Raw genomic sequence first — 121896 nt, forward strand, 5'->3', positions numbered from 1 at the left:
TGGATAGATCGCATCCGTCAGGATCTGTCAGATTCCCAGGAGGATGATTAATTAGTATAATCCTATTTAAACTCAGAATGTCAATTTCAATCTTTTCTGCATCCAACACGAGCTTTCCTCCCCTATTCTAGCAAGCCCTTCAATAAACACCAGGAATGTGGGGCCATGAATACACAAATGGAGCTGTTATCAGCAGAGCTGGCACTGGGATTTCCTAGCCACCTAGGAAAGAGCTGCACAGTTGGCCAGCTCAGCCTGTCACTGCCTTCCAAAAAACTGGTTAGGCTCCATATCCATGGCAGCTATGTCCTCTTCTTCAAAACTCATGTTTGTGACTGTACTTCTTCCTTGTCTCCTGACCACTCCTCAATACGATCTCTGCTTCTCCTTCTCCAGCTCTCCCCATGGTTCTCTCTCTTAATCCCTTTCTCTGGTTTCTCTCCTGGGATAATCTTGCCCACACGTAACATCTCAGCCATGATCCCAGCTCTTTTGCCATTCCCAACTAAGATGTGTGATGAAGGCAACCGCCTGGAGGTGCCTTCTTGCAGGTGTCCACGTGTGAGCTGGTTACTCAGGCCACACTGTGTGGAGGTGTAATTGATACCAGCAGCCAGGTCAGGAAACAGGCATCTAAAGTGAGTCTCAGCATACGCAAGACACACTTTACCCCTCTGCTTCAGTCAGTCTTTCAGCTTCTCTGTAAGCATCTCCCATCTCCAGCAGATCAGGTCAAACCTGGTTAAGACACCTGTGTCCTTTTGCAAGCCCGAGGCATGCCACCACCTCAGACCTACCTCCAGACGCTCACACCTAGCCTGTCTCTAAAGTACAGGTTCTGAGCCTTTGCAGCCTTTCAAACCCACCTGTAGCTGTTCAGAGCAGTGGCACCAAGCTCTAAGACTGGGCAGGGGGATCAGGCAGAACCCATTCTGATCCCCTCCAAAAGGCACAGAGGTGGCTTCCCACCCAGGACAGAGGCATCTGTGTTTTACACTCAGTCTAGTAAAAACATATCAAGGTTTGACTAGGAAATCCCTTATTGGAAACTTTCAAATTTAAAAATAGCAACCTGTTCCACATAAAGCAAAGGTTGATCAGACTAATGGCACTGCCAGCATATGAACAGCAGAAGAGAAACAAGGTGCTCAATGAGCCAAAACGTCTGCAATCTCTTGGTGTCCATTTAAGAACTATCTTCAAAACTACTGTGGCAGAAGTAGATCAGGAGTCCAAGGGTACCTCATTAGCCATACATTTAATGAAACAGTAAATTATCACAACAGTGAAATTATCCCTGTACATTTTGCTGCATCTTTAATCTTAACAAAAAGACAGAACTCGACAGTGGGGTCTAATGTTACCTTTCATAATGAGGAAAAAAAACCCAAAGAACCAGAAACCTTGAATCAAGAAATTTAGGAGCTGGGTAAGTGTTGGGGTTTTATTTTTCTATTTGTGGATTTTATCTGCTTTCTTCCTTGAAAGCAAAATGACCTGCTTCAAAATCTCTTGCACAACACTGGAGATAACTTAGCAGGAATATTTCCATTGGGACTTGATCTAAATTAATTGGTTTTGAAAATTCCATCTTTTGCATTTGCCTGGGTGCTTCCCTCATAGCACTCCAGGCAAAAAAAAGCTGGGCTCTTCTTATCTGACTACCTGTCTATAACTGAGACCCAGATAGGAAGCATTAGATGTCCTGCATCTTGAATGTAGCATATGCAGAAAAATAAAGTGACTGATATTTTAGACGCATTGATGTAAATTCTCAGAGCTTTTTCTCTGTGCTGCTGTTTACTATAAAAGGAGACCAGACTGAAAAGATCCCTACCTTGGGCATCTCACAAGGCACATGAAGAGAGCTGGGTCTTGCCTGGGTGAGAGGAATGGCTGAGAGAAGAGGTAAACCTACCTCTGACACAGAGGCCACCCCACAGAGGGGTGATGGGGCTGGAGATCTTCCTTTGCTTCCTAGAAAGCAGCAGCCTTTCCTTTTTTATCTCCAGTCACACCTCCACCCCAGCCACTCCCTTGACATGTTTGGACTGAGATTAGGCTTGCCCCCTGATTAATGCCAATAGGATGTGTGCAATGAGACACATCACAGCCTTCTAAGATAATGTTAACAGTTATTACATCATTATTGTCATTAAAGAGCACTCACACATACCAGCAAAATGTTTGCACTATATTTTAGCTCTCAGAAAAGCATTAGAAGCTACTTTAAGATGTAAAAGATCTGTCTAGTTCGCACATTTGGAGGAAATTGAAAGCCCCCAACAAATGACCATTCCATCACCGCCCTCAGTGTAGCTTCTGAGAGTTTTGCAGCACTGTTCCTCTATTTCTCAGGGCACTGAGAAGACGGGTTGAAGTGACCTGGATGCTTCCAAGCAGCCAGGTGACTGCACAAGCTGGCTTGACCAAGATGACCTCCTTCATCTGGGGACCAGAATGCTCAAGGCAAATGATCCAAAAAACTCTGATTTCTTCCCTGTTTCTTAAGAAATGGTCGCAGACAAAAATCGCTGGATTTCACAAACAAGCAGTTATGTGAGCAGCCATAAAAGCATGTAAATTACTAGATTAACAACACAGTATCGGCTAAAGGAATATTTTCAGAATTAGTGCCATAGCTCAGGGTCCCAATTTCAAAGTTGTTATTTTAATTTTGTTTTCACATGAGGCTTACCCCCCTGACCTATTTAGGCATTAAAAATATACCTGTTTCCTTTAGGATTTTTGGACCATCAAAAAGATAATTCTCCATTGGACTTACTTTCCTCCCTCAGCTTCTCTAGAGGTTTTCTTCCTATCTTACCTTAGACAAGACAGTGTTTTTCTCTGTTCCTCAGTCCCCCATCAATAAAATGAAGCTAATAGTACTCCTCAACAGTGATTTTTGGGAAGATTAAGACAGCAGCAGTTTGAGATGTTCTTCAGTACGATGGCATGGGAGACAGCGATAAGAGGGAAGAGCATATGTAAAAAGAATAAAAACAGGTAAAATCTTTCTTAACTCTTAGTTCGGAGTCAAACTTTGGGAGCAAACGTGGGAGTCAATCAGAGCTGGATTTGTCCTGATGGTAATTGCAGCTTTTATAGGATCATTTAAATCGTCTGTCAAATGAAAATATTTCTGTATAATGAGCATGCTATTAAAAACACCCCTGCCAAATGGAGGGCAGACACAGTCACCATATCTATGAGGGACTGGCAGAGATTCACAGCTACCACTGAGCCCAGTGAACACCAGTGCACAATGCCTGAGCCTTCCCCAGCTCTCCACAGCAGGTTGGGCAGGTAGGCAGAGTGAGTACCACAACTTAATTTGAAAAAAAGCACCAACTTCAAGTCTCTGACTTCTGATGTACTCATTATATGGCTAAATCTCCTGAGCCAGATGGGTTTTCTCCTACTGGTGCCCTCTTTCCTGCTGCCCAGTTCTCAAAGCACCCCAGTGGGGTGCTTTTGATCCTCCTTAGAGATAAAATGAAATCTATGAAAGTGACCAAAATCATGAAGGTGTTCTTACAAAACCCACATTTTAACTTTGAATTTTGCCTTTGTTAAAAAACTCTCAGCAGACAGAGGAAAGAGGAACATAAAATTACAATGATGAAGTAATCCCTTTTGGTTTGGCTCAGTATTTCCTAGAAATTCCTTGTTTCGTTTGATTTGAAAATGTTCCCAAACTCAAAGTTAAACTTTAAACTCACCTGAGTACTTGCTGGTATGTTTAAATATGCCTTCTCCCTGGATGTTACACAGGATTGTTATTAGCTACCAAAGGAGTACAAATGACAAAATTTTAATAGTAGAACAAGGACGGTCTGATATTTTCCTTTTTTCTTGTGAAGAAACATACTGCTATCAGTATAGATGTTAAGGGCACAAATATTTCCTGGCAATACATTATGGGTGTGCTCCTGCCTAATTTAAAATAATGGAATTTTAACGTTGACTTCATTCTCCACAGTATTAGATTCATAATCAGCACATGTGTCTAATTATATAGTGAAAGTTATTGAAAGGAATAATCTCCTATCAAGATTCTTATGAGTTGGGCTGTATCCTAAGCCAGCCTTATGAAACACAGCTTTTGGCAAATACCGTATACTTACATCATTTACAGAATCAAATATGTTATTCTAAAGCTAACTTAAAAATGCAGATTCTTTAATGATAATGAACTAAATCCAAGCCTGACCTACAATAAGTTGGCTTGGTCACAGAATACCTTTCTTTGTCTTTAAAAATGTATCAGAATAGGTACTGTACATAAAATGTAACACAATCTAAACTACGTCTGAGAAACGTCTCATATTTATTGACATTAAGTAAAAAAACCTACTATGAGTTTTTAGAACTATGGTTTTCTTCCTCAAGGACACATAGAAGACAAAGTTTACACACTCATATGTGCATAAAGGACCAGGTTTTCCAAATCAACAAATAATTAATTCTGTGTATAAGACCCTAGAGGTGGTGAAAAAATGACGAAACCTAGACACAGTTCTCCAAAACTAAGCATGTCAAACAAAGTCCCACTATAAACTATAGCAGTCTGAGGTTTTGCCAAAGACCTCCACTTTGGTAGTTACAGAGAGCTAAGACACAAGCTCCCAAGTCTGCAAACACTTCTGTATGCAATTGATTTCATTACCAAACACATTCCACAATACCTTTCCTTTCTTTCCACTTGATGCCTGGTCAACATTGTGCCAAAAAAATATAGATTGATACAGAATCTAATATTTTCTATATTCTCTGGCATTTTATGGAAGTTTTACACAGATAATTTCTGTCTTTAAAGGGCTTTCCTCTCTCAAACGTTGAAAAAATTATTGAGGAAAAAAATCTTTGAGTTAACCTGAAAACAGGCAAAATGCTAAAAATGCATGTAAGCAGAAAACAAAGGAGCTTTTTTCCTCAAAGCTATTTCACTCCTTGGAGATACTGCTTATAGCAGCATTACCTTAAGCAGTAGCATCCTGAGATGCTTTCAGGCTAAGGAGAAATCTGAAAGTGATGGTTCTCTTTCAACGCACAGGAGCTCACCAACAGTAATACTTGTGCAAATGGCAACTGTGGAGCTGTGTCATGACCTGCAGTGATAAACACAACTGCAGAAATCAAGTTGCAAATGCCTGTGTCACTCAGCATCATCTAACTTAGGTATGTGCTTAACTTCAGGCATCTGATTATCTCTAGCGAAGCTTATGTCCTCCAAAAGTAGGCTGAATCAGGACTGCGTTTGTTCACGCATGCTCACATGTGTTAGCACAGTCACACCCTTCCCCTACTCACCAGGTGAACACATAGCTGGAGGCAGGATTGTCCCTGTGCTTTTAAGTAGGCAGATTTTCTATTTTCAAAGATCTGGATGCTATGCCTTTTGTAAATACAAACAGCAAACTGAAGGGGGAAAAAGAAGGTTGCATCTGAATCACAGGAATAGGACTGAAAAGAGTCTTCTGGAAACTTCTAGCCCTTGGTCAAAAAATGATCCTAGAAATACCAAAATCTGAGCGATTTTACTACAAAAAATGCAGCATGTTGGCAGTCAAAGTAAGGGGGCTGGGTGGTGGAATTAATTTAAAATTTACTGGAAAAAAAAGTCAAGAAAGAGTTAACATATTTTAACTGAATGTGCAATACCAGTGAACATATGAATATAATATACAGCAATTTCCTTACTTTGTAAATATTTGATTTTTTAATATCAGCAGGTTCATTTGCAGTTATGCAAACAAACTTACTGTGCCAAAGTGGCATGTATATGATACTGGGTTTGGGTTTTGTCACTGTGCTTAGTTCATGATGAGTTGTGCTAGATAAGTTCTCTACAGTGTGTGCTGAAAGCCTTTGCTGCTGCTGTGTGAGCTCAGTGAATGCACCAAGGGCTACTGTATTTCTATCAGTTTTGGGGACATGAACATAAAATCATAAAGACTGTTGAGCTTTCCACTCCTGAAATGATTTCTGGGTTTTGTATGTTCAGAGGGATTTGGATATTTAACATATTTCAACAGCATTAGGAAAGAAGGCGAGGCTAAGATGGGAAGCAGTGCTGCAATCCACACCATCTCATCCCAGTTCCCCCATGGCGCTCCAGAGGCTGAGGTGCCCCCCTCTTTAAGCCAACATAAATCTTGGCTGCTACAAGCCCACCCTCCTCCTTGGTTTCTGACCTCCTCCTTTTGCAGCATGAGCACTCACGTTACTGCATGGCAGATGGATTTGAAGAACTAATCTGTCTGTAAGCTAATCTTTGTTCTTTTGAGAGATAATTTTTGCTGGATTCCTGAACTTCATGTACCAGCTTCCCATGTGATCACCAGGGTTCTGGGGCTGACACAACAGGGACACAGACCCATGGCAATCCAGACTTCAGATGCACTAACCCCATACATATTTTCCTCCATTTTCAAGTACTACATTTAGTTGATGCCTGTACTATTTGCATTTTGGAATCGCTCAATTGTGGTGTTCATTTACAAGCAAAAAGACAAAAAGGATAAAACCCCCATGAAGTTAAACAAAGGCCTTCCCTTTGCTCAGAAATAACCTATCATCCACAGTTAGTGGCTAGAAACACCTTTGGTTACAATGTGGTTTTCCATACAAACAGAGAACAGCCTAGGGTAGCCTAGTGGTTAGAGATTAGGACTTCTAACTCTGGACTTCTATTTCTGGCTTTGCAAGGGACTTTTGCAACCTCCAGTCATAGGCTAAAATTTCTTCTGGTGACATTGCTGACCCTCTTGCAAACAAACAGAAAGTGCTTATTTAGTTTGCAGAATCTACGGGAGTAGTTAATAAATGCCTAGATAATGCCATAAAACACAGTGATGATCAAATCTCTGGAATCTACAGATCTAAGTTTCAATTGTGATATTTAGCCTGGTTTCCTGAGAGGCAGACAACCACCATGGGCATGCTTTCTCCAGACCCCAATCACCCAGTCAACACAGTCTCTTTGTCCACCACATGCTTTTTGAGCCCATGAAAGACACTGAAAGGCAGATCATGTCAGAGTGACTTGAAGGACAAAGTAGTCACAGGGAAATGTGCCTCAGGTACATCCTCTTCCCTGAACTGCCCCTGGCATTTGCAGCCACACTGCCTTCCAGTAAACAAGGGTCTACAGGAAATACAGCTACACATTACCCCAGCAGGCTGTTGCACTGTAATTTTCCCTTTGGATCACTGGTCTGTGAGGCAGTTGGGTCGGGTGGGTTCATCTAAGGCTCTTTTTTTGTCTACCAACCTCCAGGGAGACTCAGACTGAGCTACTGTCAGTCTACTGTGGCAGAAGGGTACCTGATACCCACCACTGCTAAGCTCAGGTCTGGAGATCTTTGTCTTGTGTGTTCTTAAGCATTAAATTAATTCCTTTCTGCTGTCTTGCTCCTTCTGAAATCATTTACTCATGAGTAAGCCCTGCTAAGCCTGAAGTCTCTGGAGTCTCACAATGACATTTGCATTTTATATCTGCTCCCAAAGGTGTGAATGACTGCAGCAGAAGATAAAGCATAAATCCCTGATGGTACCATATAGCTGTGGTGCCATACAGTAGAGTGTAGTTCTGCAGGAATGCACAGTAGATTCATGTTTGATTCTGAATGTTTAAAAAAGGTGGTTAGATCCAGATCTACAGATATATTGAAATATATTCTCCTTACTGAAATTAAGTATAAACTGCGTACCTAGGTGTATGGACTTCATTTTGCTATGTGTAGTTATGATAAATAATTTCCAAGTTTCTGAATACAAGTCACAATGAAACCTATAAGACTGAACTGGGAGCCTTAGTGTGTTGGGGATGCCAATGCACAGAAATAAAAATTGTCCTGTGTTTTCCTTCCTCATGTTTACATTTGAAAGTTTAACTTCAATACAGCCTTGCAATTCATTTTTCTAACTGTATGTTTGTATTCTTGGAAATGTGATAGTGTTTGCTCATCAGCTTCCTATCTCGAAACACGTTAGGGCTGGAAAACATGTGCCAATACACTCCCTGGTGCGTTCCAGTTCTCTTACTGAATAGATCACTCTGACAGACTCTCCTTCACACTTTTGAATTGTTTTTTCCAGTGCCGTCAGCTTTCTAAAATGTGCCACACCATCATACTTATGCCAGAGTGCAGAGAACCAGCTTTTTTTTGGACAGGAGAGAGAAGTGAGGAAAACTTATGAAAAATCCAGGATGATAAATAAGTAGGTCATAGTTTCTTTTTCACTCACACCTGCACCTTAGAGGAGTTTCAAACCTCTGAGAAGTTGTTCGTGATGCACACATTTCACTACAAGAATGGTGAAAGGAGTATCTGAGGATTATCAAAGCCCCACTGCAGTGTCACTGTCTCATACAGCTAACCTAAAATAACATGGCATCGGCATGGTCAAAATGGAAAGGAAACATCTGTTTCTCCTTTTTATGTTAGTGACAATCTGTTTGTTAGCTTTAGAATAGCACAGGCTGTCCCACTGATAACAGCCGGGGCTCTAACTGTTCTGCCCAGGCAGGTGCATGGGGAACCCAGGAGCAGACTAAGAACAGCTAACATGAGGGGCTGTCCTTAGGATGAATTCCAGATTGAAGTCTTTTCCTTTATCACTTTTTTTCAAAATTAATAAGGCAGATTCTTCTAAATCTGGTGTGACTGTATGGATGCACACTGATTGACTGATCACTAAGCCCAGTGAGCAGTACAATCTAACTGCAACCACACTTTTCCCTGGCACTGTGTGTGCTGCTTCCCAGTCTTCCTTTTCTAACTATCGCTGAGTATTAATTGAAGTAAAGGTCACTGAAGTAAATGGACAGATTTCCAGGGACTTTAAAGAAATGAGATCAGATCAGTCATGACGTTTAACAAAGAGAAGTGCTGGATTCTGCACCTGGGACGGGGCAACCCTGGATGCATGTACAGACTAGGGAACAAAAGGTTGGAGAACAGCACTGCAGAAAAGGACTTGGGGGTCTGGTCAATGGCAAATTGAATATTCAGCCTTACCTCGAGTACTGTGTGCAGTTTTGGGCACCACAATATAAGGAAGATATAAAGCTATTAGGGAGTGTCCAAAGGATGGCTATGAAGGTGGTGGAGGGCCTAGAAGCGAAGCCATATGAGGAGCATCTGAGGTCACTTGGCCTTTCAGCCTGGAGGAGACTGAGGGGACACCTCATTGCAGTCTACAACTTCCTTGTGAGGGAAAGTGGAGGGGCAGGCTGCCCTCAATCACACAGTTGTTTTTGCAAAGAATCAGCTTGTAGCTAGATTAGATGTCTTCATCACTAGTTCCAAAAAGCCCATAGGAAAGAGGAGACTGTGAAAGTGATGCTGCTGAAGATTAGCAGAAGGCTGGCTAATTGCTTTTTAAAAACATTTTTTTCCGATGTACAGCTTTGTCTATATACACATCATGGTGACATCCAAGGCCTAAAGCAAATACAATACTCTATTTAATGTTCCTTTTAAAATGTTTTGTGTAAGGTCTGACATTTTTCCCATGGTTAATCATGAAACTGGGCAGTGTTTCTTACAGTTCCTTGTACTTTACTCATGAAAAACATTCATCCGTTTAAATGGTATGATTAAGGGGAGCAGAGTTGGGGCCAAAAAAGGAAGCAAGCAAAGGAAAAAGGGATGTCTCCAATAACTTCTATTGGAATATGGAGCCTTTCACTTAAAATCTGGTTTAAATCAGTAGCTGCTGAAACTTGTTACCAGAAAAAGGATGGATCCTTTTGTGCAGGCCCCAGTGTTGAGACTTGCAGTCCCTCAGTAGCTCCACAAGTGAACATTGCATGGGTTGCATTGCTCATGACTCAGTTTCTCAGCACCTCCGAAAGATGAAGTCACCATCTGTTTTGCAAACCTTGAGAAGGAGAAACACCAACCTCTGCAGTTTAGTACCCTGTAGGAAGCATATATGGGGAGAGAGAGCTATTTGACAGCCTTGTGAACTGAGGTCATTTACTTCAATGTCTGTGGACAGACATTCAGAGCACAGTCATCACTGACATGATGGAGCAGTATGGGCTAAATTTGTTCACTGCTACACAACTTGGGGGGTCCAGAGACAAGTCTGCAGGTACCTATATCTTGACCTCTCAGGGTAAGGCTTTAGCATCAGTCAAGCGCTGACACCTGACGGCGGGTGCCCAGCGGCCAGGAGCACAGCAGGAAGCTGTGCCTGCACACTACCGGTACCCACTTGGCCCCGGTGCACGATAAGGTTTAGCAAGTGTCCCCTAGCGGTTTTCCCCGTCTGGGGAGCGGCAACCATCCCTCCTGCCCGCGGGCTAGGGGCGCCTGATCGAGAGGGATGGGGGAAAGGAAGAAGGGGAGACGGAGGGAGGGAAGAAGGCGCCCCCTTCCTCCTTTTCCCCGCCGCGCACCCGGGCTCCTGGGATGTGGTGAGTCACAAGCAGGTCAGGACCGCGCCGGAGGGGCGGAGGGAGCGCGGGGACCGGCTGATTTACCGCTGGGAGCCGCCACGAGCGCGGCGGAGGCACCGGAGGGAAAGGCGCGCAGAGCCGCCCCGCAGCCCAGGTGCCGTGCGGGACAGAAGGACGCCCCTGCCCGCCGGGGCGCGCCCCCAGGTAGCGCGGGGCCGGGGGGAGGGTGAGTCTGCGAGGCGGAGGGGAGCGGCAGAGCAGCGCGGGGCTGCGGAGGTGCGCCGGGCTGCGCCCCGCTCTGCCCCGCCCGCCCGGGCTGGGCCGGCTGCCGGTCGAGGACTGCGGAGCCAGCCCAGCCCAGCCCAGCCCAGCCCGCCGGGGAGCAGCGCTCGCCCCTCCGGCGGCGGTGCCGGCGCGCAGCCCGCTCCGCTCTGCTCCGGTAAGGACCGGCAGCCGCGGGGAGGACGGGGCGAGCAGGGCGACGCGGGGAGCGAGATGAGCCGGGAGCGGGGGAAGGACGGGCACGGTGCTATGTTGTGCCCCGCCCGGGAACTTCGCGGGAGCGCGGCGGCGCCCGCGGCCGCCCGTGCTGCCCTGCCCGGGGCAGGCGGGCTCCGCGCCGGGCCGGGCTCCGCGGGGCAGGTAAGCGCCGTGCGGGGCTGCGGCGCCGGCTCGCCCCTGCCCGGCCGCGCTCCGCGGGGCGCTCGCACCCGGGGACGCCCGCGACGTCGCTGCCGCGGGCAGGGCAGGGCAGGGCGGGCAGCGCTTCCCGGGCTGCGCTCCGCGGGTAGAGCGGGCAGCGGTTCCCGGGATGCCGTCCGCAGCGGCCCCTTGGCCGCGGGCTGAGCCGCTGCCCTCCTCGCCCCTCCCCGCTTCGCGGGCCGGGGCTTGCGGCGGAGCAGCGTCCGGCAGCGCAGCCTGGAAGTTCCAGCTCGGTGGCCCTAAGGTGTGGGTTTGTGGTGGCCGGTCCGGCCGTCTTCCGTGAGGCGCAGGTCTCGGGGTGAGCCTGCAGGATTCCCCAAGCTAGGCATGTGTACTTTATGGTTGTGTGGCGTTCACAGTCTTCCACGCGATTGGGCTGGTTTTTTTCCTTTTTCTTTTTTTTTTTTTCATTTTTTAAAGCAGAATTTGCTGCAAATGATAAACAATTTGCTCCATACAATGGCATTCCACCACGGTTTCCATGTAAGCATTAAATTAGATGGTCTTTGTTTTTATAAATACTGAATGCACTCCTTAGAAATTAAGTTTTGCACATACATCTTAAAATAGGGATTAATAATCAAGTAGCAGTGTTGTTTAGCAAACTGTGCATGTGTAATCCGCAGGGGGTTATTCAAGCTGCAGTGCATGCTTTTCCCTAAGAACCTGTGCCTTGTGTGGTAGTTCATTTGCTTTCATCCTACAGGTGCTTTTTACATTATCCGACATCAAAAAAGAGGACAGTGTCTCTTTTTTATTGTGTCTTTTTCTTTTTTTTTTCTTTTTTTTTTTTTTTGAGATCTGAGAGGTTCGGATTCATAATCATGCAAGATAAAGTGTCTCACATGTTTCTCAGAGAGCTGGTTAAATGTTTATAGATCATACACTGTGAGAGCAAAAACCTAGCCTTTGGCAGGAGCTGCATGTTGAAAACAAAGTAACTTAGAGAATGACTGTATTGCTTGTTCTTTGTGCCCTTATCCTTCTTCAGCACTGTATGATTCTTCTTCTAACTGTCTTCTAATACAAACTGAATCATTTGGAAAATGGAATATTTTGTAAAAGATTCATTTCTTTATTTGTAGAAAAGAGACTCAACTTCTGTGCCTTTTTGGTGGAGAGGGAATGAATTGGCTTTATTATCATGTAAGGCTTTTCTTTTCTTTTTTTTTTTTTCTCTTCAAAGGGTAACCACTGCATAGGGGTTCTTTATTGGTAAACTAAATTGCACATGTTGTGGCTGGAGAGTGGTTTGTAGAGGTCGTTTGCTCTGGTGGAAATGGATGGGAGCTCACTGAGTCAGAGCAAGGCAGCCAGAAAGCCAAAATTCAGCAGAGGCTCAATGAAAGGCTTATGAATGCAAAACTGAGTGGCAAATGTTGTCCTCCCAGGACTGCCTTTCTCAAGCTGATTTTCCTGTATTTATGGTTTTCTGGTACCTCAGCTGATGATCTTTAGCCTCTTCCAGCTGGTCCAATGCAATTGAGGGGGTCAACCCACCTACTTTTATTCTTACATGATCTGCAAGTGCCTGCTCTGTATTTTTCATCTCAGATGAGAAATCCAAAGCCTGCTGCCTCCCAAATCTGGCTTCCAGAACTCCAGAGACTAACTGGCACAGCTGGCTGTAGAACAAGAGCAGCAAGCAGCCTTGCCTTCACCGCTGCAAAGGGAACCTGATGCCGGCAGCATGCCGTGCTGGGATAGCCAGAGAGCCAGAGCTGCAGCAGTGGAGTCCCAGAGCACTGGGTGATCTGCTTTGTACCGCGATTGCTTTGTGGTGGGGATGTGTCTAGACTTTCTTTGCTTTAGGCAGAAAGCAAGGAGAGGTTCTGCGTCTCCATCTGTGTTTGTGGAATATCTAGCATAAGGGAAATCCTGCTTGGGCTCTCTCAGTGCTACATACCGTTTCTTGAACAAGGAAGTGATAGGGTAGCTGAATAGTTTTCTCTGAAACTACAGAAACACAAAACTCAGTAGGAAGTTACAAGGATCGGTTTGGTGCAAAGGAGAAGGAATGGGTTGCAGTGTGTGAAAGGAAACTTCAAACACACCTTCCTAAGATTTTGGGTGGCAATGACACCTTCGTGGTGGGTGTCTGTGAAACCCTTGTGTCCAGGGTTTCCACCTCCCTATTGCTACCTCGTCTGGCCTTTGAGTTAGTGGCACAATTTCATATTTCATTAGGCTGTTACCCTTAGCAGAGCTATCAACCTGTGCATCTTGTCTGCTGTGGCCAGCAGATTTTTGCCTGTGATTTTTGCCTCCTATGCAAAGGTTGTATCTGGAAATTAAGCCCACGCAACATGCCACTGATGGTCATGCCATGTGGCCCTGAGCAGCATGCCATCGCCAAGGAGGCAGGGCCACAGCTCTGTGCAGGACTCTGTGGAGGGCACCTCTTTGCTACAGCCGAGTCAGGAAGGTTTCTGTTTTTCTCTTGAAAAATGTTGTGGGTTTTTTAGCAATGGTTTTAAAAATCTATATCTCATACATAGCAACTGATGCAAGCATGTTACCAGAAGCCATTTTTAAATCAGTTTTCTTACCCAGGGGAAATGTAGTATAGACAGGGCCTTCAGGAAACGAATAATTAGGTGACCTTTTTCCCCCCAGAATATCAGGTCTGTTTTATGTAGAGCTGTTTGAAGTCACACAAATTCTCATTACTCTCCAAATCTCTAACCTTGCCTTGTTGAAGATACCTTTTAGGAAATCAAATCAGTGTTTCAATCTAATTTCCAAAGGCATTCAAACACATGGTATGTGTGCTAACTTGTTTCCTCTAGCATTAACAAATCTAGCAAATTGCCAAGCTATTTGCCTTGAGGAAAACTATGATGTTGTACAAGAAGATAAAGTATTTTTTTCCTCCAATTTTAAACATTAGAAAAAGAAAGGAGAGGTAAAGTTAACAGACCAAATTAGTGTAGGATATAACTCCTTTGAAGGAAACAGTGTTCATGAGTAGATTGCATTGTTTTTTGATCTGTTCTGAGACTTTTCCATCACGCTGTGATCTTTTTCAGTCACTTGATGTGGCTGGATAGTGACTGAGTCCCCTTGGCTCAGATGGACTTTCCTTGAATAAGTTGCAACAGAGTATATGAAATATGAGAGTAGAAAATGGAAGTGGAGATAAAGAATTTGAGGAGTATATAACCCTCAAATTTTAAGGATTTGATAGTGCTTATATTTTAAGGAGAGGCTTTGTGCACGTAAACCAGGCACAGGGTGCATGCAGTGCAAACAGGGAAGCACTGGATGGCCTGAAACTCCTCTCCTCTGCCTTTCCCACCAGCGCACCAGTCTCCAGGGAGGCCAGTGCCACAGAACATTTAATTTTTCAAGTAGGTGTCAATAATAGAAGAGTTTTGTTTAATAAGCCAAAAGTACTTACACAACCTACTTTTTTTGTGCATCCTACAGCTCCATGATAGTCTCTTCTGCTTGTCCCAAGAAAATGAACATGCAATTGTCCTTTTGTTTGGAAGGCACCAGAAGGTTCTTGTATGAATTCATGATAAATTTGGTTGCAAATGCATGTGAAAGGAAAATTGCCAAATGCTTTCAGAAGATTTTCATTTTGCTCAAGTGTTCACACTGTGGCCATCACTATGGTATTTGATAGCAATCCATTTTGTTGTGTGCATTGCAGCTTTAACCTTTCTTTGAAGGGTCACACTGGCATATCTTTTTTTACTGTAGTCATGGAGAAACAACAATTTTTTATGTAAGTTGCTTTCCTCTACTGTATTTTCTTCATTTTGATGTTTATCCAACTAAACAATATCAGAATCTTTTTGACATGTATGGGTATCATTTTTGCGAAGGATCAGTGACCTAGCTTGATAAATTTAAAAATTCAGCAATAAACCTAAGTGTGTGACATTTATTGAAATTCATTCTTTGCCATGGAGCTACTTTCTTTCAAAAATATTGAGAATAGTAAGGGATTGCAGCTGCAATTTGATTAAATCTACAGTTGTTACCATTTGCCTTCTGAAAATTGATTCCCTCCCCTCCCTGTCCCCCAGCTTGACATGATTATTGATTAAAAACTCTGCATTGGCCTAAGCCAGCATATATTTGTTAGTGTTTGTGTGCTTCCCATGCAAGTTCGGACAGGCTTTCAACTGTGGAAGCCAACTCTATTCCTAAGCTATTGGAAATGGTAAGGTTCCTTAGCAATTGTTTTAAACTATATGATGACACATCTTTGAACCCCATTGTACGAAGGAAAAATACCTTCTGACTGGAGAGAGATTTCCTGTTTATGTGTGTGTTTGCTGGAATTAAGCCTTCCCCTGTGTGTTGGCCGAGTATTTTTTTGTAATCCAAAATGGCAACATGGCAAGTCACCTCCAGAGTTTATTTCTTGGACAGGATACAGGTCTTTTATTTTCAAAATAGCATGATTCTGGAGTTGATGATGAAACACAGGGGCCTCTCAGTTACACTTCTACAGGCAGACTCAGTTAATTGAGGTGGCACAGTTATAAAGACAGCTAGATTTAGGCAATAAGTAATTAATTTTTATTGACAATTTTATACAATGTAAGTTGTTCACTTCCTACACAGGAGAATTTTGGCTTCAGGCAGATTTTCTTTCAGCATAAGGATATGAAATTTGCCAAATGTATAATTTATTTTGTATAATGGCTAGATTCGTAGCTTTGATTGTGACTGAAGAGAGTCCCATAAAATTTTCTGCTTCTCTTCATAGAGCAAAGAGTGGCCAAACAGGTGGCCTCCAGGCAAGGGCCCAACTGCAGGAGGATGGCATGCAATACCTGAAGGGCTTTCAGCTGTGTAGGTATGGGCAGATGACCAAAAAATAAAGCATATATATTACTCCTACCTCTTGGTATCTGAGGTGTGTAGATTTGTGACCTTGCAGCTTGCCTCTGCACCCTACATGCCATAGCTGAACCCCCTTCAGAGGGGAGAGTTGATGTTATGAGACTTAGAAAGGCATTTTGCCTGTAAGCATTAACAGGGGTGGACCACCATGAATTTAGGCAGTAAAGTTACAGTTATTTATGAAATACAGTGTAATGGTTTCTGGCTTGCTTCAAATGATGCTCATTTTAAACAACTGTCTGGGACTGGGAGAAACCTGGACTAATGGACTGATTACACTGAGCATTTCTTAGGGCTGAGAGCCACATGGCCCCAGTGTGGGATCTCTACACCCAGGCCCAGCTTTGCCAGCTGTTGCCCCTGCCCACATCTGGCAGAACATGCCCTCAGCTGAATTCCAGTCCTTCTGTCGCCCACTGCAAAGGCTCAGACCTACAACACATGTGGGTCTTAGGCAACTGGTTTTTTTACCTCCTTTTGTGGTTGTGCTGCTTGTCTGGTAGGAACCCTGAGCAAGACTGTGGCCTCATGGTTACCTCTGGGAGTTTTTGCCACTGACTCTTCATGGACACTGCATTTAGCTCTGCCTTGGTGTGTGTTTGCAGAGTATTTGTTTAATGGATTTACTCTTCTTCAACTTCAATAAAAGGTTGATGTATCTTTTTACACCTAAAATTTAAGTCTTGCAGGAACTACTTATTTTGGTCTAAATTTTGTGGAAACAAATCCTTTCTGAGCATGTTTAATGAGGAGATGAAAACAGTTGCCACCTACAGTTAGAATTCCAAACTTACTTATTTTAGGACATAATATTTCTTTAGTTTCTTTGTTTATTTTTTAGTTTGTTTGCACTGGATGCTGAACCTCATGTTTCTTTTACTTTGTTTTGAAACTGTTCCAGCTAGTGTGGTTTTAAGCTTGATAGAGGTCTATTGTGCCATATGAATGCCTAGAGATATACATGACTTTTTATTGTTTTATCTTTAGCTTTATCGTGAATGAGTGCTTTTTGGATTGGTTGACCCAGACTAAATTAACAGAATTTCAGGACCATCAGAGGTATTTTTATTAAGGCATTGGGGTTTGCTTCTTTCCCACTACACACCAACATCATGGATGATCCCGTGAGGATAAAAGTAGCAAGTTTCCAAGTAAACCCAGTTTTTGAGAAAAGTCCCAAATCTGTGAGTTGTCCCAAAGCATGACTAGAAAAGAACAAACTGAAATAACTTCACAAGCTTCGTCTGTCTTAGGCATATGCTGGGGTAACTCAGGCTCGAATTTCACTCTATCTTTGAGACTGTTGCAGAGTCAAAATTGTGTTAGGATTTCTGTTATGGAAATTACAGATCCTTTTATTTGTTGTTATTATATATCCCTGTATCTGTTATAGCTATTATTATATCATTTTCATGTGTCTTCATGGCACGTGTCTTCTTATCCAAATATACCAGATTCTGTTAGTTAGGTCTGAGAAAGCAGGATAAAAGCAGAGAGAGGCAGCTTTGCTGAAGACAATGGAAGGTGTTGGTAGTTGAATTCATGTCAAAAGTTGATTAATTGTCCTTTCCGAATGTCATTGAAAATGTTAAATGAATTACTGGACTTACATTCAGTTTTCCTGTCTACTTCTAGAAAGTGGGTACTAATTTTAAATGTTATATATTACTGTCCTGTAAAACCTTTGCTTAAACTCTTTAGGTTTATTGCTTTTGCTCTTTGGATTAGAGGCCAATATATTTCCTGGGGGAAAATGTTTCTTGTTAATGCTCAGTATTTGATATCATTCTTACAAATACCCAAAACTGCAATAAAAAAAAATACAATTGCAATATTAATAATATTTTAAAGAGCAGGTAGAATGCAAACAGTATTGGGCTCCAGTGAAGCAGTGAGCCAATGTGGAGCTCCCTGGGTGATAAAGCATTTCTGCATCAGAGAAAATAATCCAAATTTCACCCTGAAAAGTCTATTTACCATCCATTCAAATGAGTGGAAAATACTGTTCATGTTTGAAGATGCAATTTAGCTTGCAGCATATGACTGAAAACTCTTTTAACTGTTGTTTAACTCTTCTGATGAAGGAAAACTTTAGCATCCACTTTACTGTTGCCTTCTCATAAGTGTTAAAGGGCAGAGTGCTGCATGAAAATGAGTTTTATCGTTCTTTGTATTTGCAGCACCTCCAAATAGTGAATGGAAGTGTTCCCTCAACCAAGATGTGGGTGCCTTTAGTTAAACTCAGGGTGTCCACATACAAGTAAATTCTCTCACCTTCACTGGAAACTATGCAAGTGTTGAGAACATGTAGGGGACTCAGATGTATACTGTCTTTATTTCTATGCTTTGCTTTGTTTTCTTCATTTCCTAGTATTTAGTGTTTATTAAGTATAATCTGAAATTCCCAAATGCTTATTTCTCCTGGTATTGCAAACACTGGCCTTACAAACGAATCAGCAGAGAACATGGCACGGTGGCAGCATTTTGCTGTGTCCTTTTGCCTTCTCAGAGGATTAAATAGCTCCTTGTCTGGGGATGTCCTCTCCTGTGATGTTTTCAAGATCTTGTCAGGTCTCCACCACGACTCATCAGTCAAATTTCCACAATGGGAAAATCCTATGGAATCTACCCATCATGGAAACCTTACTATGAGGTTTTGAATTATCCTATGAAATTTAATATTCATTCTGTTTGTGCTTCAGAACTGCAACATGTTAAAATGCCATTACATTTTATCTTCTATTAAATCTCATAGAATTCAGTTATTCTTTCTATCAGATTCTATTCGGTTTTTGTCCTTATTTTCCCAACCTTATGTATACAAAAGAGGTGGATTGCAAGGCATGTCCATTTGTGAGAAAAGGATGATTCTTTCTCCTGGTTATATTCAGAAAGACCTGACCAACAACAGGTATCTTTTTTTTCCCTGGATAACTATGGGAGGCTACATGAGAGGAGAAGCTCTGAATGCAGAATGTGCTAATAGAAGTTGAGAGAAATGGGAGCCAGACAGGAGGTGAAGGTAGAGTCAGCACAAGAGTGCATGAAATCACAGAAGTCATTAATGACCTTCTAATTGCAGAACTGAATCCTGTGTTTTTCCTGCAGGGCTTAAAAAGAGAAAATTCCCTACATGGTCATTACAAGGACTGTTTGCCAATTCTGTGGAGTTTTCTTTCCTTCTGAAAACATGTTTATGAAAATAAGTATGTGTTTGTTCTTCTTCAGATGTGAGCTGCCATGATAAAATCAGCTGAGGTAGAGCTCAGAGACAACTTTGCTGCTTCCTGAAAATTGCTGTGTGTTGTTTTTTGTTTGTTTGTTTTCAAATTGAGAAGTTTTCATATAACATGGCTTTGAAAGAACTCCTTTTATGCAAATGATACCACACTTCTTTTGTAAATGAAACACAAGCTGGGCCAACCTCTGCCTGCAGATAAGCAGGAATGGCTTTCAAAGTTCCCTTGACTGCAGTGGGAGAGCTCCCTGCTTATCTGAGGAGAGTAGCGCCCAAAATCCCTGCAGGGCACAAAAATAAGGTAACAACCAGTGAATTGTTTTCACAACACAAAAAGCCTTTCAGGAAGCAGCAAGGAGCAATAAGAGGTGGACAAAGAATCAGAAAATACCTCTTTCTGCTCTGGAAAAGAGAAATCTGAAGGTAGGTTATTTACCGAGACCTCCATCACATGCTATTAATAGGGGTAAAAGCCCATCAGTCAAATATTTGACTAGTCATGGTTTATAGGGATTTCAAAGATATGAAAAGATAATGCCTGCATCCATTAGCTAGTTACTTGGAAATGCAACGTGGGTTAATTTAGTCTTTTAAAGAGTAATGATTATCTTCATTAACAATATATAAGATTTTTAAAGATTTACTCTTCTGCACCTATCATCCCTGTTATGTCTTTTATATTTCAGTATTTACCCTGTATCATCTATTGCTCATTTTAAATGAGGTAATATTGAGATTCTGTCATTGCAACAGATCTTCTGCCTTTCAGGCTGTTTTAAGCACCCCCTTTTCTAGTCCTTAATCAGCTCAACTATCACAGGAATCGATGAGAATATTGTTTGCATAAAGACTGTGGAGTCAAGTCTTGAAAAAGGTGATGGCTTCATATAAGCTAAGATAGCTTATCCTGACAAAGCTTAAGTCTGAAACCAGGCTTTCCAGGGAAAGCTTAGATGTGTAAGAGTTCAAGTCTGTCCCATCATCACTCCAAACATCTGTATCTTGTTCAAATTTAAAATGCTCAAGTGAGTAATTATTAATCACAAGTAGTCCATTTTTTTGGCTGTACACAACATACATGGTGCTAATAAGCAATACAATATAACTTCAATAATTTTAGTAGGAGCAGGGATGTAAAAGAAAATGTTCTTGCAAAATGACAGTGATCTTACTCAGTGCCCAAAGTATTGAATTAAATCTCAACTACTTAGTAAAACCTCATGCTTGGGAGCATGAGGTACTTTGTTGTACTATAGTACATTGTTGTACTATAAAGTCCTAAATTAAAAACATACATTAACTGACATTTCCAATTTTACTGCTGCCATTTTATTTTCGTTTTGGATAAACAGACCAAGCTTAAAGTTATGGGTAAGATCCAGAGATGCTCCTTTGGCATCTAAAATGGGGTTTAGAGTGAGTTTAGGGCACAAGTCCAACAAAGGGATCCAGAAAGCTAACACTCACTGGCCGCAAAGCTCTCAGGTGCTTAGATTAACCAGTGTCTGTAGTTTGTGCTGAACATTCCCCAGATCACACTTGAGCTGGAGCTCCGAAGGAGAAGACATCACGTGGAGCAGTAAGAGGCTCTCAGTCCTAGCTGGATTACAGCTCCAGCTAAAGCTCCTTTGCAGTCCCCAGACAGGATGGAGCCAGGCACAAGTCCTGCTGCTCACAGGCAGCCTCCAGCACCATGCTTCATCCCCTCTCTTCCTCCCAGATTGCTTGGCTCCAAAGCATCAGGACAGCTTTGCCTAGGAGGACTCATGTCCACTGTCTGCATCTTTCCACAGGGACAGGAGGAGGAGGAAAGCAAGGAATGGCCATGGGGTGGGATGCTGGATCTCATGGCAAAAGGAAAGGAGAGTGCAGACAGGGACTGCAGGTACCTGGGAGTGAGCACAGGACAGAGAGCAGCACAGCCAAGCCCTCGTCCCAGATTTAGACCTGTGGCCAACCTGTTCATTCGGGGATGAAGACCACAGTTTTGAATCAACCCCTTTATGGCAGGCTCAGCCTTGGTGTACTATGCCTGTTAAACAACAGTGCTAAGCCTTTTGTGTTTTGAAGGTGTTTTGTAAGAATGAATTCATTTATCCTCATTTCACCCCTATGAGAAAGGTAAATACCCTCTGAAGTTTGGAAACAGCCTTTTGCTTATCTCACAGACTCCTTGAATCCAGCTCCAGATTCCCAAAGGAGGCATTCCAGGGTCTGAACAAGTCCAAAACCTGGTTCTGGGCTCAGTATAAATGAGAGCCCCTGAAGAGCAATAGTTGCACATTTAAGCTCCCCAGGTATCCCCAAAATGAGGGGAGAGGACAGGCTGAAAGAAAGTAATAAAGCAGCTGAAAAATCTTTTCAGAATCAAACAAAAAAATCCCATTAGCATGAAGAAACTCAGACTAATCAGCCATCCCTGAACTCCTTCTTCAAACTGTTGAGCTTTTCAGCATCTTCTGAAGGTCAGCACAATATTTCAAAATAAAAGCTATGGCTGACAGACCCTTGCTGAGGGACATCTGCCAAAAAAAAGTGAGCTGAAGCTGCTGCAGATCAGCCACTCTCCTGATTGCAGCTGTGACACTGTTGCCTCTGGTGAGAGCCAGGATGTCAGATAGGCTGGTCCCAGGCCATTTGGGGATTTATGAACACCAATACCGTAAAGTCCTTGGAAGGAGACCATGAATCACAGGTTTGCAGCAAGGCAGCAGTCATGCCAATGAGTCGTCATTAACTCAGTTTCTAAACTGAGTGAAAGTAGGGCATCAGTTAAAGTGCATTGCAGTAACATAAACTTGCGGTGACAAAAGCGAGGTCAGCATTAAAAAGAAAAGGTCATAACCTCCTAACCAAACACAGATGGGAAATGAACACTACCCTTGCCATTGTTCCTGTTTGATTATCAAAAAGCTGCTATGAAGCTAAGTAGACCATCAGGTTATTAGCTCTTGTATCAGATAAAGGATGTGTTCTGTTAAGCTAAGGCATAAATATAGACTTCATTGCTTTCACTAGCCCATTTACAAACCTAGCCAGTTCAGTTTTGTTTGTAGCTATTCTGAGTGCACCACATGTTTCACCTGGGGCAAAGACCACCAAGTTAGCTTTGCATAGAGGTGGTTTCTGTTTGGCAGGGCTGGTTTTCTCAAACACAGCATTACACAATCGTGGTTATATCTTGTGGAGCCAGCTTGGGCACAGAAGGATTGTGGTCTGCTTTCCAGCACTAAATATAATACATGTGGACAAATCACAGAATCAACCGAATGGACTGTGCCAGGCCAGAGCAGTTCAGCAGCCTCGCAAAAGCTCCTAGATACAAGGAGAGGCCTTGGAAGCAGCCGGAAGTCCTTTCTACAGTGCTGACAGAGGTCCACAAACAGAGATTTTTCCTAGTTTTTCCTTTTCCTGGATAAGCCACCCCCAGCAGACTGAAGTCTCATTCCAGCCCTTGGACCAACTCTCCAAATCTGGGGGCCTTAGCTCACTCATACAGATGTGCTGATCTCACTGGGACCCTGCATGGTTTGACCGTGACACCTCAGCTTGATGAGCTGTGTATCATGCACGGCTCAGCAACCTATTGGAAATCCTTGACCCCAGGTTTTGTCACTAATTTGCCTTGTGGCTCTTGGAGACGCATTGACTGAGAAGGGGCACACAGTGGCATGCTTTATGTTCACCCACCAAGCAGAAAGCCACTGCCTGACACCGTCCTGCCACCTCTTTCAGAGGAAAGAACAGAGCCAGCACGATTTATTTTGCTTGGTATCTAGGTATTCGTACCACACCTTGGAGGAATTCAGAGACTTGTTAGGTTTTAGTTACTGATGTTATGCTTATTAATTTTATATTTACTATGACATCAAAAGGAAACTTGATAGTTTGTGCTTGTAGATCCATTGGTATCGTTCTAATATAATATACCTTATCATCTATTTTGGTACAGTTGTCATATAATATACTTTATCATCCGTGTCTACTGACACATAGAACTTTTTTTTTTTTAAAAAGAGATTAATATTTGGCCATGAAGAGTTATTGTCTCAGGGACTCCTAAGAACCATTAGCACCAAATGACAATTAAACTGCAGAAAATGTCCTGCATCAAGATCATGCATAATTGCTGTTGGAACATTTAGAGCAAATCTGTATGCTGTCTTGGTTACTCATGAATATCTGCCTTTTAATCTTTTTCATTTTATGACCCATGCCATTCCTTTAATTATCACATATGGAAGACTGTTAGCTTTACAAGACCTGCTCCGCATTTCAATACAAGAATTCAGGTAGATACGTAACCATAAAACATAAAGTAGAAAATTGAAGTGCTGAGAATAGTTAAGGGAATTAAACTAAAACTGTACTTGCAGCCAGGTTTGCCAGCTTGGCTCGTTACGAAAGGAGGAACTACATTCCAAGGAAATTACACTGTCCCTCTTCTGTACAGACAACCACAAAATACTCAGACTCATGCAAAAAGTTGATCAACAGGATCGACTCAGAAATACAAGAAAGTTGCTTTCTCCTACTCTAAGGTTTTTTATCACATACACAAAAAAAAAGACTTACATCTTTACCTGAGGTTGTGTGACTTCCTCAGTCTACTTGAGCAATGTCTGCATTTATCTCAACTGACTAGAGTTGATAAAGGCCTTTACTTTGAATATGCAGTGAAAATACATGAGATGAATTAGTCTGTTCAAATATGTGAAAAATTGGGAGTAAAACCCAAGTATCTTCATATTCACTAACTTGAAACAGAAGACCAACATTGTGCTGTGTTATTAGTCCTGACATGTACAGTAACAAGCATAGCCTGTTGTTCTCCACACACAGAGCTTTTTTCTACTTGTACTGAACACTTGGACTGGATAAGATGTTTGTATGTCAGTTGTCAGGCTGAATTATTTGCTGCAGATACCAAGCAGAAGTCTGTGCTAGAACAGGGTTTATTTAGTGGTAAAGAGCCACAATAGCATCACAGATATTTTCTTACTGAAGTCGCACAATTGCTAATTTGCATTTCAGACGAACAGAATGGAACAATAGCATTGTATTGTTCAAAGTTTGCTTTCTATTTTTCTGTTATCACTAAACAATACAATAGTTTTTAAAAAAATCTTTCCATCTTATTGTCCAGGTGTGGAAAGCTGTCCTCTTGTATTCAAAGATCCAAATCCATCTGAATATAAGCATGAAGAAACAGTGAAAGACCTACTTTATCGCAGGTGGTTCCTCTGTTTTTCAGTTATTCTTTGTATATTTTGAACTTCTAGTCTGTGTTCCTTGTGGAATTGATTCCTTAGCCCTTAGAATGAGTACCACTTCCTCACATGAGATGTTTCCCTGAATTGCAAGAAATGCTGTATACCACCTTTTAATGTAAATCTTTTTGAGCAATATATATCTTGATCTGTTCCACTCATTTGTAATATATCAGTGAGTGTTTGCTGAGGGCCATTACAAAAGAACCAGTAGTGCCACTGGAGCCCATCACAACAAAAAATACTTAAATAAATTCAGTTGTGGTAGAGACCCATGACATGAGTTGACTTTAGGATATAAAGTTCTGAGGCACATTTCAGTTAAAACACTCTACACTTTATTGCACTGCAGGACACCTCCAAAAATAGTGACAAATGAGTACAAGAATAGCATTTTCTTCACTGCAAAGGCTAGATTAGTGATCTTGGGGTTTAATGCCTGTTAAAAATAAATATGATAGACAACAAAAATGCTTCTATTGATAGCCACTGTGACTTACAATGGTATATCGGACCCAGTAATGAACCATGTATATTAAAAAGTGTATTTTATGCAGGGATAATTTAGATTCTTTTTTACTGTGTTTGAATATTGTAAGAAAAGGCTTACGTATCAGTTGAACTTGCTAATTAAAGCGATTTCTTCTGACGCATGACTGCGCTGGATATGTAGAGGATTTAGTTAATGGTAGATCTTTCAGCAATTGCCTAAGCTGTGCCCTGCCCACCAGTTCTTCCCCATCAGCTGTCTGCATGCACACACACCTCTTGGAATACCATAGAAACCTCCCAGCTCTGCTATCAATGAATTTATGATGTAAATCACTGTGACTCCATGCGCTGGAAAATTGCATAGTGTTAGTGTACATACACAGCAATGTACACTGCAGGAAAATTATGTCGCCACCCTAGTCAGGATGAGTAACCTCAACAAGAGCTGAAATAGTGCTGAACATGGATTTTAACTCAGATTAGCCATTTGAATTCAACTCGGGGATCATTTGTATATTTGCAACTGACTTACTGAATTTCCTTGTCCTCTCTGTTATCTGAACTTAAGGTAACTAATTCCATTCAGACTTAAGAACATTTTTTACCTGTCAGCATAGAATATAGGTTAAACTCCCTAAGATGCAGTTAGTTAATTGAAAAGTATGATGAAGACACATCTACTGTGGGCTTACTCTGTTGAAGCTGATGCCAGTGCTGTGACCGATTTGCAACAATAGATTAAAGCTGAATGGATGGAGCTGTTATCATCACCCTCTCTCATTTGCTCTGTCCTCTTAAATGATGATGCTATCTCCATAGCAGGACCTCTGATCCACAGGGAATCAGGTCCTGAACTGGCACGGATTTTGGTCCAGAATAGCAAAGCAAACTGAACTCTCAGGAGGAGTCATCACTAGGGTTATCTCCTATAAATTTGCCACCATAACTCTGTCAGAGACCAAAGTAACAAGGTGTACTATCCCCCTGGAAAAAGTATAAAATCATACTATAAAACTTTTCCTTTAAGAGGAGAAAAGGCTACCATTTGCTGACAGTAGAGTTTTTGAAACATAAATTGACATGGCTCTGCTGTTACCTAACCTGAAATGACCTATCTGAGAACTAAATGTGTTCTTGTACAAACACAATCTCTGTGTGACATGGAGGACCCTGTAATTTCCTTTTCTGTAATAAAGCAAGGAAAAATGAGATGCATCAAACATCCTACAAAACGCTTTCAGGTCAGCGTGTTGTCTGAGCTTGTGCAGACCTATGGAGTGCTTGTGATCAGAGCTAAATGGGACCCAAATTTCTGAAATGAGGGCAAGTAAAACAAGCATGACTGTGTTTTCTGGCTTTCTTTAGTATGTCAGCTTGAACATTATTCCACAGTAAGGCCAGGCCTGACTTGTCAATACAGTGGCAAACAGTGTGAAGGAGAGCCATGATGTTCAATATTTAGAGATTATAACCCAGGACACAGTTAGGGGGAATGAAACTTGTAGGAAGAAAATTGCTATTGGGAAACTGTTAGTGGTACACAAACACTGAAGACAAAGCCTGAGGGGAAACACCAACCATAGCACTTGAGGTTGCCAGTCACACTAACATGACACATCGTTACCAGCCACTTGCAATGGTTAACCAAAATCCATTTTCTCATCCCAAAATCCATTTTCTCATCAGTTATACTGGCTACTGTCTGCTGAGGGATGGAAAAATGAGCACATCATGACACTGGCTTTGAAAATATCTCTTACAAAAGGATATAATCCATCCTTCTTACAAAGGAATAATCCATCCACAGCTATTGCTCGCTGATAGTTATCGCAGGCTAAAGCTTACAAGTCTTCTGTAGACACATGAAAGACACACTGACACACAAGTCATGGGAAGGTCACAAAAGATTGAACAGCATCCATCATTCAAACCAAGTAGAGAAACAAAGGGATTACTTGTTTTCCTTCTGTAAATGATAGACAGCAGCTATTTCTTTGATCTGTACTCAAAAGGTGTATCTATAGCCTAAGTATTTTGCTTTTAATTCAGCAAAAATCTTTTAGTGTTTAAGTTCAGCTGAAATTACATTTGAGTGTGTGCTAAGGAGAACTGGGATTGTTGGACCTTTGAAGAGAGGTGAGACTGAATTTTTAATTCTCCTAAGTTTCCCTGTTTCTTTAGGGTGTATTCAAGTGAACCATGTTTGTAGTGACCTGGTCTGGATGTTACAAAAGAGCAGCTCTGTGCTAGAGGTTGCAGTGTTGGAATAGAGAAAGACCCTGGGTCAAATGCAGATGAAAAGAGGCACCAAACATCATGGGAGGCTCGGTAAGGAGCAGCAGAGTTTATATGATATGAGGACTGTGAAATACATTGTACTGTTCACATAACTCCTGTGTTCTCCCTAAGCTTTAAATGTCTCACAGTAGATTTTAGGTACCTTGAGGAAAGAGTCACAGTATGCTGGTGACATGCACTGTGGGGAACATCTTCCCTAGAGCTGCCCATAAATCTGAACCTGAGCTTCCCATATGTGGGAATCAGCAAATTTCTGCCTGAGAGGTTGCTTGAAAAAGCATACAAAGGAAAGCACTGTGATGAGGCTCAAATATGAGAGCAAAGATGACTTGGTTTTCATTTATTGCTCGTATTTTCCTTCTTGTAGTGGTGAAATACAGTACCTGTTATTTGCGGCATCCTTTACATTACACTGAATCCCACCCTTGCTGTTATTGTTAAGTTTTCGGTTCCAATTGCACTTGCTAAAGGAGTCTAAGGAAGAATTTTCGGTCTCCAAAGCACAGATTGAAACCAGTGCTGTTTCACCAAGTATAGCCAGAGTAGCCTATCTAAGGATCTGGCCTCACATCCCAAGATGTGGTTTGAGGGAAAGAATAAGTCAGATAGTATTTATGGCTCTAAATACCTCCACAGTGCACACTGGTACTTACTGTTGGACAGCTATAGATCCTCTTTTTCAGATACTGGAAGAATGGGGATGATTGTAAACTGAAAACTGAGGGGCTTAGCGGGTGGGAAATCTATTTCACAACATTAAAACAAGAACATAGCAGGGAATATACTGCAACAAATTGATGCCTGTCGAGTATCCTTGCATCTTTTTTCATGTGTTGATGGTCAGTCAGCCTTGTCTAATTCTTGTCCCACCCATTGTTTTCTCTCTCCACTGCAGGGCCACCTCTGTTATGTCATTTTAAACTTGTTGCAATAAACAGTATACCTGCCTCTGTGTTGTGTCAGAAATAGAGCATTTTTGGAATTTTCTGCTTAATCTAGTATTTGTCAGAACATGTTGACTCGTCAGAAGTGAATCTGCAGGAATGTATCAGTTTTAGCAGTTTCTTGAGTGGAAGTGCTGGTTGAAAAGAGGCAGACAGACCACACGCCCACTCCTCCCAGTGCTGGGACCTTCACTTCACACTGGCCAGGCAGGAGAGGAACACAGTTGTTCTTGGATTGAGTGTGACTTTTGGGTGTTTCAGACGAAGTTTGAAAGCTCTTGGTTTCATCCCAGCACAGAGCAGGAAAAATTCCATAATAGCAAGGTGTTACAGGGAATGAGAAAATTGTTTCCTGCCCCATACAATATAGAAGTCAGTACTCTGTGTACTGGGACTATTTTTGAGTTATAGCAATATACCTGCTCTTTTTTTTTTTCTTTTAAGTGTTAATCCATGCTAGATTTGTTTCCAGGATTCTGTTATCAGGAATTAGTACCAGAAAAATGTTACTGATTTGAAAGAAGATCTTTATTCTCAATACTAAAAGTGTGACTTGTTCTTACCAGCTAATTCTTGCAAATAGCCTGTGTTTCTGATTTTTATCCCCAACTATCAGTCATAATTCTTATCAAATAACAGTTAGGAAGACCTTTTTTTTCCCCCAAACCTATTATTTTGTGTAATTAAGGAGGTAAACCACAGAAAGAGTTCAGTGGATGCTGAAATAAAATGTCACAAGAAATGCAGGAGAATTATTGATGGATTGTTTTACCCAAACTGGTGAAAACACTGAATTTATAAACAGCTGAAACAGCTCTGGTCTATAGTCATCTTTTCATTTTGCTTAAAGTCCTAATGAAATAAAAAGTCCATACAGATTCCTATTATTAGTTTGTAATTTTCAAGGTCATCTATTTTAAATTCTTTCAGTGGTCACAAGCATTTCTTGATTAGCAACAATTGCCTAACTATAGTCAAACTAGAAGGATTTTCCCAAAGTATGTGATCATATTGCTGTTAGAATGCATAATTGTTTTCTCCTTGAAGAAGCTAAATTTGGCTTAACAACTGTGTCATGACGTTAACAGAAAACGTCTGGTGTGACAGGGCATAATGTGGATACTGCGCTGAAACGCTCATAACCACAGTTCATTTAATTGATCTTTCGAGAGGGTGAAATATCACACTAGTCATCTGCCTTTGGTTCTTCAAGCCACATCAAACAATTGTATGGAGATGTAAAAAAAAAGAGAAGCAATAGGTTGTTTGATTTCATCAGTTAATGGCCGTAGGTCATTTGATAGCCCTTTGTTTAGAACACAGTGATCGGCTGTATCTTGTAAAGGTTCACCAGAGTGACTTACTGCTGTGGTACAGGGCCTAAAATAAAGCTTGCACATGCCAGGCACCACATGATGCATAAAGTATTCTAATAATATATTACAAAGCCTTGTCAACACTAGTGAGAATGAGTATTCCAAGAAGTAGAACTGGCTGAAAAAAAAACATTCTTTTTTCCAAACTGGGCCTTTATGAAAGACAGTGATTTGGGGAGCTGGAGGGAGAGAGAGAGGAGTTTCTTCCTTTGGTCTGATGGAGAGAAGTCTCTTTCTTGGTTAATCAGAAATGTCAATAGACGTTTTAAATATCCATGTTATTTCATGTCTTTTCTATTTCTTACATTTGAGCTTAGCTGTGCCAGCTTTCTCAGCTCAGCCCCTTGAGAACTTGACAAATGTCTTATATCCACACACTGAAGGGCTCCAATTGCTTTGTGTACTTTGTGACCTGAGCGTCCTGGGCAGTTTTGCTTTTAGCTATGTGTACACCATCCTGTTTTAAACTGTATCAGTCAGCTGATTTAATGCCCATGTGGAAGTAGTCATCTCTCTTTTGCTGCTCTACAACATGCCAAATGGTCTCGAGAAATTCATCGTAAGAAAACCCTTCTGTGAATTGTTCTAAAAGCAGTGAAATGGGTACCCACGAAGAACAGTAATCATAGCAGTTTCTAGCACAACTCTTATGACACTAAGCAAAATTATGACCACTTCTTAAACTGAAATACATCAGCTACTATATGCAGCCTAGAAATGGATTTCTGTTGATTAATAAACTGATGTTTTAGTATATGAAATATAAACACTATTTCCTTTAAATATATTTTGACAGATTAAATCTCTGACAATGAAGCCCTTTACTGCATATCCTTCTGGGTTTATCGTATTCCTGTTTACCTTGCTGCAGAGGAGCCATGGACAATGCAAAGAAGCAGCTAAAAAATCAGAGATGAATTTCAGTGTAAAATATGATCTTCCTAACTTCATCGCAGAAACACCAATTCAGAATGTAGTTTTATACAAGCATCATGTTTATGTTGGAGCAGTCAACAAGATTTATGTACTAAATGAAACTCTCCAGAACATTTCTGTGTACAAGACTGGGCCTGTTTTGGAGAACCCTGACTGTGTGCCATGTGAAGACTGCAGAGATAAAGCCAATTTATCTAACAGCGTATGGAAGGATAATGTCAACATGGCACTGCTCTTAGAAACTTATTATGATGATCAGCTCATCAGCTGTGGTAGCGTGTCCGGAGGCATCTGCCACCGTCACATCATTCACCCTGACAACCCTGCTGACATTGAAAGCGAGGTGCACTGCATGTACTCACCTCGGGTGGATGGAGAAGCAGATAATTGTCCTGACTGTGTTGTAAGCCCTTTAGGAACCAAAGTTTTGGTGACCGAAAAGGACAGGTTTGTCAACTTCTTTGTTGGAAATACTGTGACATCTACATTTCAACCTCCCTATGTGCTGCATTCTATATCAGTTAGAAGGTTAAAAGAAACACAGGATGGTTTTGAATTTCTCACAGATCAGTCTTATATAGATATCCTTCCTCAGTTTCGTGACTCGTATCCCATTAGGTACGTCCATGCCTTTGAAAATGATCACTTTGTGTATTTTCTGACTGTACAGAGAGAAACTCTTGACTCACAAGCTTTTCACACTAGAATTATCCGCTTCTGCACTTTAGACTCAGAGATGCGTTCTTACATGGAAATGCCTCTTGAGTGCATTTTTACTGAAAAGCGAAGAAAGAGGTCCATCCGAAAGGAGGTATTCAACATTTTGCAAGCTGCCTATGTAAGCAAGCCTGGTGCAGCTTTAGCCCACGAAATGGGTCTTGGGTTGAACGATGATATTCTCTATGGTGTTTTTGCACAAAGCAAACCAGACTCTTCTGAACCAACCAAGAGATCTGCTGTCTGCGCTGTCTCTGTACGAACCATCAATGAGTTCTTCAACAAGATTGTTGACAAGCAGAACATGAAATGTCTCCATCACTTTTACGGGAAGGAGAGCAAATACTGCTTGAACAGGGTAAGTGATAATTGATTTGCTATATTTTGGAACTTTTGTTCTCTCTTGGCCTACTCTGTTGCCAGGTATCCCTCCTTTCAGTTTCAGTTACAAAATCTAAGTTCCTGATTATTTCAGGTTACTTAGCACTGCTGATGATTCATCTCTATAAGGATTAGTTCCTGCAAATTGAGTATGAAAATCACTGAGGTCTTTATGGTGCAAAAAATGTAGTAGTGGGAGTGGGGGAAAAATCTTTTTTTTTCTTATTTTTTTAGTTTGTAAGGTTTTTTCCTTGGGAAACTGTGATGCAGATAAATGGAACATTTAGGTGGTTATTTTCATATTTCAAAAAGGTGTTCATAAACATTCATATCCATGTGCACTGAGGAGTCCCTGAGAATATCACTCATACTTAAAACTGTGTTAATGCTGAATCACTGCCCTCCTCAGAAAAAAATGAAAGAGATCGTTTGAAACATGCTACGAAGAGCTAGAATGTAATATGGTTACTTATACTTGGTACAGAAATGGTCCAATTGACATCAGTTTTCTTCATGAAAGAGGTGTCTATGAGAAGTGTATCTGAACGAGGGTACAGGTGGTCTCGGGTGGGAGGGTTGCCTTTCTGTACACTGAGTTCAAGTGATTGCTCCTCTCCATACATCTGAAATACTGTGAGCAGAGGAAACACAGAAATTATCCCTTTCCCTTCTGACCAGTGTTTGTGCTGGTTTCAGCTCTTGTAAAAGGAATACCTAATCTGGGAATCAGGTACTTTTAACAATTACTTTGGGGCATGAAACATTAGAACTTTAAATCACCTGCCTATGCAGCAGGCCCTTAAATATCCTCTGTGGGGAACTTTCTTTTCTCAAATACAAGAAATTTGGAGGTCAGAGGTGGCATGCTGTCCTCTAACAGAGGGCAGGGCCAGAGTCTCTGTGGTGGGGCTCTGCTCAGCCAAGATGAGGCCTGTGTTAGGACAGAACAGTGGCTCCACCTGCATTTGGAGATGGATGGGATCTGTCATGTCCCATTGTTGGGATAGCTCAGAGTGAGGGTGGAACCCACAGGCCTTCTTAATCCCAAGTACCACCAGAGTCCTCCTCAGCACAGCTGCCCAGCACAGGGCAACCAGACACATGCCCTGGTTGGAGATGGGAGTCTCTTTCATCAAAGAGAAGGGCTGCTTCTCACTGCCAGGAGTGAGGCAGGGCCGTCTGGGGAGAAGCACCTGTTACAGAGATGCTGTGGCAGGAATGTGCTCAGAGGAGGGGTCTGACCCAGACTGAGCATAACCACAACAACCTTGGCATTTGGGAGACATCTGCTTATGGCAAACTCCAGGCATTCAACACAGATGTAGGCATTGCCAGCGGATGCTGATACAGCAACTCCAACAGACATAGCATTTAATTACCTTTATTTTGGGGGAGAACAGGCAATTTCCAGGAACTAGAAACAAGTTAGCAAGCATTCAGGATGGTAACTTCTTATCTTTCTTCACTGTGTTATTGCTGTCCTAATTTTTCATTTCAGGTATTAATATCCCTTTTTCTTTCATATTTCAGTTCGTTTATAACAAGGAGCGTTGTTCTTCTCTGAAAGCACTTTTTTCTGTATTCACGGGGTATATGATTTGTGAGTGACTGTCTTTAAAGCTCATGGCCTTTAGCTTATCTCATTCTGTACTTGCCTATACATCCATTTCATAAGGTGATCTTTTCATGGAGAAGTATACCATTAAAATATTGACAGAATAATTCGCCACTTTTCACATGCTGGGAAGTACTTTTGTGTTTCAAAAGCTTTTCCAGAGTCTGCTGCTGCTTTGCATATCAAAACTGAATGTATTATACTGCTGACATGTTTATTATTGTTGCCCGTTTTCAAGAAATGTCATCAGAGCTCTGATTTCTGGTACGTTAAATTGATAAAGGGAGAAAATGTTTCTGTGATTTCTTGTGGTTCTTTTAAATGGCATAAAGGCAGTCAGAAATTTTTATCCTGATTATTTACTTAACACAGAAATATCAAGACTGTCAAGCTTTGCCATTCCATTTCCTTTCATTTATTCCAGAGGACTCATTAAGGATCCAATAAAAAGTATCCTGTGAGGTTTTTCGGGTTTCAACTGGCCGAAAAGATTGGCAAGAATTTGCCAAGCATCCTTTATACTCCTGTTTTTCTCTAGTGTGTAAAGTAGACATGCAGGGTTGGAATGTGAAGGAAGGGAAGGAGCAGGCAGAAGGAAAGCACATAATTTCTTATGCTTTGTCTCAGGAATGTCAAATCTGATCTTCCATGATCTTGCTGAAGATTAAATAATAATTAAAAAAAGTCTCAAACCCCTCAACTCTTCTTAGGCCCTTCTTTGTACATTGAGGAAACGTAGATGAGGGCATAAACCATTTTTCTCCTTTTTGTAAGTCACCTTCAACTTAAAGAAAGCTTTTATTATCTGTGAGTTTGTCACAGTTTATTTTGGCAAAATTCAAAACTTGCTTTTTGTAATGTAGCCAAGATGACCTTTCTCTTTGATGTTGAAAGAATAACCACAGACCATTGATGCAAGTGAAAGGCACTGACCACTGTGAGATTAAGTCATAGGACAGTGAAAATAGTCCAGCAGTGAATATGGTATACCACTAACTTCAACATTAAAAAGAAAAATGAGCCTTTAGCACCATTTGCAAGAAAGTGCTCTCTGATAATTTACAGTTAGAGTCTGATTGATGAAGGCCATTTCATGTTATCAAAAAAAGTCCCACAAGACAACTGTACATAATTTTGTTGTACTTTGGGTAGTCCATCTTTTTAAGTGGCTGTCCCTCAGGACTGTTTAATCTGAGGCTTCTAAAGGTAGAATTAGACCAATATAAACCTAAATAATATATCCAAAACACTTCCTCGACTCATTTTTCTTATATTTAATGCAAACGCCCCCCCCCCCCCCGAAAAACCCAACTCATCTTGATGTGGTTGATAAATTGGATAGGTTTTAGCTTTGTTTTCTAAAGGAATTAAGTTTCTGTTGTGCTACTGTAGGCCTGTCTTTCTTTTAGTTATCCTAACAGCCTCAGCAATAAGAAATCCTAAAGATGTGAGTTCAAGTGTGAATCCCGAGACAGATCCAATATATACTCAGGCTGTGGAAACTGGTGAAGTTTAAGGAGCCCCTTTATAAACATCAGAAGGACTCACGGGGATTAAGGAAGGTATTGCTCACCCATGGGAAAAGTCTCCATCAGAACTTAGTTGGACAGCAAAGTCAACCAACCACAAGATAAAAATCTAGGCACAACTGTACTTCACTTACTCTAGTGCTCAGGAAAACTTCATAAAATGAAAATAAAACGTTTCCAGTTGTATTTTAAGTGTAATACATATGAAGCAAAAACCTGGGCTCACTGAAGTCTGTTAGGGAAAGTGAATCTTATGAAGCATCTGACTGATGTCAGATGTACTTCAGCAGAGCTGTGACCTGTTAGTACTGCCTAATAATTTCCTTCAGTGAAGAGCTGTCTGACACTTAAATGACAGCAAGGTGGAAACAGAATTGGCTTTGAATTAAAAGAAAAACTGGGAGTTATAGTAAAGTAGTTTTAGTGCTTGAGTCAGGACAAAGAGATCTGAGAGGTAGCTGCTGTGGAGGGTTTTGAGTCACTGTTCAGGAATCTCCTCACCCACAACAAGGAGAAAACGAGGTGTAGTCTTTAGGCAGAATTACTTTGGTCACAGTTAGTCACTATCAGCCCCAGTGTGGTACTCCTCAGAGCAGAAGTGTGTTTAGATGAGGAGACAAGTGCTGCTTACTTCATTTGCAGACACAGTCCAGTAGTGTGCACCTTTGTCATGGATTAAATGTGATTTTTCAAGTGAGGAAGATGGGTTGATTTTAGCCTTGACAATCTCAACTATGTGAAAGGAAAACAGAAGATCACCAAAACAAAAGATAAAGTGACAGTAAAATAAACACATGGTGATGCTTCTTTATTACCATTACACACATGATAGATGAGTAAAACTAGGTTATGCTTATATTGTAATGGAAGAAAATAATTGCTGCCTTCAATCAGGAAACCGCAAAGGCACTTATTGATCTGTCATTCTAAGGTTGTGTCTAGGAATATTTAATAAAATAAACAGAGACAAATAACTCTTTTGAGGCCCTGTAACTGTAATATCCTACACCATTTGGCTTAAAATTTTTGGCAGGTTTAAAAATAGCATCACATCTCTGATTAGAAAGGCTTGATGTGGTTTATTTAGATAATCTCACAGCCCGGAGATGTTTTTTTGAGTAGAATGTCACTGAATATTTTCCCTAAAAGTCAGGCACCAGAATCCTTCTGATTGGTTCAGTCATTTATTCGTCTGGAAATGCTGTATCAGATGGCATACAGCGCTCTGCCTGGGCACAAAATCTGTTGCCATCCATACGCAAGCTCTTCTAAGGGGTTGTGACATCTGAGAAGAATAAATTAAGAGGGATCTGAACAATGGGCAGTGTGAACTGACACCCTATAAAACGTGCTTAAACCCTGATAATAAGGTGATAAGCTGCATCTGCATTCCTGTTGTGCCCTTGCTGTCTGTCTGCCAAAAGTCCTGGCAGTACCCTGAGGGTCTCCACTGTGCCTGTACCAGGGGAGTACAAGGCAGGGTGTGCTCACCAGCCAGCTCCCCTCCACTCTTGGGTACATGGCCACCTGCCCACCTGGCCATGGAAGACCTGGCTGGGGCAAGTAGCATCTCATAAGTGATTGCAGGAAGAGTCTGGACTCCAGTTGCGCTACATGTGAGACAGGCATGGGTAGAGGTACAGATATGAGTGTGTAGGGGGTATGGTGAGAGCATGGGTTTGGGTAAAGTTATCTCAGGCTGGACCAGATTCAGTAAACACTGAACTACAGAGGTAAGGGCTGTTCTGTCCCTAGGACTGGCCACAAGGTTATCATCACATGAGAGTTCTTGAGAAAAAGACAAGGCAAGGAAAAAGGCAGGGAGTTTCTTTGGAAAATACCCCACCACCCCTGGTGGTACATACCTTTACTCTTCCAAGTCCCAGGAGCTACTGAGTTTGGAGGCCAACCTGTTAATTCTCAAGTGCTGCAAAAACTACAGTTTTCCTTCTACTTATGTCCTGTCAGGGATCTGTCTGTTTGCCTCCCAGTGCTGCTGTTTGGTGTTTTATCATCTTCTTGATGAAAGCTGGATTTCTCTGTGAAAAAGTGGTATCCATTAAACTACCATTTTCTGCAAAGGGCACAGCTTAATCAGCCAGAGTTACTAATAATGTTCCATTTCCAGACTTTTTAATCAAATTCTTCCACTGAAGGCAGGGTTCCCTATTGGTTATTAGTGTGGGAAAGTGACTCTGCTGCTTTTCTCTGGAATTTCACAGAAATCACTTCATGCAGAAAGTAATTTTATTTTGTTAAAATGGATGTCTGGTCATGTGTTTTTTAGGTCTTAGTTTCTGAAGGCCCTTAAATAACTCTAAAGACTAGAACTGGACAAAGAATAATTTTCTTATCCTATGTCACCTTTCAAATTTGAAAACTTTTGCAGTCGCGCAAGAGAGATGTCCAAAATGTATACTGGTAGGTATGTAACATTAAGGACACTCCCTAGAGATGTATAATATTCAGATTAAGCTGCTTTTCCTGAGTTCAGACCAAATTCTAAGACTCCTTTGCCCCAGATTAAGTTCCCATCTAGTCTGCCGATGGCTATTTTGCAACGAGACAGTGTCGACCCTTTCTGAAAGATCTGCTTGGATTTCTTTATGCACAATTTCACGTTCCAAAGAAAGGGAAGCTGACTGTGCAGTGCACTGCATGCAGATTTAAGTCCTGGATTCATCCCACCTGGCTTTGGTAGGTGGTTGACACATGAAAGTGAGCAAAGAATTTTCCTTGGGTTCTGCTGCCAGACAATGGAGAGACACATAAGTCCTGACAAAGCAGACATTTTCCTTTCAGCTTGCTCAGCACCCACCTTACCTCAGCACTTTCCCTACTTACTCTACTTATTCTGAGTCAGGACCACATCTGGCCATCATTATTGCTCACTAAAGCAACAGTAGGTAATTATTATCCAGGAGAGAGTTGTGTTACTTAAACTTTCTAGATGACATGTGGGTTTCTGATCTCAGACAGCTTTTGCATCAGGGTGGAATTACTCCTTATTTCCAAACACACAAGTAAAGCCAAATTAAATCCCACAGTAAATTAAAAAAAAAATACTGAGGAAGAAGATCCATGGCATGAATGGTTCAGAAAGCAAGTGTAAGTCATATTAAAATGTTACTTGCACTGTCTACAGGGTATGTGAAAACAAAAAAATACCAGAGGACTGATCTTGTAGGAAGTGATAGTAAGAGCTTCATTTTCTTAAGGCAGATATTACCCTGCTTTTATACAGAGCCTGTGGAAATCAGAGCAAATTGCATGATTTTCACCTAGTTTCTGGACTTCTTTCTGTCCCACACATCTCTTGCACCACTGTTTTGGCTAGACATGCAGTTGTTGTGCAATGCTATGTTGGAATAAGAGCCTCCACACTCAGCGTTATCTTTGGATAACGCTATTTCTATTTCACCACAGCTTACATGTAACCAAGGACCTCTATGAAAAATGCACCTGATATACACTACAAGTGTACAACAAAACTGCTTTCATTAGCACAACATCTCCAATGCATTACTTTATTTCTTAAAAATATGTAATTAGTCAACACCTCTCCTTTGATAATCTGTATGCTGAGTTAAATGCTAAATTAATATAAGGGAAATCAGCAAAATACAAAGATTACTTAGGTCCATTTTATCTGCTGAATCAATAGGATTTACTTAGTGCTAATGCACTAACCAGATTATGAGAACTAATGCAGTACTGTTCAATGACAAAAGCAAATAACTCTTTGAATGATCTTGACAAAAGAACATGGAATCATCTTAATTTGTATTAACTAATTGCATTTAACATGGATGTTTTTTACCTATTACCTTAAGTGAAGCATCAGTACAGTAACTTCTTCCCCCATCTCATTTTAGCAGTGAAGTAGATCAGAGCAACCACTATTAAGAGTTAGTGGAATGATACTATGTAAAATTTTACATCAGTGGAGTTCTTTAAAAAAATATAATCTCAGAAAGGGATTTACTTTCTCTGTATTTTATTACAAAAAAAAATCTTCAAATTGCTTTCAAATTAATGAGGAATATTGGGAAGAGGAGGAAGGAAGAAGAAGAAAACAATTCTTTGTTTAAAACAAAAAGAGGAAACAACTCTTCTGACTTTCAGAGTAAAGCTTCAGTGCCTCAGCACAAGTTCTTGGAAACAGAAAACCCAGTCTCCCATCCCAGATGTGTTCACAGCACCTACACACCCTCAAGGTGTCGTTCACTGGTCAAGAAGAAATGAGAAGCATGGTGTATCTTCTTCTGTGGGAGTTGTTTACCATATGAATTGGTGTCCACTGGCAAAATTGAACCATTCAATATTATTTGTTTTTTCCTTCCCTAGGATCACAAGAATCATAATTACCATGATGATGATGATGAAGTCACTATCATCCTCAGGCAACAATCTGGCTTAACTGAATTATTGGGGCCAGAATGCCATTCTTGTATTTCTCATGGAGAGAAGCAGTGAGCACATGTACTTCTCACCTGAAGATAAATACTGCAAACTACTCAGAAAATTCAAGTGTATTACAGAACAGCAAAACTGTATTGGCTAAAAATACACAAGAATATTTAGAGAGGAAAATCTGATAAGGTTCTTCTGTGTTCCTCCTTCTTACTCTTCCTGTTCAGAGTCTGCTGGACCTGTAAATTCTTCACCATTATGTGTTTGATTCCAACAGGACCCAATCCTGAAACCTGTAGTTTTATTATTCATCTTAATTCACCAACTTCCACAACAGAAGGGATAAGTAACTTATACACTCTCTCAGGTTTTAATTGCCTTGGGAACCAATTTATGTAGCATCATCTATTCATTCACTCTACAGCAGTTTCTTTGAAAAAGGGGTTTTGCCATTTGCAGGTATCTGGATCCAGCTCATTTAGCAGTAGCTCATTTCCCCCTACTGTTATGTTGTAGAGATGATCTTAAGGGTCTTTTCCAACCTAAAGTATTTCTTGATTCTATGAAAGGAGAAACACTGTTACCATTTGTCAGTGCCCACTTCTCTTGAGGGAGACTCCCAGAATTCATAGCAGAAAACAAAAGTTAATACTTATGATTTTGAATCCTGACAGCCAACAAGTTAAAAGCTTTCATATAAACAAACCATTGGAGAATAAGACTTATGCATATTCCTACTTTCACTTGAATTGTTCTTCATAACTGTAGTATTTTATGATTGACACTAGGAAATATCACCTAGTTACTTGCAGACCATTTCTCCAATTTTTGAAATTAAATTTTATTTTTCATGATGTCCTACAAATGGCTCGCAAGACAGTATGAAATGTTCTGCAGTGATGAAGTCATTGATTTCCAGTTTATTCAAGACATGAATCATAACATCAAGACTTTACATACAATAACACTTTCTAATTGAGCACTGCACTTAACTAAGAGGAGCAGGGTTTGGAGTGTTTCTCCAATTTACAGTCACTGCAAATAACAGAAAAGCTCACAAAAACATCTTTGGATAAAATTTTGATCCCACACCCCCCCTTAGTGTGGTATTCAGACTAAAAACTAGACTTTGGAATCATTTTTCTGACACTGACCTAACTGGGTATTTTTCTGAGATTTTCATTAATGTCTGTAAGAATTCCTCTCCATTTTGCACCTTTGGCTCCAAGTGTGCAACTCTGTCTGAAATACTTTATGGTCACTGAATATGAAATATAAACCACTAGTTAATTGCAAAACTGTGACAGCTCCTGATAGCTCTGCTCAGCGATGTCTAGAGACTTTTTTGGCATATCCGTCTTCTGTGGACCAAATCAAGGGTAAATTCTGAAACACCTCAACTTCCCCATGAACAAATATGATAGTGTTAGTTATCTCCTACCCTTCTGGACACAGCTGTAAGGCAGGGCTTGCTCACACCTCATTGCATTCCAGTGGCACACCTGCGCCAGCTTCACAAAGCCCTCACCATGAATCACACGCACAGTTGGCACCTCTTGTCCTACAAGAGGAGCAATATAGCTGAACCCAAGCACTTACCCATGCTCTAATCGTCCATTTCAATAGCTGTGTGATTTCTCACTAGAACTTGGCATAGTATCCAGGGTGCATCATCTGACATCAGTTATTTTTCCACATTGACAGCCAAATGGATAGTTATGTGTACTGAGAGGGAGGGTGAGAGGGTGGGAGGAAGGGAGAGAATCAGGCTTAAAAGTGTTAATTTAAAGCAGCTTCTTTGCCGATGTTTTCTCTGTTATCAATCTTCCTTTCATTTTCTAAGTAGCCTTTTAATCTCTTCAGTGCTGCTCGAAGATCAAAGCCTTCCTATTTCTTGAACAACTAATTGTACATTATGGTTAATCCATGAAGCACTGAGTTTTGTAAGAACCATATGTGTAACAATCTGCAGGTTCTTGAGCCGATACCAAAATTATGGCATCTCTGAGGAAGGCTGAGCTGACTTTATGGCTGAGCTGACTTTGAAGAAGCTAGGAATGGTGTCAGGGCAAGCAGGAAAATCTAACCACTTTTTTCAAGGAGCTTGAACGGGGTTTCAGGAGGCGGCATGATAGGATGTTTGAATTGTGCTGAAATGACTATGGAGGAGGAGGTAGATTAGCACAGGAACCTCTCTCCTAAAATTCATTTGCTTATGGAAAAAAAGGAGTTACAGGAAAAAGCAGAGATCCCAAGTTGGGGAGTGTAAAATCAGAAATCTGCCTTATTTCAAAAAAGCATGAAAACTGTACATCTTTCTGCACTTGAACTATTCATACTCATTGTATGAGTAATCTTTGTACAGATGTTTCAGAAATACTTTTAGCCTGGGTAGGACATAAGTGCAAAAGAATACAGCTTTTAGCTTGTTTGGTGGCCAAAACAAAGAAAAGCTAGATTTGCCCACTGATGATTTAACCCAGTCAAATACTGGGTTAAAAACCACTTAAAGTGTTTTCAGTGTTCCTAGTTCAAAGTATTAGTTCAGTTTCTGCTGAATAAAACACACTGTATATTAACAGTTAATAACAAGACTAATATAGCAAACCCTTTAGTATGTGGATAGTGCAACTGTTAAGTCACTGCTGTACCAGGTCTAATTTAGAAGCCCTCTTTCTGTATCATTAAGACACTGCACAGAGATTTCAATTGCTCATGTGTTCTTATGCAGGTTTTCGCCTAAACGATACAGTAAATTGGCAGGGCACCTTCAGAAAAGCTGGCACTAGCCCTGACTGCAATACCCAAGGATTATAGAAAACTTCACCCACCAGGGCTGTTGCTGCTCTCAGTTCAGAAACATCACAATTCAACAGCAAAGGACTGAGCTATTAGGTTGAACATTTTTTGATAGCATTTTCAATGCCTCGAAACTTGCCTTGGGTTTTATTCCAACAAGAAATTCTTTGTTCATTGCTTGCTTTCTTATAGTACTTTGAGGGAAAGACATCTAAATCTAGAAAACAAGACAAAAAATTTTACTCTGACATGCTCTTTAAGGGGATGATGCAAATCTGTTGAATTTAGTGGACTCTTGACTGTCTTGAAAAGGTTTCATTCAAGCTTTTTAATAGATCTTTTAAAACATGTTTGTGACAAAAAACAAATCAATTAAAAAAAATAGGAAAAATGAAGTTCACTATTGATCTTAACAGAGGGAACCACCATAAGATCCTTTATAATCTTCCTACATGTTTATTCATAAAGTACGTCACAGTGGAAACATGCTAGATGACTTCCAAATTTAAACTGGTTAGAGATCCTTTGGGGGTTCCTGATTATTATCTGTATGATCTCACCAAAACAGATGATGTAGTATCAATAGTAATGAAATTATGAGTTAATAGATTACTACTGGATTGTCAGGAGGTTATATTCTTCTTGAGAGATAACTTAGAGTGTATTGTTCAAGAATTTTTCCAATGCAGATTAAAACCATGTAATCTCTATTCCCAAAATGAAAGAGAAAATCCTGCAAATGCAGCAGCTATTATAGTACACTCAAGACATATAGAGATCAGATGAAAAAGTGCATGAACTATAGATGATCAATACAACAGTCTGAGTAATTAAAAAAATCTGGCTTTCCCATAGTTTAATTTAAACATACAATCAGAAACATCTTTTTCCTGACTTGTCTCCCTTTCCTTTCTCTGTCTTTTTCTCCACTTTAATGTCTTATCTCTGAAAAGGGTGGTGAAAATAGAATAGAAGAATATAGGAAATTGTTATTTTAATGCAAAAAGTTGCATTGTTTTTAGAGAATCTTTTTCTAGGTAACTTTTTCAGAAGCAAATGTGTCACTGGGCAGACTCTGCAGTACAAAAATTCTGAGACTCTTGGACAAGCAGTATTAAGGAAATCACTAAGAGAAAGTGATGTATGTGCTCAAATCGTTTAGTTAAATAAAGACCCAATGTCTTATTCCAACAGAGATGATAAAAAATGTTAAAAGAAACATTCCCTTAAACATTAAGAAGTTGTTGCCTTCTTCATGGAACATCATAACTAATGAAGCAATTAAGTTTGAAACATTTAAAATCCTTTTGGTCAAATGCGTTTATGCTAAATGACTTCATTCTGAAAAAGATCTGTTATTACTCGTAAAGACAGTACTCATCTGTACTTCATTTTCAAACAGGCTTTTTCAAGAAATGCTTCATACTGCAGAGCACAAGATGATGAATATCGCTTAGAAGTTACGACTCCTCTGCAGAGGGTTGACTTGTTCATGGGCCAGTTCAACAACGTCCTGCTGACTTCGATATCTGTCTTCACCAAACAGAACCTTACCATTGCTAATCTGGGAACTTCAGAGGGCCGCTTCATACAGGTAAATACTACTACAATAACTTCACAATAAAGAAAACATAGTGGAGTTTAGCAGGATGGTGAAAAGTGAGAAGCATTATTACCCCCAGTTTAACAGGGCATTAGCAAATTGAAATTACCAAATAAAATACAACTTCTGGAATATAAACAAATAGCTTAATGGAACACTCAACATTTTAAGTGTTTACCTGGATTTTGTGGTTTGAAGCAATGGTTGTGGAGCAAATTTTACCATGATCTCCACTTAGTCCAGCTGGCTCAGTTCACAGAGCAGTTTTGGTTCATATGAGCAAGAGTTCTTTCAAAGAAAACTAAACTGAAAGCTCAGTCTTGGATACATATCAAATATGCTCCCACCCCAGCTGGGGTAGAAAGGTTCAAACAGCTTCAGAAATACACTTCATGTGGGTCCTTTGCTCTAGAGGATCAGATTAAACCTATTCAATGTAAAATGCCAAGACAGCTTATACTGTAGAAGCAGGAGCCTCAGCATTAGTTGTTTCTATATACTGATCCACTCCTCTGGCACCAAATTCCTTGCTTTTATACCCATAGCCTATGACTCACAGCTGTAGAATTGAGATTAGCTCCTTTTCCACCTACTTTCAAGTTTCTCTGAATGCATCTTAGATTTTCAGGCTCTTGCTCACTCCCATCTCACTCTGTTCTTTTGGACAACAGTTCTTCCTGTCCTAAAAGACGTTTTCCATAAAAAGTGGTAAATCACCCTGCTGAGTAGTCTGTCTCTGTCCACTGAGTACTTAAATAATCTAGACAGGTAAATTATACTACACAACTTCTTTGTAGGTGACTAATGAAATAAATGGAACCCATAGAGCCAAGCCATTTAAAAACTTGGCAGCCGAAATTAAACACCAGAAGGCAAAGACAAAATACTTTGAAATCACCAGGGGCTCCCTCTATACACCCATCTTATTTCAAGCACTATCATCCTGCAGTAACCTCCTTGGAGTGTTTGACTTCTAGCTGCCACAAAGTCCAGCCTGGATGTGAATCTCAACCTGGATCCTTCCTGCACCCAAGGACCCATGTTCTTTTAATTTGCCATTATTATTTGTCTTCTTGTGAGCTTCCTGAAGTATTGGCAGTCTTTGGCCCTTCTTGCTCTGTAGGCTACAGAGAGTCATCAAAGTTGGTAGTGTTGTCCCCTAACCATCATTATCTGAAACCTGATGTGAAGGCCATTAGTTGCTATGTCATTCCAGTTTTCCCATTTCCCATAACCTTCCATTAGAAAACACTTGGGCACATGTAACCTTTCAGGAAAACAAGCCTCTCCTTTCTTGTCTTCCTTCCCCTCATTTTCTGCCCTTACCACATGCAGTAAATAGGGTTACATATTGTCCCCAGTATATGCACCCTGTCTGGATAAAGGGAATCCTGTACCTTTGGTCTTCTGCACAGACTGGACACAGAACCTGCAGTATAATGCAAATTCTGTAATGCTTCTACAGGGAAGAAGGTCGAAGTGATTTGCCACAAAGAACAGATGAAAAAGTGGGGAAAATCATACTTCTCTTTTCCCTGAAAAGAGAGGGATTTAACAAAACTTTCAGTGACAAATCTGCCAGTTTTTCCTGCACTTCCCATGATGAACTTGGTAACTTTAAGCTGCAGTTTGTCTTTTGTTCAGGAAAGGCAAATGCTAAGAGCTACACACTGAGCACAGGACCAAACTATGCTCTGTTCTTAAAAGCAGATACTGATTCACAGAGCAAACATCAGCAATTTGTTTAACCTTTCTGAAGTAATTTCCTTACTACAAAATACAGTTAATAACAACTACTCTCTTACTCGCATCATTTCTTCCGGGCTGTCACAAAGCTTTTAGGAAGGCTTGGTAGAAAGCGCAAGGGAGCATTATTCTTATTTATAATGTTCTTTAAATTATTCATTCAAGTCCTGCACCACACACTTCATTCAGATGTTTGCACAACTCAAAGAACAATTAAATATTTCCAGAATACATTTCCCATTCCACATTCAGTTACAGATCAAAAGAAAAGGCTATTGTGTAAACTGCATGGCTGTTAGCAGAAATATTCTCATCATTGAATCAGATTGGCTTGAGCTACAGGGGGAAGTCAGCATTGGGCTCATATTGTAGTTAGTAGGATCGCTTTCTTTGAGTGTTGGGTGCAACCAGCAGAGTAAGCAGACTGACTACCTTTAATGATGCGACCTCCAAATAAAAATGTCAGTATTTGTTTTGCCTTTAAGTGATTTTGAAAGTGATACCAGATCTGTAGGATACAGCAGACACAGATTTTCCCAGAATTTAATGTTCTCTTACATTTTTTGTTCATTTTTTTTCCTAATAGTTATCTAGGAAGTGATTTCAAACACGATCATTACTAAATGCCCAACTAAAGCAGATTTGTGGTGTTTCTATGGAAATATAGCTATTAGCTGCAATGAGATGGAGATCGTTAAAAATTGAGCTATTATATGACCATTACTTAAGTGAAATGGGTTTTAAAAAAATCAGGATTATCTAACAATGACTTAATTTATCAGAAAGATATCCCTAAATGCTTCCACAGATTTTTAGCAAAGAAATGTAATTATATTCTTTTTTCTTTCATTCACAAATCTACTGGAACTTATTGCAAAGAATCCTCAGCTGTTCACTTATTACGCATCTCACTTTTGCACAGTCATTTGCACTGATATTTTTAGCTCTTTGTACAAGCAAATACTGAATTTTCTTGCACACTCCCCTTGTAACTTGTAGGTGTTCAGAGCTGACTATATCCTTTCTGACACAGGCATGCTTTCAGAGAAAATTAGTTACAGAATTCTACCTATCAGGGAACCTGTTTTAACACTGGTTGTATTGTGTTAGTATCTTGAGAACATATTTTAATGCCAACTAGTTAAAAGCAAAAGAAAAAAATATTCATATAGGTTTCTAAAATTAGAAAATCAGCTCAGCCCTTCCAGTGCACCCAGTTCATCTCGTATCTTCTTCGAAATTCCAAACCTTACTATATTTAGACAACTTAGTTTCTGACATAAGTTTCGGTACTAGCAGCCATTCATGAGATTAAAAGAAACAGTAGTACAGTACCTCTGTCTCTGACAACTGCACCCTGCAGTGCCCAGATGTGGAACAGTTTGGTGAAAGTAATGAATGTTTAAATCACATTTTTTCTGTATTAATTTAGGGTTTCCTTTAGTTAAGAAATGTTTAGTGGGGGGGAAAACATCCTTAAAATGTAGTAATTGTGTCATCTAAATTGAAGTGAAGCTCCAAGTCTGTGCTGTTGGAGCCAGGAAGTGCAGCAGCAAGCTACTGATCCTCAACCTGAGAGAAATTTTTTGGAAAATGTTTCTCATATTCCCCCATTATACTTGCTTATACTTGATCAGCAGCCAACCACTTGATTCTCTGTCTTTTCTTTCTTTCCTCTTTCTTGCCACTTTTCCATCTCTTTTTGCATTTCTTCTGCTCATCACTTTCTGTCTTCCTACACTCCCCTCACCTCCAACTTTATTTCTGTCTCCATCCATTTTTATCCCTTTACAACATGACTACAGCACGGCATTGCTGAAAAATTCAGCAGATTTAACATGTATGTTTTTCCTCCTGTAGGTGATGGCTACCAGGTTCTGGGGGTTTGATGTATTTTGAAATGTATCAGAATTAATAGTTCCTAACTTTGCAAGTGATTCCTCCAAAGCTTATAGCATTAGCCATCAAAACTCTGTTAATGACCCGAGAACATAGTCCACATTTCACTTATTTAAAAAAAGTCTTCTAAAGAACCAGTAATATTCAGAATGCAAAAGCAGGTATGTTTTATCCAACCAAGGAATGTTTTATCCAACCTGTTGTTATTCTGCTTGTGTTTTTAGTTTGATAAAATAGAATTATTCACTTGAATTGCTCTGGAAAGCTCTAATACAGGAAAGTAAATACAGCTTCCTTCACTAAATGTTTACTTTTTTTCAGCCAAATGTAGAACTAGAATAAAATCAATATGGATGGTCCAAATACAGAAGATTCATGAGTTCTTTTAAGGAGGATAATTGGGGCCAGGAGGTGAATTCCAAATCTCTCCTGGAGAGTACTGCAGCCCATTCACATACTGAGCATGTTTTGGCTGCATCAGAATGTTAAATCTGTATTTGGCCATGAATAGCCTAGAGTTTGTAGTTTACCAAATATTGTGGAGTTTCTGTTACAAAACAGAGCAGTAATAATTTTTCTAAGACAGCTGACATGCATGAGACAGAGAAGAAAAATGGCTTTACTTCCTTCCTAAGCTGGAGCCTGAAAACAAACTTTTTTTTCTCCCTTCTTTTTTTTTTTTTCTGTTGAGAAGTTGCAGCTGTTTTGGCCTTTCTTATTGTGCTTGTTTTCAGACTGTGACTGGGAACACAGACTGAAACTACAGCTGTTGGGTGCGAAGTGAATCAGGTATTTCACAGTGGTTACTTCATTAGAAAACATCACCCAGTCACACCGCTGTAGCTGAGGAATAAGATTTTCAGCTGGTGTAAGCAGCCTTACTCTGCTAGAGCCAAAGAAGCTGCACTGAGAATACAACTCACAACTGATAAAGACGCTTTCCTTACCAGCCAGTATTTTGGGAAATCATAATTTGTAAAAAAAAAAAAAAACACCTCATGATATATTGAGATAAAATATCTTTTATTTTTGCTCAGTTGTTTTTGTTTTTTTTTCCTGCCTGGATCTTGGTATTATTTCAGACAGTGGCTTATGAGAGAAGAAGAAAAGAGCAAAGTTCTTCAGGAAGGGGAAATCTTTGTGATAGCTCTGGGAAGTGTGAGGTATGGGAATGTTTTACAAGATTTATTCTAAAAAGCTCACGGCTGAAAACCCGTAACCATGAACAAGAGATTGATGCTGTTGATGTATGCAGAGGCTGCATTTTGACCTAACACTGTGTTTGGAAGCAGAATACTGAATGTGCTCCCTATGCTTCAAGCTGGCCTCACCAAGGTAACACCCAACTAAATACACTGTTTGTTGGTGACCTTCTTGAGGAAAAGGGGCTAGAGGAGTTTTTACTGTACGATTTACAGCTACAATGGGCAACCACTCTCTATAGATGCAGTTTTGGCAGCGGGGCCATCTCATCCTTCTGACTATATCAGTGGAACTCAGTGTACAGTGAGGCTGCACTGGGCTGCATGTGGAGTGGTGCAGTAGGACATTCATCCTGTTGCTTCTGGAGGTGAGGAAAGGGTCTTCCCATGGGCATACATACTCCCTGAGATGCTGTCAGCCACATGCTGGCTGCAGTCCTGTCCAATCTGGCTGGACATGAGCCAGTTCTAGCTGAGAAGCCAAGCATTAGCAAAACATGGTAATGCACTGTCATGTCTGAACAGATTCTGAAGAGAAAATGGCTTCGGGCACAAAAACCAAAGCATGATGGCACAGATAGGCATCCTTGGACTACAGCATGTCAGACAACAGGCCACTCATCATCCTCAGGAGCTCTCTGAACTTGTTAGACATGAAATAATACAGATTAATAGTAAGCCTTATTCTGGAGACCTGTTATACGCCAGTATTTTTAACCAGATTTTTTGCTAAGAAAGGGTGTATGGTGTTATAATAAATGTTCAAGGAGCAGAGTTCTGGCAGAGGCTAGGATGAATAAGGGAGAGGTATGAGGCAAGTAACAGCACACAGTGATACCTTTTCCAGCACCCTCCAGCTTCTGGCACTCAGTGGCCCAGAAATTCCCAGAGCTGGAAAATGCACCCATGTTTGACACTTAATAGTCATTTATGGACTTCTTTCTCCTTAGTATTGCTTATTGGGTTTTGAATTTATTTTTGTTTTGTCCTCCATAGTATGCTGTGACATTGAATTCAGTAATTTCATTCCACTTTGAATGATGAAGAGCTTCTTTGGGGTTTCCTTAACCTTTTGGTGCCCCTGATTCTGTCCGATGAGGAATAGGGATGGGGCTCTTACAGATCAGTAGTTTGGGAAATTTTCACACACTGAGCACGAATCTGTTGGCTTTCACATCCAAGTGGATAGAACACTTGATAGCCACACTCATTTCCCAGGAATACTTATGATTAAAAATAAACACCACCACCAAGCTTTAACACACATCTCATTTCCCCAAAAAGAGAGAAATTGGTATATGTCGTATCTGCTTTCATAGATTACATGCCAGGGAACATAATGCACGCTACAGAAATTAATATAGACAAAAATAATCACATCTGCTTTTTATTTGTAACTGCATTCAGGGATTGGAAAAATTTGTCCCAGAATTCAACAAGAAGAGAGCCAAGCCTTCAGCATTGCTCTCCTCTTGCAAACAGCAAAACAGCAAGACATCACCACTCCAGGAATCAAGGCTGAAAGCCATGGTGCCTGTCAGCAAAATGAGTTGACACAGAGCAAAGAAAATACAGAACTTCGCATCTTTCAGTGTGTTCAGTCAAATCCAGTGTGTACTGTAGTGTGCTAGAAGACTATGCACCTTTGAATTTATCAAACTCCTTTTGATCTGGTTCCTGTCCCTCTAGGTAAACGTAGCTGTAACAAAACAGTGCAAATGGCAAGCCATATTTGAAACAAGTGTGAGGAGGTCAAGGGATAGATAAGCATGGACTTTAAACCCTACAGAGCTAGGAGGAAGAAAGAGTGATGGGATGCCTCTGGAGTCATTGCAAAAGTTGTCCTCAGTGTCCTGCCTCAGTGGCCCAGCAATTCATCTGGCTTTTTGATACTAGCAGTCTGACCTGTTTAAGGCTAAGCAGAAACTGTGTGCATGGGCATCTGTAGGAATGTGAATAGCTGCAATTCTTCCGTCTTTATAATTTTTAAGCTAACAGAAAACTGTGGCAAACTCTTGATAAGTAACATTTTCGTATCTATAGCTCAACTTTTAACATTAATGATAGCAGTTCTTTCTGTGGTAAAAAAATATATCTTGATTCTCCCAGGCAAAAAAGTATCAAATATTGAATAATGCAAAATCCATATAGTCAAATTAAAATTAACACCTGGTGCCGAATAATGTATTGAGAGCACATATGTTTTAATATTCAGTTCAAGTAGAAAAGCTTATAGTCTTCAGAGGAGATCCATTATATTCTCCATGGATTAGAATGATATACAGCATTTAGAGAGCTACATATGTGCCCTTTGCAAGGTTATGCTGCATATCCCAGGGCATTTGAGGCATTGCACAATAAAGTTAACCCTGAGCCTATCTCTGCTGGATAATGGCATACACCTGCCAGACATCTAGGGAAAAAATAACAATATGATACTTAGATGGTATTCCTTTAAGAAGGCCTCTCATTTTTGCAGAAGATATTTCAACATTTAGACAGTAACATTTGTAATTCAATACTGCTGACTAGCAGAACTGAGCATCAGAACAATTTGTAAAAGAAGCTGTTGTATCCTCTTTTTCAACTCAAATGATTACAGTCATATTATGCACATATTATGCCATATTATGCACAGACGAACCTAAGTGATCACTGACTTCCAATATAAAGAATATGTTAATTAATATATTAATTAATTAACTGTTGGCTGTTATCTTCATGGAAATAGTTTCAGCTATGATGAAAGATAACGTAATTGTTCAGGATTTTTTCTCTAAATAGAGGGACATAAATTTTGTTTTTGCTTTGAGAAGGATGTCTGACATTGTAGTTACTGATATTCAATGTGATTCTCGGAAGAGTTATTTTTAAGGACATCAGAAGAGCCACATGTATATAAACAAAGGGTCCATCTAGTTCAGTGCTCTGTCTCCAGTAGTATTGACAAGTGGATGCCTAGGGAACCAGGCAACATAGCTAATGCCTTCTGCTTCAAACCTCCAACTGTTCTCCTTTCTGGCAATTTCCTGAGCTATTGAGTTTTGTCTGTTTAGCATTTTCTGTGTACCTGTGAAGTTTCCCTTTAAATGTGTATTTCTCTTGCATTCACATCCTTTGGCAAGGAGTCCCATAGGTCATGACATATTGGTAGGATGTCATACTCTTTTGTTTGCCTTGAACCGAAGTCTCGATTTTGTCTTTTGATGGTATTTAGTACTTTTATTAGAGTAAAATCATAGAATAAGATAATTGTTTAGGATTGAAAAGCCCTCTAGTATCATTGAGTCCAACCATTAACCTTACACTGCCAAGTCCACAACTAAAAAATGTCTGTAAGTGCTGCTTCTAGATATCTTTTAAGTGCTCCCAGGGATGATGACTCCACCACTTCTGGGCAGCCTATTCCGATACTTGACAACCCTTTTGGTGAAAAGATTTTTCCTAATACATAATCTAAGCCTCCCCTGGTGTAACTTGAGGGCATTTCTTCTTGTCCTATGCCTTAGGAGAAGATCAACCCCAACCTGGCTGCAACCTCCTTTCAGGTAGTCGTAGAAAACGAGTATATGATCAGTCTCTACTCACTCATCATTCTGTATTCCTTTTTCATAGATTCCACATCTGCCATACTCAGTCATTGTTCATTACAGCCTTTTGATCATCTTTGTTTCCTTTCTCTGAACCTTTTCCCTTTTTAACATGTTCTTTTTGGCAGGAGGCAACCAGAACTGCACAGAGATTTCAAGTTTCAGGCAAGCCATGAACTTCTATGACAGCAGGATGTTTTCTGATTTGTTCTCTAATCCTTTTCTAATAATTCCTAAGTTTTTATCAGTTTGGGATTTTTTTGGCTGCTGCAAAACAGTTAAGATAACTATCTATCATGTACTGCTTTAAGTTAATTTTCTTTGTTGTATTGTACCTACCATTTTATTGTCTTGTAAAGTCCTTCTGCCATCCTTAATAGTCTGTCCTCATCCTTATCAACTTGAATACCTTCAGATCATCAGAAAACTTTGTCACTTGGACTGTTCAACCACTTGTCTAACTCATAAATGAGTGTATTGAACAGTATGGATCCCAGCACAGACACCTTGTAGAACACTTCTGGTGACTTCTCACTATTGCAAGCACTGACTGTTTATTGCTAATGTCTGTTTATTCTCCTTTAGTTAATTACTTATCTGTGTAAGACCTTCCCTTTCTCCTAACTGCTGGAGTGCAGGCATGTAGATATGCTTTTTTTTCCTCTTATGCTCTGAAGAAATGCTTGGTTAATAAATTATAAAAATGTAAAAAAAAACCCACAACACAATACCACTACTGCCCCCCCTCAAAAAAAAAAAAGACACCCTGAAAAACCCCAGGACTTCACAGTTTTTGCAAAGAGAGAAGTCCTTCTGTAGTACTGAACCATTTGCCATTCCATGGCAGAAGTAGCCCTGTACGGTGGTGTGTCCATGGCACATTAAAGTTACACTGCACACATACCAGCCCAGTCCCAAGCCATAAAAATCAGAGGTTTATGAGAGTGACACTGGAGTCCTAAGTAGCCTCTTGTTTCTACTGTAGAAGCTGTCTTCAAATTGCCTTTTTTTTTCAGGATTATGTTGGATAAGAGTAAGATAGAATTTCAAGGATTGGGCTGATGTGTACAAAACCCCCACATTTATATACATAAAAAAGAACATTTTTGCATCTACTCTCTGTTAAGGCAGTACTGTAGGTTGGAAGATTAGTTCTAAGCAAAATCCAAACTTTTATTCTGTGGTCCCAAATGCGATAGGAAGTGTAATTTGAGCTCCCTGTATGTCATGAGGTCAAAGTCTACTGGCTTGGGATTTGAGCAGGTGATTTGAGTGTCAACCTCAGTAAAATAAGAGTCGGTCAGTACCAAGTAATTTTTCTAAGATTCTACAGATGGAATCCAAATTTTCATATATTGCTGTGAGGCTGGAATGCAGATGTGTTTAAAGGGTTAACACTGTGGCTCAATCAGAAAGAATGCTTGGCAATAAGAGGAAGCCTGGATTAATGATGGAAAAGAATTCTTAGCATTTTATAGCAGTGGGTATTTGAGATGAGACATGGCTAATGATCAACTAAAAAGGTATTTGCAGCTGTGGTGCTACCTCTCCCCATAATGCCAACATTAATCAAGCTTTTTCATGCAGCTTTTCAGTCAATTCTATTTTTCATTGTCCTGAATAGAAAACAGAGCTCATGCCCTGTTACACTGAGTCAGAGACCATACTTCTGTGTCACCAAAAATGATCATACCTTATTGATTTCTAAAAGCTGCACTTTCTGTGCTGTAAAACGAATCTATAGGAAAGTCTGTAACAAAGCCATTTTAAAGGAAAAAAAGCCTCTTGTAACCCCAAACTATAAATACCTCTGGGATGTGGAGCACTTATCACCATGAATTAACTGCTCATATATTTTATTTGAGTCTTGAATTACCAAAAAAATCAGCTATAATTACAACATCTCTAAGTCTAGTTTTGGAATCAGCCATCTTGGTGAAAGACCTTGGCAGTGCGAAAAGCCAGTGAAATCGTGTAAGTCAATGTCCTGGCTGTTCTGATCCTGCCTTTGGAGTCAGAAGAAAAGATTCATTATAGTGAAAAATTAAACATTTGACATACAAGTTATTTCCAAAATGGCTTCAATCTTTTTAAATAATGAACCCCATTGAATCCTAACTTCTCAGCAAATGTTCATTATCTAAATTCCTTAAGTAAACTACACGTGATGAGCTTTTGAAACATGAACATGATCTTCCCTCATGTAAACAATCCTCTGCCTTTGTTGCCTGATGCTATCACATTTGGGTGCACATCCTTCTGGATTGCAGGCCCAAGCTTATAAAATCTCACTATCAAATATCTACACTGATCTGCAGATGCTTTATGCCTCTGCTTAACAGCCATGACTCATCCCGTTAAAGTCAACAAAGTTACAGTAGTAAAGTTAGGCGTGTGTTTGCAGAAATAGATCCAGATTCTCAGAAGTATTTAGGTAATTCAAGATACAGAGAGATGACCAGTGGGGAAATTTCATACTGGCGTGACTAATCTCCCTAAGATCTCCTAGAATCTAGAGAGAGGGAGAGAGAGGAAAGGCTTTTGCAAAGGGTCTTCAGAACAACTAAGTTAGGCTCCTGTTTTGGAGCATCTCCTAAATGACCCTTCAGCATTCCCTGTCATTTAAGAAGTGCTTTGAATGCTCTGTCCTGGACACCTGGCAGGAGCCAAGGTGCCCAGTCACATCTTACAAGGAGCTTGTGTCTGAGCAATAGCCATGTGGCCAGCTCTGGGAATCAAGCTCTGTGTACTTGTGGCTCTGCCCACAGCGACAGTCTGCGCCTGCCATAACTTTGCATTCTAATGGCCCCACATACAGCAAGATGGTTGACACAGGTTAAAGTTTGCTTTTCAAGCTGAAGAGCCAAAATGAGAATAAATGGAAATATATCGGACTTCTGAAGACCTGGAGTTTTAAGATTCTTTTAAATAGATGTTGTAGATAAAATTCTTCATTCTTAAATGTACAGGACTGATTAAATGACCCATTTTCATTTTTTATGGTGACTGAAATTAAAGGACTAGGAAACGTGCAATGACTCCTTCACATTTTAATAAATATGGTGTATTTGGAGGATCCTCCAACAGCCATGATTTTGCTGTATTAAATAAAGTAGATTTTATAGCGCTTTAATCAGATCATGATGGAACATTATGCAAAATATTATGCAATGTAATGCAAAGTAATTAATGCAAGCAGAGAACTTGAGACTGCTGAGCAGCATGCATTTGTGTCACACACTGCCTGCTGATTTTCAAAATTTCTCTCTTTCTTAGATAGTGGTTTCCCGTTCAGAACCCACAGCTCCACATGTCAGCTTTCAGCTAGACTCCCACCCTGTCTCTCCCCAAGTTGTTGTCAAGAATTCATTAGCAGATGATGGCTATACCCTGGTAGTGACTGGGGAAAAGGTGAGTGGTTCATACTCTAATCCTTCTGTGCACTGCATAAACCTGCCTTCACAGCAGCAACATTCAGTAAGAGCAGCTGTTCACACCACTGCCTTATGTGCTGCATCCTCACGGCCTTGCTATTCCCTTGGGAACACTGTGGGGAGGGAGGCAAGTTTCCTCCAAGATATTTTTTCCCCTCTACTGAACAAACCAACAGGCTAATATTGAGAAATGTTTAAATAACGTAAGAGCTGTGATATAAACTAACAAAAGCCAGGAAATGCAAATTTAAGGCTGAAACCCTGTCCCTAATTCAAGTGCTTGCAAAGACAAAACATACAATGGCTTAAGAAAAGAATGGCAGTCACAGTTTCCTGGCTTTTGTTGATTCGTGTCATAACTTTTTAAGGAGGGTGTTGTGTGCAAAAGTTACATAGGTGTGTTTAAAACTAGGAGTCAGTGTTCACAGTAATGTTTGAAAATTATTTTAGCATATGGTCTACAAGGAGTTAATAAAAGATGAAGAGCTATCATAAATATGCTATTGTCATAAGTAGATGTGCATTGAATAGGTTTAAGACATCAGCAGATAATATTACAGATAATCCTAAACCATAATCGTAAGCGATAATTTGACTCCTTGAGTTCTATAAAAATTTACAGAAATAGATCAGCCATTAGTAAAGATAGTTATTAATCATTTACTAGAAATATGTGAGATATTTATAAGAGCAATCTTCAGAAAATGTCCAAAATAAGTTTAAGGAACGTACGGAAATATAAAGTATGAGGTACTGATACAGTAATGTAATTATATACTAATTTCAATATTTTGTCCAAAAATAATTCTTACGTATTTGAAGTGACTATTATCATAATTATCCTGCTATTTTGGGTAATATACATTTTAACTTATATTTTAGGTACAGTGTAAGTTTTTTGCTGCTAGGTGTTAAAAAACAAGTACATGGGCAGTCACATGCCGTAAGTGTGCCACAGGCATTAAAACAGCCTCGCCAAAGTTGAAATAGCCATCCTGCCTATTTTTACGAATGTATGAACTAAGGCATACTGAGATACACTGCTTTTTCCAAGAACTAGTGCAGAATTGGGAGGAGCACACTGCTGTTTTCTTTCTCCATCAGCAAAAAATTCTATCTTGCTGTAAACACCAGATGCTGGTAGTAACTGTATATAACATTAAGATGCCTTTAGGGTTTCTCCCAAGCGAATTTAAAATCATGTCAGTTAAATTACTTATAAGATCCTATAATTACTGAGCTAAAGAGAAGTCGAACTGAGGCTTGCACATCTGAAATCTGAGTAGCACCACTGCGCTATGCATAAATAGAGACTCTCCTTGCCACTTAGTGTATGTATTAAAATGATCTGTGCATTATGTCTCTCCATCCACAGATAACAAAGATCCCACTGAAAGGGCCGGGCTGCCATCACTTCAGGTCCTGCAGCCAGTGCCTGCTGGCACCTGCCTTCATGCAGTGCGGCTGGTGCAGCCAGCAGTGCCTCAGGTCTTCTGAGTGCCCCAACAGCACCTGGACCCAGGACACCTGCTTGCCCAGGGTTTATGAGGTAAAATGGTGGATTTCTTCCATTTCTCTCTTGAGGGAAGAACACGGTCTGTGCTCTGTGGACATTTTCTGTTTATGTAATTGTGATAAATTAAGTGTCTGCTCTCTTCAACTTCCCCTCAGCCTCGGTGTCCATAAATCCTCTGGCTGGATGCACATGCTCTCCATGAGTGCTGTGGGCTAAGGTGCTCATGGTGGATAGGTCTGTCTGAGTATCCTGACCAGCCATGGGAGAGCCTTGGCCCTACAAAGCGCTTCTGGTGGGGAAACAACATGGATCTGAACTAGCCTGGCAGGGGTCTTATGGGAAAGGTCAGCCACAGAAAGGAGTAACCCTCCTCTCAGACTCCTCTCAAAGGGGAAAATGAAGAAAAGCATTTCCTGCCCACAGCTGCCACAGCCCGGCCCCGTGCAGGAGGTCTGTGACTCTCACTCTTCATCTGTCCCTGTGCTGGCTCCAGCAGGGAAGGAAAGTGTGGTGTTTCTCTATGAGAAAAATTCCCTTTCTCCCCTAACCAAGCTCCTGGAGGAGATGCTTTTTTCGTAATGTCCTTCCCTGGCTCCTTGTTCCCATGGGTCCACTTGCCACCAATGAGGGACAAGTGTGTAACTGCACACTCCGTGCCCCAGGACAGGGGACAGCCAGAGGCTACTGCCAGCTGGCCAGAGATCATCAAGGTCTGTGCAAGCTTGAGATGAGCAGAGAGCTGCATTGGTGTGGTCCAGTTTTAATTCAGTTGTGGTTAATGCAGGATTCATGCTGTACGTGTAACCAGATCTTCTCAGATGAAGTGTGACATAACTGTGAAGGCAGAGGTTTGTAAGGCACTTGATGGACTAGAAATCTGAGGGAAGGACAACCATAAAACTTCCTGGTAGCATTTATACCCATTTACTTGTGTTAGTGCATTTAAACTACATCGTGTAGTTAAAAGTACAGTTTCCTTTATGGGAATACAGCTTATAAAAAGGGATGAAAATTTGATGTGCTAAACTCCTAGAGAGAAAGGAAGACAAAAGTGGGTTTTAAATTAATAATGTATTTCTTTCAACCAGGCAGATGATTTTATGTACAACAACTTTTTAAAGAACGGACAGGCAAAACTGCTGTTAAACCAGAAATCTAGAAACACATGTTGGTTTTTTTATCATGTTCACCTTTCAGATACTAAATTTAGGATTAACACAGGCAAAATTCAGTGAACAAACAGTGGAGAGTTACAGGAAACCCAAAATGGATGGAAAGGATGGGGGGTGTTTGTGTTTACCTTGCCTTCTATTGCCATTTACCTTTGAGCAAAGGAGATGTACAAAAATTGCTAACACATAATGTGAGTAGTTTACTTTCCTTTTATATAAGAAGCCATTTATTTCAAAAAGGTTATATTAGATGATGAAATAATGCTTTCTGGCCTTAGTTTGTATGAGACTATGAATCACCAATTCAAAGGTATACCCTGAGAGTTACCCTGATACATTTTTCTGTGCTTCTGCAGGCCTAAGGTACTCACCTGTCTTGAACAGTTTGTTTCATCTTTCCTAGAGTTCAAACACAAGTAGCATCCGTTAATGTTTTTTTATTCACAAAACTTTCCAGCAGTGGCAGTATATTTCCATGACTCAAAAAGGATTTCTCAGGCTCTGAACTGCTTAGTTTCTGATTTTCAGAGGTGCTGAGCTCATATAGCCCTCTTTAATTTTAATTTTGAATGTATGCACTCAGCAGTTTTAAGAATCAAGAGCCTGGAGCCCATGCACAAGGTTCCAAGAGGTGCATCCAAGAGGTGCTCCAAGACCAAGAGGTGCATCTCCAAGGCCACCTCTGCAGTCCCTATGAAGTCACTGGGAGGTCTCATCCAGGGGAGCATACTTTGGACAGGGGGCAGAGGGAGCAGGTGTGAGGCTGGCTAGGTGCTTGCTCCCCTTCCCCATATGGCTCAACCCTTCCTGCTCAGCACAAACCCAGTCTACCCCTGTGATGAATATGGATCTGTGGCACCGATGGATCTCAAAGTGAATCTCAAATTACAGCGTGCCCATGTTGGTAGAAGTTGCTTCTGAAAGGCTTGCAAGGAAAAAAATGCAGCTGGGTACTTAAGTCCCTTTGGATTGCTAGCTGTTAAGACAGATTTCATGCTCTACTGGACCATGACATTTAACATGATTACTGAAAAAAATATAAAACAGATTATTCATCATCTTCTGATCTGTCTTTAAACCCATATGCATAAAATGTAAGAAACAAGCTTGTTTTTGTTCCTAACAAACAGAGGATGACCTGCTCTGCATAGTATCTGAAATTCAGTCTGAACCTCTGCCTAATATTTTGCAGCTTCCAGAGGGACAGATTGTTTGAGATATGTCATATGATCATTTTAACCTGAAGGGAACAGATTGCTCTATGAGGGTCTGGTCCAGTGGATGTTAGCTAATGAAGTTGCCAACAAAGTTTTCCCAGGTTATTACACACAGTGGTGGGCAATGAAAAAGATATTTTCTTCTCAGGAGGGTTGGCAAAGTCTTCCCATGGAGTCCTGCAGATCCTTTGTTTCTTTGCCCTGCTTTAAGCACTTTCCCTTGGAGCTGTGGGTGGTGGGGAGCCGCCAACTCTGCCCGGGCATCCCCCCTGCTACCGACAGTGTAGTAGGGCAGGCACTGGAACACGTCCCCTCCACAGCCCAGCTCCCAGTCTACTCCCATCCACTGCCTCTGCCAACCACGGGGCGTGTTTTGTCAGCCTGGATGAGCAGTGCTAGAGGGAAGCCAGAGGACTCGAGGGAGTCTCCTCAGAGACCACTTGGTGCTGGAACAAATTGCAAGCATCTGTGTGTGGTGTTCAGGTCACGCTGAAAGGTGAAGGGTGTAAAAGAAGAAATAAATTGGTATCCCTTCTGATTCTTTGTTGTGGTTAAAAATCTGACATGGTTTGTTGTTGTTTTTAAAGTGAGTCATTTTAGCTGGCTTTTGTATCAGATGTATCAAGGACATCAGGCTTTCTGCTGCCTGTTGAGGTTGGAGTTTTTGCTGAAAATTTCACATATGGTTTCTACATGTTCTTGTCTCTTAATTGAAATGAATGGGCTATTGAAACTAATAAATATATACTTTCTTCCAAAAATTTATAAAGTATATGAGTGGATATTGGCATAATGACTGTCAACATAAGCAAAAGGAAATCACAAAAGTTAACTTCCTCCCTTAACCCAAAGTCCAGAAAACAGCAGAATGGCAGGCCTTGCAGCAGGACTTGCTCCATGTTATCAGTGGGGTTTTCATACTATAGAGAACTTTTGAATCCTGAATTTCATAGCATTTGTATCTGATTTGGGTTTTGCTTACTTTGTGTTACTACCTGCGCAATGTAAGCACAGAGAAGATACCTACATATACCTGAGTTCAATGCCAGGAGGCTGACTACTCATTCCTGTCAGCTCTCACAAGAACAAGTCTGAAAAACCACATTTGACTTTCAGATGTTTCATCATACAGAACAAATGGAACAAAAATACAGACTTGAATAAAAACAGTCTAGGGGAATTTCTGCAGAACTTAAAACCAGAAGTTTAAGATTTGGTTTATTTTTTGCTCTCTGCTTAGAGGTCTTGCCTCCTAAATTTGTTGGCAGAATGTAGTAAATACTCTCCCTCAATTAAGGTACATGGGCTGCTATTACAAGTTTCTTTTGGCAGATAAGATCACTAAAAACCAGTTCAGTACCTTCAGTTTTTATTCTGTATGGCTTTGTGCAGCCTGATTTTTAACACCCTTATTTTGCTAACTTATGGATTACATTTCAAACTCTTCAAATGCCACATCAGTGCATTATTGTACAAAACATAGAGACATCCTGTATCCCACAGAGCAATGTCACTTTCTGCTGGGGTTTTATTACTCCAAAAATAGGTAAGTGTGCTGAAATATTAAGCAGAGTGGAAAACTAGGATCAGAAGTCAAATCTCAATTTTGAAGGAAAAAACTCAAAGAAATAAGAGAAAGTTAAACTTGGGAATAGCACAGACTCCATGGGGTACAGCACTGCTCCACACTCTTAGCTGCAGTTTTGTGTGTCAAGGGGCTGTGGGGGTATCACTCCTTTTTTACAGGATTTGTGCAAAAGTACTGTTCCTGCATAGGTTCCCTCTTCTTTGCTTGTTGAGAGCTGATTCAAAGCTCTTTAAAACAGAAAAGATTCCTTCTGGCTTCAGTGAATTTTAGATCAGACTCTTTGTCTGGTTTCTAATGGGGGCAGTAAATTTCCCCATATATAGTATATGGTATAATTCTTTTGAAGTATTCTTCAGCTGCCTTTCTATATGCAATACTTCATTTGTGAGAGTCTTGAAGTATAGCTACAAGAGACTTGAACAGAAATGTGCTGTCTTACTGGATTTCCAGATGAAATAATAGCCAAGTATCAGTCAAACACTTTCAGCTTGAAAATTAAGTCAGGTCCTTTGAAGGGCACAGCTGTATTGCATTTTAGGAGCCAAATTATTATCACTAAAGCATTAAGACATTTAGGCACTATGATCACAAGTATAAATTCAGTCTTTCATTCTTTATTGCGTTCAGCAGTACTGGTATGTTTGCAAAATTATGCAGTATTGTTAAAAGTCCTCATAATCCCTGAACCAATGTTGGGGGGGTTTGTTGGTTGGGTTTGGTTTTTTTTTTTTACTGGCAGTACTGACCAGTACTTTTACTGAGTTTTGTATGACTTCTATAGTGTTCCTACGTTTTTCCCACCATTGTTATATTTTACAGGACAATTTAAAATATATATATAAAAAAAAGGCATTTCCTTTGTAGATTGTCTCTGTGTTTCTGAGGGGTAATTTATTTTTAACTCAGAATTAGAGGTGACCAAATGTAAAAGATTTAAGGAAAGAATAGCAGAAGTCACGTTAACTTTATCACAGTCAACGCGATGCCAGATTATGGTGTCTTTGAAGCTACTTCACTCTGAACCCAACTTTCATCAAGCTGACAAAAAATGGTCATTTTGGGGCTCTTTTGTGTTCAGCATTCAGCTTCTAACAAAATAAGTATATTGTATGTTTAACATACCAGAAATAAGATGTGAAAGACAAGAACAGCAGGATTTAAAAGACTGTTACAATGCACAGCTTGTTCAGTGCCCCTAAACACTAACTTTCAAAGCTTTCTGGTATAGGTTTCGTTATTTATTGCTACTGCCAGAGAAAGCTCATAATGTGACAAATGAAAGGTGAAGAACAATTAAGATGAATGCTAGGACATAGTCTACCAAAAGAAATGCTTTTCTAAAATTAATTCTTTGCACATTCTTTAGCTCCATTTGAAGTTCAAGAAAACCTGATTCAACTAACACAATATTTTTTTGACAGATTCTCCCAAGCAGTGCCCCCATAGAAGGTGGGACAAAGCTGACACTGTGTGGATGGGACTTTGGATTCAGCAAAAATAATAGATTTGAATTAAAAAATACAGTAGTCCATATTGGAGGAAAAGTTTGTGCTCTGGAAGCAAAATCTAGCAACAAAAACAAGTAAGAAACCTAAAATATGAATGTCCTTTTATATGGATTTTTTTGACAAATATGTATCATCTCAGATTCTGAAATTTCAAGTTGAAAAAAATCCCTTGGTTTGATAAGCTCCCCAAGAAAAAAGTGCTCCAAATGGAGAACAATAAATCAAGTTTATGCCAGTAGCCCCTGCAGCAGCTTTTTCTGGTTTGTCTGTGAAATGGTCTTCAACATCTGTGGGAGCTGGCAAGAATGAAGCTATTCAAAGTTCTGAAAAGTGGGCAGGTTCCTTTGGCCAGGATCCTGCTGGACTCAGTTATGTCACCTCTGTCGTCTTGGTCTGTGAAGCTGCTGGAGAGAAATGTGAGAAGATGCAGATATTTTGTCATCCAGAGGTTTATGACCCCCAGCTGCACCTCTCCTCCTCTTCCTCAGAAATAAGTATTTGAGATGGTGGGATAATGACTTAAGACAGAAGTTATTAAAATTGTTATCTGGAAGAAATAGGAAGTTCATTGAATATCCTCTCTCAGTTCAGAGCATATGACTATCTACCACCAAAGCAATGTGCAAATCATAGCACAGCTTCTCTGCTCACATATATAGCAGCAAGTATACTCCAGCAAGTACTCAAGAAGTATTGAGCACTCTCCTAACTGCTCAATAACAGTCCTAACAGACTTAATGGAAACAAAACGATTTAAGGAGATTATGTCACATATGAGACTGTGTGAATGTAATATAATACATTGACATATGCTGCCACAAAACTTCAAGTTTAATTTTTTGGTAATATTTAAATTTATACAACAAATGTGTGTATATAATGCATTTTTTCTAATCCTGTTATCTACCAAAATTTGATACTAAAGGAAAAGTAAAAAAAAAAAAGACCCTCAGCTGTTGGATGGGAGGTCTTTTTTTTTCTCTAGCATGCTTCTTTTCTCTGAAATATATTTGATATACTATTATTATTATTATTATTTTCTGGCCAAGTATAAAGACCACAGTGTGTGTATTTATTATTAAAGACGAGGAGCAGAGTTCTTTTAGCTGTTACTTCTGAAATGTCCTTGATGCTTATACATTGATGATCTGTTTAGTATGTATTCTCCATTATGAGTTTGAAGTGGTTCTATTTTAATACAAAAAAAATCAAGCAGAAACTAAATGTAATCCCTTTTTTCCCCTTGTTTTCTAAAGGCTTGAATGCACAGTTCCTGCTGCAAAAAGTCCAGGTTTTAATATATCCAGTAGTGTTTCTGTTGGACATGGCAAAACACTGTTCAATACATTTTCATATGTGGTAAGCACTATGATATTAAACCTTTATAGTCAAAATTAGCTTCAGTATTAACTGGAAGGAACTTCTCATGAGTCCAATCCAGTATGGTAATTCTGTATTCCTGTTGGCTTTATTATTACTTCATGGAAATGCTTATAAATGTTTTAAGATTCTTCTTCATATTTTGAAATAATTTTATAATCCACTGTTCTTATTTTTACCATCCCTTAGAATCCTGTAATAACAAGTATATCCCCCACTTATGGCCCGAAATCTGGAGGAACATTGCTAACTGTAGCTGGAAAATACCTAAGGAGTGGAAAATCCATAAGGATTTTTGTTGGTGAGCAACCATGCACTTTGAAAAGGTAATGTATTTATTAAAAAGTTATGCCTTTAATATTGAAATGGCGTGATTAAAATGTCTTGGAGCTAAAAAAAGCAAATGCAAAAATGCATTAGCTTTCCTCTCCTTGTGTCATTTATCGGGGAATTTATACTGCAATAAGCATTCAGTTCTGGATTATATCCTGAGTTCAGGATATCTGAAAGATTCCTAGAAGGGACTGCGGTTCCCTAGAAGATTTGTTTATTCTGTCATGTCTTCATTAACCTCATTAAAAGGTTGCATAGAGAAGTAGCAAATCAACTTCTAATGGACTAGAAGCTGCCTATTTCCCATAATTTTTTTCACCCCGACTCCCACAAGCTCAGCCTTCTCCCTTGTATTATCAAGAGCTATTGTTCACGCAGCAGCTGCCAGTGAGATCCAGTGGGTGCAGGTTACCATTTCCTACTGCTTTGTTTGGTAGAGACCTGACCAGTGTGGAAATGTGTATCCCATGCAGAGGAGCAGCTACTTCTGCACTGCTGTCACTGAACAGCCTGAGGCAGCATCACATTGGGACTGCCTTTGGTATATATAAAACTGTTTTGAGGATTAAGCTAGAATTTCTCATGTCTCTGTACTGGATCCAGTAGGAGCTCAGTCAAAAATCTTTGATGTGCCCTGTGTGGAAATGCCTTCAATCACAGCTGTATATAAATGTTAAATACTAAGCACAGATTCTCTGCAGTGGGTACATCCCACACTAGCACCTTTACTTGAGGTTTTTAAGACAGGATAAGTCCTGTGGATTTGAAAGAGGCATTATCCCTTGGTTACAGCAGATCAGGTCATTCTCCTTAAACCTGGAGTGTGGTGGTGTTTTCCAGGCTGAAAGCTGCCTTTGCAGGGTGCAGGGGCTGATGTGGTTGCCAGCAGTGCTAGGGAAACACCTTCCAGTAGCAAGTCAACTAAATTAAGATGAATCTTGAGCCTAGGCAGTGGTGCTTGTTGCCATATGATTATCCAGTGGGAAAATCAATGACATTTTCTTACAAGCAGATCCCTAGGCAATGTTGGGGCTTACTAAAGGACAGTGTTTTAAACCAAGTACATGCTTTATAATACTGACAAGCAATCCCTTTGCAGTCCTCCCAGCATACTGGCGAGCACTGTGGAGTGCTACACTCCAGCGCAGCAAATTCCCCAGGAATATCGTGTGAGAATGGAAATCGATGGAGCTATTCGAGACGCGAGCAGCCATTTCACATACAGAGAAGACCCTGTTGTTTTCAAAATTCATCCGTCCAAATCTTTTCTTAGGTGAGTAAAAGTTTCTCATAGAAACAAGAAAAGTGACAAATGAACAAAGAATGGCTATGCTGCGCAGCAATCCATCAAAAGAAATTGCATTTTTATCTTCATCTGCCATGCCAATTGCTTCCATTATGGTGCAGTTGCAGAGGGCAGATCATTTCCTTTCAGAGGTGAAGGAGAAGGGGGAAGGGTGGCTCTTTTCCTTATGTGATTTCACTCCTAGCTGTTGCTGAGCCTACCTGTGGTGTCTTGCCGAGATACCTACTATACAGCTAAGTGTGTCTCCTGTACTGTGTCTGGACATTACACTGATTAGTGAGGAAAATAATTTAATGTGACAAGTCAGGGGTACTCAGGAGAGCAAATGGATTTTAAAATAGTCTAAATCCAGCGCTGTATAAATATTATGAATATATATGTATGGTAGTGCATGTGTGTTTTCAAGTGGCATATTTATGGTTTCAGTAACAATAATCCAAGCCATCTGCCTTTGCCAAAATAATGTCAGCAGTAAAACAGACACCTTTTTCAGCACCACTGAAAGCAATAAGTTAAAAAGCAAATGTGAAGTACAAGTATGCACCCTCTTTTAAAATGTACACATTTGTTTTGTACCCTGGCATACCACAGTTTTAAAAATTATTTTTCTTTTCTTTATTTGATTAGTTGTTATAGTAAGTATAAAATTTATTTCCCAGAAAAATAATCTCACTGCACAAAGCTATTTGCACTCACCCCATATATCCCTAATTCTGGTTTTATGTTACCATTCACTTTAAAATATAATTTGTTATTAACATTATCACAGCAGATGTATTGTTATCCTACTCATCTTCTTTTTTTTTTCTTTTTCTTCTTCCTTTTTTTTTTTTTAAATTTTTCCTAGTGGTGGAAGTACAATCACAGCTCAGGGAATCAACTTGAACTCAGTGTGCTTTCCTCAGATGGTGATTACTGTACCTAAACTAGGAATGAACTTCTCTGTGGTGAGTCAGTCTTAGAGAAGACAATCTGCTATCTTTTCATCTTGGTGTGATGAATGTTTAAGAACTCTCAGTCAAAATACTTTGACTTTTGCCTTGAAACTTTGAGGCTTCCACTGATATTTTGGTGTTTTCTGCACAGGCTGTTTTCACTGTATAGGCAGAATTCAACAACAAATTTGAAATTAGGCTGAAGGTACAACAGCAGTTTCCAAGGAACCTTTTCCAAAGAAATAAGGCTTTTACAGTATCTGATAATAAGATTTTTATATTGCAATTTAGCAATGCAAATTCAAGTGACTAAACACAGAGCAACGCAATACAGGTATGTCAGATTACATGGCAGGTTCAGGCTACTGTCATATTCAAGTGGTGACTGTGGATATGCGACAAAGAGGAAGAGTAACTATCTAAAATCAAAAGTAAGTATTATTTTGAAGAATTTCTGCTTGCAAAATTCCCTATTGGGGCAAATCTTTCCTAATTTACCAAAGTTCAACAACTAAGGTTTGGGGCTTTGCAATTGGGTACCTCTGCATGAACAGAGGGTCAGTCAGGGACCCAAGCCTTCTGATTTTTGTTCGGAGTTGACACTACACAATGTCTAAATCTAAATAAGGTGTACAGATATGACCATGTGATCCACTTTAATTTTTGCAAAGCAAAGATTGCATTTAATGGCTAGTTGTACTGCAACTGTTTTCTGTAAGCATTTGCCTACACATTTGTGTTGTACCTCCAATATTTTCTTATCCTGTAAGGTCTGTTTAGCCTAACTGAAGCTAAATTGACCTACACTCTTTATGACATGCTATGTTACTCTTCATATTCTCAGGTTATTTCTAATGATCACTATACACTATTTCCTGAATTGAATTCTAAGTATTAGACCTAGGTTTGCTCAATGCATTTTAAATGGTATGTCTGCAAATTTGCAGTCTTTTATGGCTTCAAGGTTATCATATTCTTCATGATCCTAATTTGTATAATATTATGAGTGTCGGGACCTGAATTTCCACAGCATGTAGTCGTGGCTTGTAATTTAATGGGTTCAGATTTTAATCTGAAAATCAGTGCCTTTGCAATGAAACACAGTGTTCAGTGTTTTCAAAAAGTCACTTTATCCATCAGTTGAAAAACAAAACATTTCAGTGAAATCAACTAAACTCAAAATTTATTAGGCTTTGAGTAATGTAGGCATGATTATTTTTAGACACAAAGGATTTCCAAAGAAAAGATCATTGCTGAAAGCATGTCTTGAGATTTTGCTTTGTGTGGGTTTGAGCAGTCTTTTTTTTTTAAAGTAAAGATCACTCATATGCTTTCTCTGTTCCCCTGTGAGAATATGCGATATTGCTTCTCTTCAGGCCCTGATACTGCATTCCTTGCTTGTCAAATATTTGGGACTTCACAGAATCACCGAATATGCCAAGTTGGAAGGGACCCACAAGGATCATCAAGTCCAACTCCCAGCCCTGCACAGGACCATCCCTGAGAGTCACACCGAGTGCCTCAAAGTATCACTGAAATGCTGCTTGAACTCTATCAGGCTTGGTGCTGTGGCCACTTCCCTGGGGAGCCTGTTCCAGTGCCCAGCCATCCTCTGGGTGAAGAAACTTTCTAATATCCAACCTAAACCTCTCCTGACACAACTTCAGGCCATTCCCTTGGGTTCTGTCACTGGTCACCACAGAGAAAACATAAGTGTCTGCCCCTCCTATCAGGTTTCAGGAAATCAGGTTTGATAAGTGAGACCTTGCTCTCACAAAGCTGTACTGGTTGTAACCAAAGACTGTGTTGTCTTTCAGGTTTTCCTCAATACTTGCCATAACAATCTTCTCCATAACTTCACCAGTTATGGACTGGTGAAGTCTCCGTTATGAGACTGACAGGCCTGTAGTTTCTGGGGTCCTCCTTCTTGCCCTTCTTAAAAATTGGGACAACATTCACCAGTTTCCAGTCAGCTGGGACCTCTACGGATTCCCAAGACTGCTCAAGAATCACTGAGAGAGGTTCTGAAATGACATTATCTAGCTCTTTGAGGATTCTGGGATGAATCCCATTAGCCCCATAGATTTTTAGGAATCCAGCTGGAGTAGCAGATTCCACACAATTTCAGAGTCAACTGGGAGTTGATCATTCTCTGTCATGGTCCTCCAGCTGAGGGCACTTAGACACCCTTGATCCCTCATCCATGTTGAAGACAGAGGCAAAGAAAGTGTTAAACACCTCTGCCTTGTCTATGTTCCTGTTTGTGAGGTGACCATCCACATCCTGTAATGGGTCAATGATATTTCTATACTGCCTACTGCAGTATATTAATGTATTTGAAAAAACTCTTTTTATTGATCCTCACATTTCCGGCCAGCTTCAACTCCAGCTGAGCTTTGGCCACATGAATTTTTTCCCTAAAGCAGGAAGGAACATCTCAGTATTCTTCCCATATCACTTGACCTTGCTTCCACTGAGCATACGCCTTCCTTTTGTGCCTTATTTCCAAGAGAAGATCCCTGCTCAGCCAAGCCGGCCTTCTGCCTCCCCTGCTTGACTTCTGACACTTGGGAATTGCTGCTTCTGTTCCCTTGGGAGGTGATGTTTGAAAAGTGACCAGCAGTGATGGACTGCAGCACCTGCAAAAACCTTTCCCAAGGGACCTTACTTACTCGTTCCCTGAGCAGCCCAAAGTCTGCTCTCCTCATGTCCAGAGCTGAGGTGTTGCTGGCACTTTTGCTCCTGTCAGCATAGATTTTAAACTTGATCCCTTTGTGGTTGCTGTGGCCAAGATGGCCACCAATCTCCACTTTGCTCACAGGATCCACTCTGTTGACAAGCAGCAGATCAAGGAGAGCGTCTTTCTGAGTCAACTCCCTTAGGATGTGTTCCATAAAGTTGTCATCCGGGTTTTTAGGAATCTTCTGGCCCTGGTTCTACCAGCTGTGTGATGCTCTCAGTTAATTTCTGGAAAGTTGAAGTTACCCATAAGGACAAGGACAGTTGATTTTAGTTCCTTAAAGAGTAAGTCGTCAGTGTCATCGTCCTGGCTGGGACGTCTGTAGCAGTCTCCCGTGTTGATATCTGCATTATTTGTTTGCCCCCAGAGACTCTCTCTGCCATTGCCAACTGTGAGCTCCATACATTCAAACCCTTCTATTACATACAGTGCCACCCCTCCACGTCTTCTGCCCCGTCTGTCCCTCCCGAAGATCCTGTAACCATCCAGCAGGGCACTCCAGTCACAGGTCTCATCCCACCAGGTTTCACTTACGCAGTGATGTCAAATCTCTGGGACTGGGCCAAAGCTTCACACTCCTCTTGTTTGTTCCTCATGCTGCATGCATTAGTGTAGAAATATTTCAGGTGTGGTACATTGTAGCCAATACCTCTTGAGGTAGATTGAGGGATCCCATGAGTGCTCATTTCCTCAAATTTTGGCAAATCATCCCATTGCTCATCACTGGTGAGCCTGGTTTTGCCCCTTTCCCCCTTCCAAGCTAGTCTAAAGCCTTGTCAACAAGCCCCACTGGCTCCTGCACTAAAATTCTTTTTCCCCTCTGAGAAAGTTGCATCCTGTCGGGTGTTAGTAGACCAGGTGTTGAGTAGATCATGGCATGGTCAAAAAACCCAAAATTTTTCTGATTACACCAACCTTGGAGCTACTTGTTGACCTGATGAATCTTTATATTCCTATTAATATTATTCCTTTTTACTGGAAAGATAAAGGAGATTACTACCTGTGCTCCTGATCCCTCTACCAATCGTCTCAGGGCCTTGAAGCCTCTTCTGATTGCCCTCTTTGTTATTTCATTGCTGCCTGTTTGAACAACCAATAGTGGACAGTAATCAGAGTGCCTTATTAGACTGGAGAGTTTTCCAGTAATGTCCCTTACCTATGCCTATGTAAGATAGCAGACTTCCCTGTGAGCTGGGTCTGATCTGCATATTGGGTCCTCCATTGCCCTTAGAAGGGAGTCTCCTATTACAACTACCCTTCTTTTCCTCTTGACAGAGGAGGTCTGGATGCGGGTACAGGTGGTGTTATTTTAAGGGACCCCACTACCCTAGAACGACTCTCACCCATCTCCTCAGTTGTCCAGCCCTCTAATTCCAGAGCCTCATACCTGTTGTAGAATGTGCAAGTCCTACCTGTCATATTTTGAGAAGGAGGAGGAATCTTCCTCCTGGTACGTGCAGTGACCAGCTTCCAGCCTTCATCTTTAACAGACTAACATTCCTTTGACTAATTTCCCTGCTGAGTTCTGAGTCCACCTCTTTCTTCACTATAACAGAGGCTCAAGACTCCCGAGAGTCTTGCTCTGTCTCTTGCTCTTTTGCTTGAATACTGTGAAGCCTGTTCACTTCTTCCCATAGCTCCTTCACTTGGTGACACAGCTCTTCAACCACAACACATCTTCTGCAAAATAACTGTTTGTCTGCCCCAGCATCGTGAAGAGGCATCAGGCACTCCTGACAACCTGTGACCTGGAGAGCTGCATCTGCCATCAGCAGCTCTGGCTGTGGAGGCCTCTGGCACGGCTGGTACAGTGAGTCCTGCAGCAACAAGGAATTGAGCTTTATGGCATGTCAACCATAACTGAGGAAGCTTAAGCTCTACCTTACCAGTTTCTCAGCCTGTTTGCTCTGTTGGCTGCTCTGTTGGCTGCTCTGTTGGCTGCTCCTAGCTGGTCCGAGCTTTCCTGCTCTCCCTGCCTGTGCAAATTGCTGTGCCACGTGCCACACCCTGTTCACCACACTCCAGGTCGATGGCGCTCCCTGGAAGCATTGAAATTCCCCCTTGGTCGCTCCCAGCACCACCCCTCCTCCACTCCTTGGCTGCTGAGGGCCCCCGGGTCCACATGAGGCTGCACTTAGGTGTTCGTGGTCACGGGAACCCCTGCACAGCCCAGTCTCACCCCAGAACCATCTTTCAGCTGCCTCTGGTGCTGCCTCACTTCCTTAGAATCTGAACAGATTTGAAAGGATCTGAAATTTTAAAGAACTAAGTCCAAAAGTCACTGGCAACTCCAGGCAATGGATGCCATAGAATTTACTCTCTCCCCCAAATACTGGGGAGCAACCTTGCCTTTGAGCAGTGTTTTGCTTTCATCCTGCCTTTTAACCTGCTGTTGAAAAAAGACATAGACATAGGCAGTGAGAATTATCTCCTTTATCTTTTTCTTTTCCTACCTTGCAGTGTGTGTTATATTTGTCAACACACCAATCCCCTACCCCTGCTGATCTCTAAGAAATTTGCCCCAGTGTATGAGCACCTGTACACAAGTTCATTCTCCCTGCACAAAAGATGGAATATAACCTCAAATAGATTATAATCCAGAGTGTTTTATACTTTGACACTGCCCAAGCAATATATTTTTGCTCTATTGAAATTAAAGGCTTCTGGCACTCAGTGGCCTTCCCTGCCTCTGTGGCAGCCATTTGTTCTGCCACTATTCTCTACCTCAAGCATATTTCTCAAGGAAGGATATTAGAAAGGGAAGATTTATAGCTAGCAAAACAAGATTGCACTGTGTAACTGAGGAAATTGCTGGTGGCAGATGCCAGTGGCTGCAGTCTGACCCATCCTGCACTGGAGATTCTGGGCTCTATGCATGAGGGATATACAAAAAAACTAAAATTTCATCCAGTCATTACAAAAAATAAACAAAAATGAGGATCTATTTCCAGCAGGGATCCAGACTAGCTGTCTGATTTATAAAGAAGACAGGTTGTGATCCTGAACAGACCAAACCCAGACAAACAGTACAATACAACCCAAAATGCTCAAGAAGTGCTATAGCTGAGGTTGTATGTCTTTTTGCTTCCTTAGTTTGGGAGAGGATAACTATATGAGTCATTTTTTTAATTGTTATGTAAGACCTTTTTCTGTTCAGTTTTCTCTCTAGCCTCTTCCAAGAAGCCGCTTTTGTCAGCTTTCAGAAACTCTGGCTCTTGGGAAAACCAAAGCTAGCACTGAAACACATCCCAAAGCATCAAAGGAGAGTATGGCTGGGAGGGACCACAAAGACCTAGCTTGGCCCGCTTCCCTGCGCCAGGAGCAAATGTATGCAGACCACTGCCTGACGGATATTTGTCTAGGCTGTTATTAAAGCTCCTTGTGAAAGAAATTTCACAACCTTGCTTAAACAAGCTTTAGAGAGAGCTGCTCTACCTGCTTACCTAGTGGTTTGGAAAGATTTCTTTCTAATAATTAACTCAAATCCTGCAGCTAATTACCTATCTGCTTGTTTAACCCTCTGTGGACACAAGCAACAGATAATCAGTCTCTCCTGCTAATTTTACATATTTGCATTATATTATGATTCAGCCTTTCTCTTTTTCAGTTGAAATAAACCAAACCGCTCCAAATTCTCCTGATAAATGTTGTTTCCTAGAGCTCTTCTTCTTTCTGCCACCTCCCAGACCCTAAACCATTTGCCTCAAACTAATGGTGCCCAATTTAAAACAGGTCTCACCTTTTCCTGAGAGCTCTCTGTCTTTACTGTCTTCAGGTTTAATTGTGGCCTAGAGTCCTGATAGAGTCACAATGTAAGTGGATAATCACTTCTGTAAACAGCAGGAGCTGTTGAGGATGCTGTGCATCCATAAGTCTCAGGGAGCAGAGCCAGCTGAAATGCCCTGGGGCATTTGCTCTTCTCTGCCTCTTTTTTCCATCCCTGTGAAAGAGGTGAGCGGTACAACTAATAAAAGAGTTTTTCTGGAACAGCTTCCTATAAGTGCAGTTTCACTGAGACTGAGAAGTTTTGGGGGCAATATGCCAGCCCCCTATAGAAGAAATATTATGTTGAGCTTTTTGGCTTTCATGTTTGTAGTTTAATATTTCTGAAAATTTTTCTTCTATATGGCAAAAATGCCTTTATAATGTTCATTTCATATTTATTTAAATTTCCTTAAAATTGTTCAGTACTGTGTTCACACTAGTTGTGTTTATATTACATTCTATGTTAACACTCAAAATAATACATTTTGCCTTCTTTGAATTTATTTCAATGAGTGAAAAAGATGTTCTAGAGTTATTGAACCATATGTTTCAATACTTGCAATGTGTTTCTTTTTAATTTCTATTTCATGAGTTCTTTTTATCATTTGTTCTGACTTGGAACAAAAATTAAGAATTTAGGAAGTGCTGCAAAAATTCCCATCAACTATAGAGAATGCATAAGGATACAGAAACTCTCTCACTTCTGCTCACACATCCAATTCCTCTGTGAGGTGCACCAACAGGGAAGCAGCTCGTTCCTTCCTTTCACTTTGCATTGTGCCTGTAAAAAAACCTATGCAGTTTGGAATGGTGTTTGATCAGGAGCCTGTTTACAAAATAAGTGTCTTCTAACCTCTGCTGTAAGTCATGCTAGATGATTTTTCTGTTTCTGAAGCACTTGGAGCCAATGTTTCCTCTTTGAAAGCCTGTACTTGGCATTGATTCCCCCATAGTGAACAAGTGGTCATTTAGGGATCCTTTTTTTTTGTACCATTTTTAATATTCCATCTATAAATTAATTTGGCTGTACATTCCCACTGCTTAATCTCTTCTAACCATGAATGTCCCATGATATGCAAGGTTACAAAACTAAGAAGTAACACCTTCTAATACATGACCTTCAACAACTGACCCTGTAGCTATGCAAGATCTTCTCTTTCTACAGACTTTTAATTATCTCTTCAGTAAGTAGTCTTTTGAATGATCTTTAGTATTTCTTAATTTCCCTCTGCTGGGTGCCATTTCCTGCTGTTTTACAGGAGAATTTTAAAATGCCCTGAAGTTCCTTCAATGTTCACATGTCTGTGAACAATCCATACTCATAATACTCATCAAAATGCCTAGAATTCAACAGTGAGTGTCTACTTTAGAGATATTAAACAATGATAAAATAAATTCCCTGGAAGGTGTGGATGTTGAGTGTGTGATTATTGAAGATATTCCTGACTACTTATCCAAAGACACTCAGAGTTTGATCCTCTGTCTGCCTTGACTCTGTGGCATACAGCTACCACAGAAGCCCAGCAAAGAATTTCCCTCAAAAAGGGGAACCATTTGTATTTTTCTGTGCCAGATCTTCATCTTATGCACATCTCCTGCCAAGGAAAGAGTATAGCAGGGGATATCAGGGAAAAGCCACAGTGTGAAATCACCGAGTGCCAGTGATGTGCTACAAGGTACATTGACCATCCCAAGCCCAGACTTTAGACTCCCAGTCAGTATTGGTCATGTCGTGCGAAGGGCTGGCTCTCAGACCCAGCAGCAAGAGAGGTTTTACTCTACCTTCTGGTCCAATGATCTGATAGACTAGAAGTATCATCTCCCATGCCTTCATCCAAGAAGACAACTAGAATAAAAATGCTACTGATCCATTAGGGCCATTTATTATACTACCTGAAATGGCAGCAAAAGCCAATGAGTTCTCTGGAAAACACTCAAGATACACTGCTTGAGTGTCACTGCTTTACACAGAAAAGTCTTCTGAATGTGCTTTTCCTCAAGTTGGACCTGTATTCTCATCTCTTTCTATTGAGAAATCATCCTTTGGCAAAGACAGTTGGAGAGTCTCCCAGTCTGTCTTTAACTTCATTCATCTTTCATTCCTCACTGGAACTCCAAAAGTTTACTTTTTATGAAAGGAAAAATTGGATCTTTTCTCCCTTCTGACAACTGCAGATCCTGTAATACACATCCAATTGCCCCTCTCTTATCTGGGTCAGCTGCTGGGAGACCTCTGGAACTCAGAGATCCTCCCTCATAATTTTTCCTGTTGTTCTATCAGATGAAAAAAAATTGAATTGGGCACTGAAGTTCAGATTCTGTAGGTCAGGTTTGAATTAATTGCCTCAGGGGTCATATTTTACAAATGAAACAAGAATACATACCTTAAGTGATGAGTCATATGCATTGTGCAATGGATTATTATTCCCTTTGGAATTTATTTATGCTTGTGAAATGTACCATAATTTTTATCTTTTCTTCCTCACAGTCTTCAGATATAGATTATAGTCATGAGAAGAATGTAGGCTTAGCTTTTAAAGTGAATGTACTTTAAAGCTTAATTAAATAAAAGTTAAAGGTGCTGGGTGATAGGCAGTATTTTAATTGAGAAGGCAATAGATTGAATTAGGATTTTTTTCTTAGAGATCCTCAATCCAATATTTCATGAAAACCAAACTGTCATATTCTTCAATTGCTAAAACCAATTTCAAGGTAAAAATGTCATGTCAAACCATGTACCAATAAGGGCATTGCAAATAAGATTTTTCTTGACCTTACCAATCAGTCACATTGCATCCCTTCCAAAGAGTATTATTAGATTTTTATCATTTTCTGAAAGCTTCTGCTTCAGAGACCAGCCTGATAAAGTAAAGTACTGATTCTAATAGATAGCCACAAACAAAGTTATGAATACCACTGCTATTAATTTAAGAGACATCACTACTCTACAGTAGATAAAGAGTCTTATGAATTTACATTAATCAAATAAATATAATGATTATTTGGGACATACTTAGCTTCATAATTATATATATTTTAGTAATCCCGTTTTAGAATCGACACAATATGATAGGTAACCTTACAAACATTCATATATCATGGAAAAGTATGGCTTGATCATCCATTATACTAATGACATCTTATTATTACCATACTAATTCAAATTAATTTCTAGATCCATGTAATAGAACAAAGCCTGGTGTATAACAAGGTATTCAAAAGAAGAACAGTCTAATACTGTAAGCAAATGGAGCAAAAATCTGCCTTTGTCTTGTGTCCCACAGTTTACCATACTGTCATGGGACTTGCACAACTATTTCTGAATTTCTGCTAGGAATCTAGATGGGCAGTTAGATACACAGGTGCAAGTCCCATTAGCATCACTAAGAACTGCACCAAGTTATTTAACTCAGTGCCGAACTCGCAGCTCACAGACACGTAAGAGCTCTAAAACTGAAGTGCTCAGAACATTGAAAATTTTTCCCTTGGCAGATTCAAGATTTAACAATAATACTCATAGAAACTGTGGTGATAACAAAAGTGCTGATTTGTAGACAGCTGATTTAATATAACTGATATAGCCTGAACAGTTATGTCACTGATTTGAAACAGCACAATAACATTGCATTAATTTAAACTAATTTCACAACTCCTTCAGGCAGCATTATATAATAAGAACAAATTTAATTTGAAAAACAAAACAGAAAAATACACATTTTGACCTTCTCTGGATGCACAAAGGTATTTGACAGGATTGTTGATTTTCCAGGAGAGTCTCTTGTAGAATAAATGTAAGATTTATGATGACTAGGAGCTTAGCCCCATTCTTACTGTGGCACATGTCAATCCCAGTATTTATATTTTTTTAAAAAAGAAAAAGTTTAATCTGCTCTCAGGGCACAGTGTACAGGGAACTACTTACAGAAGGTTTATACAGTTGGAAGAGAAATACATCTGTGGAGTTGAAGTAACTCTGTTTGTGCCAGAAGTTCTTCAACCATATCCATGGTAGGCAGCATGAAAGGGAGGCACAGAGAAGGGAGTACACGATACAATCACAAACAAACCACTCTGCAGTTTGTGTGATGCTGCCCAGCACCCACCATGCCTCCTGCTGATGCTTGTAGATGTGCTGTTGATACTATAAGCAGAGTAGTCCTGTAGAAACCCTCACATTCAAGAGAGAGTTGACTCTTCTAGAGCACTGTTAATCTAATTAAAGCTGTTGTCTAAAATGGATCAGATGAAACCCCTTCTAGGTGAGCTTTTGTCCCTCTGTCAACTGTAAATGCGATTTAGACAAGTCCTGTGTCAAGGCAGTGTGGGACAGAGAGAAGCACCGTGGCCAGACATTTCACACTGGATCATATCCCTGTGGCACGAAGCATCCTCTGGCAGGTCTTCTGATCATGAGGTGCACCAGCAGCTTTACCTCAGAGAAGGCCCTCACAAGGAATAGTGGCAGAGTGAGGGGCAAGTGTGTCTTCATGCCTGTTGTCAGGCAGCTCCTGCGCTGCAGTGAGGGGCAAACATCTCATCCCTGCTGGTCCGAGATACAGTGCAAAGCGTGTCCCACAGTCAACACACTCAGCAGGGACTTGCTGAGAACCTAAGCAACAAGTGACACACACCTGGGCCTTACATATACATTTTTAGAAAGAAGATACACTTTGCTGAGTTTTTGTGGCCCAGGATCCACAGTGGCTTTGGCTCTAAAGCACTTTCTCACAGAGTCCATAGTGCCTTTCTGGAAACATAGTGAATTAGCTATGCCATGGGTAAACACTGCTTTACTTCTGTTTTCCACTGTTTCAGTCAAATTTGTTAGCTTTTACCTTGTCCTCTGGTCTCTTACTGTTGCTCTGGTAGTGAAAAAGGAAGAGAAATCCATGTGGCAGTCACTGTGACATAGGCTGGGTAAGCTGAACTATGCCTGCTCAGTACATCAGGCTAGCCTGATGGTCCTTGGCTTTGGAAATCATTTTCCATTAATTATCTGCAAAATATTTACTTTAAAGTGCTGTGAACAATCAGGCCAGGAAGCTTGTTTACTTGAACATTTCCTCAACAAGAGTGCAAACACCATTGACGTGAAGTTTTTATACTTTTCTCCCAGCTCTACATAAATGCTGTGTTGCGCTGATGAGGATTTTGCTTTGGTTAAAGAAGAACAAGACCCTTGGTGTTTATTTTTTCAATATTTGTGTATTGTTAAAGAAAGTTACGTTAATCACTGACTTCCTATGCATGTACGTACTACAATTACCTCTTTTTTTTTCTTATAGGCATGTAGCCACCGCTCTAGCTCAGAGATAATCTGCTGTACAACACCTTCACTGAAAGTTTTCAATCTCCAACCACCCTTTGTAACCAAAGTGTTCTTTATTTTTGATGGTGTCAGCTCCCTGTACTTTGATTTTGATTATGTAAATAATCCAGTATTTAAGCATTTTGAAAAGCCAGTGTTCATCTCAAGAGGCAACCAAAATGTTCTGGAAATTAAGGTAAGAAATGCTGAAATAAGTTTTTCAATTATTCACAAGTGCACATCAGCAGCACAGTGTGGAACAGACATTTTGATGACATAAGCCCCAAGGAAGCAAGGGCAGAGAGAGCACTGTGTTTGGTACTGCATTCACCCAAGCCCCCAGTTGTCACAATTTAAAAGATGCAGAGCTGAAAACAAAGATATATATACCAGGGTGGTTGGCATCAGGTGGAGTTGGAGAGGGGCTTTCCTCGTCCTCGTGGGAGGACCACGCTGCATCAGCTTCTGATTGCAATGGGCTGCGTCACCAGTTCAGGATTAAACATGGCCAGCAGCCCAGAGCCTGAAGTATGTGGCCTGCGCCCGAGTCCCAGCTCGTACTGTCACATGGTTTTGTGTCCTTCCTCACAGAAGATGTAGCCTAGCAGCTTTGGCTCTCTTGAGCTGACGGAAACTCTGGCCTGTGCACAAAGTCACTCATGAGGATCAGTCACTGCTGTAGCCTAAATATTTATGGACCCGTGAAAAATGCAAAGTTGGTGATGAATGCCTCTTCAAAGAGCGTTGAGAGTAGCCTACATGGCACTGAGAGACATCTCTTAGGAATTTGGGGCCCTTACAGGCACAGGCTGCTCTCTATTACAGTACTGCGAAGAAAGTTAAATCAATTTTGTGTGAGTCCAGTTTTTTGAAATCTAATGCTTTTCTGAGTTTAGATTAATCAAATAGAAAAGGTATAAATATGGGTGTTTCTAGTTTACAATGAATGCTTATGAAAATCTGTTGTAAAGTACACATAATTTATATAAATTTCTATAATTTATATAGAATATAATTGATAAAAAATGCTTTATGGAAGAGAATCAGTCTTAATGCTTGGGTCATCTCTTTGTGTAGCTCCTGCATAGCTCTGTAAGCCAAAACTCTTTTCCCCTATCACAATGAAGAAATCTTGATAGCCTGAGGTCCTTGACTCCCAAGATGGGCCAGTGGGCCAGCTTCTGGGCTGCCAGACATCAGAAGGATCACTGCAGAGCTCCTGTCAGCCATGCTGACTTTCAGTCAAACTCTGAATATTAATCTGCCTCTGCAAAGTGTTTTTGGGCAAATACCAAAGAATAATTGGTCTGATTTTTATTTTTTAATTTTGTTTTTCTACTTGGAGCTCTTGGCCATACAATCACTCCAGAGTTCTCATGTTTAGTTTTGGAGGAATGCTGGATAGAGTTCTGGTGTGTGGGTCAACGGAGATCTGGGAATATAGAGCTGCTGCATGGCTCAGTGCCTCTGTGCAATGACAGCAGTGTTTTCCAGTATTTTCCAGGTCATGCATATCAACCAGTTGGAAAGAGTACTAATTTGAGAAGAATCATAGAATAACATAGATTGGAAGGAACCTCTGGAGATCTTCATAGTCTAACCCTGCTGCTCAAAAGAGGGCTAAGTTAAAAATCAGGTCAGGTTGCCTATGGCCTTATCTAGATGAGTTTTGAAACTCTCCAAGAATGGAGATTTTACAGCTTTAAAAAACCCAGCTCCACTAGCCTTGCATTGTGTATCCTGTGCTTCAGCTGCCCTTCTAGCTCAGTGGCTCTCTGCTGTGCTTCATCCAGTTTGTCAGTATCTCTCTTATTCGATGGGGTTAAAAACTTGACACAATTCTCCAGGTGTGGCCTTACAAGTGCTGACCAAAGCAGAACAATCACCTTCAATCTACTGGCTTTGCTGCTACTAAAATGTGTGCTGAGCCTTCATCACTACAGTGGCATACTGCTGCCTTATTTCACATTATGATCCAGTATATCAGTGATTTTCCTAAACTTGTTGTCATCTGAAAGCTCAAAGAAGTGCATTCTATCCCTTTGTTCAGGTTGTCAATAAAGATTCAATTAGTGTCTCAGTATCAGCCTTTGACAAATGCCACGTGTTAGACTTTTAAGGTTTGACCTATGTCAAGTAGGTTTTTCATTCACCTTATAGACCATCTATCCAGTTCATACCATCCTAATTTGTTTTCATTCCTAGGAGAGATTGTGTTGCAAAACTTGCTAAAATGAGGATCCTTTTGTCCAGTGCTCATCTTTCATCTACAGAACCAGTCATCTCTGCATAGAAGGCTGGTCAGACAAAATCCACTCTTGGGAAACCTGTGCTTGTGGTTCCCAATTACTTTTTTGTCCTTACTCTGCCTGGAAGGGCTTCCCTGAGGACTTGCTCCATAATCTTCACAGAGACTGAGAGTTAAAAACTAGTTGGGTTTTTTAACTTCCTTCTCTTTTACTTGTGAACTTTGTATTCTCCCTGAGGAAAAAGTCTCTGGTACTGTTTTATTGCTGGGAAGAAGCCATTTAGATGGGAAAGGCTGACTGAGGACTGTCCTAGTGACCAAACTCACAATTTTGTGGCATCGACCTGTAGTCATGGCACCCAAGACAGATGTCTCCCTAAGCCTAATGTCCTGATTATTTCCTAGCAACCATCTGGAGAATAGCATTAGTGAAAACTGGTCTCCTGGAATGAAGCATGGACAAGCACCAATTTAACATCTTCCTCTAAATAGAATTAGTTATAGTGGGGTGCTTCTATCAAAACAGTGAGGCAACTTTCATAAATTATAGTCAGGAGCCAAAAGATCATTACAAGCCATATTGGCAACACTTTTCCCTCACCCCATACCCACATTCAAAAATACACACAAGTTGACATGCCTCATGATTGTATTTTGTGCAGTAATTAAGCAAGCTCAGCATGAAATTAAATGGCAGCTTGCTTCAGCGAACAGTCTGTTCTACCAAACCAAAGTTCTTTTATCTCTTTCTTAATTAGTTTCAGGGGGGCGGAGGGAGCTTTTATCACAAGTTTTTCAATCTAACTAATCTAGTGTGACATATTTGGCTTTCATCAAATGACAGTGGGTACCGATTGAAAGGTTCTGTTTGGTTTCCCCTGATGACCACAAGATGTTTTTGTAAGAAAATGTTACACACAAGAAAACTTTAGGTCTTCTATTTAAAACACAGGTCACTGTGTGCCACAAATACCAAACCTCCTTGTCTTCAGTGCCAGCCACTCAAGGTCCTACATCATCACTCTCTTCCTCTGCCAAGTATGTGGGTCTTTGAAGTTGCTTGGTGCCCACCATCCCCCAGTCAGAGGGGTCGTGACAGAGTGGCTTGAGACACTTCTCTGATTCAACACCATGAAGACACCACTTCAGAAGTGCTCCCATCTCCTGCCAACATGGGAAGCTGTCAGGGAGGGAGAAATTCTGGTGTTTCACTGCTGGGGACAGTGAAACACCTGAGTCTGTTGAAGAGGACAGAGTATACTTGCTGCCTCTGGCAGAAGCCATTGACCCAGACCTGCAAGCTGGGCTGCTGCAAACCCAGCGCATCCTGGCTGTGAAAAAAACCCAATAAGAAAAGAAACTCTGTCTTTCCTCAGTCTGCCCAAAGCCTGTCCTGTTCTAGGGTGTGCTTATGCACTAAGCTGGTGCAGGGACTTTGTGCATTATTCCAGAGGACGCCTAGGCATAGATCACCGGTAAGTAAAGTGTATTTATAAATATAAATCTTCCACTAGAGAAATACGTAACAACTGGCATGTTTCACAGCACATCTGAGATCTTGGCTGTCCTCTGGCCCTTTGGTATTAAAACTCCAAGGAGGACAAGATTTACTAAATTGCCCACTCTATTCCTAAGCCAGTGCAACACATTCTTTGTAAGACAATCTTAAGAAACTCTTCTTGCCTATTTACAGGTCACTGTATTGTCAGTCTTCTTCCATCACATAGGAAATTATGTTAGTCTCAATATCTGGTCCAAAAGAGAGCAGTATGGAAACCATGGTATTTTTGAGCAAGCTGAAGAGGAACCTCTGCAGCTGCAGTCACTCCTCATTCTTCCCAAGTAAACCCTTTCTCTCTGCTTAGGAACCTCAAAAATTCTTCTGACGTGAATCTGAAAATTTCCACACCTTAGTTTATGGTTCTTCTACTGCTTCTAGACTTCTACCCAAATTATTCCCAACTCTCTAAAGTTGTGAGGTCATTGAGCTATCAGATTGGTTTGCAACAGCTACTCAGTCCAGTAGTGAACTTCTCCAGCTTGCATGCAGGGGCATTGCTCACCAAGAAGGGGGCAGTACACATTTTAAAAGAAGACGTATTTTTTCCCAGTTCTCACTGGAGCCAGTTTCCGCCTTCTCTTAAAATTTTAGGCAAATTCTGTTGTCCTGGAAGAGCAAAACCACTGCTTAGTTTTGAAACTCCTAATATATTGAGTTATCATAAATGAAACTATAATATACTAATGGTAACATAATGGTAATAATATTAAGTAAAAACTACCATCATCTTTATAACTGGTTAAGGATCACCTTAGGAAACATCAGTAGGATTTCTTGTCCATTTGGGTAAGTATCAGTTTTGGTGGTGCAAAAAATTCTAAGCTATGGTGTAGAAGAATCATAGAATCACTCTCCAAGACAATATATTTATCCTGAAGATGAAAAACTTAAATTCAAGTCTTTTGAGGAACATCATTTAAAGGAAAGATTTGAACATGAATGGCTCACAATCTGCAGCAAGTCTCCATACTACTAAGCAATAAGCAATCAGTCACATGCTCTTTGGCCCATTGAATATTTACTTAACATCAAACAGAATGTTTCCAAGTAGACAGAGGATAGAGTGCAAAATGGACTTCTATGGACAGCAATTAAAAAGCATTTACCTGGGGTGTGGCTTTGTCAGTCAAAATAGGACATTAAGCTGGCTCTCCTCTATGTTTATTACAATTTCCCCAGGGTTGAGTCTCATTCTGCAGTAAATCTAAAATGCCAAAGTAAGATTTTTTTGCCCCTCAGAATGGAATTCTTGTTTCCTTTCCAATATACAAGGTCCCATAGCCGTGTCAGCTGCAGTGCCTTCTCTCCCTTCTCATGGAAAACTCCCAGATCCAGCTCACGTAAATAGCCTGTATTAGTCCCACACTCCCTTCTCCCCTTCTAATCCTGCTTAATATACCTCTTTGTTCATCTTAAGTCAGGTTGTACATGGGGTAGGGCAGCTTCTTAAATTCTGATGCACTCCTGAGCACAAAAGATGCTGAACTTGGCCTTTGAATGCCACTATCACAATACTGGAATAATACAGTGAATAATTTTTCATCCAAGTGTGGGATATGAAAGCAGGTTTTCTGCGTAGGGACTGCACTTTTCATGCTCTCATCTTTACCAAGGTTTATTCCTTTTTGGTCTGTGGAACATGATTTTAACAGATTTGTGTATTATTACAATTAATGACTTCTTCTTGAAAGCTTCACTACTGCTACCATAACCACTTGCAAAACAAAATGTTTGAGATGCCTTTAGCTTGTGGATAATATAATGCCAGTTTTGTGTAAACAATGGTGTTACATAATACGTCCTTTCTTGAGCAAATTATGCAAAAATCTAAACAGGACCAACAGGATTAATCCCTCAGACATTTACATTTTTAGAGGCCTGTATGGGCTGTATGAGTATTAGTGACAGCAGAATTTATCTGTAAATTTTATCATCCCTCTCTGGCCTGTCTGTCAAAGTACCATTTACATGAAAAAAACGTTATACATGCCTGTTGACAGGACAGTGTAAATTTGGTCTTTTATTTCTCAATTGTTTTTCCATTAAAAACATTTTCCAAGCTTGTAACTCCTTAACTTTTATGAGATGGTTATGTAATATGAAATTGATTTTTTTTTCCAAGGGAAATTATATTGATTCAGAAGCTGTTAAAGGAGAGGTGCTAAAAGTTGGAAATAAAAGCTGCGAAAACCTCCTCCTGCAGTCAGAATCAATTCTGTGTACGGTTCCCAGTGATCTCCTGAAATCCAACAGTGAGCTAAATATAGAGGTGAGGCAACTACACCACACATGAGATATTAATGCCATTTTTATTATCATTCACAGTGTCACTATTGAACCAAGAAACTTTAAGTTTAAGCCTAAGCCTGTGCTTACAGAGATATCTCTATCCATGTTTGTTTGGGATGGAAATTCAAATAATATCAGCTGTTTTAAAATAAATATTGTCTTCATTGTAGTTATTACCTGTTTGTAGGGAGAGTTTCTCGAGGCTTCGGCAGAAAGTAGAACTTGAACTAAGCACGGAAATAAAATTATAGCTATTAATCCAAACACAAGAGGAAACATATGGGGAAGAATGGGAAGCTATAAAGGAGTAGGTTTAGTTTGGAACTCATAAGCCCTTTTTTCAACAAAAAATTTTGCTGCAGTCAAGAGGATCACATCCTTCCTGAAAGATTTTTTTTTGGTCTGCATTTTATAATTTCATTTCAATTCTTTTCGTAAGAAGAAAACGCTTTGGACAAAAGTTTGAGTTGACCATTTTTCTAAAGGTGATCATACAGTGTGCTATTGCAAATTTAAATTGTAGACATACTGATTCGTAGAATAAGACAGATCTTTCAGTATCTTTGTATTTTTTAAATATATAAAAAAAGGAAAATCCCAGTGGAATAGGAATACCTTTAAACTATGAAACTGAACTGTGATTCACTGAAAACAGTGAATGTTAAGTCTGATTAGGATCAAAGTCTAGGTAAGCTCTTTGGAGCAGGGACCATCTATTTTTTCTATATCTTTATGGCATTCATCTCAACAGGATCCTGAGCTGTGAATTATATTCCTATTTGCTACTGCAGTCTAAGTAAATAGTAATAACTCATTTATTAATATAGTAACTATTAATTTATTTTAATATTAATTTATTTTTTTAAGTAATTATTAAATTTCTTGAATACATCACTCAAACTATAAAATTAGATGCAGCTCTTCTTTTGGTGTATGTTTCCCAGAACTGTAAGTGCCTAGTTTCATATGATACTTTTGCACAGGTTGCATTTGGTTCGTATTTTCACATATGCAACCAGAGCTGACACTACATTTCACCAGTTCTACTATGTGATATTTCATTAAACTCTAAGAAATAGATATGCATGACAGGTTTCATACATAGAAAAGAACAAAACATAAAGGGGTTAAGTAAGGTTTTTGCTTGTTTACTGGCAAGGAGACACAGAAATTGCAGTCTGCCCAGTGAAGAAGAAAATTTGCTCTTTTGACGGGCAAATCCATCATTACAGTACCCAGAGGAATGAATTCCACAGGAGGAAGAGAAAAGATGGCCAAATGCATTCCAACTGACTGAGCTAGTGCTGTGTGACCTAAAACAGTTTTTCCCTGTTAGCTACTTGATGTTTGTTTGGTGGTTGATTTTTGGGGTTGGTGTTTTTTTGTTTTGTTTTGTTTCTTTAAACTGTCAACAAGCTAGAAGCTGGCTAGGGACAGGCTCACACGACCTGGGGAACTAAAACATAGGCACGCTGTCAACAAACGAGTGAGTTTGATGTTACAGCATATTTATGCCAGAAGGACACATATTAAATACAGTTGGGCTGGTTTTTTTAATGTACATCTCAGCCCATATATCCATAGGCCCATACATTTCCATGTACCATTTGAGTAAGAGTATAAATTTAAAATTTTGAATTAACATCTGGTAACAGTGGGACCCTGTTACCCAGAGTGTGTGAGTGCATGCCATGTGTGGGGTGTATCAAATACACAGCTGTATCACTACCAGAGCTCTTGAAGTTGAGTAATGAAGTGAGAAACATGTAGATCTGCTTTCATGTACAGCAGTATAACAATTTCTTCACTCCCAGTGTCTTATCACAGTACAGTATCACAAAATCAAGGTTTAGTTAGATGGGACATATCAGCTCATACTTTAGTACTAATAATCTAGTTCTTACTTGTCTGTGGAAATCATCACACTATTTTCTTTCTTTGTTATTTCAGTGGAAGCAAGAAGTTTTATCAACAGTTATCGGAAAAGTGCTGATCCAGCAAGATCAGAATTTCACAGGACTAATTGCTGGAGTACTTTCAACATCAGTTTTACTTTTTATCTTTTTGGTGTTTTTTCTCTGGAGAAGGAAGAAGAAACAAATTAAAGGTCCATCATAGCCAATCTCATTAAATAAGTCCATTATTATATCTTAGATTTTTAAAAATGACATAATTTTGTGCTTTGCTTAACTACCATGCAATGCCCTGTTGTAATGCATCAGCAGACGTTTCACAATCAAGTCACAATGTTTAGTTGCATGTCAGTGCTTGGCTCTTGCCTGAGCTGGGTGAAGGGGTACATTATGCCTTAAGCAGAAGGATTTCGGAGGAACTCTAAGCTATTAGGAAAACTTAGTAACTTCTGTTCCCCGATCAGCTTTGGAAGAGAGGACGAGTAAATGATACGTATGGAATCACGAGTATTTCAGCTTCATCCAGTTGTTTTGTAGTCCTCCAGGCTGTGCCTGAGTTGTGCAAGACACAGAGCACTGCAGTGTCCTGGTCTCTTGTTCACCTAGATCAGGAACTTAGTCAGACCCTGGCTCCTCTCTGGCCGCTGTGTCTGGGTTTACTTCCAGTGGGAGCTGCCACACTGTGCAAGGCAGGAGGAGCAGGGGAGGTGGTATATAACCAAGTTTTGTTCTGATGCAGTATCACAGTCAGACGATGAAGGTGGCCCTAGAGGCTTCAAAACTTCCAGTGTGGCTAAGAGTGGGTCTTCAAAACAAGTTGCAGCAAATCTTGTGCTGTACAAATAGCTCAAGTTTAGGTCCTGATCATGTCTGCCACAGCAACACCCTGCCTTCTTCCCAGCAGAGCAGAACATCTAGGTTTAAATAAATAGCTAAATGAATATTGGCATATCAAAACCATGAGGGTTTTCTAGTGTTTCTTTCTTCTCCCCTTCAGATCTGGGAAGCGACCTAGTGCGTTATGATGGCAGAGTGCACACTCCTCACCTGGACAGGCTGGTGAGCGCAAGGAGTGTAAGTCCAACAACAGAAATGGTTTCAAGTGAATCTGTAGACTACAGATCAACTTTTCTAGAAGGTACACCTCTATTAGGAATCTGTACAGATGATATTTTATACATTTTGATTTTCATATGTCTTCAGATGATTGCTATTTCGATCAGCATCTTAATTTCAATTTGTCATCTAGTTTGCCTGAGTCTGCATTAGTGGGACTCCTGTGTTCACAGGCTTGCTATTTTAACTGAACTTCTCAGGTGCTTCCCAAAACTAAGGTGCAAAGGATTTTTACTTTTACTCAGGTTGGAGGAATATATAAAATGCTATTAGTGGAAATGCTCTGTGCTCCACAGTTTGTTAGGAACTAGTGGATATAATATTTTGTGTTATCATGAGTCCATCAATGAGACTCATTTGCACATGAGTCCATGTGCAAATCCACTCTGAAAAAAATTATTTTATGGATAACATAAAGTGGCTGTAGGTTTAGTGTGTCTCAGTGACTTCATACAGCCATGGTAAAGCAGTTCTGTTGGCCCAACATGGGACATGGAGCTTTGTAAACTCTTTTGTCTGTTAATGCCCCTTCTGTAAAATGGGACACTGTATAATGCAGAAATGTTGGCTTTAAAAATTAAGCTAAAAGGTTATGAAGACTTACAAATTGAGTGGAGGTCCATGTGTGCTGCGATGCTGGTCTCAGGGAACAATAATCCTATGCCGTACACATTTTTGTCCTGTATAACACCATTTTAAAGTGGGTATTCTTCAGAAGAGAGTCTGCTACACTTATCATACCACCTTAGGCTGAACACCTCCTTTAAGACGTGGAGACCATGTCCTGTGATTACCATTACTGAGCCTTTAACTGTTAGGAGCTACCACACTATGGTATGTAAGATATCACACGTTTGTTAGTCTTGGTATATACTTAGTCTTGTATTATTTAAGGTGCTGTCATATACAACTCAATAGAAATCACTCCAAATCCTTATTTCACCTCTGTAAGCCCCAATCGCGAAGCTGTTTGAGAGACAGGCCAGTTCCCAGCTTCCCTTATTATTCTTTAATTGCTGCCACCAGCTCATACAGAAGTTTCTTGAATGAAAAATTCCCAAAGGAACAGGAAAGCCTGTGCCACTGGTTAGAAGGGAAAGTGGTACACAAGAGAAAACTGTGCAAAGATCCTTGGTGGAAGGTAAATCAACAGTGGTCCTGGGGCCACTGTACACTGGCAAAGCACAGCGGGGAATTATGTTCACTTAATGTCTCTAGCAGTGTTTATGTCAACTCCTATCAAAGAATAAAACAACAGGAACATTAGAAAACATGCAGATTTACATGTAGAAGCTGCAAAAATTATTTTGCAGCCATGTCTGGATTATTTTACTGGCATTATTAAATAGATATTTGCCGTTAGTGACAAATAAACTCATTTGTAAATGTAAGAGTTGGTATTTTTGCTTCTAGATAGAAGAGCACAGAGTTTTTCTCAGCAACTAGAATGGCAACAGCACTATATGAAAATTTTCCAAGTTTTGTACAGAAATATATAAAGCATGTCTGTACAACATATTTTACTTGTTGTGATACAATACCTGATAATTTTTCTTCTTAAATTTATTCACTTTTTTGGTTTTGACCCTAGACTAAATTCTGCTAATTGACTCCACTGGAATCATTCCAGACTGAAATTGCTGTCAATTAAACCTAGTTCTTTCATTCAGTCATGAAAAAATACGAGAAAAATTTTTTTAAACAAAAACTTATTGAAATACCTGAACAACATACTGTTGATAAAAAAAAATTCTCAAATAAATACTCCTGGCTTTACTGAAATATTTTAATTTCTGCTATATCAGATGACTCATGTTATTTTCATGAGTAGCACCAACTGTATTATCTTCAGCAGTTACAGGATATGAATCACCTCTAGGCATTTCCCTGGTTGAATATTTACCATTGGATAAATATAGCTAGTCACCAGCAGTTTGGAAACCTTCATGAAATGTAAAGTTCCCTACCAAATTAGAACATGACAATAATAAAAGGTTTCATGTTCTTAATTGTTTACTACCTCCTCCTCCCATATTGCTGTCATTTTTCCATTTTACTCTCGTTACTCCCAATTAGAAATGCTATAACCTCTACTTGGCAGGAAGTGACAAGTCTTCATTGCATCCCCTCAGAAAAGTGGAAGTTTTGCCATTTACTTTCATAAAAGCAGAGCTGATTCTAGCTAGCTGTCACTATTGTAAGTTTCTAGTGACATAGTTTTCCTGGAGTTTGGCAGATTACCAATGCATATTTTCATTTTCCCTTTGTGACCAAAACTTCCACAAAGCCAAGCCACTTCCAAACTGTTAAAATCAAACCTTGCCTTCCAATGCAATAAAACTTCAGTTTTCAAGGAGAAATTTGAAAGGATTATAACAGTTTCTGTTCATCTTGCAGATCAGTTTCCAAGCATGTCTCAGAATGGATCGTGCAGACCTGCCCAGTATCCTCACTCTGACCTCTCCCCGATTCTGTCTAGCGGAGACTCAGATTTAGCCAGTCCACTTCTCCAAACTAACGTCCACATTGACATCAGCGCCTTAAATCCTGACCTGGTCAAAGAGGTGCAGCATGTGGTTATTGGTGCTGACAGCCTGATAGTGCACTTCAGCGAAGTAATAGGAAGAGGTGGGTACTGCGACTCTTACCTTGCGAACTGCTCTTCTTTTTGCACACCCATTCATTATAAACCATTTTGAATAAGGTGTCTGCATAGAGGTTTTTCAAGCTTTTTAACTCTTATAGCACTGCATCCCACACACTGAAACAAGGGGGAACCAAGGGGCTCTCCTTTAAAGTCAGATGAGGAGTGTGCATTTTATCAGTTGGAGAAGACATCATGAGGAGGAAGGAGTCTGCCAATTAATGAGGCTCCTTTGAACTCAGAAACTTGCTGGTTCCCCCTCAGCAGTCTCTCTCTCACCCTTTTCCAGGCTACAGAAAAGCTCAGCCAGAGCTCCTGATCTATGAGGCTGCAGTGCAGGAGTGAATCTGCCACAGGATATTGCGCAAAGCCTAAGGCACACACCTAAATGGCAGGGGATGGCAAGGCGGGGACACAAGTGACCTTAAACTCGGAGTCTGTGATCTGTTGCAATTTCTACATAACACAGGAAGCTCTTGTAGTCACTAATGCATTCAGTAAAAGTCCCCGTGGGCCAGGTGAAATGCCCACACCCCTTTCCCTCCACAAGTTTTCCCCAGCTCTGAGGAAGTTGCCGTTTGTTTCCTCCCAGCAAAGGCTCTCCCTTCCCCCTCATTCCTCTCTCATGCCAGCTGCAGGCATGAGATCCCCATTAGGATCCCCCCGAAGGATCCCCGTTAGTCGTTCTTCCATACATGAAACATGGAGATCTTCAAAACTTCATCAGGGATGAGACTCATGTCTCATTTACACGGTGAGGTCTACCAAACATTAGTGCAAGTCTCGCCACGCCCTGCTCCAACACCACAGGTTATAGGTTCTCATTCACTTGCCCTTAGTTTTTTTCCTGATACAGCAAGTCCCCTATTCTTCTAAATTTTTCTCATCACTCCTATTCCTCTACATCTCCGTAAGCAAGTTCCCTTCACCTTTCATAGCCCAAGCCAGAATTTCTGTTAGGGACATTTATTAATTCTGTACAATTGAGTACTTATTAGTAACCAAAGTACAAACTGCATTTTCCATACTTCTACAGATCATGCATCACAGATCTCATGTTGAGTATAAAAATACTGATAAAAAATTGGCTATAAAGTATATTTTTAATCCCTCTTCTGCAGGAAAAGAGCCACAAATCAGTCAGTCAGTGCATTTCCCTTCCATGTATTACACTTCATCATCCCCAAAGCAAGGGTGGGCCTTTTTCTTTTTTTTCTTGTTTTGGAAAACTCCAAGTAATTTCCCATTTTTTAATATTGAAAAATATCAGGAATGACGCCGAGATAATTAACGATTTTAAATTTTCTCCTCCATAACTAGAAATGGGCCAAACCCAAAAATATTGTAGACACACCCAATCCAAGCTTTAGGATTTGTGCCCAGGCTCCAAACAATCTGTGGTTTAATGGGATTTTAAGTTGCTTCTATAAAGCAAACTTTGTATTAATTTTACCTCAAGCCAAAACCAAAGCCAACTGAGCTCTGACCAGCACTTACGACTGGAACGTAGTAGAATTAATCAGGTAGTCTTGTTCTCTGTAGAACTCACACTTAAGCGGAAGAACTATTTTGCCTTCTAACTGCAAATATTAGTATTTTAAAAGTTTCCAGTAAATAGTACACCTGTGAAAGAAAGCCACAATTATGTGTGCATAACTTGATTTGGATAAATTTATGCTCAAACCTAGAGCTTAAACTTCATTGTTTCCTGAACAGGTCAACCTGACTTCTCAGAGTGGGTTTCTGTAGACTACCCCATTTGCTTCACAGGAAAGCACAGGATCAGAAGGGATTTCTATGTCCCTGGCAGTTCATTTCACTGCTCAGACCATGAGAAAGAAGGCAAATTTTGCTTACTACCTTTTAGTGACATTTTATGCTTGAAACTAGGCCATAGAAGAGACCACAGACTGCTGCTGAGTGATGTCATCAGTCTGTGATCAGTAGAGCAACTCCCAAACCATCCACAGCCAACACATCACTTTTAATACTCAACATTTTCCATGGAATAGCAGACCTGAGAGACTGTAAGCCCACAATGACCATCCTTTTCACTGAAGAGGCATGAAGTTTGTACAGTCCAGTGGACCACTGGATCTGCATAGGCTTGCAGATCACTGGGAACCACCAATCCAGTGGTCATGTCAGCTCCCTCCTGTCTGCTCCCTCCTTTGACATCTGTCTCACAGGAGATTATGGTGGGAATTGGCTCACGTGGTGTTTGTGTGCATACTCATTAGAAGAACATGAAACATTTGTGGCACCAGCCTTGGCATTATTTATACTCTCTGTTTAGGTCAAGAAATACCAATTATATTGCAAATAGAGTTTTCATTTTACATAATGATGGTTTTATGCAATGATGGTTTTTTTGTAATGGTTTTATGCGTTAGTTAGGAAATACATATTACAAGTGTTGGGAATTGGCCAGAAATGACGTGTGATCACTTTCTTAAAGCATAATTGCTACCCAGTGGAAAATACCAGAAAAATAATTTTACTTCTTAAATCTAATATTGCTTATTTTTTTACACAGGACATTTTGGGTGTGTGTACCATGGGACATTGCTGGATAACGATAGCAGGAAAATTCATTGTGCTGTGAAGTCACTGAATAGTGAGTTACATGTTTAATAGTGAGACATTACTATTAATTACAAAGATAACTGGGGTGAAGTGATAAATTACAGTGAAGAATACTTTCGCAAACCAAGATTCTTAGTTGCAGCTGAATCAGATTTATCTTTGGAGCAATTCCAATTACTTCAGATTAACACGAGGCATTGGCATATGTTTTTGTATCAAATGAAATGTCCATATATTTCCTCTACAAAGAAAAGAACACTGGAAAATGAGGAAAAGGCAGTGTAATTTTTTTATTCTACTGTCTCCTGAAGATTTGGATTTGGAAGTTAAATTGCTAAAGAGTAGGCAAAGCTGCTGGAAGAACAGGAAGAGACTACAACAACAGTTATTAAGGGATTTACTCAAATGTTGTTATTGAATTTTAAATAATTCATAATGAAAAAAGAAGAAACAGAATTAAAATCACCAACATAACCTGGTTGTATTGTGGGATGTGGGGAGCACACTTGTAGTCTCTCATTATGGCTTTGTTGTGCAATGACATGCTGTACAGAAATGAACTCTATAGTTTGTTTCCGTTTCTTTTCATTAACTCATTACTGGATTTCTCAGGGATTACAGATCTGGAAGAAGTAGCTCAGTTTCTGAAAGAAGGAATAATCATGAAAGATTTCACTCATCCCAATGTGCTGTCACTCCTGGGAATCTGTTTGCCCAACGAAGGATCCCCATTAGTCGTTCTTCCATACATGAAACATGGAGATCTTCGAAACTTCATCAGGAATGAGACTCATGTAAGTACACAGTGAGGTCTACCAAACATTAATGCAAGTCTCACCACGCCCTGCTCCAACACCACAGGTTATAAACTCTCCTAATTACATTACGTCTGTAACTTGCTGCTGTTTTTACACCTTAACCTTTAGCACTTGCTTAGGCTGGCATCGAGCCCAGCTACAGCACTGCTACTTCTTCCCTTCCCCCTCAAATTCCTCTCTAGAATGTTTCCCAGAAATTATAAGCAATAAATATTTCTCGTTTCTCATCCATAAGCCTCTTTATAAACAAATGTGTTTATGAGAGCCAAGTCAAGGGGCCCAATCATCTGCTGGTTTAAACTGGCATATCTCTGTTGACTTCAGCACAGCTGTACCAGTCATCACCATCTGCTCTTCCAGCTCCTAGGTAAGGGATCTCCATGTCCAACTAGCATCACAGTCTGTTTATTATCGATATTTTGTATTCTTATATTAAGAAAGAGAAACAGGAATTTTTATACAAACTATGAGTACTCTCTTATCAGAGATCTTCCCCATTTCCATTGAAAAACTGCAGATTCCTCAAATGTGCCTCACTGCTTTTTCACAAGTATGAGACCACAGGTCTTGCCTCAGGTAGTGTAAGCCCACGTTATACTGTAGTATTTCACCTATTTCACAGTGCTAGGACAAAGTGACTTCTGAGACAACAGGATTTTGCCTTGCTCTATGGCAATCAACAATAGCCAGTACAATTAAAAAAAAAAAGCATTTTGTCTAATTTTTGGAGGAGTTAAGCTTTCTGAGACAGGGACCTCTTCCCTTTTGAGCTTCTTTCATTCTACAAAGACCAGGGCCCTTATCTGTGAATAGTGCCATGGTCCTTCTGGAAATAAATAGAATGATTAACACAGTTGAACAACATTGTTCCACAGAAGAAAATTATAAGGAGCAATGTCAACAACACAAAAATCTGTGGGAACTTTACTATTACATAAGAAGTCATATGGTTGGATAAAAGATTTGCAGGTTTGTGTTTATACTTATTTGATATTTAACATTTTCAGTATTGTCTTACCATGTAGACCAGCAGAAGGAGTTAACAATCATTGTGGAAAATCTTCCTCTGCTAATTGCTAAGTTCCCATTTGCCTTATTTTGTCCTAGACAGGACTCTCGGATTTCTTGGTCATCTCTAGCTGATGAGCTCCAAGTTCATAGTTAGTACCTTCTACTGAGTTACATGCTATTACTCTTAAGTTCACACGTGAATTCTGTGTGTCAGCTGTGATGCTGTTTCAGCATACTGTTCCACTTCCCAGCCCAGGTTATGCTGCTTATGCTGCAAAATCTGCTCTTCTGGAGACTGTCAGCTTTTTTGTTTTCTTATAGTGTGTCTTCTCACTGGAGGTAAGAACTTGACCTAAACTTAAACCAGTTTCATTACAAGCACCAACCTGTCTTGATCATTCTGGTGGCAGGATAGGTGGGGTGTAAAACCTGAAAAGTCACAGGAAAAAGCAGTCTGCTACTTAAGCTTATGCAATCATTGTATCACAAATGTTTGTATTTTACAGAATCCAACAGTAAAAGATTTAATTGGATTTGGCCTTCAGGTCGCAAAAGGAATGAAATACCTTGCAAGCAAAAAGTTTGTCCATAGAGATTTGGCAGCAAGAAACTGTATGTAAGTACAAACATTTACTTCCAGTCACTTTATCACACTTTTCTGTGTAAGACAGTGAGATAAGATAAATAAAAGTTTCCGAGATTCTGCTTTTTTTAGTCAGAATAGGGTGTTTTTTTCATTGCTCTGTAATTATACTGATGTTTGTCTTGCATACTAATGAGCTACTCATCTTGCTACAGGCTCATTTCTTACACATATGGGTTTTTTGAGTGTGAGAAAAAAGAAAGCTGAGGTGAAAGTGCAGCATCTCAAAATCATTGGTTAGCGAGTTTAAAAGGGATCTCCTAAGGGAAGTTAAACTGCTGTTGCCTCAACTTGCTGTGCTTCCACCCAACCTCTTCAAAAGCAGCATGTCTCTGCTGCCACACCTAACAGGAGGGAGAGGAACACACAGAACTTTGTGAGAAAAACAGGAACACAGAGAAACACCAGTGAGACCTCTTGACAGTAGCCTTTCATTACATGAGTATGAGCTTACTTTGACTCAACTACACACACAAATTAACATTCAAAGAATCTTACTAGTGTCTGGGTAGCCAGACAGTTCAGTTCGCACAAAGACTAACTGATACAGGAGATGCCGATACGATTATGCTGATTTATCACCAATGTTGTGAATTAATGAGGTACAGGATTAAACATTAGAGTTTATTTTTAGTATGTCATAAACTGGAACTCTGGTTGCAGAAAGGTCATTAACCTGTGACATCAGATTTTTTATTCTTTTTTCAAAGGGTGCACACTTGTGCAGTTGAACAGCCTCTGAAAAAGAACATTTTCTTACAAGTGCTGGTTTTTTTAAGGGAGGAAAAAAGCCACAAGCAACATAATTTTCAGGTTTCCTAAGAAGAAATTATTTGTATTACTAGATGAAAGTCCTAGTTCATCTAATCAAAGTCCAAATAGTGGCAACAGGACATTCTCTCTGGCCTATGTCTCTTCCTTGGGTGAGGAGGGAACAGCTATCAGGGTGTCCCACATGACCACTGAATGGCGCTTTTGTACTTCTATGTGGCTTGGCACTTCAGAGCCTGGAAAGCTGCTGCCACAGGAGAACACCCCCTTTCCCCAGTGGCCATGTGCAATCCATCACTCAGAAGCACAGGCCCTGCCACAGTAGTGATGTCTATCAGAAAGGAAGCCAGGATGCAAATATAGTCCCCGGGGACTCTAAACTCTATTCCACTATCCTGGAAGAAGTGCAGGAACCTGCTATGGCATAAACTGTGTCCTGTTGACCCATCAAAGTTCCATCCCACTCCCATTACTGGATTTAGTTATAACATCAATAAATGCAGCAGATGGTTATGTTCCATTCAGAGGGACTTCAACAGAGTTGTCCAGACAGAAACCTCATAAATTCAAGACAGGAGAATGCCTTGTGTAGACCCTGAGAGAGATGGGTAGATGGCATAGAGAAAATTCAGAGGGATCTTATCCATATGTATAAATATGTGATATGGTAGACTGAAGAAGATCTAAGTGGTGCCCCAAGACAGGCCAAGAGGCAGCAGGCACAAATCAAAATAGAGAAAATTGCATTTAAACATAGGAAGAAATGCCTTTATTGCAAGGATGCCTGAACACTGGCACAGGTTGCCCAGAGAGGTTGTGGAGTCTCAATCTGTGCTGATATTCAAAACTCAACTGGTCGTGATCCTGAGCAACCTGCAGTCCCTGACCCTGTTTTGAGCAGGGGAGGTCATGGTGAACTAGGTGCTCTTCAGGGATCCGTTCCAACCTCACCCATTCTCTGATTGTGTGATTCTGTAAAGAAGCCCAAAAGCAAGTGTTTGCTGTGGCTAGGTCTGCACATGTAATAAAGGATAGGTTTAAGCATGCAAACACCCATGCTCTATCCATTTTTGACAATGATACTCATCATCATCATCATCATCATCATCATGGCTAGGCTTCGCGAACGAAGATTTGAGGAGGGCTCTACCCACGTTTGTTACAAGCGTGACAATGATACTACTTACCAGGACAAACACCAACCTTAGGAGAAGCAAAACTAGGGATGTCTTCTGGTAGCTGAGGTGTAACCCCAGCAGAACTTTTATTATGCCATCATTTTCTCCCAATACAGGCACCAAACACATCTTTAGTTACAGGACTACATTATTGTTTAGAGGCAGTCACTAAGATAATGATGGACCCCTCCTTATCAAAACTGAGAGTGAGTAGGAAAGGACATGGCTTGACTTGGAAATAAAAATGAGCTGTTTTTAAGGATACAGAAGAAGAAACAGCAGTGGAAGAAATGATGTAGCACTCAATTAGGATGTATAGGCTATTAGCCAAAATCTTTATACAAAGCAATTGTTTTAAAGTAACTGTAAGTCAAATTGTATTATCAAAACAGTATCAGTAATTTCCCAGGTGAATTCACTGTGTTAAATGGGTGTCAAATATACTTTGCTGCACTTTTTGTTTCACTGTTACATTGGTTAATAGATCCAAAATAAAGTACTGCCTTTCAAAGTCAATGTAAGTCACTCATTATAATCAACCATTTCAAAAATGCAAGTCACTCATTATAATCCACCATCACTGTAAATCTTGCCTGCTTAGTTGCAAATAATACCTTTTGTCATTTCTCTAGGTTGGATGAAAAATTCACTGTCAAGGTTGCTGATTTTGGTCTTGCTAGAGATGTCTATGATAAAGAATACTACAGTGTGCACAATAAAACAGGAGCTAAACTGCCAGTGAAATGGATGGCTTTAGAAAGTTTACAAACTCAAAAGTTCACAACAAAGTCAGATGTGGTAATGTACAAACATATTTGTATCACCTATTTGTTTCTTTTATATTGCCTGAGACATCTTTCTAGTATTTAATAAATGGACTAACTCCAAATCAAAACTTATATTTAAATCTAACTTTAGTTCACATAATAATAAAAGACTGTGTACCTCCAGAAAGTGTATTTGTCCCAGTCACAAAACAACAAGTTTTTGACCTGATTATTTTTTACTGCTCAGGAAAGAATTAGTTTAACCCCGTTCCAAGGGAAACTAAGGACATTCCAAGAAGCCAAGTTGGAGCTGAACCCACCTATAGGAGGGGCTCTGGAAAGCTTGACAAAACACATTAACTTTGAGACTCATAAATTTACTAGTTCTCAAAAATACTTTACTTGCTTTATAAATATTTACTGACTGCCAACAGCAATCTCAAGTATTACCTGTCCATTTATGAAGAAAAAATTGTTAAGATTAAGTCATTAGTTGGCAAGATCACTTTTTATTTTAGCTCTCCTTTCAATCCAGATTCAGATTAGCTTGTGATGCATAGAATTTTCACCACATATATTGTCCTCAGTATGTATTTACGCAGAGTTAGTCAGATCATCAGCTCATGTAAACTGGCAGAGCCCCATTAACCTCAAAAGAGGTCTGCCAATTTATATCAGCAAAGTAGCAGGCCTATAGGCTTTTATTTTCTTTCATTTACTTAGTTGAGATTCTCTAGTTCTTATTTAAGTGGCTCCTCAAGTCCTTACAGCATTTATTAGCGCACTTAAAAGAAAGCTGAATGCAGTAGAATAACTTTTCAAATGAAAAATCCATGCATTTGAATGCTTAAATCTGTCAAACCATCTTCTAAAACTGGAATGTAAAGCACTCCAACCCTATAACTTACTATTTATTTCTTTGTTTTCTTAGTGGTCCTTTGGTGTGTTGTTATGGGAACTTATGACACGAGGGGCACCACCTTATCCTGATGTAAATTCTTTTGATATAACTGTTTACTTATTACAAGGCAGAAGGCTGCTACAACCTGAATACTGCCCTGATCCACTGTAAGTAAATAGTTTGCAAAGCCTTCTGCAAATGCTGCTGATTCTGATATTGTAGTAATTGAGGCTGTGGGAGGAAAGAGAGGGTTGGGCTTTTTCCTTTTTACATGATTTCGTAATTGCACACTTCTTTTATTTGAATGGCAGGTACGAAGTCATGCTGAAGTGCTGGCATCCAAAACCTGAGATGCGTCCAGCATTTTCTGAACTTGTTTCAAATATATCAACAATCTTCTCCACTTTTGTTGGGGAACACTACGTTCATGTCAATGCTACTTATGTCAACGTGAAGTGCATTGCTCCCTATCCTTCTCTTTTATCATCACAAGACAACATAGATATGGATGTTGACACATGACAGGAATGTCTGAAATAGAGGAAAATCCATTCTTAGTTGTATGAACAAAAAAGCAAAACATTTTGTCCACTAATTTTTACTGCCTGGTCTTTGTGAGAACACTGTTGCACATGTTTATGTTGTTGCCCAAGTTGCACTAGTACAAGGACACAGTATCATATTGTTTAAGGCTATGGGATTCTATAAACCATCACAGTAATTTCCAAGTATTTGGACAACTGCATCAATTTACCAAATGGAAATGTGGTGTGCTATCATACAGAGCTAGTTCCCACAAACTGTCATTAATGTGTGCTCAGACCCAAGAACAAAAATTCATCATTAATACCATGAAGGAGAAAGTAGAATATCAATCATTATGGCTGGAAGGACTATTACTGTGCATGTCTGTTAGGATGATGAGCAGCGCAGAAATGGTTTTCACACAAAAGGCTAAGGCAAACAATGAAAGTTACAAGATTTTAAAATGTATTTTCCTCCTACATGGTGCAAACTTTGGATTTTTACACTACATCAACAAAGTTTCTAAGAACCTAGGCAGCCAAGAGAGCCAGCCTCATGGTAAGTGTCTTAACAGAAATCAAAATCAAGAAATGGTGTGCAGTAAAATGAGTATAGAGAAGTACAATTGTGTAGGGAGTGGGTGAGGAAGGCCAAGGCAAAACTGGAACTAAACCTGGCATGGGAGGCAAAGAATAACAGGAAGGGTTTCTACAGGTATGTTAATCACAAACAGAAGGTCAAAGAAGGTGTAACCCTCCTGATAAACAACGGTGGCGAACAGGTAACAACGGATGAGGAGAAGGCTGAGGTACTTAACTTTTTTGCCTCAATCTTCAATGGCAACCTCTCTTTCCACACCTCTTGAGCAGATGGACAACAGAGTGAGGACAGGGAGAGCAAAGCCACTCCCACTGTAACTGAAGATCAGGTTCATGACCACCTGGGGAACCTAAATGTGGACAAGTCTATGGGACCTGATGACATGCATCTCAGAGTACTGAAGGAATTGGCTAATATAGTTGCCAAGCCACTCTTCACAATATTCAAAAAATCATGGCAGTCAGGTGAAGTCCCAGGTGCCTGCAAAAAGGGAAACACTCTACCCATCTTTAAAAAGGAAAGAAAGGACAACCCTGGGAACTACCAACCTATCAACCTCCCCTCTGTGCCTGGGAAGATCATGGAACAGATCCTCCTAGAAGCTATGTTAAGGCACATGAAGGACAGAGAGGTGATTTGAGACAGCCAGCATGGCTTCATCAAGAGAAAATCCTGCCTGACCAACCTCGTGGCCTTCTAAGATGGAGTGACTGCATCAGTGGACAAAGGCTACAGATATCATTTACCTGTAATTCTGGAAAGCCTTTGACACAGTCCCCCACAACATCCTTCTCTCCAAACTGGAGAGAGACGGATTTGATGTGTGGACTGTTAGATAGATAAGAAATTGGGTGAGCAGTCACATCCAGAGGTAGTGATCAATGGTTCAGAGTCCTGAGGGACATCAGTGCCGAGTGGTGTCCCTCAGGGGTCTGTATTGGGACCAGTGTTATTTAATATCTTCACTAATGATACAGACAAAGGTATCAAGTGCACCCTCAGCAAATTTGCAGCTGACACCAAGCTGAGTGGTGTGGTTGACACGCCTGATGCCATCCAGAGGGACCTGGACAAGCTCAAGAAGTGGGCCCATGGCAATCTCATGATGGTTTAACAAGAGCGAGTGCAAGATGCTGCACGTGGCTCAGGGCAGCCCCCTGTATCAGTACAGGCTGGGGGATGAACAGAGGGAGAGCAGCCCTGCCCAGGAGCACTTGGGGTGGATGAGAGGCTGGACATGACCCGGCGATGTGCGCTCACAGCCCAGAAACCCAGTTGTGTCCACGGCTGCGTCAAAGGCAGGGTGGCCAGCGGGTCGAGGGAGGGCATTCTGCCTCTCTACTCTGCCCTTGTGAGACCCCACCTGGAGTGCTGCATCCAGCTCTGGGGTCCTCAGCACAGCAAGGACATCAACCAAGTCTAGAGAAGGCCACCAAGATGATTAGAGGGATGAACCACCTCTCCTGTGAGGAAAGGCTGAGAGAACTGGGATTATTTAGCCTGGGAAAGAGAAGGGTGACCTAACTGTAGTGTGCCACTACCTGAAGGGAACTTATAGGAAAGATGGCCAAGACTATTTACCAGGGCATGTACTGACAGGACAAGGGGTTTAAATTGAAAGAGAGTAGGTTTAGATTTTATATTAGGAAAAAATCCTTTACTGTGAGGGTGGTGAGGCACTGGAGCAGGTTGTCCAGGGAAGTTGTGAATGCCCTGTGGCGTTCAATGCCAGGCTGAATGAGGCTCTGAGGAACTTGGTCTAGGTGAAGATGCCCCCAGCAGGGAGTTTGGAACTAGGTGATCTTCAATGGCCCCTTCCAACCCAAACCATTCTATGATTTTATATCAGTCTTACCAGTCCTCTGGTGTAGTCAGACGGTACATAAAACAAAGGGACCACCATGTAGCTTAAAGCATTCCTAGTGTCAATGTTACTCCAACGTTCAACTATTTCATTGAGTTGAACAGCGTGTATCAGCAGATCCCTTTCTGAAAAATGCAAAGCCTCCATTTCTTTCAATAAAGAATGAATCACTCTGAGACTAAAAACTTGAAGGCTGCTGTTTGATTAGTCACTTGACAAGCAGATGAAGCTCTGCCACCTAACCTTGGGTGGAGCTGCTGCCACAGGTAAGTAAAGAGTGGAGGTGTTGCCACAGCCCTGACCTAAAAAGACACTGCCATAGCAGGCATATTGATAACTTCTTCATGCCATCCCTGAAGAGCGGAGATGACCAATCAAAAGAAATAACTTTAGGCCCCCTTTACCCTCTTCTTCAATCACACAACCCAGTGAATTATGATACCTACTTTTAATTCTAAATTTTGACCAGAGAAACAAATTTGAAAAGAGACAGTAAATAAAACCTTCATTCATTAGGGAAGAGTACTATAGCTTTAGGGCAAACATCACATGTCATTTCTGTTCCTGTGGAATTCTGTGCATACTACTGTATAGCTTGTTTAGAATAGGATAGAACTGGGTTTGTTGGTGTAAACACATAAAGTAATCTATTTTTATATTAAAAAAAAGTTTATTTTTAATGACATTTACAAAGTTTGGTTAGGCCACAAAATACTGCACTGTGAACATTTCAGAAAATGTAAGTCAATGTACATGATTCATAAATTGTAGCAACCTTAAAAAAATACTATGTATATATTAAAAAGGAAAAGAACTGACTGTAAACACACTCCACCCTAAGTACAATATCTCCATTGCTGCAAGCCAACCATTTTAAGATCTTCAAAGAGAGGTAGTGCAGATAAAGAACAGATAAGGGGGATATATTCTTCTTGGGAGCCAGTGTTATAACTGAAGGATTTATAAGGAGGGCAGAGTGTGTAGGTAACCTATAAGCAGATAATGTTGTATTGTGTTTCATCACCACTTTCATTTCAGAAATGAACTTTCTTGTCTGCTGAGAGAGATACTAATTGTAGATTGCTCAAGGACAAAAGGCTTTGCTGCAGGCAAAAAAAATCATCTCTATGGTTGTTGAAACAGCTAAGGAAGTTTATGACACATAGATTTGGAGAAGTTACTCCAAACTTGTTATGTACATGCTTGAGGAACGCTGCAATGTGAAACAGAGGACATTTTTACTATTTATGAACTTTTGATTAATAAAGTTAATGTTGTGTCTGGGACACCTGTAAGAATATGTGATTCTGGTAAAGATTTGATGTTAGTAAGTTCATATATCTGCAAAGAGCTGAATGGTACTTATGTTTATAGTTGTTGTTACGACCTAATAAATGTTATTAAAATGAATTATTATAATACTTTATGCTCTGAGTGCTGAAATTACTGTTCATGTTTACTGTTAAGCTTACATGTCTGTATGCTTTTTCTGACTAACATGGGAAGAGCAACCTGTGGAACTGTGGGGTAGAGGGGAAACAACTCAGAAACATAAAAATACAGAGTGCACCAATAAATCAAACACACAGTTCATGAGCCTCCTACCCATTAATAGGTCAGAGAAAGGTGCAGAGCATTTGTCATCATCAACTATGGCACAGTCTGATTAGGAAGGCTCTTGCCTAACCACAGGCTGCACCCATACAGAGCTTTAAAATTCTTGATGCACTTAAGAGTTGGAGTGACATTTGAAACTCAGAATTTAGGTGTCATTAGGAGTACTTGCGTGGCCCAGCAAGGATGCCAGCGCTTGCATTTAGCATCCAAGTCCCTAATCAGTCATGATCCATGAGAAATTTCAAGGACCTGAACTTATGTCCCTCATGGTCATCCATCTTGTGTTTCATCTCTGCAAGGTGCTTTGTATCTGTGACACCTGGAGAGAAAAGGCATTGCAGTCCCCAGGGACCCTGGTTCTTCTGGGATAGAGGAGCTAGCCCCACCTTTCTCCCATGCCTTTCCTCCCACTTACCTTAGGTGTCTCCTGCTGAATTCACAAATTCACTTTTGTGAAGAGTATTTTAATTGGGTACCCCACAAACATTGCAACACACACTGTCCTGTGCTACTCTTAACTCAGATGATACTACAAGCTCATTTCTCCAGCATCTTATCTCAGGGGAACTTTTGTACTTAACTCACTCAGAAATACTTTATTGCACAATGTCTCAGCTGATTAAAAAACAGAATTTATATGCTGCTGTCATTTCAAAATATCATGCAAACCCAACATCAAAACACATTTTCTCCAGGCATGTTTACTTCTTAACAAAAAATGTATATGCTCAGTTTCAACTCAAAGTATATTTTGGGGAAAAAGTTTGGACTAGATGATTTTCAGAGGTCCCTTCCAAGTCTAACTATTCTGTGATTCTGTGAAAAAAGGCATTGAAAACAGCAGTTCAGGATGGAAACATTCTGCTGTGTCACAATCCTAATCCATTTTTTATTCTATTATTTACATCTAATGTACTTTCCAATACATTTTCAGGATTTCCCTGAAAAGTCAGTAAAAAATCTCCAAGGTTTTACCGCAGACCGCTATTAATACCAGGGTCTTCAGTCTAAACCAGCATAACACACAGTCAAATGATGGCCTGAACTTAAATACCAGATTTGTAACACATTCCTCTGATTACTTCTCATGATTTCTCAGGGATGGTATATATTGCATTTTTGAAAGGGTCAACAGAATCACAAGCTTCCCATGCTCAATTTTTCATCCTATTAATTTTGTTTATATCAGGTACACACTGCAGCAGATCTGCAGCTGACTTAAACTGGTAGCCTTCCCCCCACAGGAATATTAACAGTGGATGTGGCCAGTGCTCAAAACATTGCATAACAGGTACCCTACACAAAAGCCAAGAGATTAAAAAAATAGGGAAGGATATCCTCACCCCGCAGAAATTTTCTTACTGAATTCACACCTACTTTTTTTAGTGCACTATAACCCACTAAGAGTAATTTGCCTCTATTAAGGAAGATTTTTTTATACAACGAACAATATTAAAGGTTTCTAAAATCAAGAAAAATGGTACACTGTACCTCTGGATTGCTAAGTCTTTGCATATTGCTAATTTTCTGTCTCTGTTAAATTCAGTCATGAAGAAGAGACCTACATGCTTTATATAAATAAGTGATGAGGTTGCAATTTAGGTTACAGTGGCAGAAGCAGTACAGGTAAGCAACTGCAAAAGCACGTCAAAATAAATTTTAATCCTAAACATGAAACTCTTCCTTCAGAAATTTCATTTCTGGGATTCAGCTGTAACACTATATCACAGGAAAAGGTCACAGTAGATAAATGAAATAGAGATCCTAATGGGTTTTTTACTCACTAAGCCAAACATCTATTCCTGAAAATTCCAATTTCCATTATTTTTAACAAACAGGTCATGAACTGAGTATTCCGAGCATTGAAGAAAGACACAGGAAATCTTAGGATTATGCCAGACCGATTAGGAAAAACATTTACAAGAAATTGTGATCTCACAGACAGCAGGGAGAATTCAGAGCAACTTTACTGACCCAACGGACACCAACCCAGTGGAAATCAGTCTCTCATCTTGAAACTGTGTGCTCTGACACTGAACCTGAATTTGCCTTTTGTAATCCCCATCCTGCTAACACTTCAGGTGTAATCACTTCCAGTGAGGATGCCAAAAGACTCAGAAGAGTCCTAATCTTAAGCACTTGCAGCCACTCCATGACCTCCAGGGGACAGAAAAGATTTCTGTTTTGTAAGGAATGCTGCTTCCCTGGCTGCTGTTACTATTAATTTTGGTGCTTTCCTTTCCAGAGTCAGCAGCCTCCTCCCTACACACCATGCCCAGAGAGAGACCCTCAGCAGAAAGTAAATCCTTGCCATAGTCAGCTGGAGGAGGCCTCTGGTTTCCATGTGCTTTTCTGTTTCAGTAATAAGTACTTTGCTGCAGCCCAGTGCCATTAGGAGGTTCATTAGTATCTGCCAATGTTTTCTCACATTCATTGTGACGATTTAACAGGGAAATCATCCTTGCTCGGGCCTCTGAGGCTCTCTGCATTTCTACAAACACTATGAATTAACACTTGCCAGAGTTCTAATTATCAAGCACACATGGAGACCCTCTCTGGCACAAATGACAGCTGAATATCCTCCTTTAGGATGTGAAAAGTTTTGCCAAAAACTTTAGGGTGCATGACCAAACATGGATACCTCAGCTGCCCCGAGGTTGCAGCTCACTGGGGCAGTTGGCATGCTTTGCAAGTGTGATAAACTGAAAACAAATGCTTAAAATAGGGTTTGAGATTTAATTAAGAAGGAAAAAAGGCCCTCAGATGGCAGTGGTATATTCTCTATCATTTGTGTGACTCAATAAAAAATAAAGGCAATTTAAGAAAGACAGTGGAGCTGCAGTTTGTTGGAGCTCATGGTACAGAATTGACGGCAAACACATGGGAAGATGTGACAATACACACACACTAGTAAGCAAGTAGGACATAACAAGGATCGAGTCACATCCAACTCCAATTGCATGTTATTGGTTTCCTTAAGCAAACCTTAGAAGAGGTTACTGCTTCGAGAAGGACAACCATCATTAGATGTTAAAAACACTCTCACTATGTAATTTTTGTACTTTGTAGAGAAATGTAATTATCTGAATAGCTTCTTCATTCGTTGTCAGTTGGAAATGGAAAATTTATCTACTGAAATTACCTGGTCTATTAAATCACTAGCCATGCCTATGTGATATATCTGCCACCTGGCCACAAGAACAGTAACAGTATTGAAGTTCTTCCCTCAAAGATCAACAGCTCAATAATTGCAAAAATGCTCCAGAACTGCTTGTGTCCTCTATACACCCCTGAATACCAAATTGTTGCAGCTATTGGCAGAACTTTTGAACAGAAGATCTGAATCAGATGGAAAAAGGGTAAAAGTTTGTCAGACCCAGGCAGTTCTCATGAATCATGTCACTGAAGTGATGAAAACACCTCATTGACAAGTGTAACCTGGGCTGCTGCATGAAATGCAAGTAAATAAAGAGCATCTATGTCAGGACTATGTCCACTTCTTTTTGTTAATATTAAGTTTACTCAAAAATATCCTGAAAAAATATCTGTGCATCTGCAACAACAATAAAATATATTTGCTAGGCATCTTGATACCAATTTATAGCAGCAAGGTTTTCTGAAGACCATCACAAAAATACAAAGTAAATTATTTTAAAATGTGTTTAAATCTATGTCTAGGAGCGCGAATTGCTTCAAAACGTATCTGCCAGTCCATTTGGATAAATAAAGGGAATTTTTTTCTGTTAACCATTCTGAGCATCTTAAAATGAGTTTCGTTTCTTCTGAAAGTTTGAGTCAAGGGAAACTGATTTTGGATTATTTGGCAGAAACTAGATTTCTCTGCAGTACTTGAGGGTTCTTTTGTCTGCCAGGACTGATTTACCAAGTACTTCATTCTTTTTCTTGTCTCTAGTGTCTTCATATTACCAGAAAGCATCACGATATGGAGGTTCTGTGTGCAAATATCTACCCAATATTATTTTCTGCAGACAATCCTTAATAGGAAGATAAAATCTGGATGGTGATGAACAGTATAAACAAATATTATTACTGTGCTGAATAAATCATTAACACAGCACTTTTCTCATGCCCCCCTTCCACAGTCCTTATAGTACTTACCATGACTGCATTAAAATTTATATAGTTGTATATTTTACTGCATAAAACCTTGAATGGTGTTAAAATAGTAACTTCATTACAGAGAAAGTGGTGTCCATGAAGGTTAATGGCTTATACTGAAAGCCAATAACAAATGTCTTTCCTTAATGAAATGCTTAGTTTAGATCATATTTGTCATACTGTGCTTATGCACTAATCTGCCAAGCAGATCGTATAAAACAGACTCACGACCCATTCATAAAGTAAAACATAGAGGAGCAAATACATTCTGGTATTTTCAATCTGAATTTAAACTAATGAGGTCTCATTTCAGTGAAAAAAAAACCAAAGCAAAACAAAAAAAAACCACCAAAAAAAAAAAAAAACCCCAACCCACCTGAATGAGAATATAGAAACTTTGTCTACCATTTATACATTCAGCCACAATCAGGAAATTAGAGACTGCACGGAGATCAAAAGATTTTACTGTTCAAGGAACCCAACACGATTTTCTACAACTTTCACCTCACTCCTCCCCATCCCCCATACTGAGTTATATACTACCCCTAATAGCTAGGTCTAATTTTATGAGGAGCATTTCTGAAAGCTGGAAGATCTTTCTCTGGAAAGAAGCCATCTGTTTGAAGTGCTCAGCTCCAAGATCTGAAATGCTTCCCAGTGTTTTTTCGCTTCCCAGATGTAGTGCAAGTTCCAAATATCTAAGCAGAAAGTGACAGACTTGCACAGTTGCAAGGGAACTTCTGTTCAGTAGTAAAGCAGAACTGAGCAGGAAGCTGTGTCAGTCAGATACAGGGGATCTGAACGAGGAGGGCTGCTGCTTTGACTTATCTATGTTTTGCAATGCCAGTGTTTTTTTCATGTATGTGAAAGGTATCCTCATCACACTTACACTGGGGAGTGGGTTTTCTTTAGATACAAACTGTGTATATAAGGCATCTTCCCACACAGCCAAGTTACACTTAGAGAGTATAAAATATGTCCCTCAGCCTATAATCACTCATGCTTCATGACAAGGGAGAAGTGATAAAAAGCTGTTGAAAGAGTGGCAAATCCATCCTACCTCTGCAATAGCTGAGATAACATCAGTACATGGTCCAATATTAAGGTGTTATCCAGTAGCACAGACCACAGCATACAGCTCAAAAATCAATCTCTCTGAGGAAGACTGGTTAAGAAAATTAATACCAAAATTACCTGTGATTAAGAAGTACTGCAACATTGTAGAAATGTCATTGTAAAAGCCTTGTTTCCTTTTTTGATGCTTCTAATCAAACACTCTGTTTAAACATCTAGTGACAATTTCAGCCTGCTATGATAATGCCTAGTGCCAAGGTCTGAGGAGGAAAGCTGACCAGAGAATTACCAGAAAGAACCAATTTTGGAGATACAAGTTTTCCTTTATAACTATGCTAAGAAGTACTATAATAAATACTACTACCCATTTTGGAGAGTTTTTTTACACAGAAATATAGGGTTGGAAGACACGTCAAGAGATTATTTGGTCCATCCCATGTCACTAAGATAGGGTGAGCATACCTAAGCTGCCTCGGCAAACATTTGTCTAATGTTTTCTTTAAAAAAAAAAAAACAACTCTACAAGCTACAAGGATTTCAGGGTTTCATTATTTGTATAGTGCAAAAATTCTCCTGAATTTCTTGCTCAGCATGAGACCCATCACTTTCTTTTTGCCCCAACACTGATTACAAATGAAAGTCAGGTTATCTATAGAAAAATTTTAAGCAAAGATGTCCCATCTTAATCTCATCTTTTCTAAGATAAAAAGTTTTTTCAACCTTTAGTCATGGACTTTATTTTCTAAACTTCTTAACTTTCTTCTTTCTCATTCTTCCTAGTCTATCTTTATTTTTGTAGTGTGCTGCCAAGGATGAATTGGTAGTCTCCAAATGTACCACTTTGTAGAGTGATTAGGTCAGCGTCTCTGTTGCTTATGGCTAAATAAAGACATCAATAATAAAACTTGTCTGCATAAACAAGGTACTACAGCCCATTATGTGCTTAGAGGTTTTGTCCACAAACAGATTAAGAACTGTGGCTCTAGGTGCTAACAAGGGACATTAATAACTTGCTTGAGGATCCTTCTGGTCATACAAGTTAGATGGGTCTGCAGTTCTCTGAGTTCTCTTCTTTTTTATATAAGTATATATCCTACATTTGTCTTGAGACAATGTCCCTTCCCTAACTCATTCTTTTGTGATTACCTTAGCTGAATCACTGCAGTCAGGAAAACTGCCTCACGAGGAGGACAACTTTCAACAAAAGAGCTACAGCAAAGCCACCAGCAGGAAGTCAAATTGGTTGGAACCCTAATCCTTCAATCTCTTAGCCTGCATTATTCAAAGAAATTAATTTAAAATAATATTACATTAATTTTACATAATACATTTTTAAATGTATATGTATTCAGTGGTTTCACACTTCCTTTGTCCCTATTTTAACTAACTTTGATCCATTAACTTTGAATAACTTGCATAATCCAGCCAGGCAGTGCCAGAGAAGGAGAGATCTCTGGCTTCTAAAAATAGTGCTATAAATCAAAGAATTTCTTGAGCGCATATTCATAAGATGGGTCAGGCAAAACACAAGCTAAACCCAGGGAACAGAGCAAAGCTAAGAGCACAAAAGAGACATTGTTTGCAGTGTAATAGGAAGCTATGATATTTGGAAAGATGGAAACATCAGACTTGGGCAGGTAAGGGAGAAGGTGGCTGAGGCTCCCTGTTTGCAATATTATACATCACTACTGCCAGTCTCTGCCTCATGTCAAGCCTGATGCCCAGGGGCCCCAGGCTTTCTTCTAACAAGTGCTCTCTGAGGCCACTTATCCTCCCAGAGAGCTCCGTCAGACTGCAGCCAGTGGGCAAGGGATGCAGAGGTATCCCACTCAAATCCCTGAGAGAAGGTGGCATTTCTTCAGCAGTGCTTACACACACACAGGTAAATGGCACATACTGTACAAAGAGTGGCACAGCAGTAAAAACTGACAGGCATATGCATTGAACATCAGCTCCCTCTACTGTAAATACATTGGGATATGTTACTCTGCCACCCCACCACCTCCCAAAACAGTCTGATTTGACAAAAGTACCACTCTGAAGCACCATGACTAAGATCACTGGACAGATGTATCCTGTAGAACTGACAGACAGGAAGATAGTGCAGATTTTTCTTTCCAGTTCCTGTGGTTATGATAATTGGGTTTTCAGTCTTCTTGTATGCTGCAAATATCCATCTCTAGTTTATTTCAAAACTAGAATAAATTTCATGGTCCTAATCTAATATGTCACAAACAACTGTAGACTACAGTCTACAGAACAGTCTGCTGCAGTAACTGCAGTCTTGCCTTTATTAGTCACAACATTAATTTCTGACAGAAAACATAATGACATATACCCAAACCTCTGCTGATCATTATCCTACTGATGATGTTTTGTCTTCCTGAAAAGGTTAAAAATCTGACTAGTCTCAATAGCTGATGGCTGTGTCAATCTATACCGAGGGCTATTCTTGGTTCCAACAGAAATCAGAGACTTTTGCAGCATGGCTCAGTAACACAGTCCCATTAATTGATAAGATTTACTCAAAAGTATGACTCACAAGGACAGAAATTGTTGCTCAGGCCAGACTGAATTCAATTAATAGTTTAAACATAAAAATACAAGAGGCTGGCTTTTTTCAGAGAAAGGAAATATTTTTTTGTTTTGAAATTGACCTTATTTTTTTAATGTTAGACTAAACAAAGGTTTCATTTCAGATTAAACCAGTGCTCATTGTTTTACTCAGCATGAAATCCAATTAAATGATCAAAGTATCAAAAGTTGGCCAAGAGATCAATTAAGATGAGAACAGCAGAGAGGCTCTGCAACTTGCCCAAGAATGGATAGTCAGAGCCTATAGTGAAATTTTTATGTAATGGAAAGCAAAGACACAAGATCAGAAAGAATCCAGACTCCTGGAGAAGTGATCAATAGCCTATCCATGAAAATGGCCCATTTATTGATTGTAAAAAAGAAGCAGGAGGAAGATGTTAAAGTTGTAAGACAGGGATGGAGAGCTGAGTGTTGAGATTCCAGTTTGTTTGAATGTGGAAGTACAGAGGCAAGGAAGAAGATGAAAGAGAGAGAATGGATGAAAATATGATCAAGAAAGGTTAGCTCAGAGGACAAGGAAGCATTAAGGGGACAGGCTGAAAGCATTGGAAGTATTGAGCTAGCAAATGTCTCAAAGCAAGGAACCTGAGAGACAGACAGAGCTGCTCTGGACAGCAGCAGAAAGGGACAGGAGGACAGGACACCATGTGCCCCACAAGCAGGGGTTGGATAGATTTCAAAATCCCCCAGCTTCTTACACTATCTTTCCTTTATGCTGTTGCATGGAGGGTCATATCCTTATCCATGGGCCTCCAGAGTCCCCAAAGGCAGATAATGAGAGAAAAGGGATAAAAAGCAGAAAGTTAGTTTGATCAACTTAATGCTGACTTTGTACCATTCCTTTGATAGGAAGGGAATAGTCAAAGCAAATAAAGCTGCTTTGAAAAACGAATTTACAGGACAAAATGTAGCAAGTAAATGAGAGGAACTTTATCAGAATTATGCCACAACTCATTAATCTGTATCACAGGAACAGTGTTACTTTAAAGTTTACACCAGTATTTCAAAGCAAAAGGTCTTCTGGACCTCTAGCAACTCACTGCAAACCCTTTACAGCTAATCAGTATCATTGCTTCAAAGGAAATTAAACTGTCTCCACCCAGTAACTCTAGTGGCATTTGATCTACAATTGGCTTGAAGTTAAAAATTAATTACCCTTCCAACATATTGATTACATGACTATAAACATAAAAGCAGCAGCCCAGAACAATGTACACTGACCCTTTGTTGAAACAGCATGTTTGTTTTCAAAAGGAAGCTAATTAAGACAAGTTCCCTAGAAGAGGAAGGCAGCAGTAAAACTAAAACCAACAGTGCCATCTAGTGCACTGCTGTGGTCGAGGACCATCACACAGGATCACACAATTCTTTATTTCAGCTATTTCCTAATGCTAAACAGAAAAGGACAGATAAATTACTGTCATACTCCATATGCCTGAAGTCCTAAGTCTTTCCATCGGGGAATACATGACTTCTAGGCAAAGAAAGTTTTACATCATATTTACATTTGTATTATCAATAGAACCTTAAAGTTAAATCTACTCAAACAGTAGATGTTGCCTGTAAATTGACTGAAATAAACAAAGTTCTACATTGACAGTAATTCTCTGGTTTCTAAACTGGTTCTGTCTTTCAAAACAACTACACTGAAACATCCCTGTTGTCTTTAGATAGTATCTAGGTTGAGAAAGTTGGGATTGTTCAGCCTGCAGAAGAGAAGACTTTGGGGAGATCTCATTGTGGCCTTCCAGTACCTAAAGGTCCTACCAGAAGGCTGGAGAGGAACTTTTTACAAAGGCATGAAGTTACAGGATAAGGGGTAATGCCTTCAAACTGAAAGAGGAAAAGTTTAGATTAAATATTAGGAATAAATTATTTATCCTTAGGGTAGTGAGACACTGCAACAGGTTGCCCAGACAAGTGGTGAGTGTCCTATCCTGGAAGAGTTCAAGGGCTCTGAGCAACCTGGACTAGTGGAAGGTATCCCTGCCCACAGTAGAGGGATTGGAACTAGATGATCTTTAAGGTCCCTTCCAACCCAAACCATTCTATGATTCTATGTTCTTTATAATATAAACTAAAATATATAAATATCTCTGCATATCTTTCATGGCTTTTTATTAGAATTATGAAATATCCTGAGATGGGAAGTGACCCACAAGGATCATTGAAGTCCAGTGGGTTTCTGTGGCTGGGTTTTGGTAGCAGGGTGGCTACAGGGGTGGCTTCTGTTAGAACCTGCTAGAAGCTTCCCTGGCTGGTGGAGCCAATGCCAGCCAGCTCCCGGACAGGCTTCCTGCCACTGGCCAAGGCCAAGTCCATCAGGAGTGACAGTAATGCCCCTGTGATAACATATTTAAGAATAGAAGATTGTTGTGTGGGTAAAAATTTCCAGCCAGGAAAGAGCAGAGTGAGAACATGAGAACAACAAAGTAGACACCAAGGTCAGTGCAGAAGGAGGGGGAGGAGATGCTCCAGGTGCCAGAGCTGAGGCCCTGCAGCCCGTGGTGCAGCCCATGGTGGAGCAGCTGTGCCCCTGCAGCCCATGGAGGACCATCGGGGTGCAGAGACCCACCTGCAGCCCATGGAGGAGCCCATGCTGGAGCAGGTGAATATCTGAAGGAGGCTGTGACTCCGTGGGAGGCCCAAGATGGAGCAAGGTCCTGCCAGATACCTGCAGCCTGTGGAGAGGGAAGCCCACGCTGGAGCAGGTTTTTCCCAGGTAGGACTTGTGGCCCCTGTGGGGGACCCACGCTGGTACAGCTCATTTGTGAAGGACTGCACCCCATGGAGAAGTGACCCACAGGACAACAGTTTGTGAAGAACTGTTGCCCAAGGGATGGACTCACACTGAAGAGGTCCATCAAGGACTGTCTCCAGTGGAAGGGACCCCACGGGAGGAGAGGAAGGACTCCTCTCCCTGAGCAGCAGCAGAAACAACAACTGACTGTAATGTCCATTCCCCATCCCCCTGCACTGCTGGGGGGAAGGAGGGAGAACATGGAAGGAAGGAAGGGTGAGGGGAAGATGTTTTTAAGAATTATTTTTTCTCACTCTTTTGCTCTGATCCTGTTAGTAACAAATTTAAGTAATATCCCTGCTTTGAGTCTGTTTTGCCTGTGAAGGTAATCAGTAAGTGACCTCTCACAGCTCTTAACTCATGAACCCTTAGCTGTTGGTTTTTTTCTCTCCTCTGTCCACTTGCAAAGGGGAGAGAGAGTGCCTTTAGTGAGTACCTGGCATCTGGCCAGGGTCAACCCACTACAACAGGACAACCCCAAGAATGATTCCATGTACCTGGAAGTATTGTCCAAACACGTCTTGAACTCTGGCAGCCTTGGTGCTGTGACCACTTCCCAAGGGAGCCTGTTCCAGTGCCCAGCCACGCTCTGGGTGAAGAACATTTTCCTCATACCTAACCTAAGCCTCCCCTAACTCAGCTTCATGAAATTCCTTTGGGTCCTCTCACTGGTCACCACAGAGAAGAGATTGGCACCTGCTCCTCCACTTCCCCTCATCAGGTCTCCCTTCAGTCTCCTCTTCTCCAGGCTAAACAAGCCAAATGAGTCGCTCCTCATATGGCTTCCCCTCAAGGCCCTTCACCATCTTTGTATCTCCTTTGGATGCTAATAGCTTTAAATATTTCTTACACTGTGGTGCCCAAAACTGCACACAGCACTCAAGGTGAGGCTGCACCAGTGTACAGCAGAGCAGGACAATCCCCTCCCTCCACCAGCTGGCGATGCTTCGTCTGATGCCCCCCAGGACAGAGTTGGCCCTCCTGGCTGCCAGGGCACTGCTGACTCATATTCAACTTGCCATTGACCAGGACCCCCAGGTCCCTTTCTGTAGTGCTGCTCTCCAGCATCTTCCCCCATCTGTACAAAGATACAGGGTTGCCCCATCCCAGGTGCAGAATCCAGCACTTGTCTTTGTTAAATTTCATACAGTTGGTGATCGTCCAGTCCTCTGATTTGCTGAGGTTTCTCTTCAGGGCCTCTCTGCCTTTGAGGGAGCCAACAGCTCCTCCCAATTTAGTATCATTGGCAAACGTACTTAGTATCCCTTCCAGTCCTGCGTTCAAGTTGTTAATGAAGACGTTGAAGAGCACAGGGCCTAAGATGTAGTCCTGTGAACCCCACTAGTGACAGGTCGCCAGTCTGGTTCTACCCCATTCACTATTACCCTCTGTGCTCAACCCGTGACCCAATTGCTCACCCACCACATGATGCATTTATCCAGCTGTGTGCTGGATAAACAGTTTGTCCAGAAGGATACTGTGAGAGACAGTATCAAAAGCTTTACTGAAATCCAAAAAGATTACATCAGCTGGCTCCCCCTGATCAACTAGGTGAGTTCCCTTGTCATAAAAGGAAATTAGATGTGACAAGCAGGACTTTTCCCTCATGAAGCTATACTGCCTCTGATCTATACATATACACACCAGTGAGCAATCATAGAGAGCAGAAAGGGATAGTATCATTTTATTTTTTGTACTGTAGTATCTGCACAGGATCTGCTTAATGAAACCCTTGCCAATGGACACTGATCATTTTTATCAGAAAGATGTAAGCCATTAACTTTTTTTTTCCCATACACTACTAACAAAGAATGTAGGCTTGCTTCTAAACCCTCTTCCCTAGAAGAGTCAGAGTCCAACCCACATGAGGAGCCCTCACAGAAGTCATAATTCCACAGAATTGCTCTCCTATTTTGTTGCCACAGAATTTTATGCTTCTGTCTGTCTGCTTTAATGTTCCCAATAATTAAGTGTTCCCTTTCAGGTACACTGAATATTGACTTAGCTTTCTTTTCCCAAAACCCTATAGAGCCCTCCCACCATATCTAGCATTATTCTTGGCCTTCTACACTAGACAAATGTACATTCATTGTCAGCTTTTAATATTGATTGCCTTAAACTACAAAAGAGAGCCTAAAATTAAGGCTGTATATCCTGCAGCAGGAGAAGAAAGATTACAATCTCTAAGTCAGTTGCCTCAGATTCCCTCCTACCCTAAGGACTCATATTTCACAGGGGCTTTTTTGCCCCATAGCCTGGTATCAGTAATCTTTAACCCATACAATATAGTGTCAGGCACATCTCAGATGACATTGGGCAGCACACACAGAAGTCAAGCACACATCCCTCAGATTTTGCAGCTTTCTTCATCAGCTGACATCAGGGGATGATCAACACCCACTGAAACCACTTCATTATTTGTTTTGGTTTCCCTTTTGTTTTGCTTGGCTAACAGAAATTCCCATAAATATTAAAACATAAAACCCTTGGTGTGACACAGAGCTGGCCTGTTTTAGTCCATTCCCCTCCACCTGCTGCCATGGGCAAGAACAGACCCTTGCCACTGTCCCTCCTGGCCTCAGCCATGTGCAGGGTTCCTCCACTGTACCCATGACAAAATCCCAACTTTGCCAGGTTTAGAGAGCTGCAACAGACTTTCATGAGTTGATGGAGGGTTTATTAACAGACCATTGAAAAATCCTTCCCTGGAATACAACCCACAAGAGGCAGGCTGTATTGCACAGAAACTGTGAAGGGCAGTACACTGTAAGGAAAAAACATGACATGAGATGTGCTTCCCCTTCCTCCCTACCCTCCCATTTTCCCACTACTTTCCTAGGCCACCTCTTTCTTTCCTGGCTCACAAGAAAAGTCCCAGCACAGGAGGCAGGAAGCAGTGGTGGCAGCAACAACCTGATATGACTCAGAGCAAAGAAAAGATTGTGACTAAAAGGAATGTAAAGCCAAACCCAGAAACAAGTAACTAGCAATGAAAAGCTAAAAACTACCAGAAATGAACACATAGAGGTCCAATCATCACGTGCTACAACAGAGAACAGACAGAAAACAATGTGTGAGGACACAGGTTGCATGAGGAAGGTGGACTCAGGTACAGCAGGTCTGTAAATAAGCTCAACTAGGTTTAGAAACAGCTTTTCATGTCATCATGCCAGCAAGCAGCACACAAAAACAGTGGTCTACCTAAGTCTCACCACCTCCTACCTAGTATCGTTCCTACTAGTTCTTTCATAAGTTATCGAAGTCTCACCTTCTGCCACCATTAAATTTTCAAGAAAACTCTGTCATCTCCTGTGTTGCACCTGAAACATTTATAAAGGCTCCCTGCTGCTCTCTACCTCTTTCCCTAAAAATGGCTTTTGACTTTAAGGCCACAAAAATGAGAAAAAAAAAAAAAGTAGGGAGAAAAGACAGCCCTCTCCATCACACTAGATGGTGTTACTTTACATATCTGGATATCCCACTTCTATTTGTACCTCTTTGTCACCTCATCCTACACAGCACAACAGAGATGCGAGACTCCTTTTTTTTGCTGCATATCCTGATCAGACATGAGAGACTAAAACCAGAAGTTCAAGATTTTCTGGTGAGAAAAGAAGCGGAGTACAGTATTTGGACTTACTTTCCACAGATAGCAAAAGCCTGAGCTTACCATCTGGAAAGGATGCACACGAGGATTTCCGTCAGACTAATAATGTTCCATATCAGGCAGGGATATCATTATAACACAGCAAAAGGAGTCAAAACAGGCACAGGTACGTAGCAAAAGCAATTCTCTAAAAATTAGAAAACTGGTTAAATCACATGTGGAAAAAAAAGGATCAAAAACATTTTCTTTGGTTCAAAATAGTTCATCCATCTAGATATTGAAATTATTTAGTGAGTTATTAAGTACTACCAAAATACAGTCCCAGTTTTAATATTTTCCACTTTAGGTTAGTTAGTTTAGTTAGTTTTGTTAGTTCAAACAAAATGCTTGCTAAAGGGCCACAAAGTGAAAAATGACAGCATTTTTTCAGAGTAAGCATAATGATTTATTCCTCTGTGCATTTATTGAACGTGGAGAAATGAAACTAGTAAAATCGGACCCCTAATCTTTGAGTTACTTTTGTTCTGAGTTGTTGTTCTTCTTAACCAAAAGATTACTTTGGAGGTGGGGGGTTGGGGGTGTTGAGGACATTATGGTGAGATGTATTTTTGCTGGGTTTGCATTAAACATTTGTCAGTTGCCTTTCATGCCAGTTGAGGGAGAACTATCCCTTTATCCCCATTTACTGCAGCAGCAACAACAAAAAAATTTTTTCCCTTTTCACAATCTTTGCAGGAATAGATAGAATTATTAACCTACTCGAAATCCCATTCTTACAGAGATAATCCATAGTGGAAATGCTTGGTGGAGGGGGTAGGAATTCTTCCTTGTAAACCATTGAATAAAGGGTTGTCAATATGACGCCTATGAAGCTGATCACAGCAGCAAGTGCAGTCAAGTACTAATTTTGTGCATCATTCAAAGCTCACACAATTAAAAATAAAATTACATTGCTTTATTTCAAAATCCTGATTCCTCTTCCTACTATTTCTTCTAATACGTGACACAAGATCAAAAATTAAGACCCCATACCACTGCTAAACAGCACAAAGTACCACTGACTCTGTGAGGCCTTTTTTACCACATAAGCACAGAAATTCCCAGTGCTTCAGTCACATCTGTTTGCATGGTTTATCTTTACTGAGATTTTATCTTCATAAGACATTTGGTTCTACAGAGAGTAAAAGAAAAAGGAATTTGGACTCCTGCAGTGAATCTCAACTTCATTAAACAAATCAGCACATTTGCCATTTCCTGTTGAAAAATAAAATTGCCAAACAATGTCTCCTTTAGAATGAAAGTAAATAAATCCAGCTAGAAGACCACACTTTCTTTTTTCAAAAGGGAATAACTAAAAATATAAGCAGGAACCAGGTTCAGTGAGAAGGAAGGAAGGGAATTTTTGCATTTTCTCATAGAGCTTTCCAGAATCAGGTGGCTGCTCAATTCCTGTGAGCTAATGTTCTATTCCTGTAACAAGCTGATGGCTGGGGAAAGCAGTGCTCCAGCTCCTTTGCTTTCCTCAGTTTTGCTTTCTCCTAGTACCATGCTGTTTTCTCAATCTTTCCTGGTACAGAGCGAAGACAAACAAATGATTTACACCAAAAGAGAGCAAGACTGGTTCAGGCTGGAGAAGTCTCAGAGTTACTGTAAGACACACTGCTATCTTAAGGGTACTCTTCAGCTATTATGGGGTGCAGAACCCTCATCCTTTGATTCTGATTTGTCGTCTTCCTTTGTTAATCCTAATCCTGCTCCCTTATCCATAGCTACTGATACAGCATTCCTGATGTCTGAGTAGGAGCTACAATAAAGGCTGTACAGAACTACAGTCCTCTTGGTACAAAGTCCTTTGTGGATCAATATGAGATTTACCTCCCTGAGTACAGGTTCCCTAAGGAGCATAGAGCAATGCTGAATGACAAGTGCAGTCCTTTCTCTCTTACCTTTTAAGTTCTTACAAGTCCCTCGTGTTCTTCCCTTAGCCCTTGTCCCCTTTCATTGGTCCATCACTATCTTTCCCTTTGATCTTCTAACACTGAAAAAGGATTTGGCTGTCATAACAGAGACACCTAGTATTTAGACAATGGACCTGAATTAGCCACCTCATTACAGACAATAATCTTGTCCTATGAAAGGCATCTTAACTAAGTCAGATGAATCTCACCCTTGGAGTGCTTATTTCTCCCTCTTGATGCTACAGAAGCTGAGAGTCCCCAGCTCAGACTCAGGCGTTTATCAGTTAACTATCAAAAATACTCCCCAACAATCCAATTTTAAATACTCAGCTAAACCTTTTTACAACCGGTTATTTGACCATGATATTCCCCATTTCAATAATACCTACTCTATCCTCAGTAATTTCCTGGTCACCTTTTTTTTTCTCCCTTTTGAATTCCATTCTCACTGGATCCAGCTCATTATGCTCAAACTATTCTCTCTCTAATTTAGCTCTTCCATGGAGCCACTTCCATTCTCACTTGAGTTTCTCTCCGTCAGCTGCTGAACGGGAAAAGGGCTCAGAGAATCATGCCATATAGTGTTAGAAGGATTGCTTCAGGATCTTCCTCGATACCTTCTCCTGCAACACAGGTCACAAGATTCCTTAAGTCCTTGCTGAATTGCAGAATATATCTTCTGGGAAAATGGTCAACCTTTACTCGAAAATTGCTAGTGCCAATGTTGCCTTGGTTAAATTGTTTCAGTAGTCGACTACTCTGACAATTAATACTAAGTTTATTTTAGCCTGAATTTGTCCTGTTTAAACTACTGGCCACGAATCCTGTAATATTCTAATATACCAAAACATCCTATTAACAACTTTCTGATCTCCCAGAAAGTACTTAGAAACATTTAAGGTGTTTGTTGTTGTGGTTTTTTTCTGATAAAACTAATGAGAGATCGTATTGGTTGCATTTTCCGGTCCCTGATTATTCTTTGAACTCTTTGCAAGTCATAAATGTTCTCCTTGAAAACCTCTAGCCCTACCTGTCTATAGCAAATTTATTTATCTTTGAAAAACAGGCTGTAAAATAGACATGTTTATACTCTTCTTTCAAAGCACTGTCACAGTACATGGATATGATATATTTTATTAACAAAACATTTATCACTGTAGCACAGATTGTTTAAGTTAGCAACTTTCCCACAGATACTGTGAACAATGCCACAGAAGACTTTTCTAGTTGTCTTATTTTTCCTTGAAACTCTGGTGTTGTAATTTAAATCCCTAAAATTGTTCAGTTCTGGCACTGCTTTGTTCAGTTCAGATCATGCACTGCTAACTTCAAGACCAGTTTTAGAATGCAGTTGTTCCTTACATTGCATCAGAACTAAATAAATTAGCATAGAGAGAAGATTTTCTGTAGTGAAAGATGTTTTATAAGAAGTTACTAATCTTCGCTCGACAGTACTTCATTTTGCACTTCAGAAGGAAATCAGGATTCTTTCCTTAGAGAATTCTGGATAAAGTGCTTTTGCAAGTCTGACAACTTTATCAAACAATACATTCAAGAAGTCAAAGGATGGATGAAGAAAATAAGTTAGCAGGTAGAGACATTTTAATAGCTAACACTGTGGAGAACCCTACCAACACATAACCCATGTTTGAAGATTACAGGCTACAGGATCAGTAGAACATGACATTTTTAGCAGCTTTGAAAATCTGTAGGCAATTTGGAATATATAGGCATTGGTCATTTGAAAAGATAGCTTGAAACCGGCCAGATTGAAAAGTATATTGCTCAGTATGCAGCACTTCATCCTTATTATCTTCTTGGTGACTTCAGCTCTTTGCAGATGCTGCTGCACTATTGCCCATTGCCTTCAAAAATGTGTAACTTCCTTATCTCTGCTGGAACTAGAGTAGCAGCCAGCGAGACATAGCTGTATTTCCTTCCTTTGGGTGTCCTCCTCTGAAATGCTCAACACTTGCTTTTTTCACCCTACTTTCACATATTCCCATTCCTGGATAAAAATTCTGTATTGCAAACTAATTATTCCACTCAGCTCTTGAAAGAGTACATCTGCTTCAAAGTACCTCAATTTATGGGAGAGCTAAATCTTGTTGTAACCAGTGAAGTAAACCACTGGCCTGCATTTCAAGATAAATCTAAGAAACAACATGGGTATCTAATTCCTCGGCACATGTCAAAAGAAAGGCAAATGCAAAACTTTGAATCTGAATTACATAAGGCAAGCTATATAGCTGACTATTTGTGGAGGGGATGGGGTGGAGAAAGAAGCTGAGAAAACTCCCAAGAATAGAAACAGAGTAGGAAGTCACAAAGCAAGCCTGGGTAAGATCTAATCCAATCCTATGAGGAAATTTAAAAGAGCTTCTAGGGTAAATGTGTTAATCAAGATCCCTAAAACTAACAAAAGAAATACGCTCTAACTATCCAGTTTGTGATTTAAA

The 121896-nt window shown here is 40.3% G+C and overlaps 1 protein-coding gene across 8 annotated transcripts; it reads left to right on the forward strand.

Annotated features, from left to right (window-relative positions):
• Positions 1-10523: 10523 nt before the first annotated feature.
• Positions 10524-103093, forward strand: MET (MET proto-oncogene, receptor tyrosine kinase). 8 transcript variants are annotated; one of them, XM_051795412.1, is made up of 22 exons: positions 10524-10621; positions 24367-24457; positions 30397-31611; positions 43393-43584; positions 55307-55441; positions 56840-57013; positions 62379-62539; positions 63722-63824; positions 64035-64171; positions 65278-65451; positions 66332-66431; positions 78210-78428; positions 84164-84310; positions 86281-86437; positions 87241-87381; positions 89757-89987; positions 92540-92620; positions 93202-93383; positions 94925-95034; positions 97643-97808; positions 98709-98845; positions 98990-103093. In XM_051795412.1, exons 3-22 carry the CDS (start codon positions 30412-30414, stop codon positions 99198-99200), a joined length of 4158 nt encoding a protein of 1385 aa, XP_051651372.1. In that variant the 5' UTR covers positions 10524-10621; positions 24367-24457; positions 30397-30411; the 3' UTR covers positions 99201-103093. The 8 variants fall into 8 exon arrangements, 7 of the variants coding, with proteins under 7 accessions (XP_051651372.1, XP_051651373.1, XP_051651371.1 ...); XM_051795411.1 differs by lacking the exon at positions 10524-10621 and adding an exon at positions 10751-10856; XM_051795410.1 differs by lacking the exon at positions 10524-10621 and adding an exon at positions 10751-10856 and having other exon boundaries at positions 24367-24454.
• Positions 103094-121896: the final 18803 nt, after the last annotated feature.

Source organism: Manacus candei, unplaced genomic scaffold (assembly GCF_025592945.1).
Source record: "Manacus candei isolate 608988 ecotype Guabito, Panama unplaced genomic scaffold, ASM2559294v1 h1tg000043l, whole genome shotgun sequence".
In the NCBI taxonomy this organism is placed as follows: domain Eukaryota; kingdom Metazoa; phylum Chordata; class Aves; order Passeriformes; family Pipridae; genus Manacus; species Manacus candei.

Excerpts from the sequence above, each read along its gene's own strand:
- MET (XM_051795407.1), top strand. The coding sequence starts at position 10,913 with ATGAGCCGGGAGCGGGGGAAGGACGGGCACGGTGCTATGTTGTGCCCC. Across the intron at positions 89,988-92,539 it reads CAGCGAAGTAATAGGAAGAG|GACATTTTGGGTGTGTGTAC; the intron begins GTGGGTACTGCG and ends TTTTTTACACAG. Across the intron at positions 93,384-94,924 it reads TCATCAGGAATGAGACTCAT|AATCCAACAGTAAAAGATTT; the intron begins GTAAGTACACAG and ends TGTATTTTACAG.